The 134,373-nt window shown below is 43.6% G+C and overlaps 1 protein-coding gene and 1 non-coding gene across 5 annotated transcripts in view; one reads left to right on the top strand and one right to left on the bottom strand.

Annotated features, from left to right (window-relative positions):
• Positions 1–5,061, top strand: part of Gdf7 (growth differentiation factor 7) — a 5,940-nt gene extending 879 nt beyond the window's left edge. The window contains exon 2 of the mRNA XM_076559703.1: positions 2,060–5,061. Coding sequence (XP_076415818.1) covers positions 2,060–3,018 — 959 coding nt within the window. The 3' untranslated portion in view covers positions 3,019–5,061. The remainder of the gene's footprint in view (positions 1–2,059) is intronic.
• Positions 5,062–17,171: 12,110 nt separating this feature from the next.
• Positions 17,172–71,202, bottom strand: LOC102917143 (uncharacterized). Of its 4 annotated transcripts, none has more exons than XR_013047427.1 (4): positions 71,132–71,202; positions 61,585–61,754; positions 29,578–29,660; positions 17,172–19,161 (listed from the first exon to the last, which is right to left on the bottom strand). It is a non-coding gene; the product is annotated as an uncharacterized LOC102917143 (transcript). The 4 variants fall into 4 exon arrangements; XR_013047429.1 differs by having other exon boundaries at positions 71,140–71,198; XR_013047428.1 differs by lacking the exon at positions 71,132–71,202 and adding an exon at positions 64,328–65,889.
• Positions 71,203–134,373: the final 63,171 nt, after the last annotated feature.

Genomic DNA, 134,373 nt, shown 5'->3' with positions numbered 1-134,373 from the left:
GGACTAGCAGTGATGGTAGCTCCCTGTCTCCAGGGAAGGATTGAAGGAGCTAAGGAGAAATCAGGGCAGAGAAACAGGTATCCGATTAAAGCAAATGGCCTCTCTCTGTATCAGGAGGGCCCCTGTCAGCAGGCTGCATGGGGTGGACAGTGGCTTCTGTGTGGGAAGTGTGGGCGCCTGTGTTCTGTGGCAGCCAGGCCCCAGTGGCCTGAGTCCAGGACTTCAGTTGTGTGGGGAGGACAGGGATGCCTGGAGCTCAAGCGTCCCATCTTACCCTGTGCTGGACCCTCCAAAGGTAGGGTGTGGGTGGGTAGTTGCTGTGTGTCATCTGGCTTTTATTAATCTCCATTGAAGCCATTAAAGCAGACAGATAGGGAAAATTTAACTAATTTCAGGCGGAAATGCAAGCAATTTTGGCCTTAATTCTGCCCAGCCAAAGATCTAGCTTGGAAATCAAGAAGGAAAGGAAGGCAAATAGGCCGGAAAAATAAAGTTGGGCAGCCACCGACAGTCTGCAGGCTGTTGATAGCAGCGTGGAAAAACAGGCAGGGGCCACCTTGCAGCAATCACCCATCTCAGAAACAATACAGTCCTAAGCACAGCTTTCTTTTCGGTACATAGAAATCCTGGGCCCAAATGGCCCTTAGGACCAGCGTGAGTCTTCAGAAGGTCTGTCACAGCACTCCGCACTGACTCATGGGAAGCTCCAATCCGGTACACAACATCAGGGGAAACTCCAGACCTGCCTCTGCATAGGGTACAGGAGATCAGAGCATGGGAAGGGCCCTAAAATAGCAGGATCATCAGACTTGGTGAGGGCTGGCTTGGTGTACTGTATTGTAGAACCAACTAAATCCTTCTGATGGAGGGAGCTCGGCTTGACCAGCAAGACCCAGAGGTAGAGGCTGCGGAGAAAGCTCTTTGGGGAAAAGCAAGGGTGGAGGAGGTGGGACAGGGCTGGGGACACATCCCAGCACCTCTGCTTAGCTTGCTATCACCATCTTCAGTTTAGAACAGGGCTGCTTGAGCAATACACTCAGACTGTAGACTTAAGGCACGAAGGCCTGGCGTCCACGGTTGAACAAATCCCGAAGGTGGGGGGAGTCTGCATGGTCTCTCCGATGGGGCAAAACGAAACCATATGACCCCCTTCAAAGGCAACGCCTTATCTGCTCTCTGGTGGAATTTAAACCCCCCCCCCAAGTACATCCCAAAAGAAAAAGGGCCCATGACCAGAAATAAAACCTCAATCCCGGAATAAATCACACCATAGCAAAAGACTAAGCAGCGCGCACCGTGGCAGCCATCGCCATCGCTGCCCGTCATTTTTCCTGGAAGGTTCTTTGCATCCCTTTGCCTTTCCTCTTCTCCTTGGTGGCTGCGGGAGCACCAGGAGGAGCCAAGAATGGGGTTGAGGAGGGTGAAAACAAGGAAAACACAACGCGGACTTGGGAGATAACCTGGGCCTTCCTTTCCATTCTGCTGTAGGGACAGGGTGGCCTGCATGGGAGAAGGGTTCTGAGTCACAGTGCTGTTTGTTGTGTTCGTTTCTGGACTATTCTCAGCGTCCGATTTGCCTAGTAGGCTAGGTTGGGAGAAGAGAAGGAACCAAAAGAGAAAAAAAAAATGATTTAGGAAACGGGAATTTTTCGTTCCCGTAGAGCCAGGGGGAACTCGCAGCTCTTTGGGGACGCTCAGCCCAGTAGTAAGGGGCAGTTGTCAGACAGAGCAAGTGTTGGGGAAAAGTCTGACCTACTCTTTAGGCAAAGGCAAGGCGCTGGAGCCGGCAACCGAACTAAAGAGGCCTTAAGGTTTGGTCCTGTGTCCTGCACACTTCAGCGATTAGGTGTGTGTGTCTGTGGTCGTCGGCAGTGGTGCAAGAACCAAAGCTTCAGGTGTAGGAGACAAGAAAAGATTGGCAGCACTCGTTCTGGAGCCCAGATGTGGGGATGACTGCGGACTCCTATGGGCCTTCTTGAGCTATGTTGCCCCCAAGGCTGCGGCTGCGCGCACTGGCTCTACTCTCACCCTGCTCTTTCTGTTTCTGTCCTTCCCGTAGAGGAATCCGTGGCCGAGCCTGGCCAGAGCTTTCTATTCGACGTGTCCGGCCTCCCTGATGCCGACGAGCTGGTGAGTGCTGAGTTGCGTGTGCTGCGCAAGAGATCTCCGGAGCCAGACCGGGACGGTGCGACCCTCCCTCCGCTGCTGCTGCTGTCCACCTGTCCCGACGCCACCCGCACACCTCACCTACTGCACTCGCGGGCTGCCGAGCCCCTAGAAGCCGCGCGCTGGGAAGCATTCGACGTGACCGACGCGGTGCAGAGCCACCGTCGCGCGCCGCGCGCCTCCCGCAAGTTCTGCCTGGTGCTGCGCGCGGTGGCCGGCTCCGGGAGCAGCCCGCTGTCCCTGCGGCGACTGGGCTTCGGGTGGCCGGGCGGCGGCGATGGCCCCGCTGCCGAGGAGCGCGCGCTGTTGGTGATCTCCTCCCGTACACAGAGGAAGGAGAGTCTGTTCCGGGAGATCCGCGCCCAGGCCCGCGCGCTGCGGGCCGCCGCTGAGCCACCACCCGATCCGGGACCAGGCGCTGGGTCTCGGAAAGCAATCCCGGGCGGACGCAGGCGAAGGCGGACGGCTCTGGCGGGGACGCGGGGAGCGCAGGGCAGCGGTGGAGGTGGCGGCAAGGGCCATGGGCGCAGAGGCCGGAGTCGCTGCAGCCGCAAGCCTCTGCACGTGGACTTTAAGGAGCTGGGCTGGGACGACTGGATCATCGCACCATTAGACTACGAAGCGTATCACTGCGAGGGCGTCTGCGACTTTCCTCTGCGCTCGCACCTGGAGCCCACCAACCACGCCATCATTCAGACGCTGCTCAACTCCATGGCGCCCGACGCGGCGCCGGCCTCCTGCTGCGTGCCCGCACGCCTCAGCCCCATCAGCATCCTGTACATCGATGCCTCCAACAACGTGGTCTACAAGCAGTACGAGGACATGGTGGTGGAGGCCTGCGGCTGCAGGTAGCATTCCTTCTGGGGAGGGCCTTGCTGCCCAGGACCCCAGCAAAAGAGCAGCCTCATCCTGGCCTGTCACCAGGCCGGGAGGGACGGTGGAATATGGCCTCCGCCTGCGCAGAGGAGAGCACACAGTTCACACTCACATTTACACACTCCTTCACTCGCGCACACATTTACCATGGACAGCAGGCGCGGAAAGCCTTGTGCAGATGCGACGACTGGATGTCACAGTCATGTTTATATAACATCGATACAAACCGCTGTCTCCTTTAGAAGGGTGTCTGTGTTGATGTTGCGGTAATTGGCACGAAGTCCAAGTAGAAAGGGGTTAGCATTGGATTCTCCATTTAGTTGGAGGCTGGGTGGCTGGATTTCTGGCAATGGACACTGAGTCCCCCTGCAGGGCTGTAATACCCAGATTCTCTGGATGTGTGCATTGGGAATCTTCAAAAAGCAAGGAACCACTGGGGAAAAAAAAAGCACCGATCCCCTAAACAAGCCCGATGTGGTGCTGTCTCAGTTTTGAAAAGGAAGCTTTATCCAAAAGAATGGGTTGTGCTGCAAATATCAATAACGACTTAAAAAATATTAGTTCCAACTAGGAATTATCTGGGAAGTAGGAAGAATATTTTTCTCTTGGAGGTGTGTGAAATGGCGGAAAAGAGTGCGGAATAGGAGCGGCCAGGTTTAGAAGCATCTAGAAGGTTGGTAGCAGGAGGAAGTTAGAGCAATGGCTGTACATGGGTTGCAGAGGCAGCTGGGGTGTGTGCCAAGAGGGTTTCCCAAGAGGCTGCAAAGGAGGCTCTCAGGGCTTGCGTGTCCTGGGGCAGCTCCAGGGGAGGATCCAAGCCCACTGGCCAGGTGGGCACAGCCCCCTCCCAAAGGCCGTGTGTGCCTATACTTTGCTGTCACATCCGTGCTGGCCCCAGTGTGCCTCTCACTGTGCTTGTTGGGAACTTTTTGACAGTGTGACAGTGACAGGAAGTGAAGCCACACACAGATGCCTTTGTCAGATCTAAAGGCACAGCCTGGACCTGCAGTGCAGGAAGAAGTTGGTCCTTGCTCCTAGACTGTGGTCCTTGGTGTGGGATGAGCAGGTGCAAGCCTGTCTCCCATCTCCAGAAGTTTTGCTCTACTGAGGTGTTTGATTTCTTGGTGGCTGTCCATCCTTTGAGATCTCCTGCCAACGGTTGGGACAGAGAAATAATCTGGGCTGCACCTGTCGGAGGGCTTAGACATTATGCTGTGTTTTCTCCTTTAGGCTGTGGGAGAGGTATTAATTCTGCCCTTGTCTTGGATGCCAAGGTCCAGGACAGTTTATGGGTGTTTTAGTTATTAGTGGTTACACTTCACTCCCCAGAGACAATGAAGATGAAGATTTAGACCCAGCTAATTTATTTAAGAGCCCCATCTGAGTCCTTTTCATTTTGCAAAATTTCCCCCCAAGGGGAAAATAATCCATGTATAATTTATTCTTAAAACATAGATTTCTCTTCTTTTAGAATATGAACTTGTATGGCTGTGAATAGCTGTAACCAGAAAATGCAACAATTTCAGTTTTGTTTTGTTTTAAATCACAAAGTGGCTATTCTTGATAGGATTTCATCTCTTTTTGGTGACTGGGCAGAGATATCTGTCCAGATTTTGGATTCTGCAAGATTCCCCTCTTCTGTTTTTTTTTTCTTCCTTCCTTCCTTCCTTCCTTCCTTCCTTCCTTCCTTCCTTCCTTCCTTCCTTCCTTCCTTCCTTCTCTCTCTCTCTCTCTCTCTCTCTCTCTCTCTCTCTCTCTCTCTCTCTTTGCTTTTTGAGACAGGGTTTCTCTGTGTAGTTTTGCACCTTTCCTGGAACTCACTCTGTAGCCCAAGCTGGCCTTGAACTCACAGAGATCCCCCAGCTCTGCCTCCCACGTGCTGGGATTAAAGGCGTGTGCCACCACTGCCCGGCCCTTCTTCTGTTTTAAATGATGGTTTTAATAGTGATTGCTTTGCAGTCAAATTGGCATGATGCCATAATAATAAAAATGGCACTCAAAGTTGTATTAGATAGTTATAAAAAATTAATGAAAATTACAGTTGACTATTTTTTTTTTTGAGAAAATTTTTGGGTATTTACTACCTTTGGATAGAACCAAACATTTTGACACTTTTTTTGGTGTGTGTGTATGACTAGGCCAAACAACTTTTGTATAAAAATATCTTGAGTTGGGTTGGGCATTGTATAGCAGGGAAATGTCCACCCCCTTTTTAGCTATGACCTCTTTCTAACAAGATGTGTCGCAGGTGATGGTTGAGAGTAGTTACTTCCGTGCATTTGAGGCTGCACCACAGAAGGCTGTGGTCGTTAGACTGGCCACCTTTGTCCACTGCCTCTGAGGCCTCGCGTGTTCTTTGTTTACTGAATGAAAGGAACATCGCCCAGGTCTCCCTTGGACCTCTGGGAAACCATCACTAGGGCTCTTCTTCCAATCCTGCTTCTGATGGCTGTTTTCTCAAGGATGCATTTTAGGACCACAAAAGGACCATTGCATGTGGGGCAGATGGGATGTGGTTAAACTAGCTTTGCCCAGAGGCAGAGAAAGGCCGCTGTCTGTACAGTTGGGAACAACTCTTCACCATTTGTCTACCATCTGAGATCTAGGAAGGCTGGGTGACCAGGACAAATTCAGCTGCTCCCTGAAATTCCTGGGCTGGAAGCTGTTGTCCACACTGAGCTGGCTGATTAGGGACCCTGTCTGTCAGGATGTCCCCTTCTCCCCAGGCTGAGATCACCAAAGTATCCCCGCTGAAATCCCGAGAATTTGTGAGGGGGAGAGTGCACTACTATGTCAGATAATTTCAACCACTACTTCCAGGGAGCTAAGTTTAACATTCCTGCTCAGGAAGCAGGGGCAGCGTGGCCAGCTGGGCCCAGGGGCCTGCCAGACACCAAGCTGGTCTGGTGTGGTGCTTGAAGCTATAATTTATGGATTAAGGTAAACCCCTCCATTGGCAGGAAGGCATTATAAGGATTCCTAGACTCTGGCCTTGTGGGATTGGGGGGTTACCAAGCAGCTGGGCTGGGCTTTGCAGAGAGGGTGGTCCACTTCTTAATCTTATTGTGGGGAAGCAAGGCTGGCGCTGCACTGGGCTGTAATGTTCATGCTTGGCCTTTGTTCACTTCCCGGGCATTTTTATGCTCAAGCGGCATGAGGGTAATAAGCTTGTGCACTGTGTGGTAGTGCTGCCGAAGGCCAGCTGATCTCTCTGTCCCACGTTCATCTTCCCTGACAGCCATCGTGGCGTCAGCAGGGACAGAAGCTGGGTGTGAGGGAGTCCTGAAGGGAGCCTGGACACACACTGGATGAAACAGGAGATGGCTAGTGTTACAGATGCTCACCCCACCAGTTACTCGCACTCAAGGCCAACCCAAATGAGGCCGGAGGTTGCATTTGTTCTTAGAGCAGGGTGTCGAGTCGCATTCTTCCCAAGAGAGCGTCTTGTGCCCCCAGAGGCCAGCTCCTCTCTTGATGGAGTCTGTCCAGAAAAGCAGAGAACACGCTGTTACGGGCCTTGCTGGTTCTCCAGAGTGTGTGTTCTTGCGAGTCCAGGGAAGCAGAGTCTCTCTCAGACGACCCCGGATCAGCATCAGCAGTCGGCAGCAGATGGGGTGGGAAGGAGAAGGGTCTGAAAGCAGCTTTTTTGTCAGGGAGCTGTGGGCCGGCATCTTTCTTTTAGAAGTGTCTGGAGTGGGAAAGGAGGAAGTTGTAAAATTTGGGGAGTGGGTGAGACGTCACTAGGTCTCCATAGGGTGGGCAGCTGATGTGCCTGAGGAGTCTCAGGGCTTCTGTACACTAAGGGGTCAGCTCTCTTCACAGTGTGGCCTGGGTCCGCCTCATAGGAGGCCACTCAGGTATATATATTGTACGACAGGGCATCTCCTGAGAGAGACACCTGAAGCAAGTCAGTCTTCTCCCTGCCTAGACCTTTTGTCTCTTAAATGAAAATGGATTCTGTTCTGAGGTTCCAAGATTCTTCCTAGAAAACTGTTTGGACATTCCAAGGCAAAGTGAATAACCCTAGTTACAGTCATATCACCAGAGATCCCTCCCTCCCTCTTTTCCTCCCTTGATTTTTTGAGACAAAGTTTCTCTGTGTAGTCCTGGCTTTCCTGGAACTCGCTCTGTAGACCAGGTTAGCCTCAAACTCAGAGGTCTGCCTGCCTCTGCCTTCTGAGATCTGGGATTAAAGGTGGGTGCCACCACCGCCCGACTCTGGCTTTTTCTGTGAGTGTGTTTGTATGTCTGCCATTGTCTCTAAATGCTAATCTCTACTGGGGCTTCACAAATGTTGCTTCAGTTTCTACCTGGGGTGAGTCAGGTGCAGGAGAGTCCCTGGACCTGAAGCATAGGGTTTGGCCTTTCCACCAGCTAAGAGCTGTCCTGTGTCCCCTGGTTGGAGAGTGTGGCTACCCTGGCTCAAGATGAGCTTGTGTTCACATTCAGCCACATTCTGGCTGAGCCTGCCAGGTGACCCAGTGCTGGGAAAGGATTCCTAACTGCCAGTGAGTCCTCTGGTGAGAAAGTGAAAGCTGGGCTCTGGTGGCCGCTCAGAGGCCCCAGGGAAAGTATAAGAGAGCCTGGCCAAGATAGGCTGCCCTCCCGGGGTCTCCTCTCCATGCCATGGGTGCAAGGCCCGGCAAAAGCTTACCAGCAGAGTGATTTGGTGGCAGGGATCAGAAGACTTCTTGTCTTCCTTCATACAACCTGGAAAATGGTGGTAAGCACTAAGCATTAAGACGCTCTAGAAGGGAGAAGTTCAAAGGAGGTTTATTTAGATTCCCCCCTCCACCCACCACACACATAGTTCTTCTTTTAGTAGCAGAGGCCTCTTATAGCTTTAGGCTGAAGCCAAGTTGTCTTCCTTCCTTTGGTGCCAGAGCACAGAATGGCGCAAAGGGGCAAAGGGGTGCCCTCCACTCCCTGAGTGAGGTGGTGGTGAGGGAAACCTGTTCCCAAGGGGGCCACATTCCAGGCTTCAGTGAGACTGGACGTCCAGGCTAAACCCAGGCCTGTGAGCTCTGAGAATCAATCAGGGACCGGGTGTGTGTGTGTGTGTGTGTGTGTGTGTGTGTGTGTGCGCGCGCGCGCGCGCGCGCGCGTTCTGTTTCTGTGCACACATCTATCTTAACCAAGGCCCACCCATGCTGTGCTTGTAGACATTTTACAGTTTGAGTCTAGACCAGTGGTTCTCCACCTCCCCAATGCTGTGACCCTTTAATACAGTTCCTCATGTGGTGGTGAGCCCCCAACCATAAAATTATTTTTGTTGCTACTTCATAACTGTAAATTTTCTGCTTGCTAGGAACCGCAATGTAAATATCCGTGCTTTCTGATGGTCTTTGGCGGCCCCTGTGAAAGGATCACTCAACCCCCAAAGGAGTTGTGACTTACAGGTTGAGAACCAATGCTCTAGGCCTTCAGCCAGGCAGAAGTGGGGATGACGCTTCCTGGCAGCTGTGGCAGCCGTTACAACAAGTACAAGTCAGCATGGACTTGGGAGGGCTTAAGGTCACTGAAAAAAACCAGCCTGAGTTTCAAGGCTCTATTGCTATTATGGCTCATCCAATGTAACTTCACAGCAGCAAGCCTGGCCAGTAGGCAAAGGTCCATTTCTCCCTCCCAGTGCCAAGCTTGCAGGCCTCCTCCAGCACCTGTGAGGCAAACAGGGCTGGTTTCTTTCACAGGCATCCCCTTCAATGACCAGAGGGCTGTGGCAGCCACAGAAACTTCCTGCGACCCATTTCTGGGTTTGGTGTGAAGGGGTGAGAAGCACATTTTGTTCATCAGGGGAACTTCTATCTAGAGTAGGAACTCTTTGCTCAGAGGGAAGAGAGCGTTGCAGGTCCGGAAACTTCTTATCCTTCTTAGGGGATGCTGAAATAAATGAAGGACATTAGGAAAGGCTCAGGGCCAAACCCAGGCACTGAGCTACAGGCCTTTCAGGATGAGCCCAGTTATTTTGTTTTTGTATTGCTGTTTTTCTCTCCTTTGAGTGGTGGTGGCCGGGGATGTGGCCAGGCAGGAGATGGGCACGTAGTGGTCTTTTGTGGCCATGTAGTGCTTCATCTGATCAGCACTGGAATCCACCACACCCAGTTCCAGTGTCTAGAGACGGGGTGAGATGGAATGTTCTGCATCTAGTGCCCCCTGACTCTTGGCTGTCAGTATCTCGAACTACGTCTGGCCCTTCTGGTTATGTGCACAGTGTGGACCAAAACAAGAGTCCTGGGAAAGCCGTTGCAGAAGTCTGGCTGAATTAGAAGTAAATGTGAACTGATCCCCCAAGAGCACACAATCTCCACTCCCTTGTGGGAGTGCATGCGGCCCTATGCCTGTAAGCCACTTGCTAAGAGAAATTGCATATAACCTGTCCATGCTTTGACAGTCAGTACTTTCAGACACCTCCTGACAGCCTGGCTCCTTTCAGATAACTCATGTGGGCTAAGGGCAGCCGTTGCCTGGGCTCTCAGTGGGTCAAGCCTGCAAGGCAGTGCCAAGATGTTCTGGTGGCCATTCTGTGATGCAGGAGGGAGGTCCTTGGTTCCTCCAGGTGTGCAGCAACAATTTGCTTTGAGGATTACGGGACGGCTGGAGGAAGGGGCCCCACTTTTGAAGGCTGCCTGTCAGAGTCATACATAATCAACCAATCTGCACTCTGTTTACTAATGATGATCCAGTTTGGTGAGAACGTCCAGCATGCAACATGCTTCCTGGCTGGGAAACAAGCTAATGTTCCAAGGTGGGAACCAAGACTCTCCAGAGAGGATTTTCTCTGGAGTTCTCCACCTCAGATAAATCATAGACTAAACATGAGCACTGTTAGTGTAATTCTATTTTTGCATTTCACTTTTTACATGGTGGGACAAACAGCTTTTGTCTTTGGTTCTTTGATAAAGAGTAATGATCAGGTCTTTTAGCTGCAAATGTTCCACTCCAAATGAATAGTTCATGCATTAAAAACAAAAACAAGATTTAACACTACCTGTGACTTGCTCTTTTAGTGGATGATGTAAGTGATCCTGAAAAGTTTGTGATTGTTTTGCGTTCTGTTTTATGTATAAATAAAGAGGCAGATCTTTCGAGTCCTCTCACTGTGAAGGTAGTTGCTGAATCTTGAACCTGCTTATGGCATGATGCTGTGTAAGCAGGCCCTGGGTGGGCAGTGGAATGCGGCACACAGTGAGTGGCCCGCAGCTTAAAAAGTAATTTTAACCCGATTCTGATACTGTTGCTTTAAGGAAATGGCAAGACTCAGAGCAGTGGTAATGCCACCAAGGCTCAAGTCCATGCTGTTCCCTCAGCAGCTAAAGACAGAATTAATTAGTTTCGGGGAAGTCGCTTTCATTTTGCAATGACACCCACTGTTCCTCAAGCTTGGCTTCTAAGAAGATGGGGCAGGCGCTGGGCGGGAGAGGTTTTGAAAACTGCGATCTCCTTGTTGGCAGTCTTCCAGCTCGGATTTGGCCAGAACAGAGCTCCAAGGCTTGCAGGCTGCAGTCGAGCATCTGCCTGCTGCCCAGCCTGGCCACTTGGGCAGCCCTGGATGACATCGTACAACACTGTTGTGACCAGGCCAGCTAGCAGAGAACCCTTCGAGGGCAGGCATGACTCTGTGTGTATATGTCTTCTGAAATTTAAGTAGGTTGTACATATTGAAATGTAAAAATGACCTGTAAAACAGCAAACTATTTTTTTTCTCCACCAGCAAATAGCAGTATATATTTGTTAAACAGCTTGTATGCTCATCATTCACCACTTTAATATTTTGTACAGATAGTCGATTAAATATTTTATTCATAAAGATGCTCCTGACTGGTGTTTGGGGATGGAGGTTTTGATCTCTGTAGTTTAGCCTTTCTGTGTTATTACAGTTCCTCTCTGCTTTGGAGAGCAGAAGGCAAGGACTTGTGCATCAGAATGAGTGTAATAAAATGGGTAGCTACATGGTAGGCCTGGCCCTGTTAGTCTGTGCTAAGCAAAGGTCTCAACATGGTATCAGTGGTCAGGAGCCCCAAGCACAGGGCTGCTATACCCTGGGTCCTTGTGACCACTATGAAATTGCAGAGGATCCTATGCACAGCCATGTACTACATAAGGTCACTGAGTTGGCCTGGGCTTGGGGGAGGAGAGGCCACAATGTTAAGGAAAAGGTTTTTTTTCTCCGGCACGTGGGATAGCTTCTAAGGAGTGAAGAGTCACAGAAAATATAGTTGTAAGGAGTAAATATTTGGCTTTTGCACCCCAGGCTGCCAAGGAGGACCCATCTCACTGCAGAAAGCATGGATCCTCTGCTCTGGAGGTTGCATGGTCCAGCCTCTGAAGGCTCAAGGCATAAAGACCATGGAGCGGCTTCTTCTATGAGACCAATGATGTATATAAGAGAATCTAGCCTTAGAGCAAGTCTGAGAGGCCTTTCTAGCTTGGTCCTCCAGAGAGCACCTCCTTGGCGGCTTCAGCTCCTCTCCCAACAGTCCTGTAGTATGCTCTGATCCACTTCTTCCTCCATGGGAAGTAGGCTGCTGCACTTGTTTCTCATTACTGAGAGACACAGTTGTGACAGGACCTGGCCTTCTTGAAGGACATGTGACTGTTGGTGCTGGCCACAAGACAGCCTTCTGTTGTTGCCATTGGAACCTGGTACTCTTTCCCATCCAGGCATAGAGGCCCTGCCCCTCCAACATACATCCGATCACATTATCACGGCAAGCTCCCATCACCAGGGAGTAATTATAATCTCTGTAACGCAGGTACTTCAGAGAAGGCTCCTAAAGCTTTGTGGAGAGGAGCTGCCTGTGATAGATACCCCAACATTCATGAGTCTCCATTAAGAGTTACCAATTTGTAAGCTGGGATGTGCGTGGCATTGACCAACTGGAATGCCAACTGGATGACCTCCGCATCACTGAAGAGCTTTGCATCTTTCTTAGCACTCTATGAGAAGTATCTGCAGACATTCTTCATTATTAGACCAAGGCTTGCTGGGGAGTTCAATTTCAGGCTCCTTGTCCCCAGTGCCACTGGAGGGCTGGCTACAGAGGGTCAAGCATAAACGTAGCTTTGCTCCCACTCTCCCGCACTCTCCCTTATCGCCACTAATGGTTTTACAACCTCAACTTCTCTCTGTGGGTTCATTCCCAGCTCTTCCTCCACTGGTTCCCTCTCACAAGCAGAGGCTGGGCGGTGGTGGTTCACACCTTTAATCCCAGCACTGGGGAGGCTGAGGCAGGTGGATCTCTGTGAGTTCAAGGACAGCCTGGTCTACAGAGCAAGTTCCAGGACAGTCAGGGTGACACAGAGAAACTCTGTCTTAAAAATTGGAAAAGAAAACAAACAAACAAACAAAAAACAAACAAAAAACAAGAATCAGATAAGAGGGGCTGGAGAGATACTTCAGCTGTTATGTGACCAATATGACCTTAGGGGATATGAAGCCCCTGCAGTGTGACCCACTTTGTGTCCGAGATTGCAGCACCTGCCCAGAGGATGCAGTGTTCCTGGAGTATGTTAATCAAAGTCTCTGTGGCCACGTTTCCCTCCTATCAAAGACACATCTCGAGACTCTCTCTGTGCTCTTAATTTCATTACTGAATGAAAATTTCTTTTCTTAGGAGAAAATGTATCTCCAGCTAAATACTCTGGCAGGTACAATAAATGTGGAAGCTCTATGACCCTTCCATAGAAAGGTGTAAAGTCTGGTCATGCACTGTTCATCACGTTCCTAGGTTAAAATTTCACTGTTTTTCCTTGTCCACATGGCTATCCAGGATGCTGTGCAGGGCTTACACATTCACAGGAGAAGGGGCATTTGTGGGGAGAATGTCAGGGGATTTGAAGTTGTATCCAGCTTCCCAAACACAGTTGTGAACAGGTCTAAAAGGCTCTTCCGTGGTTGACACTGCGGAGGCCAAACTTCTGTTCCCTTCCTGGCTCTGCTATGCACAGTCTGCCCTTGGTGTTGCTCATTTCCTAGCAGGCTGGGGTGAAGGTGTCCTTGCTGCTGCTCCACTGAGGACGGGGACTGCTGTGGTCACAGATGTGCGGAGCTCACGTATCCTTGGAACCTGCACTCATGTGGTCAGAAGGATCAGCGATCTGGGGAGAGGCTTTTCCACAGGGATATGTCACCAGAGCTGACTTCGGTGAGGCTGTGGGTGTCTGCCGAGTCCTAATCACATGCAGGTGTACAGTGATGGCCAGTACAAGGAAGCCCAGATGTTCTGCAGAGCCTGAGCTGGGTGGATTTGCAGAGGTGGGATTCCAGTCCCTCTGTGAGGGAGTGAGACCTTGCAGGTGCACCCACACCCTATGGCTCTAATGGACGCCCAGTCAGGGGGTCACATTCCCATCCCAGAGAAGAGGAATTTTCCCATAGACATACCCAGGAAGGAAATCCACCCTACTGTGGGGAGGTCAGCACAAGCCCCTTTACCAGAATATTTGAGGAATGCAATACAAAATGAGAATACTCTACTGGGCCTGTCCATTGTCTTGCGTGTTGATGCTGTAATTTCCATTTGGGGTACTCTGCAGGGCTAGAGCTCAGTGACTAATAAGCCACATATTTGGTAGTTGCCAATACCTAAACCTCAAAGGTTTTCTAATGATAGCAGAAGAAAAGTAGTCACTGTAGTCATATCAGGCAAGATGGGCAACAAAGGGTAGTGGCCCCGTTTTGTATTTTCTTGGTGTCAGGAATTGCACCACTGTCTTTGAATCTACTCTGCTTGGGAATTGTATACCTGTTTCTGTCCAGCATTTTCAGTGGCATGCCGAGTTTGAAATGCAAAGGTCCTCAAATGGGACTTCCTGATAGTCTGACTCACTAAGAACCTGCATTCTGTGAGTTTGCTTGTTAGATATGGAAAAAAAAATTTTACTAATTTAGACAACCTGGTTTATACTGAAATCTAGTGTCAGGTCCTATTCTCTGGCAAGCATAGAGATGATTACAACTCAAGCCCACTTTCTAGAACTCTCCTTTAAAAGGACAAGGAGGGGTGATAGTAGGGGCTAGAAGGAGCTGGCCAGCAAAGCTGCTGTTGTCCTTGCAGTAATGATGCTTACAGAACCAACAGATTTACGACCAGCCCTCCTGGATGGGCTGGCAAGAGAGTTAAATGCATGCTCAGGAGGTAGAAGCAGTTGGTATTTGGGACAAGTCTCAGAGACTGGGCATGATGGAAACTGGAAACAGTGATTCTCAAGGCTTAAGAGCAGGCACACATGCAGAAGAGTTACTGTGTTCGGCACAGAGCACCAGGTGGCGAGGAGTCGTGGCAGAGTGCATCCTTCATAGACACCAGCATGTGGGCATTTCTCCTCCAGAAATACTGTCTGGTGTAGTTTTTGCCTCTGAAAACCTGACAGTTACAGCTTTCAGTCTTTTACAAGCCTCACTTATGATTAACTACCTCTTCTTACTTGTGTGTGTGTGTGTGTGTGTGTGAGAGAGAGAGAGAGAGAGAGAGAGAGAGAGAGAGAGAGAGAGAGAGAGAGAGAGAGAGACTGGTGGTGGTGGAGGGTTCCTCAATTGCCCTTTATGTGATTCCCTTTCCCATCCTTCCACTCTGGCTAGGTTTGCCCACTGTGGCCTCCAGGAGGCAGCATGGTGTAGTGGAAAGAGCTGACAAAGCCATTTCTTCAGAGCAGTGGCCTGAACTAGGATCTCGGCTCCTACAACCTGTTGGCTAGAAAATATTTTTAAAGTGTATTTTAATTATGTGTATTTGTGTGTGCGCATCTGATCGCAGGTTCCCATGGAGATCAGAGACACCAGATCTCCCTGGAGAAGGAGGTGTAGATGGTGGTGAGCAGACCCACAAGGGTACCAGAAACTGAACACAGGTCACTGAGTGGTCTGAGCGCTTATCCACTGAGACATCTTTCTAGCCCCAGAAGCTATAAAATCTTGAGTGAGGCAGGTCACTTTGCACACAGGTTACTTGAACACTGGGCAAGTCAGAGCCTCCAAGGATTGAGAAGCCTGTATGTGAGACAGGGACAGCTTAGGGGATACCTTACCTGGACCTGTTCTTCTCTATGCCAAACTGACCCAAGTTCTGCCTGTTCTGTATGAATAAAGGAAGCCCCTGCCCTTCTCCCCCAGGAAACCCCTCTTCACCGAACTATAGCAACACCGTGTTCTCTATGACCCTTGCCATGCTGCCAGGGCATCACATGGAGCTTCAACAGGTATCATGTTCACTGATACCAGTCTTGGCCTGGAGGTGGCAGAGACCCCACTAATGGTCCACAGCTGTTCCCTGTCTGGACCAATGTGATCACTTACCTCTATCTGTATGGGGCACAGACAGGAGTCACAACCTGTGAGAAAGCAACAAGGACATACTTAAGAGCCTTTCTGTCCTCATCAGGAGAGCTTTGCTCACATCCTTGGAGATGGATTTGTTCACAGAGCTTGCTTAGCTCTAACCTTTGACCTTGCCTTAAGCCCCACCCCCAATCGGAGGAGCCCAAGTATAGCCTCTCCCCTGTGCCCAGTGGGAGACCAGGAACAGAGATGTCTCCTTTTCTAAGAAATGCTGTTTCCTGCATCTTTTTTAAGCCCACCGTGAGAGCATCCTAGACTGTGTGTGTATGGAAGCTGCATGGCCCACAGCCAGAAAGCTGAGCTAGGTCAGTACATCACTCCCGCACAGGGGTAAGGTCCAGGAGCTAGGAGACCATGAGTATCCTTAGTACCTGGGGTGACTGAACCAGCACAGGTGTCTCCCCTGCATTGGTGGGAGTGAAGGAGTTTGCCAGTTCCTCCCTTTCGGTACCTGTTAGAGCAGGCCGGCCACAAGGCAGACAAGATGTTGGCTGTTACGTGCATGACCTCAATGCTTTGTAACAAAGGAAACAAAACACCTGTGTGCCCCCAAACATAACAAACAAAGAAACAAAGAACAATAATAAAACCCAACCAGACAAGTATTAGTATTATCCCAGCATCACAGGTTAGAAGTTAGGAGGCTCAGGCAGGGATGAAATCTTACATAGCATCATGATGCTATGAATAAAAGATCGGGGATTTAAACTCAGTTCTCCCTTTACTGTCTAGAAGAAATCCACTGTCTAGAGAAGAAACAATGAAAGGTAGATGCTGGTGAGAGCTTGCTGTGTTTGAAAATATTTTCTACATGCCGAAAATATTGCAAAGCTTCAAAATATTGGTAGATACAGAGGAAAGTATTTTCTTGTTCGCCAACTGTGAGTAAACTGGCATGATGCTTCTCAGTTCCTAGATACATCATTGTGTTCTCAGTATAACACAGGCATTTTCACAGTATGAAGATTGAAGTTAGAAAATTAACACTACCACCTTTAGACACAAACTGTTCCCCAAATTTGTTTTATGATAGAAAACATTCAATCCAGAGTCAGGGGTCGTGTTAGTTTGTCATGCTCCTTTAGTCAGAATTGTCACAGCTTTAATGTAAGTATGAGGGAAATCAAAACAGAGGATGTGCCCAGCTGTCCAAGGCTTCAGTGGTTGAGTGCAGCGAACAGGGAAAGGCCCCAGACATGAGCTAACTTGAGCTGCCTCTGGAGCTTCTTTCATGGCTCAAGGGGTCACCATGGGTCTGGATCAAGGGTCCCAGTAATGCTTGTCATACAGCATCAGACAGCTTTATAAGAGGCACTAGGAAGACCACAGTGGCCATCACGTGGCAGAACCACTGGGAAACAGATCTCACCCACTAGTGACCAATTTTCATCTCCAGTGCTCTCCTCCTCATCTTCCTCCTTCTACGTTGGAGACAGGGTCTTGCCATGTAGTTCAAGATGGTCTCCAAGTACACAGCTGGTACCCAGGGAGGCCAGAAGAGGGTGTCAGATCCTCTTCATGACAGACTGTCATGAGCTGACATGTGGGTGGTTGGGATTGGCTGTGAGTCCCTGGTCCTAGGAAGAGCAGCTAGTGCTCTTAACCACTGGGCCATCTTACAGCCCCTCTGTAATTCTTAAGGATTCAGTCTCCTGAAACCGGATTCTTTCTTCTTTCTAAAGTGCAATGACAAAGTACTGTTTCCCCTTAATAGTGAGTCTAGCTTAGGCCAACTGCTCACATTGTATCCTTGCCCACAGCACACAGACATCAGACCAGACACAGTAGGAACTGCAGGTAAAACATTTATTATAATGTTTTATATTATATAAATATAAACATATATTTATTATATTTTATATATTAAATATAAATAAATATTTATTTATTATTAGGTGATTAGATGGGGAACAGGAATGAGGCACCAGGGTCTTTTAAGTAGAGTTTGGAAGACACAGTAGTAATTTCTGGAAGCAATCAATGAATGTGGTTTTGTTCCAGTAGGTCTGATTTAACAGCACTTGTTTCTGTTCACTGATTTTCCACCACGGATTGGACCTGTCCTCTAACCAAGGTACTCAGAGCATGAATCCTGGCTTCCCAGTCAGCTCTCCAGAAGGCCTCAGTGTGCAGATGCCAGTGAGGACTTGTGTGTAGCACCAACCCTTACTGTGTAGCTAACGGTCTTCTCCATGGTCTAAAAGCCCTCCTTGTCTGGAGTTTGGCTTTTCCCCTTCTGAGAAGTTAGAGCTCAGATGCAGAAGCCATACAAAGGACTAGAACTTTCTTCACTCACCACTGAGCGGGCGGGCGGCACATAACAACCAAATCTTCCATCAGCATCTTAGGTTTGTGAGAGGAAGGACCATCTCACTGCCCCTGAGGAATGATAGAGCTATGGGAGCTCTTCTCTAGAAGAAAATGGAATGTTTCCAATTGGGCATCAGCTGTCACTACAGACAGTGGGGTTTTCTGGACTCTGGGATCTTAGGATTGAGTCAATTAAGGGAAGACAGCCTAGCTGGTCCTCTACTTCTCAGTCAAGAATACATTTTCAGAGGTGAAGTAATTCAAAATTTAATGGATTACTTCTGTTTATTAGCAAAATAATATCTTTCTGGTCAATAAAGTTTAGGCAAATGGGAAATACATTTATGCTAATGTTTTACTCAACAATTTAAAATATCTTTCCAAAAAGTATGCTCCAGATTTTTCACAAGGGCAGAATTGTAGGGTAGCAAACGGCATTATGAAAGGCATCAGTTCACAGCTTCCTGTCCATGGAGCTTCACTGGAGGAATCACAGCGATGAGCCACTCCACGGCCATACACACCTGATGTGGACAGTCCATCCCTCCATTCTTGCTCAGGAGGAGCCTGCAGGGACCTGGCATTTTAGGGCTCATTGGAGCCATCTGGCCATCCCGTGGCAGGTCAGAGTCAGGATCCTTCAGCAACTCTGTCTAGTTAGTTGATAATGTCGGGCAACCTTGATTCTTGGTTTACTGTAGCAGGAGCAGGAAGACATGCTGATGACCTCAGCCAAGACCCGTACAACGTCTGACTCAATTTCCCCCGTCCCTGAAGGGAAACCAAGCTCACTGTCAGCATCCCTGCTCATTCCTCCCTGTAGCTGGAAGATCAAAGGTGCCCTTCTCAGTCTTACACATTTTACACACCTGACTGCACACTTCACACTCATGGGTGGGTTTTCATTTTCTAGTCAGTGTTTCATAATTTCATCCAGGACAATCTATTCTAAAGTAAGGATTCACTTGGAATCACCTATATTTAGATTGTCTTGGGCTTGTCAGGATCCTGTTGGGTAAACTGCACTGTACAGCTCTGTCAGGCTTCTTGTAAAAAGAGGAATCTTTGTGGAGATCACTGTGGAGATCCTGAGTCAGGGAACATGTGGAATGAGTCATCAACTGTGTTCACATTAGTCTTAGCACAGGGAGCTGGTAGTCTGTAAGCAACAGGGTCTCATATTTCCTTTTTAAGCGTTAAGATTAAACATTCACCAGTAATCAGAACACACCTACAGCTCCCATGTATCCGCTGTAGGTGCATTTTCCCAGGGCCAGTTTTTATATTTTGGGCAGTTTATGGTTCATCCAATCAGCAACTATGGCAGCCACCTCCTGGCTGAAACCAAGGACAAAAGCATGGGATATTCCTTTCTCACAGAGTCGGATGTCGCCTTCTGGAAAATCTTTCTTCATGTCTTCATAGTACTTTACTGGACACCAGCCATCTGTCCTACCATAGTAAAACGTCAGCTGAAAGACAAGAAACAGCGTTTTATTGTCCCCTCCCAATGTCACCTGACCCCTGTGGACTGCAGTGCTTGGAGGGAGTATCTGTGCCCGACTCCGCCCACTGGTCCTAAGGTCCCTTCCAGAGCCCTTAGAGACACGGGATGCATTAAGGAGCATTAAGGACGTGTGAGGGGAAGACACCCATCAGGAGACTGTGGGGCAGACTCACTAAGAGAAGGTCTGACAAGGTCATGTGCACTGAGGCTGGAGTGGACATGGGAGAGCAGAGGGGAGGTGAGGGAGACAGTTAAACTGATACTGTCACTGCAGGGGTGGTGGCCACACACGGACTGTTTTCACACAGCCCTCTGGTAGGCCCAGGGACAGGTTTGGTGAATGAAGGCAAGGAGATCAGTCTGCAAAGAAGTCAGGTTGTCTCTAGCTTCTCAATGCCCTTGTGAAATGTGATGAGCTCTCTAAGAGACTCTGTGGCACTCTAAGAAGCTCCGTGCAACAGGAGGGCACGGGCAATCCAATGAGAACGCTTTGTATTCATTCCTCAGGTGACACCAACCAGCCTGAGTGGCAACAGAGCCTTCTTTGAGGCATTAACTAAGATCTTTTCTGGAGATTTATCTATCTTTGCGTGAGAAACAGATGTGCATACCATAGAGATGCTACATTATAAGCTGCTGAGCTCCTCTGAAAACTATTATGTTCTCTATAATTCTTTACAAAAAAAGAAACAAAAGTAAAATGATATTCAGAATGGTACAAAGTGATGATTAAAATTTTTTAGATATTATTTGTGTGTGTGTGTTTGTACATGGCACAGAGCACATCTGGATGTCAGTGGACTTTGTAGAATTGGTTTTCTTCTTCCGTCTTTATGTGGGTCCTGGGGACCAAACAGGTTATTAGACCTTCATCGTAAAATACCACAGTGATCATTTTTATTAAAAAATAAAGACTAGATTTTACGGAAGTTGTGACATATCACAAAACTAAAAAGTCAGACCCAGCCAGCTGTGGCCCCTAAGTAATCTGAAATAGTTGCTGGTAGTTTCTATAACATACCACATTGGCTCACTTACATACAGTCATTTATGCATTAGTATTTAGCAGATATGGCTTGAGCACCCCCTCTGTATCAGGAACCAGTGTTGGGGAAGAGGGAAGAGGTGATACTACCCAAGTCCAGATGGGGGTATTTGGGGTTTGTGGGGGACAGCAGTGATCCCTTAGAGTTGCTTTAGCTGGAGGAGGACGCTGTGGGGCAGACTAGAGGGAGTCACAGGCATGAAGAGCGTGGCAGTGCTGGGAGAACTAAAAGCTACCGCCAACACCTTGCGTTAGGTGGTGGAGGATAAGCCTGCGGGCGGGGCAGAGAAAGATCAGGTTGCGATCGATCCTCTTCTACACTTAGGAAAGCTCCCAGCAGCTGCCTGGTTTTCCTGGCCTCAGTTCCTTCTTGACCTCTGGAGATGTGATCTCTCAAGTGGTGACATCAGTCACAGAAACATCGGTTCCCAGGCTCACTCGGTGATTTTTCTGTTGCCACGCCCCTTTTGAAAAAAATAAAACTGCTGGGAGCACAAACTACCTGCAGGGATTAATTACCTGCTAATAAGAGCTAATTACTTGAGGCTCTCTCCGGACATCCGGAACTGTCACTGGGAATCTGTGAAACAATTCACAAAAGAGCCAGTGACGAGAGCTGTCACTAGGTAGGGTCGTCTAGCATTTCCACAGTGCAGGAACCAGCAGTTTGAGAGCTAGACAGCTGGTTGGGTTAGTTATGGCCTCCTCTCTGAGGCTACCACAGCAGTCTGGGGCCTTCCGACTAGCACACGCTATGGTGGTGATTCTTGTGAAAACTACTACTGAAGAGCCAATCAGACGGAAGCAGAGCTGCTGCAGAAGATCTCAGCTCACAAAGTTGTCTTGACGAGACTGTCACTGGACTTGGTGTTGCTCTCTGACAGACACTTCGAGAACAATTTCTGTGGCAATCCTGACGCTCGCTTCTCGGTGAGGCAACCAAAACTTGAAATGTGTCCAGTGAGAAGCCCAGTCGGATGAACCCTCGGCACTGGGAGATGCCACCAGCTGCCTCGTGCTCAAAGGTGTTTGGTGAACGGGGGACTCAGCATGGATTTGGGGACCCTGAAGCTGCCTCGGGGTATCAGGAGACAGATCAGGTCCACGTAATTGGAGCATACACTGCACCCTGACATGTGCTAGGAACCCGAACAAAACATGGTGTGAGTTCAGTATGGCATTAAACAGTCAACATTAAACAGACTGGATTTCTCTCTGCGGTTGAGTTTACTTCTCAGTTCCCACTGTAACTGTTGGGGGTGGGCCCCATTCGGTTAAAATCCCCCACGGACGGTGGGGTCAGGTTTGGAAAAGTTCTGTTTTTTTGCTTTCTCTGAAAAGTTCTTCAAGGTAATACACTGAAGGGTTTTCTGTGAAAACCCTGGCTTACAAAACACATGGCCATCTGATGCCTTTACAAACGCTGGCTTGACATACTTCCGGCTCCCTAGATCACTCGTCACAGACAACAGACCTGACCAGAGGACTCGACACCTGTAACCCCGGAAAGTATGAAAAATAAAAAAAAAAAAGTATGGGCCAGGTGAGAGCAGAGTGCAGGTGAGGCAGAAAGGATGAAGTAGCTGGACATTTACACACTGTGGTTAAGTGTATTTGCGACTTCTATCCGGTCTGTGAGAATCAACTGATGGGAACGGAACAGGGTGTGGACTCTGTGCTGGGCGCTCTCCACACACTCTCACTATATTGATGGAAAACGACTCGAGATGGAATTTTAATCCCTATTTTACAGAGAAGGAAACCACATACCTTCATCAAAGTGACTTGCTAGGTTCAAGCATCGAGTGGGAGAAATGTCTAGATCCACACTAAGGTACTTCCTTCTTTTGCAGCTGGACTTCATTGCCCTGTATCCATCACCTTCTAGCTTTCTGGGGGACATGGTACCTGCCTTGAGGTCCTCTACAGATTCTGAAAGCCACAGGTTTTTTTTTTTTTTCTCCTCCCCCTCCTCCAGGGACAAAGACACTTTGGTCTTAACCCCGTGAAGCATCTTGTGCAAGGCAAGCATGTCCTTTCAGTTCTTAAAGTCTGCCCCTAGTGGATACAGGGAGCAGCTAAATGCTTTAAAATTTCACTGCTGTCTTGTGCACAACCTGAGCGAGGCTACCGAGGAGGTGGAGGTTGCAGCTTAGCTCGGCTCCTTCCTTCTCTTTATCTCTGTCTGGCTGCCCTGCCATTCTTGAGGAAAGGAGGATGAAAATCTCTGGAGGTCAGAGGAGAAAACCCGATACCCTCTGCTTACAGAACACTGCTTCCCTTTATTGGCATCAGAAGGGCAGTGGGAACGGAGGAGCCAAGGGAGCGGGGCCTATCATGGCCCTGCCTGATGCACCCTCTGCAGGCTGAACAGCTACGCATCCAAAGGTATGCATGGCTACCATGCGGAAGGCCAGAATTTCTTGTCTCCCTTATGGAAGTTTGCAGAAAGGCATCCAGCAATCATCTAAACGACGTGGGGTTGCAGTGAGAAGCCGAGCCAGGGCACACTTTCCTTTGCCAAGGCAGCTGAGTAAGAGGCACTGGAAGCCGTTTTTCCTCCTATGTTTCTGCTGCTTTCTGGGTCATATGCCTGTGAAAAAAAATAGCTGAGGGGCCTGAGTGGTCCAAGTGACTGAAAAATGACAGATTCTAGCTCATCAGAATCCCCTGCACTTCAGTACTGAGCACAGACCTGGGAAAAATTTAGCAACACTGTTTCCCCCGCTCCCGGATTCCAAAGAACAGCTCCCTTAGACATCTTGTGTGGACCAGTGGCTGCGATCTCAACAGGACTGGACATTCCAGAGCCTCAGCCACACACTCAACATCAGCAACACCTCTCATTACAGAAGAAGCATGCGGGAAGGGAGTGTGTATGGGGAGGGAAAGTAGCCAGTCTTCAAAAAAATAATACTCAAAGGCCTATCTAGGCTGTGGCTAATTTTTTATAGTAGTAATAGTGAGTGATTACTAAAGGAGTCATATATGCTGGACACCCTTGGTAAGGTCTGAATTATGAGATAGGAATTATAACCACCATCTTAGCACAACTCCCCGAGAATATGTTTCAATATGAAATGATTCTGTTGACGGGGGAAGGCATCATACAACGAAGCAAGTGGCAGAGCTCGGGTTTGAACCTGGGTTGTGGCATCGCGGACTCTGCTCTCCGACAGGGACGGACCTCTTTTCAACCAGGCTCCGCTAGAGGACTTAAGAGCCTGTGAATGCAACCCCCTTGAATGAAGCTCTTGAGGTCCAAACGATGGAGTTAAAAACAAGCCTATCTGCTTCCGGGACGATCATGACGTTCTGGACAGGCTTCCAGTTAAACAGGCAGAACTAACGCAATCCGTTTCAGAGCGGGGCTTGGCGGAAAGGCAAGCCTCGGTGAGCTGGTCCAGGGAGCACTCTCCTATGCTCCGCCAAGCAGGACGTGTGCATGTCAGAAGGATTTGCACGGCCGTTCTGCAAATGTCGGCACTGCACAAGGGCAGTTCCCACAGGCGGCGCGCACCTCTGGTGCACCTCTGGCACACCTCTGGCTAAGGCAGGCTAAGCAGAAGATGGGGGCAGAGCTAGGGTGGAAAGCTCCTTCCCCGAGAGCGCTCCGCCCCCTTTGTAAGCTCCATGGTAGCCCGGGCCAGAGGCAGAGGCAACACCACCTTGCCCCACCACAGCTGCCCACCTTCTTCCAAAGGCTGCAGCCCACGTGCTCTGTTTGTGAACAACTGCAGGCCCCTGTGGACCCAGAGCGATATTCAGATTCTATCCGGAAGCAGCACATAACAGCTGTTTCCAAAAGCCTGGGCCAGAGATGGTCACGGCAGTTTAGAATTTCCCTCCGAAGTGAGTTTTCAATGAAAATGTCAAGTTTAGAACCAAACACTCATTCACTTGTCTATGAAGGAGACATGTATCTCCTGATGGTTTAGAACAAGGACAGAATAGGGGAACGCGGACCTTCTTATTACTCAGATACACCAGGTACCTGGTAAGGCACAGCAGACCGCGCAGGTGCCCACACAAATCTGGAGCGGCCACATGTACTGTTGACTTTCTTCCCTTGGCTTCCTCTAGTCCAGAGCTCACCTAATGCCCCTCTCTGCCTCTGTTCCCATTATATTCAACGGCTCCTCTGTCTCCAACCTTTAACTTGAAATGGCCAAGCATCCAACTTCAGACGGCTTTTTCTTTATATTACAGACTTCCGTAGGTGGCCACCATGCATGCTTATAGCTCCAACTCTAGGCCTGCCATGCCCAAACCAAAACTGAGCCCAGACTCCTCTTTTTAAGTTTCATAGCATACATCTGGGCACGTATTTGCTTGGATATTCCACAGGTGTCTCACACACAAGTGCCAACCACCTCCCACAACCTGGGGCTACTTCCCATCCTCCCTCACCACCAAATCTAGACCAAGGGCAACAATCTCAGATTCCTTCACCCCATCTGCTAATACCCCGCCTGCACTAAGGGCCACTGAGTCTTCCTCCTGAATCATTTCATCCCCAAACCCACTGCATTCATTATTCTAAAGCCTGCAAACAGACATGCCACCTAAGATGTAACTGTTTCCCAATTTTCTTCCAACACTTCCCTGAAATTATCCCTCAAGTGGGGTGATCTCACCATATTTGTTAGGATAACTGATACATACAGGAATATCTGAATGGGCTGTTGGCGGCTGGTTCTGATTGGGCAGTGGTTATATCATGTCGTCAAATATTCGTAATATCCTCTACTTCAGTGGTTCTCAGACTTCCTAATGCTGTGACCCTTTAATACAGTCCCTCATGTTGTGATGACGCCAATCATAAAATTGTTTTCATTGCTACTATAAAACTCTGCTACTTTTAAGAATCTTAATGTAAATATCTGTGTTTTCCATTGTTCCTAGGCTACCCCTGTGCAAGGGTGGTTTCTGCCCCAAATGTGTTGTGACCCACAGGTAGAGAATGGCTGCTCCTGATGCTGTCCCTCGTTCATGACTTGATCAGTGCCCGAGACCGCACATCATGTACCCAGCTACTTTCCCAAATGGGGCTTTTAACATGGAGTCTACAGGCCACAAAGGTCCAGTGCTTTGGCGTATGAACTTGTCATTTATCCCTAACTATAATGGAATATTTCTTTCAATTATAAATACAGACAATAAGCCACTATATTATTAATACATATTTGTTCAAATCATAGTAAACTCACTGTAGATGAGTAAAAACAGATTGACACTCATTACTGCAAACTCAAAGAAGTAACTCTGTTATTATATCATTAATTATATTTAATTTTTAATTATATGTGTGTGCATGTGTCTGCCTGTGTGTCTATACACATGAGTGGAATTGCACAGAGGCTTGAGGCATCAGAACCCCTGGACCTGGAGATACAGCGGTTGTGGGTTGCCTGATGTGGATTTGTGAACTGAACCTGGGTCCTCTGCAAGAACAGTGCCCACTGCTAACCACTGAGCCATCTCTCCAGCACCTGTTATTACCTCTTCCTCTTCAATGTGTTAATAAAGGTGCCCGTGTCCTGGATCACAAATTAATTTTAGAGTATGTTGTTGACTGTATTTCAATATAATCCTATAAAAGCTTCCTGACTGATCTGTCTTTCCACCCACCCAGCTAGCACCCATTCACTGATGGTTCACCAGAGACTCTGAATGGTGCTGGACCCTCAGATGAAAATAAGTCCTCTTCTGTGGGTGTGGCGAGAGGAAGGCTGTGCATTCACACCGTGTGTGACAAATGTGATGTTCTAACTGTGAACAGGGAGCCATGGGAGCCACGGGATGCTGCAGCTGGGGAAACTTCCTGGAGATGACAGTGAGAGCCGGGTTCCAGGAAAAGTGGAGTTAGCCCGGGGAAGGGACAGTGCAGCCTCTGATGTCACCATCGCGCCATACTCCGTTGGAAGCAGCTATGATGCGGTATTTTCATCGGAAAGGGAAGCAACTCTTTACTGTCGGAGACTGAAAACCAACACAGCTGTCCAGGACTGGGAATCCATTCTGAAGCTCCTGCAAGGAAGACAGCTGACCTCGACTTCTCAGAGTTCAATTGGTCAGTTTCCCTAAATATATTCAAACTTCTCTTTGTGTGAGCAATGGGAATCAACAGAAGAAAATCTAATTGTGACTTTAAAGCCGAAGCCAGCCGATCAAGGTAGAAGAAGGGTCCGGGAAGCTTTCCGCATGATGTGGTAGACACCGTTTTTAGACTAGTTTTCGCATGGATTCTTGGCTAGGTGGTACAAAAATACGCTTTATGTAGTGGTTTGAGTTGAATAGTAGAAAGTTTTTGCATCAACGATGGTTCAGAAACTTCACGCTGGGCAGTGGGAATAGGCACGAAGGTTCTGAGTACCTCTGCCTCGGCGGAAATGGGAGAGGGCATTCTTAAACACAGCATCCAAGCAGAGCCATTTGCAGTCTCAGGAACTGGCTTTTGGCTTTGACTAAAACAGCAGTTCTCAACCTGGGGGTTGGGACACCTTTGGAGTCAAAGGACCCTTTCACAGAGGTGACCTAAGACCATCAGAAACCACAGATATTTATAAAATACCTCATAACAGTGGCAGAATTACAGTCATGAAGTATCGATGAAAAGAATTTTGTGGTTGGGGTCCCCACAACATGAGGAACTTCACTAAAGGGTCACAGTGTTAGGGAGGCTGAGGGTCACTGGAAGAAACGATCTCTGGAATCGGGGAGACAACGCCCACCTTTCTAGAACTGTGAGTCCAGTAAACTCCCCTTATTTTCCTAAGCTGACAGGACATACTATGTTGAGTCACTTTTATCAAAATTATGTTGCAGCATGTTTCCTCCCGTTTTTATTTCATAACAGGAAGTTGCCATCCATTTCCTGTCTGTATTTGCTCAGGAATGCTGGGGACCAGGGACCACCCTAGCTGAGTGGAGAGCTGCTCTTTGGCTGGTGAAGGCATTTCTTCACCTCACAGTAAGGGAGCTGCAGTGAGACAGTTATGGACCTGCACACCAGTAGGACCAGCGACACCGGACCAGACTTCTATTCTACCTTGCACTTGATGGTGTCACCTTAGAAACACACTTATTCCCTGGAGCCTGAGAGCTTCTTCCTGAGCCTGTGTTAACGTCAACCTTGAAATGTTGACCACCAGCAGGCTCCCAGGTTTCTCCCGAGAAAGTGTCAGGAAACATCCAGCCCTGCCTGTTGCCATGAGCAGACCTCTACCTGGGAATGGTTCACACGTGCATATGGGTTTAACTTAGCACAGGATAAGGTAGCCGCCTCTCTGACCTCTTTCTGAGCACAGCGGACACACAAGATCCAGAATGAGAAGTATTTTACAGCAGCTGGCTTCCCCAGGTGGCAGGACCGCCTCTAACGTGACAGCCCACTCACTCCCCAAGTGTGAAGTTTGGAAGTGAGTGTCTGCCAGTCTTATTATAAAGCAGGAGGTGAATTGTTTTTTTACAAACTTCCAACCTGGAGAACTTAAATGCATTCTGGAAACAGACTCATTTATAATTTAACTACAAAAGAAAATGCTGTTTTCTGGTAATTTCATACCCTCAATGCTGGAAGTATTTCAGAGCCCTGGAGAATAAGTAGGTCCTCCTTGTCCAACCTTATCCAGTCAGCTAGGAACAGCTTCCTCTTGAGTCAACATTTCTATCTCTAGACAACTGCTGGTTAGGAAATATGAAGACCACTAATATGATGATCATATGATGATGTAAATATGATGACATAAACCAACAGATAATAGCATTTTCCCAGGTACTGCTGGAGTGAATATTTTTAATACAAGGAAATCTTTTCTAAGCAACAGATATAATGCTTGCTTTCAGAAAGCTGTGTTGGGGGTTAGAGAACTATGAATCACCACTGTGGACAGGCTTCAGTCTAATGTCTCACAGTTAAGAAGAGATCTTCACTGCAGTGCGCTACCTAGGATTTGACCTGCAGGCCCTATCAGTAGAATGATCAGGGATCATTCTACTGTCCCCAGCAGATGTCAGTGTTCCACACCAGCTGTAAAGTTCTAGGTCAGTGTCATCTCCAGAGGCACACAGCAAGGCACACATGCACTTCAAGAAACTTCTAGTAACGGTGTTAAAGAGTCTGAAGGAATGAGTAAAATTACTGTAGATGTATTTTAAACATATTCACTACAATCCATCTAAACTATTTCAATGTAATCAATATATTAATGACATATTTTCCTCCTAAGCTACTAATGTTTTTCTGCCTGTGCTGAGGCTGAACTCAGTCCTGAACAGTACCACGCAAACTCTCTACCACTAATCTGCATCCTGAGCACCAGGTACTAATGTCCTGAAAGTCAATGTGCACTTAACTTATGAAACATCTCAATTCAAACTAACTACACATATTACTGCTGGTATGTGGGTGTGGGAGGTTAACAGTGCTGCTCTGGGCTGGGGTGAAGTTCAGCGCAGGTCATGTGCCTGCAGCATGTGTAAGGGCCCAAGTTTTATGGAACTAAAGCAACTGAACAAAAACAGTGCAGAATGTGGCTGGAGAGATGGCTCAGAAGTTAAGAGCACTGGCTGCACTTTCAGAGGTTACGGGTTCAATTCCCAGCACCCACATGGCAAGTCACAACTGTCTGTAACTCCATTTCTAGGGTATCTGTAACATTCTCTACAGACATACGTGCAGGCAAAACACCAATGCACATAAAATAAATAAATAAATATCTAAAACAAACAAACAAAAATCAGCGCAGATCTACCCTCTGCAGGATGATACAGAGAGATGATGTTCCAGAAGCCCCACGGCTATCTACGTATTAGGACCTTAGGGCATATTCTAAATCATGGTGGCTTTAGAGCTTCAGATAGTGGCACTTCCAAATGTTTGTGTGAGTGAGTCTAGCATTTGCAGGTATCACACATATCCTGATAGCTCAGAAAGCTGCTTTTTATGTGAGAACAAGACAGCCCTGTGTGTTGGAGAATGAGAAAGCCAGGTTTCCTGTTCATTAGGTCACATGCAAGGTTAGCTCCTCTCCACTGTTTGAATTGTTACACTTCAATAGAACTCATTTATTCTACAGTGCTATTGAGACTTCTCAGCTTAATACTTTGTTAAAAGCACGGATTTTTTAAAATCAATTTAACAAAACAAGTGGCAAAATAAACGTCTGTAGCTGTCATCAGCTTTACTTTCTCCATGTAACTTTCAAGGGTAACGGAACCTCGTCTAAATCCACAAAGGCTCAACGCCTTCAGTTCTTAGCCAGTTCTAGCCTCGTGCCCTCAGTCAGTGTTTCTCCCCATCAACTGATGTGCCTGCAGCCTCAAAGTGCTTACCTTAGGTAAATGTTCCTTTATGATTTCATCAGCTCTCTTCCGCACTTGTATCATTTCTTGGCCTCCGAGGTAGGCAGCATTAGCTTCATTAAAAAACAAAGAAACAAACAGTTAAACACTTAGAATATACAGAAGAGACACAAATATCAAATATAATTTCAACAAATTCATGCTTCCTTCCTCTAGAGGCCAAGTGCTATGTGATGTTAGGAATGGGAGTCTAAAAGATGTACATGAGCTCTCTGGCAGGCTGGCAAAGGCAAGGTGTGTTTACAGAGGACCTGTCTCCAAGGTTTAGCTGACCCTGGGAGGGGCAGCCGACCCTGGCCAGCAAGGCCCCACGATGCCAATGCATCACAGGTCACAAGAGCATGACCAACACCCTTCGGGCAAGTGAGAAGAGCCCTTCCTGTATTCTCCCCCACCCCATGACAGCCTGGGAACATCAAACGATAAAAGCAGAGAATTGTAAAATTCACTTCACTGGTTTCTCTTTTCTCAGAATCTCTGCTTTTCGCTGTCCAGCACCCAGTGTCTTAACAACTTCTGCTTTCACATTTTGTTTGTTTTTTTTTTTTTTTCAGTTGTTTTAGGCCAGAGGGCAAATGAAATCCATCTTACTCATCTCAGGAGTGGAGGAGCTCGGTGAGGTTATTGCCATTGGAAATGAAAATCCACTTGAGATTTTCCCAATGGAGGGGTTTGGAAACAAGCAATTGAAACACGCTGGCTGCCACTTTTACAACTCAGAAGGCTTCATTAAGAGATTACACTTTCTGTCTCTGGAAACATCTAGAAATGTGACACCCCTCAGATTTCACGAGGAAGACTTTATGGCTCTGTTAACAGATTTAATTCAGAAATCATTTTGACTAACACTGGCTAAAGTTTAGATGCTTCTAACTTTACTACAAGTTCTTGGGTACAAGATTTTATCAAAATACCAACTACAAGGCACCGAGTCACAATTTGGTGCCACAGAGAAGTAGAATTCAAGTCACACTTGTGAGACCTGGGAGGCCCCTCCTTGGCTGCCATGTAGTGGTTAGGCCCTCTTACAGCCCACATGTGAGCTTTATCAGTAAGCACCCAACATTTCCAGGTGGCCTTTCTACTGTACTCCCAGGCTGGAGTGTTATCCAATGGAGGGTATGGAATCAAAGCTCCTATTGCCAGAAATCCATACTCTGTAGGTCAGGGACAGACTCTCAGTGAACAACACACCATTCCTCTGCAAGCCACCCCAACAAAGTCTCAAATCCCCAGTGTTTACTCTCTGGAAACTCCGACAGAGCATCCCAGCATCATCCCCTTCCTCCTCTTGAAATCACCCCAGGGCTATTAGGTACCAGACAAGAGACCACCCAGAGACTTTAGATATTATAACAGGCAATCCTAGATCTCCCCAGCCAGGTGCCCAGCCCGCCTCATCCCATCCTCCATGAAACCCACAACACAGGCTCTGGGTCATCTGTCCCTTCTGCCTCCTGGCCTAAAAGGGTGCCTCCTTGTGTGGACCTGTCTGGTGTGGCATGTCCCCACCACTGGGAGCTGTAGGCAATCCCCTCTCCTCTCAAAGGCAGCTGTCTGCATGTCCATCCTCCTCCATATCTGACTGACACAACTCTAAAAGCATTCTGCATTGAGGAGACAGGGCCTCCGGGAAGGTGAACGCAGGGGCTTTGGCCGAGCAGAGCAGTGGAGAGGAGAGAACTCCCGTGACTGAAAGCTCCAGAGATCGACAAGGGTCACCCTTGAGTTCTAGCTGAGCACTGACCAGCAGCACAGTCATGAGACAGACAGTCGGAATTCAGGGAATGAAACTTCAGAAGGGATTGCAGGAACAATCCTTGTCCTGGATACTGTTTCTGCCAGAGCAGGGGAAAAAGTCTTAATGAACAACACAGGACCTAGAGGACTCAGGGTGGCCTTTGGAACCCCATGTCAAGAAGTCAGACTTTCAGATGTGGCTAACTTGGCCATGCTGCATTCAGCAATGGCCACATTCCACAGGAGAGCTGGGATGTGGACCCACAGGTCTTCAGAATAGGAGATAAACGGGCTCTCCTGGGAATTAAGAGACTGCCTAAGAACGGAGACATATATGCACCATATGGCAAAAGTACTGGCATCTAGATATATTTTAAAATTTCTAGAAACCAACAAGAGGTGATGACCAAACATCGAAAAGGGTACAGACTTGAACAGGAAAAAAAATCTGAATAATTTGAGGTGCTCACATTTCTGAAAATAACGCTTTCATAGTGAATATACTCCATCCTATTTTTATTTTTGCTTTGTTACCTCGTCATTTTCCAGCTAAGTATACTTTTTTTCTTTTCTCTTAAACAAGACTTTCTGTTTCTTCCCAGGTAACCGCTCTGTGTAAGCCATCCTTGTCATTCCTCGGCAAGGCTCCCAATGCAACTCAGTGTTCAGAAATAATAGTACCAAACCAAAGTGAAAACACACAGCTCTTGGCAATGACTGATACCCGAGTTCCAGGCACTACTGAGAAGGAAAGGTCTACTACAAGGACCGTGGAAATGAAAACACGAAGGATGACACAGGAAACAGTGGTTTACTTAGGTTTCATTAAAGCCTAAATACAGGTGCACAAAGGTTCACAAGGAGCGCAATGCTCTGATCTCTTTGCTATGATCACCTTCTGACATGTCTGACTTTCAAGTGTCACCATGGAGTGGAGTGACCTCAGGTGTCCAGGAGAAAGGCTGAAGGGTTCAGGGCAGCTGAGAGAGGGCGGATGGCCCAGGACCAATAGGGCACTGACATCATAGCACAGTGTCGCTGGGTTTTCCAAGTGCTCAAAGCCTGCAACAAAGGCTGCAGTCTGTACAAATGTGGTCTGTCCTGATGCCGTCCACATGGCCAGGCTCAGTCACCTCTGTTCTGTAACTCCTGTGGCCTGTTCTGATGCCATCCACATGGCCAGGCTCAGTCATCTCTGTTCTGTAACTGACCTAGGTCTGACTTCCTCTAAGTATCACTCACGTCCTGTTCTTCTGACAGCAGACACACTCACATGGCCCCCACTGCCTCTCCGCTCCACTGGTAACCAGTGGCCGCTCATTACAACCGTCCATCGGTGCGCAAACAGTGTGTTCACCACAGGGAAAGATGTACCGAGTGGTCGGTGGTGAACGATTACTAATTTCTCATATTTTAGAATGGAAGACAATTTAAAATGTAAGTAAAAAAGCTATTCAGAAAAACAATAACACATTCCTAGAATTTTACATGAGAGATGAGGTCCTATAGCCATATCATTACCCTTGGTCCTAAATCGAGCACAGACAAACACTTTCTTTCTGTTCTTTTCTTCTTGGATTTCAGGCTGAGCTTCCTCGGATCACTAGGTCCTCAGGTGGGCTTCATGAACAGACTTTCAGAGGATCACCTGAGTGAGAGGGTAGGTCACATGGGTTTCTGGTCTCTTTGTAGTTAAATAAAAAATTATTCTGGGACTAAATGAAATTTAGTGAGAAGAAATTTGTGATCTGTGGTGAAGCTTGCTGTCATTAGCTCGTTAGACAGTCTAAAAAGTTATATCCACGTATATTAAGGAAGGGGAAAGATTATGAATGTTTCTTTCACAAGAATTATTTACAAAGAACCATAACCCGGCAGGACTTCCTCAGGTCTTGGGTTACATTTCCCTCGTTAGGTAATGGAAAAGAATTAAAAATATCAGGTCAGCCTAACTAAAAGACCTTCAAACATTTTAAATACTTAACTGTTTGACCTAGATACTGTTGAGCTAAGATATATTTTCTTTTAGCTTTGATCAGAAAATCTAATTTAGCTGTCTTAGTGGGAAGACCATGTCTCATGAAACGGAAGCCCATCCACTCCAGGGAAAATATGTAGTACCAAACATTCCAGAGTTGAAATTAATGGGGGAAATCCACGTATAGTCTTTAAGAACAACACATTAGACAATCTAGTTACAATCTAATTGCCCCATGGATGCAGAGGTAATGCTTACACTGTATCCTAATTGAGTCAGGGCTGCTCTCTAGCTGGGAAGTGACATTTTTCTCCCTCCCACTGGAGAAGAACTCTAACGTCACAGAACTGGGCCTGCGAGAGGAAGGGTGGGGACGTGATGGAGCAGAGGTGCCCTCTTTGCCAAGGGGTGGCAGCACCTGAAATGACTGGGTATTTGGGTTCATGAAGTTTCTGAGCCTATAACAACAAAGACGTGAGCACAAACTGAAGGACACGGAAGGATGCCCTATCTGGACAGGGCAGGATTTACAGTCTCCCACTTGGACTAGCCAACTTCCTGCATTTGTCTCCATGAGATGTCTCCTGGAGCACAGACATTACATAATACACACATACATACATACATACATACATACATACATACATACACACACACACACACACACACACACACACACACACACACACACACACCAGGGCGGCCTGCAGTCCAAGTGGCAAGTTAAAGGTCGTCCTCTGAAGGGCAACTGGACCATGGAGCAGGTCCGCAGACGGAGGATGTAGCTGGACCAAAAAAAGCACTGGGAAAGATTTCTGACCTGATCTTCTGTTAATTCTTCTTAATTACACCACTAAGGTGGCCCCTAGGAATACTGGTTACCAATATTCCAGGGCATGAGATGTGGCTGGGCCCCCTAACAACCATCAGGCTGAGGATATCTCTTAAGAGCATCGCCCTTTCAGAGGGTGTTGCATCCCCTGGGACTAGAATTATGGACAGTTGTGAGCTATTATGTGGGTGCTAGGGGAGCAGGCAGTGCTCCTAACCACTGTGCCTCTCTCCAGCTCCATCCCTTTTTTTTCTCTTTTGTTTGCTTTTTGAGACAGAGTTTCTCTGTGTAGCTTTGCACCTTTCCTGGAACTCGCTTTGGAGACCAGGTTGGCTTCCAACTCTCAGAGATCCCCCTGCCTCTGCCTCCTGAGTGCTGGGATTGAAGGCGTGCGCCATCACTACCCGGCATAGAAACTATGTTCAATTGTGCAAAGCATCCATGTTTTTGGCGTGATTTTTTTTTTTTTTCTGTTTTGGCTTTTTGAGACAGGGTTTCTAAGTGTAGCTTTGGTGCCTGTCCTGGATCTCGCTCTGTAGACCAGCCTGGCCTCAAACTCACAGAGATCCTCCTAGCTCTGCCTCCTGAGTGCTGGGATTAAAGGCGTGCACCACCACCACCACCACCACCACCACCACCACCACCACCACCACCACCACCACCACCACCCAGCTTAATTCTTTAATAGATTTGAAATTTTATTTAATGTGTGTGTGTGTGTGTGTGTGTGTGTGTGTGTGTGTGTGTGTGTGTGTGAGAGTGTACATGTGCCATGGTGCACATCTGGGAATTAGAGACAATTTGTGGGAGTCAGTTCACTCCTTCCACTGTGGCCTTAGGATGTCCAGCTTGGCACCAGTCCTGGCCTTATGTGGAAACACTTTAAGGTAAACATAACACACCCACAGGAGGCACGTCAGATATAAACGTGCAGCACAGCAGGTCACTGTAAAGCGAACAGGGAGGCTGGGAGGATGCAGAGAGCCCAAGCCTGCCTTGGGTCTCCAGTCACAAGGCTTCAAGTCAACATCCGTCACCTCCCAATGGCAGCTCTTCCTCTGCCCCCCATCAGCGCTCACCCTCCCTTCACAACCAAGATCCTCTGCATAATGAAGTGTGCGGTCCACAGCACACACGAGTGTTCCTTCTTTATTCAGCTCACGTTTACAAACCATCCTTGCTGAGCTCAGCCTCGCTAACGTTCCACCTCATGAACGTACACACGTTCTTCATTTTACCGATAGTTGTCTGAGTGGTGTGCGATCTTTGTTCAGATCTTACTTTCTGATCTGGTGTTTTCTGACTGAAGAACACAGCACCGTTCTTGCAAGGGCAGGTCCTGAGGACGACTCTCCTCAGCTGTTTATGTCTGAGAGTGGTTACTTTTCCTTAACCTTGGAAGGATAATCTCACAGGGCAGAGATTCCAGATTGGTGTTTTTATTTTTTCTTTTGTTTTTCCTCCTTGACACTAAATATGTCATGTCTTCTCTCTTCCTGTCTGTGTGGGTTTCATGAAGTTGGAAGCGATTCCTGCCTTCGCGTCTCTGTGAGTAACACGATTGTTTTTTCTCCTTGTCTCTCTGGATTTCAGTATTTTGACTTTCTGTAGTTTGGAAACGCATGCCTAACTAGCGTGTTCAAGGGAGGTGTAAATCCAGTGTGGTGTCTTCTGAGGTCCCTGCCTCCCTTGTGGGGTGTCTGACATGAATTTAGTCACTATCTTTTACAGTTACTTTCTGTTTCTTTCTCCCCATGGTATTCCTGTTACTCTTGTTACATCTTTTGTCGAGTCCCACAGTCTTCCCATACTAACTTTTCCTGGTTCTCTTTGCTTTGTGACTTTAAAGGTTTCTACTGAGACATCCTCAAGCTCAGAAATTCTTACCGTGCTCAAGTTACTCACCAACCTAACGAAGTCTATCTTCAACTCCGTTACAGTAGTTTTGATGGGCAGTATCCCCACACCTCGAAGGAGTTCCCTCTCTGCTCATGTTGGTCACTTGTTCTATTTGAACTTTTAATGTGTTCGTCACAGCTGCTCAAAATTCCTGACCTGAAAATCCTCACATCCCTGCATACATGGGTCTATTGCTTACTCCACTTCTCAAGTTGTGCCTTTTTTACTCAGCACGCCTTGTAATATTTTCTTTTTCTTGTTAGCTAGACACCCGGGGGAAATTAGCTTCTGCAACGATGGTGTTAGAAACAGAGTACTCTTGTGTAGTTCACATGGAGCTTTGTCTCTCTATGTGTTAGAAGTACAAGCAGATAATTCTACAACATCTTCTGTGAGAGCCTGGTTGAGCCCTTAGGTGAGTCATTTCAAAATTATATGGTCCGCACACATCTGAGACCTCGTGCATATTTTAAACTTCACGGTTTTCTACTCCGAGCCTTCAGGAATTAGTCAAGCACTGTGCAGCTTTCCTACCACGGCACTGGCTCCCACCAGGGTGTCAACTTGTGACTCTCCACTCTGCTAAGTTGTCACACCTTGTACACCCCCATCTTTCCCTCTGATCTTTGGTGGCCCTCAGGCCTGCCTGGCTCTACAAGGGATCTGGGCATCTGAACTCGGCCCTCACGCACGCATGGCAAGGGCTCTGCCTGGGGAGTCATCTCCCCAGATCCCTCTCGATTTTTAGAGAGCGGTTGTGTGAAATTGTTCTGAAGGAAGAGAATCAGCATCTTCTCACCCATACAGGGCATCAAGGACAGAAACAAAGAAATGATCCACCCAATGGGTTTACCTGCAGTTACTTTCAGGACTAGCAGCAACTTATGGGTGGCTACACTGTTATAAAAACCTCTCTTTCCCAGCAACTGTTAATTGTTACTCCCTGGGGAGGGGGTGGGACTTCGTGAGCCCCTCCCCTGCCCAAAGATGGAAAGTTAATGAGCTGAATTCTGTACAAGTATCCTTCCAGTAATTACAGCTGCATACTGTTCAACAAGACAATGGCCACATGGTGTCTAAAGGACTGTGTGCCACAACAGCTACCCTGGCATATCCTCAGTGACACAACTTTGTTGCTTTGAGGTGTATGTCCCAGGTGATTAGTGATGTTGAATGAATTTTCAGAGATGTATTGCCAATGGTATTTCTCTTTTGAAGACATATCTAATCAAGTTTTTGATCTTTCCTAATTGAGTTTTGTTTTCTCTTTTCAACAAATTTTTATATATTAACCTTTGTTTATCGTGTTTGTGGGGGGGCATGCACACACAAAGTGCACACACGTACATTACAGCATCTGGGAGGGGGCTGGTTCTTTCCATCTACCATGTGGGACTCAGGGATCTACCTCAGGCTGTCAGGCTTGTGAGCCCATGCCGTTACCCAAGAAGCCATCGTGCCCACCTGGTCTCTTCTTTTCCAGTTACTGTTCTCTCACTGTGTGTGTGTGTGTGTGTGTGTGTGTGTGTGTGTGTGTGTGTTTAAGAAATTCATCTCTAACTGGAATTCAAGAATTTGTTTTTTCATTCAAAATGTTTCTTTATAATAAATTAGACATGTTGATGTAGCAGGAATCTTAAATGTCTTATTAAAATCAAACCTGAGGCCAAGTATTGGGGTGAACACTGGAATATCAGAGAGACAGAACAAGCCACAGCTAACCTCACCTGACCAACTTCTCAGCTGATCTTGTTTCCTCAGACTGGAAGCCTCTGTGTCCTCATATCCGAATGATTCTCAGCTGAACTGTGCTGCTAAAAACCTAAAAGCTTAATCAGCCAAATGCTTCTAGATTCTGGTCCTCACGCCTTATATACCTTTCTGCTTTCTACCATCACTCCCTGGGATTAAAGGCGTGAGTCACTACACTTGGCTGTATCCTTGAACACATGGATTTCTGCCTAGCTCTGCCTCCCAAGTGCTGAGATTAAAGGCGTGTGCTACCATTTGCCTATTCTCTATGTTTAATATTGTGGCTGTTCTGTCTCTGACCCCAGATAAGTTTATTAGGGTGCACAATATTTCCGGGAACACAATACCACCTCATTTCCCTTTTTTTTTGTTTAAAATTAAAAAAAGCTTATAACTAATACAAGAAAAACTATCCAATAAGTATATACAGTCTATACAGTCAAGCATTACCGATGTCGAGTCTATTAACATTTGACAGATTCAGACAAAAAACTCCATTATATATATTAACAATGTCCAGTCCAGTAACATTTGATAAACTCAGACAAAAAATTTTCATTACTTATCCTATTTAAAACAAGTAGTTCCTTTTTAAAAGTATTTTTTCTTTTCATAATAGATTCAGTAATCTACCTTTTGTCATTTTTATATCTTCCCCTTTTTTCTTTTTAGTGTAGATTCAGTGATCTACCCATATCTATATTCTTTTTCCTTTTTTTAAACAAAACCTCTGAATCTAATCTCTATGTTCAGCTTTTTTCCTGACCATTAATGATTAACAACTTGTAACCAACTGTCATAAACAATGACAATTATCCATAAGTCACTGAACGACCAAAAAACTACCCACCCCACCTCTTGGGAATGTGGGCATAGTTTTCTTTAAATTACTTCCTGCTTTCTGGGGGTGAAGACATCTTTAGGGGATCCTGAAAAGAAAATTTTGGGGCTAATTGTCAAGTCCTGTATCATTTGTTCAGTCTCTGCATAATGAGAAAGTTCAGGGCTTGTTACAAGTCCTTGTTCGAATCGCCTGTCAGGCTGGCTCATCTCAGCTAGTCATCTCGAAATTGTCCTGAACAGTTTGTAGTCCAAAGTCGATCTTTCCATGGTGTTAATCAGCTTAATGGTTTTACCATAGTCCATGTGGAATCATCTTTGTGGAGTCCTGTCTTCCTTTTGAAGATTTCAAAGTTGCTGTTAGGCGTAGTCATGGTTCCCTGCAGATTTTTTTTATTATTATTTAAACTGTTTGGCCTAATGGCTCAGGCTTCTAGCTATCTAGTTCTTACATCTTAAATTAACCCATTTCTATAAATCTATACCTTGCCACGTGGCTCGTGGCTTACCGGCATCTTCACATGCTGCTTGTCATGGTGGCGGCTGGCAGTGTCTCCCTCTGCCTTCGTGTTCTCTCAATTCTCCTCTCTGTTAGTCCTGCCTATGCTTCCTGCTTGGCTACTGGCCAATCAGTGTTTTATTTATTGACCAATCAGAGCAACACATTTGACATACTTTCACTGTGTGTGTGTGTTTAAGAAATTCATCTCTAACTCGAATTCAAGAATTTGTTTTTCATTCAAACTGTTTCTTTATAATAAATTAGACATGCTGCTTCTTATCTTCTCTACAGTGTAGTCCCAAGCCTTTGGCTGTCTTACAGCAGTTGTGGGTCTGTTCTCTGATTTCAGATATCAATGAATGTTTGACCATTTCCTTCATGCATTTATGTCTCTTTCTGTGTGAAATCAACGCAATTTCTCCTGTGTGTGTGTGTGTGTGTGTGTGTGTGTGTGTGTGTGTGTGTGTGAGTTTCCTGAGAGGTGGGTTTCTGTCTCTTTTAAATCTTCTGCTGTGGCCAGTTCCTTTCTCATGGTAGCCTGTTGGATGACATTGCCCAAATGCCAAATTTGGTCAGGGGTGCCCTGGAATTCTCCCTTTGTGTCTCTCGCTAATATGGAACAGAGATATGAGAGTGAAAACTGAGGAAGTTTTTTTCTTTCTAGTCATATCTTGTTTTTTCTTGCTCCTATCTCTCAGCTAAATATTCAGCTATTTCCTGTAGACGTTTTCTTCCACCACAATAGTTGAGATATTTTGTTTCATTTTGGTCACAACAAATGAGCTTCTCTGGTTTTCCTCCTCTGTCCAGTATAAATGTATTGTTCCTAGAGTTCCTGTATGGCCTGGATGATGAGGAAAAATGCTTTGGGCGGAGGTGGGAGACAAGAGCTTTTTCAGACAACTTGAAATGCTGCTTTGGTAGCAATACATTGCAAATGCTTCCAAATGCTTCTTAAGCAAAATGCAGCATTTCAGCCACAACATAATCTGAGATTCTGAAACTCACAGAGACACTCCATTTTGTAAAATTTCTCATGTTATAATGCAAGTTTTTGCCATGTTACTTCAACACCAAGCAGCATGCTTTAGGAGTATGAGCGGTGAAACTAATGAAAAATCTTTCAGGAATCGGAACGGTGTTATATTAACCAGTGACTTCCCACCTCCCAATTCAGAGTTCCATTTTTTAGGTAATTCTAATGTCACGAGTCCTTTGATCCTGAAAGTGATAGAGATGCTGTGTTTGACTTAGGGAGACTTAACAGATTTCAAATGGGCGGGTCTATGCAAAGCAGTCCCTCATAGTGAGACAGGAAGAGCTTCTCCTCTGTCCTGTGCAGGTTTCCCAGGTGGGGAGCTATCTCCCCTTCACATCTTGCAAGAAGAGCTCACCTCCAGACCAAGGAGCAAGGTGCTTGGTAGCAGCTGAGGGAAATACATAGAGATGGAGAAACTGAAATCTCAGTTGCTAGGTCCTGGGGTGACAATCTGGTAAGGAAGCCAGGCTGGCCACAGCTATGGCCACACAGGCTCTTCTTGGACAGTCAGTGTTCTTCATAATCCTCGGGTAGACTTCTGTGTGCGGGTAAGGAAGGCTGGGCTGTCACTTTCTTTTCTCACCTGTGTCTAAGTTCCTTTGTATAAAAAGACTTTGCTGAGTTGCAAAGCATGGTCCCTTCCCCACTATGGAGAAGGGTTAGTAAAATGACACAATTGTGTATTCTCTGGGTCTTGGTTTTTATTTTCCAGAAAAGTATGGACTATTGATTTATTCAATTTATTTAATAGTTCAAGCTTATCCAGGGTATTTCTTCTCAAATTTCCTTTCATATATTCCCCCCTGGGCTTTCGTCCATTTTATTTGAATCTCCAAATTCACTCGCATAAGGTTATTTATAACATCCTGTTTTATACTTCAATCTCTGCACTACTAGCAATGATGTCACTACTCACAATTCTTATATTGCCTATAGTGCCTGAAGGAGCACACTTTTGTAACTATAAAGCAAGTCACTTCATTTTTAGTTAACTTTTTCTCTTGGGGCTTATTTTGTATAGTATTACCCAGCTAAAACAGCTTTCTCTTGGCAAATATTTCAAGATAAGGCTTTTCCTATTCTTTTATTTTCTACATTTCTATACTGGATATGGTTGGAATTTTCCTCTACTGAATCTCACAATTTAGTGAGAATACATTTTCATCTAAAGTTACTGTTAATATTTTATGTATGAGCCCAAGGTATACAGATCCCTTCTCCCAGCCCACCGTTCGGCTGTCTACATATTTCTTTATCTTTCTTATCACATTTTAATAGATAAAGGTAATATAAATCTATAAACACACCAGGCCACACGTAAAGAATGGAAAACAAAAACTACACAATCAGCCAACCATGCAGACAAATCATCTGAGAGAAATATAACATCCTTTCATGATAAAATTTCACGAGTTAGGTGCAGAAGGAATGTGTCTCACAACAACAGCCATACATGATATCCCTGGGGCTAACATCCTACTCCACGGCAGGGAGTTGGAAGCTTTCCCCACACGGAACAAGACAACACTACTGGAGATCCTTCCTAAGGCAATTAGGTTCAAGAAATAGAAGGTCTGTAAACCAGAAAGAAAGGAGTGAAACCACTGTGGACAGTAAGATGCATATGGAAAATCCTAAGGGCACACTGAAAATCTGTTTGAACGAAAAAATTAGTTTAGGAAAGTTGCAGGATAAGGACAAGAAAATAACACTGAAAGAAAATTGGCAATGTTTCCATATGGCAGCAACAAACTTCTCCCTAAAAGGTATCAGGAAAGCAATTCCATTTTTTAATTTAAGAATGAGTTTAGTCAGCAGAGCTGGAGACATGGCTCAGCAGTTTAAAGTATCTACTGCTCATCCAGAGGACCAGAGTTCAGATCCCAGCATCCATGTCAGGTGGTTCACATCCAACTTCAACTCCACCCTCCAGAGATCTGACACCCTCTTCTGGCCACTGCTGGTACTGCAATCATGTGTACCTCCTCTCCTATCCCCCATCACATAAACATAATCAAAAATAAAAATCTGTAAAAAGAATTAATATAACCAAAGATCTGTATACTCAGATGTATAAAATACTGAAGAAACTGAATATATGAATAATGAAATTGATCCCATGTTCATGGATTAGAAGTCTTCTATGTCCACACTACCTAGCGTAATCTACAGATCAATGCAATTTCCACCAAGTGGTTTCACAGTTAAAAAACCTGAACTGTGCACAGATCTATAGAAGACTCCAAATATCCAAACCAATCTTTAAGAAAAAGAACAAAGCTGGAGGCATCACATCAACTGATATCAACATACACTACAAAGCTATAGTCATCTAACAGGATGGTAATGGCATAGAAGTTAATCAGGGCAATACACACTTGTATGAAAATGTCCTTATGCAATACAACATCATGTACAGTGAACATATACAATGAAACTTAAAAACAAGAGCCCTTTCTCACACTTGATTTTAAAAGACAGATGTCAATAACACATACTGTGGAAAGGACACACTCTTTAGTAAATGACACACATGATTGCAGTACCAGCAGTAGCCAGAAGAGGGTGTCAGATCTCTGGAGGGTGGAGTTGAAGTTGGATGTGAGCCACCTGACATGGATGCTGGGATCTGAACTCTGGTCCTCTGGATGAGCAGTAGATACTTTAAACCGCTGAGCCATGTCTCCAGCTCTACTGATTAAACTCATTCTTAAATTATAAAATGGAATTGGGACAACTGGATACACATATGCAGAGCAATGAAATCAAATATTCATCTCATTAGAAATTGAAAAAAAAAAGGATTTAAGGTTTAACTGTAAGTCCTAAAACCACAAAACTATTAGAAGGAAATGTGACGGAAAGTCTCCATAAAGTTGATCTGGACAAGAATTTCTTAGAGATGATTCCAGAAGTGTAGACAACAAAGGCCAAAAACAAGGCACCAGGATTACATCCAATTAAAGAGCTCTGTGCAGCAAGGGAACAGGATTACATCCATTAAAGAGCTCTGTGCAGGAAGGGACATCTTGTAATCAGAGAGACAGTCTATAGGACAGGAGAAGATAGTTACAAATCATGCTTCTAACAAGGGATAAATAACCAAAGCAGATGAGGAATTCAACACATCAATAACCAGAAAACAAGTAACTTGATTAAAAACATGAAAAAAGTGATAAGAGAGATGGTTTGGCAGTGAAAAAAAAATCCCCGCTGTTGTCCCAGACCAGAGATTAACTTCCAGCACCCACGTCAGGAAGCTCACAACTCCTGCAATTCCAGCTCCAGAGGATATGATACCCTCTCTGACCTCAGCAGGTACCTGTACTGACATTCACATAAGCACACAGACACATACACAGGTAATTAAAACTACAACAAATCTTTAAAAACTAAGGATGCAGAGGACCATCTCCCAGCATTCACACCTCCCTGCATACACACCATTGCTTTCTTTAGGAGAGCAAAACCAAACCCTACCCCTCGTTATTCTGAACACGAACATAAGTAAATATGATAGCACACATCATGGACAGTTCAAATGGTGACATTGGAAATATATATATATATATGGTTTCTCTGTGTATTTTTGGTGCTTGTCCTGAAACTCACTCTGTAGGCAACGCTGGCCTCAAACTCACAGAGACTATTTTTAGCTCTCCTGGTGAGATTATAGCTAACCAGTTGGATCAGTTAGTGAAAACAACCTGTCTTCCTAGAAATCTGATAACTGAGTCTTGCTTGGAAACTCACTGTTCACTTTTGTTTCAAGTTCATTCATTTCAAAATCAGACGCCTATGTTTACCATGTTGTCCTCAGAGATGTAGAGACTATAAATGGTTAATTCAGTTTCTACCAAACTGAAAGTATCACCCAGATTCCACACAAGTTGTGTAATCCACAGTCCTTAAGGGACTTGGGGCTGATCAAATCAGCTGGCAGAAACAGGAAGCAATCATTATTTTTACAAATGATCCTTTACTGTGACCCACGTGAAAACAAAACTGCATGCAAGGAAAACCAAACACACGCGAGCAACCACGGGCTGTATCTGGTTGATCTGTATCGAAACAAATTGGGAATTAAAGTGAACTCCGAAATCATGGGAACGGACCACAACAATAAGGAAGTTCCGATATTTGCTCTGAACGCCTCATTGCCTCGCAAGAACACAAGAAGACCAGAGACTGTTTGTCACAACCAACGCTCAGTGGATGGGGCAGGCTCCTCTCCTGCCTGCGGAGAACAATTAACTACTGCTCAACTGAAATACACTCTCCTCAGACACCGTAAGATAATTTCAGTGAAATTTATAGCTGAAGTTTGGTAGGAAAAGCCACTGTCGAGATATCTTTTATTCTTCATATAGAAACCTACTTACAAAAGAAATAATGCCCCAGGCCAAGGAAGCGGACCCAATTCTCTAACACAGCTGTGCAGAGCAGCTTTCCAGCTCTCTGATATGACCAGCCATCTTCTTACGTTTCTGCCTCTTTACAGAAAGCACGGCCACGCTGCCCAGCTCGTCTGCTCTACGGGAACGGTTTCATCTGGAACCTAGCAGAGTCGGCTCCAAGACTATTGTTTGCACATTTAATTTTGGTGTGTGTGTGTGTGTGTGTGTGTGTGTGTGTGTGTGTGTGTGTGTGTTCACAGGTTTATGCGCATGTGCACACATGTGCAGGTCAGAGAACAATTCCTGGTAGTGGGTTCTCTCCTACCACGTAGGTTCTGGGACTCAAACGTGGGTCATCCACGAGGCTTGGTGGCAAGTGCCTGTACCCACCGAGCCATCTCACTGGCCCAGAGATTTTTAAAATATTTTTTTTTTTTAATGTTGCACAGGGTTTCTCTATGTGGCCCTGGATGGCCTGGAACAATGGAGCAGGCTGGCCTCTGACTCACAGCGATCACCCGGCCTCTGCCTCCCAGTGGTACAATTAAAGCATGTACCACCATGCCTACCTCTGAGTCAAGTTTTGATAATTAAGGCAAAATCAGGTTGTCTTAGACATTAGAAAAAAGTAAATATGCACATTAGAACTCTGCATACGGGCTACATTTGGGGGTTAGTGGCAGTATTTGGTGTTTATTTTTCTTGAATTTCCATTATTAGTCATTCTTCAGAAAAGATGTCAGGAAACATCAGAGCTGTGGCTAGGGGGAAAGAGCATGATGCTCAGGGGTGGCTTTTGTGCAGCATTTCAGTAAGAATCATTTAGTTATTTTTCACAGTATCTGGAAATCAGACAGGAAATGGATGTAACATAGAAGTAGAGCAAATCTTAAAAGCCCTCCATACATTTCACCCTTTGGTTAGCTTATTACAGAGGCCTCCATTGTCCCTGAAGAGCAACAGTGATGCTGTCATGTGGTGACGAAGGGAAACCATGACAGTAACACTTTGACACTGTCCAGAGAACACACCACACCCTTGCTACTTGTCCATCAGGTGGCCCGCGTGGCACGGTAAGGGTGCATGCAGGACTGCTCCACAACGTGAACTGGACAAAGAACACACAGAGCCTTTCTTCCCCTGACTGCCCCCAGTTCTTTACAAATATGCAATACAAACCTTCCTTCCAAAGTCAAGCTGGGAACAGGCAAAGTGAAGATCTAGAAATCATCTAGTTCTGTTTGTTTCCTTCCCCATAACATCATGTTTTCCTCTCCTCAGTGTCCTTTTAGAGACACAAGCATATTAGCTTTCTTGATCTCTACACAGTTTACAAACTGCAGATGTCACTTTATTTCAATCAATCAGAGAGCTTGCTTTTGAGACATCGTTGTCATTAACATTTCATGTATCAGAAAGTTGGAAATACGGTACGTTAGGCAAGCACTTGGCCTAGCAGTGCGACCACCTGCCATTTTCTAGGCATTACAGAAGTGCACTTCCTGAGCGTTTTCTCATTTAATACACAAAACAGCCTTATGAAGTAGGTGCCTTCATTTTCATAGATAAGAAGAACTGAGGTTTAGCTACAAAGTGATAAAGACAGTGCATACACCCAAGCAGGCTGATTTGGGTGCTAACCACTAAAAATCATATCTACAAAAAACGTTTTGTAATAATTACTGTTTGGAAACCTCAGTTTTCTCACGATGAAACAATTAGCACCATTATTCCCAGGCAATCTATACAAATCTTTGAAGTCATTTAGAGTGAGAAAAAATTAACTCCACATCCTAAGAAGCCTGACATCCTTCACCTCTTGATTTTTCTAAACTTTAATTACCCCAATGCAAAGGGAAAACAGGTTACTCCATGTGTTTGATCTACAGGCCAGAGTGGCTAATTTACAGGGAATACATGGATACTCACAGAGAATCTGTGCGACTTATTACACAGACATTTGAATTGTGTTTCCTGATCACCCTGTCCTCCTACTGGTGAAGCTTTTATCTTTACAGCTCACATTTCTGTTCCTTGGGATGCAGGGTGCTCTTGGAAGGAATCCTCCTGATGCTTCCACTAAGAACCCCTGAGAAGATGGAACACCCCAGGCTCACTGCAGATCACACTTCCAGGCTGCTCTAAGCACGTAATCTATTAGGATGCACCTGCTGCTCTGACTGAAGAGTGATCTCCAGGCGGATCGGAATAGTGAGCGGTGACCACCGTAACTCACCCTCATGTCCACAGCTACAAACTTCTCACTTGGACAACTATGGCCTCTGGCATGGTGAGCCTTTACATCCAGTGTTTGCTACAGGTCGTTAAGTCAGGACACCTCAACCACTGGGCAAAGAAACGGAGACTGGCCTAAATTAGACTCCAGTCTTCTACAGGGGAGGTTTGGAATAGCGAGTGGTTTGTTCACTCATCCACTGAACACATATTGGGTATCCTTGATGTGTCAGATGCTGCACTGAGTGACAGGGACAGACTGGCAAAGAATGCAGTCTATGACTTCAGAGAGGGTGTGTGTGTGTGTGTGTGTGTGTGTGTGTGTGTGAGAGAGAGAGAGAGAGAGAGAGAGAGAGAGAGAGAGAGAGAGAGAGAGAGAGAGAGAATGTGCAACAGGTATCTATATTCTGGAAATAAAGAGCAGGACAAATCTGGGCCCCCAGAGTCTCGTCTACTGTGCCCCAATCCTTGTAAAAGGCCTCACAGAGAATTCTGACAGCACTCACTGGACATCTCCATGAGCAATGCACTGAGAGCAGAGCAAAGGGTCACTCGGGAAACTCACTGCAGATTATTTCCCATTTAGCTGTGAGAGACATCCAAAAACATTTCTGTACCATCACAAAAATGCCATTTTAATGTCTGCACTAAGGTGAAGTAAAGGTAAAGAGATTGTGATTTTCTGTTAATCCCATCTGTCTTTTTAAAGATTAGAAGCACCTCCTTTATCTTCAACATCACACAAGTTCTAGGAAACCTCTGGATTTCAGTTTCCATGGGTAGAAAACAGATACTACATGAAAAGTACATCTGTTCGGAAAAGTACCCAGAGATCAAATGCCACTAGCAAGTAGTGGTTTCCAGATTTTATTTTGAGGTAAAAATATTTCCTCTCCTCCTTTGAAAACTCCCTATGTAACAATAATGAGACCATGAAACAAAGACACATCTGTAACAATAAGGCATGACACATTTGTTCAGCCTCATGAGGGTAAATGTGTCTGACATGCTCTCTCATACAGCATATTGTAATGTCTTTAAAACGACCACTCACTAGTGTATTTCAATGGGCGTGTGTAGTTGAAAATGTACACGCCTTAAATTCCAAATCACACCAAAGCAGAGACAACTACTTCAGAAACTAACAATCCTCATGGTTGGATTACAGACTTTGTGTGTGTCTTGTAGGTATGTGTGTGTCTGTGTGCGTGTACGTGTGCGTGTGTTTGCATGGTCAAGAACAATAACTGAGCATGCAAGAATTCACTCTGTTGCTACAAATGGGATTTTTTGCTCTTTTATTATTAAAACATTTCCATAATCGTTTCAAAGAAGCCTGATTTTGGCTACCATACTAACATTTGGGTCCTTGACAAAAAGGTAACTTGGACCTAATCATGTCTCAGCGAAGGCCAGAAGTCCACGTGTTTACAAGTTCAGCCCGTACAAAGACAGCCAGCCTCCAAATAACTCATTGACACTCTTAACTGCAAAAAGAAACAACAGACCAACAGATATTAAGAAAAGTCAGAGAGCAAAATAATTGCAAAAGGAGTTTAGATAAAGACAATAAAGGGACCGAAGAAATGGCAGCTTGCTTAAACGCTAATTACAGAGTGAAGAGGGAGGTCTAAAAAGGAGCAGATCAGAAGTAATCCTGCTGAGAGCAGAGATTAGCAGGCAGGGTTCCCAGGAAAGCAGGGGAAGAGAGTGTAAGAGCCGGAGGCTGTGGGTGACAAGGAGGAAACAGTGTCCCCTGGACACAGCATAGCAGCTGCAATATGAATGCCTAGGCGCTGTGACCGCATGCACGAGACTTGGGCAAGCTCAAGCTGGGGGAGGGGATCTGGGCACGAAATCCCACCCCCAGCCATGGAACTGTCGGAAACTGCTAGCTTCTGGGAGAGGGTGAGCCGGTTTTCCCTAACAGCGTAGCCCCTTTCAAGTCAACTATGCTCCCGGGGAAGACAATACATCCAAGAAGATTTGGGTCGCACATATTGGTCTTGGTTTTGTGTTTTAAAGGATAAAGCACTGGATGGGTAAGGAAGGGGGAAGGATCTAGCAAGATTTAGGGGGTAAGGAGTCAATATGATCAGGACACACTGTATGAAATTCTCAAGAAATAATAAATAAAATTATATATATATATATATCTCCAATCCAAGAAAATAAAAGTTCTGCTAGATGAGTTCAAGAAAGAGATCACACACACACACACACACACACACACACACACACACACACACACACAAATGGGAAGGGAACCTAACACACACACACACACACACACACAAAATGGGAAGGGAACCTAACACACACACACACACACACACACACACACACACACACACACACACACACAAATGGGAAGGGAACCTAACACATGCTGGTTTCCCCAAGTCTCTCTTTAGTCTCATGGACTAAACAGATGAAAGATCAGGTAAGCCGCAGCTGGTCCTCCGGACCACCTGCCTCACCCAGTGCCCGAAATCAGAGGCTCTGCAAGCCAAGTCACCTGGTCTTTTCCTCTGTCTAGAGACAGAGGGACACAGGGGTAATGGTGCAAGGGTGTCATCCTAGCACTCGGCGGGCAGAAGCAGAAGGACTCCCATGAATTCAAGGCCAGCCTCAGCTACATAGCAAGTTCGAGGCAAGCCAAGGCTACATAGTAAGGTCTTGTTTTAAAATGAAAAGAGAGAGAGAGAGAGAGAGAGAGAGAGAGAGAGAGAGAGAGAGAGAGAGAGAGAGAGAGAGAGAGAGAAAGAGAGAAACTTCTGACTCTGGACACACGAGGCAGAAAGGCAGGAAGCAAAAGATGCCCCCCCCCCTCGGACCCCAAGACTCTTAGTCAGCACGAGCCCTTTGGACTGTTTGCCTCTAGGACACTGCATTCAGACAAGAGGGTTGGAGGTCCTCCCTTTCCCCAGGGAAACAGAGTGGCTCGAGAAAATGCAAACACCACACACACACACACACACACACACACACACACACACACACACACGGCACACGAGGGAGTAACAGACTCTGAGGCGTCAGGGTACCTGCTTCACTTTTCAGCGAAGCTGACCCGCTAACAAAATACCCTCCCAACCAACGGCATCTCAGCACCTTGGGTGCCCCGTTCTTCCCTGGGAAGAAATGACAAAGGGCACCAGACAGCTGAGGGGAGCTTGGATTGTAACAGGTCGAGGCAGACAAAAAGTGAAAAGGTAAATTCGGAGTGGAGACAATGTAAGGCAAAACTCCACAAATCTGCTGTCCCGAGATCCATGAAACGAAAGATACTACAGAAAGGACACAGAACAAGAAATTCCTTAGAAACTATTAGCATGGATGCCGAAATCAAAAAGTTCCATTAGCTGAACCAGAAAAATGATGTTGTGAGAAATTATTTCTCTTCACATGGAACTAAAAAAGCAGGAGATGGACAGGGCATAAAAGAAGTGAAGGGAATCTCTTTTCTGAAACTGTAACATGAATAATGAGAAATCCAGGGGACAGTGTTCTCAGTATGCAAGTATGCCAGCGTCCACAGTGACAGGGGTAAATATTCCACACACACAATCCTAAGACCCAATACTGGGGATAAAGTGAAGGTTCCAAACCTCCCACAGAAAATCCTAATTGCCCAACAGAGACCCAGACTGCACACGCTTCATCAGACAGACAGACAGACAGACAGACAGACAGACAGAATCTGAAGCTGGACAACAGCTGGTAATGGTGGTAACAGGTGGGAATGGGCAGTGGACTTCTGCTACATCTCCCTGCCAAGAGCAATTAGAAAGTCAGGGAAACTATGGTTCAGAAGTCCCCACTCGTCCCCCCCCCGCCCCCCCCCCAAAAAAAAACCCCCACAGTGCAGAGGCCAGCCAAAGGGCCAAATCCCAGGAAAAAGGGAAACTTAGAGAGGAGTGAGTGCCAAAGTGTTGAAAAAGCTCCTGGAAATCTGATGGGGCTCAAGGAACGAAAGTTAGACGGTCAAGACGAGGTCCCCTGGGCTACTGACGGCCTGTGACCAGGCTCAGGTGCCTCACTCAGCCATGGGTGTTCCTTCCTGGAACTTGGCAATCTTGCTTCCTGCCCGTGCACTACAAGGAAGCCGACCTGGAACGCTCGCTCTGAAGGCGACCATGCAGTCTTCTCGTGAGGTGTCCTTCACTCGGGACCTCCCAGGCTTTTTCCACTTGAACTGTTTAGTGGTCCTCGCGGCATGTTGTCCACAGATTTTCCACATAAATGGGAAGTGAGTACAAACACCCTCCAGTGCTGCTAACTATGGCCGAGGCCCTCCTTTCCTCAGCGACCACGTTCGCATTTCTCGTCTCCTTGAAGAGCTACAGAGAGAGGCTTCTGGACGGAATGACCAGCAGAAGGCGGTTTCACGGAGTTCTGTGGATCTGTGTCTGCCCTCTTCATCTCTGCCCTGACACGCATGTTCCGGGCACTGAGAGAATCCACAAGCTGAGCGTCTATGGATGTCTATGGAGTGCCACTGTGCAAACTGTACTTTCCATGTTGGTAACCGTCTAATTGCAAAGGAATTTGCAAACACCGTATCCTGCCTTACAGGTCACTCACTCGTCTCGCAGGGTCTCTAGCGACCCCACCACTACGACTCTCAGGGTAGAGTGAGATTTTGGATTCTTAAAACTCTGAAACAAATTCATAATATAAATGTGAAATTATCAATGAAGAAAAGTTTTTCATTTCTTCATTGCCCCTATGTAAAAGCATATACTGCTATTAGATAAGATGGTTTGCTGCTGAATATAACAGTTCTTTTAAATTTATTTTTTATTTTGTTTTGAAGCAGGGTCTCAATCTATAACTCAGGCTGCCTGGAACTCACTATGTAGCCTCAAACTACAGTCATCCTCCTGCCTCAGCATACAAACATTCTCAAGCGTGGTAATGGAAGTCATCCATCTGTCATTTGTAAGACAATCACTGTTGTATAAGGAAGGAAATTAGACATTAGCTAAGGGAATTTAAGGGCCTTACAGGTATATTCAAAACCAGATTTCCTAGACCACACCTGTAATCTCAGTATTCTGGGTGCTGAGGCAGGAGGATTGTTGTGAGTCTGAGGATAAGTTGAGTTACACAGTGAGTTCTAGGCAGCCTGGACTTTAGATTAAGACTGTCTTAAAAACAAAACAAAACAAACAAACGTAGAATATTATTTTAAGTAGGCAAAGATGTGTTACATTTGTTTATGCTGTGGAATATTAATTTAACTATGTGAAGGTGCATTATATGTGTTTCTGCTGCCTTTGTTAATGATGTAAGGATGCGTTACATTTGTTTGTGCTGCATTTGTTTAGTTATGCAAAGATGTTTTGAATTTGTTTCACCTTGCCTGCCTAAGACACCTGATTGGTCTAATAAAAAGCCGATCAGCCAATAGCTAGGCAGGAAAGGGATATGCTGGGCTGGCAGGCAGAGAGAATAAGTAGGAGGAGAAATCTAGGCTTGGGAGAGAATAGAGAAGAAAATGGGAAGAAAGAGGGGGATACACCAAGGGCCAGAAGCCAGGAAGACAGCAGGAAAGTAAGATATACAGAAATAAAGAAGGAAAGGTAAAATGCTCCTTGGGAAAAAGTAGATAAAGAGAAACAGATGAAAATAAGAATGAAGATAAGGTTGAGCATTCATAACTAGTAAGAAGTCTCCACGTCATGATTTGGGAGCTGGTTGGTAGCCTAAAAGAAAAAGCCTGCTACAAACAAAAACCAAATATACTAAGGAGTACACACACCATCTCACGGAAGCACATGGTAAGCTAATGTAGAAGGAGAGGGGAAAAATAAAGAAACGTCTTTCGTTAATTGCTACTTTTACTTTTTCATTATGAAACATTTCAAAATTTCAAGAAATTCTAAAGATAAATTTAAGGTATCTGATCTTTTCAGAAATAAAAATAATTCCTCCTGGACCAGAAAGTGGTATCACAAAAAGTTAATGAAGACAAGATGTGCTCAGCCAGCAGCCACTTCACCTGTCTTATCCGTCCTTTTAAGCACACCTCACCGAGGGCTGGCAGGAAGTGGGAAGCTCTCTACCCCTGACAGTGTAGACATAGATCTGCGAAAGCTCAGGAACCCCCAGGTGAAGAATATTCGATAAAGCCCCGAGTGCTGACATGCACGAAGACCGTTCTATTATAACCCGTTTTCGCTTCCTTGCAGCTTTCCAAAAAATTAGCCTTTTGTGGTGAAATTTTCCATGCTTAGTTTCAGCCCAAAGGTGATTATTTTGCAAAGTTTGAGAAAAATATATTAAATAGTTTTTGAGTTAAGAAAAGATGAAAAAAAAAAAAAGACCACATAAATTTTCCACTTTGAAAGCAGTTTCAGGATTTGCAAAAATATTCAGATAGCTAACAATGGCTGAAGTTGAAAAGTTGAAATCTTCCATGTGTCCAGTTTTCAACAAAGCAGTCTGAGTGATTCAGGGAAGACAGCATGTGTGTACACACATAAATGAACACATTCTGGATCGGACAGGATGGCTCATGAGTAAAGGCACCGGCTGCCAAGCCTGATGACCCAAGTTCTATCCCTGTGACCCACACAGAGAAAGGAGTGTGCTGACCCCTACAAGCTGACCTCTGACCTCCACAAGTGTGCAGTGTGGGCATGTATGACCACACACATCTGCACACCCAGAAAAACACAGAATACATTAAAATGTAAAGAACATTTAAAAGACAAATATATACTAAGTCAGAGTCTAAGAAGTCGCTGGAACTTCCGCAGAATAGATTCACCGTTCTCTAACACGGAAGTCTTTCACAAGTCCGAGTCGTCACGGCTGACTATCTGATCACTGTGTTTTCTCACCCCAGGGCAATAGTGGGTCCCAGGGACACAAGAGTCCAATGACTGCACTGCTCCTGTGGAATCCAGATCCTTCACTGTACTGTCCCATAGGCCCCCATCTCAGTTCTACAAGTCTGATCCTGTTTGTGGTTCAATTTCTGCCCTTAGCCACATCTCAAGGCCAACTTCTTTTACCTTCTGCCTCGACAACATCCACGCATGCTCTGATCCCTCCAAATTCTCCCCAAACTCCCTGCAGAGCAAACATTCACCCGCTTCCCATCACAACTCCCCTTACGCCCTTGAAGAACTCAAGTATTGAAGAAACAACAGCAAACATCTTTAATAAAGTAAAAGGAGCTGGAGAGATGGCTCAGTGGTTAGGAGTGCTAGCTGCTCCTGCAGAGGACCTGGACTGGATTTCCAGCAGGCAGGGTAGCTCAGCTCACAAAGGATTGTAACTGGAGTCCCAGCAGATATGGCGCCCTCCTCTGGTCTCCCCTTCTCCCCTGGCAATACATGTATGTGGTATACAGATGCACATGCAGGCAAAACACGCATACGCATGAAGATAAAAATGGGAAAATAAAAAATATGATTCTTCCCTCCACCACTTCCTTATTTCCTGTATTGCATTTTTCTCCTCACTGGTTGGCTTCTAGGTGAATATCTATCACTCAATATTCTGCAGCTTCCTTCTCTTATCTCACTAACGATGCACTCTGCAGGGTAACCTCCAATGTTAACTCCAGCAATGTGATGCTTTCCACCTCCTTATCTTCTTAAGCAGCCGTCAGTTTCCTTCAGCTACCCATTACTGTAGAGTGCCGCTCTGTCTCAGGACTCTGCAGGTGAGGAATTCCAACAGGGCTCAGCTGGATGGCTGTGTGGCTCCCGGATCAGCTGGGCCACTGATGCAGCACTCAGTGGTCTGAAGGGCTGCTTTGCCAAGTGCCTGGGGACCCTCTCATGCGGCCAGCCAGGCAATACCAGAGTAGCTAGACCTTGACTATGGCAGATGCCGACTGAGATGGAGGAAACAGAAGGTCTCAGACCTCTGAGGTCTGGACTTGGAAGTACCAGAACCTCACGTCCAAGCACTGCAGTGACTTGTGGTCAGGTGCCCAGCCTCAATGCAAAGGGGAGGAAACGAACTCCATGTCTTGAGGGTGACTGACAGGGAGCCAGGGCTCTCCAGTCCTCCACACACTGCACCTCTGCTGACCTCCTTTCCCTTCTCACAGCTTCTGTGCTATACCAGTCTGGATGAATGATTCTCAAAACCTCTCCTTAACTCACAATTAGATATACATTCCAGACTGTAACCTGAGATAGCAGCACACACTTGTAAAATGAGAAACAAATGTCTCACGATAAATACCTACATTACAATAGAAATACACACTGGTCTAGTTCTTCCTAAGTGCTGTTTTGTCATTCACAAATGATTTCTTCTTTCTGGAGAGCTTTATACATCCCAGACCATGGGCCAAACACTGGTCATGTGACTTGCCCTGGACTGTGAGGAGTAGGGTTACCTTCAGGAGACTTTAAAATGCAGCTCACCCCTTTCTATCCTCTCCAGGAAGACAGAATACGTCAGAAAGGGTTACATGATGAGCTTGGATTCTGGAGGAAGACTGTCCAGAGAGAACTACACAGGGACAGCCTATCCTCAGAGGAAATGCATTACAGGCAAGAAACAAGCCTTTTTTCTCGGGATTGTGCCCTGTGCCTGGGCAGCTGTGGCACAGCCTGGAGTCTCACCCATCCACGCTGGCCACCTGCTCAACATCACAGGTGCACCTGTGGACTGTGGGGATAGTCTGGGACACAACTGTATTTTCTGCATCTTTCACTCTCTCTTCCTTCACACCAAATGAATCAATTCCTCCAGTATACATACATCTATGGCCCCTTTATTGTAATCTTCACTGGGAATTATACCATGTATACTGCATTTCGTGGTGCTCACTTGGACCATTTATTACCTGGTTGTTTGCTTTTTAGTATACTTTGCTTTTTGTCATTTTCTTCACTGAGAAATGAGTTTACTGCATGTCTGACATGATCCATGATCCTTCAGTGGCTTCTAGCCAAGCTATATTTGTCTGCCTCCAACTATTAGCCCAGGATCTGATGGCTGACAATCTCTTTAGATTTATCACACGGCAACCCCAATGAACATGGTACCTGCTATTACTGTCTTCAGGGGCCCAGCGACAAAAGCCAATTCTTTCTTTTCCACGGTGCTTCACTGCATAGAGTGCACAGTGACTCCCACTCTCGATCTCCGGGAACGTGTACTTCTAGAAGCCTGTGCAAATACTCCGGCTGTGAAGAAGTGCCCTGTTCAGAACCTCCGGCCAATGAAGCTAGTTTTGATCTTCTGAGCTGGAAGAAGGGTCTGCTCTCAACACATCCAGAACCTCTGGTTCTTCCCTACTTTACTTCTGCTTCTTAGCACTAGATGTTGGGACAGGGCTCTGGCCACAGCTGCTACGACAGGAGTCATCTCGTCTTCCCTCCCTGAGGCTATCATAACTCCTGAAGAGACCGCAGCAGAGCTACAGGAGGTTCTCACTGCACGGCTGACTTGTCGGGGCCGGGAAGGCACCATAGAGCGCAGATCATCACAGGCTGTCTGGAGAGCTTCACAGCTGGCAGAATATCTGAGTTTATTTTCTTCTGTTATGGAGGAGATGTACTTCTGAATCGACAAGTTCAGTATCTTAACTTGTATCCCAACTCTCAGTAAATGTTTTCAAGCTACTCAGTTGCAGACATACATTTTAAGTCTAAAATTCAGACTGTGTGATACACTCAAAGAAAGAAACAGGAGCCCAGCGTGGTGGTTCACCCCGTCATCACCCCTGGAGAGGATCGAGCAGGAGGACTGCCTGGGTTACCTAAGCCCAAGGCTAGCAAGCTAGACCCTGTCAAAATAAAAATAAAATACCCTGAAATAAAAGGCAAATGGAAACAGAAACAAGAAGAAGAAGAGGAGGAGGAGGAGAGGAAGAAGAAGAAGAAGAAGAAGAAGAAGAAGAAGAAGAAGAAGAAGAAGAAGAAGAAGAAGAAGAAGAAGAAGACGAAGAAGAAGAAGAAGAAGAAGAAGACGAAGAAGAAGACGAAGAAGAAGACGAAGAAGAAGACGAAGAAGAAGACGAAGAAGAAGAAGAAGAAGAAGAAGACGAAGAAGAAGAAGAAGAAGAAGAAGAAGAAGAAGAAGAAGAAGAAGAAGAAGAAGAAGAAGAAGAAGAAGAAGAAGAAGAAAGGCTCTGACCTCTCACAGCACCCATACACTTCCTTTGGCCAGTTTTACTCCGGTGTCTTTAGGGAGACACTGTTTGTCTTTACACATGGCATAACATGGCTGTCAGTTTCTTCTGCCCACAGTAGAGAGCAGGAGCAATGGGTTTTAGGGACAGAAACGGCTCCTAACACTAGGGGAGGAGATGGAAAAACTATAACATAGACAGACAGGACACATTTCTGAAAACAATGAAAAATGTTCCTTAAACATGTTCAGGGTACAAGCAAAATCTCTGGACTACATTGTATCCCAGCAAAGCACCACCAGGATGACAGTTACTATTCCTGCTCTGAATCTACAAGGAAAAGTCGTCTCTGGTCCACAGACCCTGCTAAAGAAAACGAAGTAACCAAAACATATGGACAAGGCTTTGCTGGGCCTGGACAAGCCTGCTCCGCACTACCAAGCTTAAGCTATCTGGAGGTAAAGGAAGGCACTTATGTCCAGAAAAAGCAAGCTCTCTACTACTGTGCACCTTCCCTAGGGAATGCCAATACCACAAGACAAATCTGTGAAGGTCTGCTACCTCCCAGAGATGTTATCACCAAATGTGAAGTTACTGAAATCACCTCACAATCCAGTCCACAGCCAGGGAGGTCCTAATCTTGACTTCCTGGAGATGGCCAGTGGGAAGGCACCTTCCTGACATGCAGCGGGCTGATGCTGAGAAAGCAGGTTCTGGATAATAGGGGAAGACTGCTACTCCTCACTGCTAGAGCACCTGCAGGTCTGCACCCCCTTCAGCTGACATAAATGCAGGCATGCGCACTGTAGGCACACACCACAGTCTATCACCCAAAGGACCATCAGACACCTTCCCGGACCCTCTTTATAAACACAGCTAACACAAGGCATCCCACTTCAAGACTCAGCTCCAGCTCAGGCAGAATCCTGATGAGGACCCTTTCTCTTCCTTCTCAATAGAAAACAAAGATGACTGTTAATTTAACTCAGCTCAGCTCAAAGACACTATGCGTCTAAAAACAATTCTGTTTATCATTCTAAGTCAGGGCAGCCACTACTTACCAGTCATCCAATTAACTTGTTTAGAGAAAAAAAGATCCCTGTTCCGGATACTACTTTCCAAATATCTGACAAACTTCTATTTCTATATTTTTATACGTCAAACTTGATTGAAGAGAGAAACAAATAACAAATTTTAATGTCAGATTTTAAAAGGAGCAATTATGTTGTACTGAACAAAACTACAGGTCAGACAATATGTCTGCCATTATACAATAAGTCTCCTCAAATGATTTAAGAACAAAGCCGTCAATAATTACACAAAGATACTGCAAAGAGCTGAGCCAAAGGAGACCAAACCCACCAGCCAGTAAACTGCAAATGTGCCCTCAAAATCTTATGGAAGTCAAAAATTCCAGTAAAAATAACAGAAGGGATGGAAACACAAGTTTCTTATTATCACACTTCATATGTTATAAAACAGAACGGCTAACTTAGTTTTGGCAAAGTGATTAGGGATTGCAACACTCTGGCTTTCATAGACTCCCTTGATTGTCAAATGCATCTCCAATGGAGCATGTCATGTTAACTCCAGGCATGCAGGCACTGTGCTGTCTTAAAGACACTGAAATTTCAACACTTCAGCATGGATCACACCACCAGATTAACAGGCCCAGGTGTTTAATGGTTGAGAGGCGGAATGCAGGGGTGGAGAATGTCAACAATGCAGATAATTGAAACCAGATAAAACTTCTTTAAAAAAATTATTTATTTGTATGAGTGTTTTGCCTGCATGTACATCCATATACCATGCACATGACTGGTGCCTGCAAAGGTCAGAAGAAGGTGTCAGATTCCTCTGGATCTAGAGTTACAGATGGTTGGGAGCTACCATGTGGGTTCTGAGAATTGAACCCAAATCCTCTGCAAGAGCTACAAACATTCTTAACCGCTGAGCTGTCTCTCTAGCCTTAGATAAAGTAATTGAATGATTAAAAACACAAAATTGTATAGGTGACTTCTTTACCTCCCCAAATGTGCCTTGTATACAGAGTGACACATATTATTTTCTAGTATAGACACCCATGTCCGTGTGTGCCTCCTTCTGCATGTATGTGGTATAGGTATGTGTTTCTATGGGCATGTATACACATACATGTGCATGTGTAAGCATGTACATGAGGAGGGCAGAGGTTAATGCTGGTGTCTTTCTCAATTCTGCTCCATCTCAGGTTCGGAGACACTGTCACTGAGTTTGGAGATCACTGGTATGTTGAGGTTGGCAGACTAGCAAACTCCCGAGATCTACCTTCTCTGCTCCCATGGAACTGGGGTTCACACCTGGCTTTTATGTAGGTCCTGGATATTCAAACTCAGGTCCTCATGCCTTGGGGCAGGCACTTGACTCACAGAGCCAGCTCTCCAGCCCCATTAAAGAGGAGGAAATACAGTTTCTCAGCTCTTTGAACCTCTAATCATAATCTATCTTTACACGTGGATTATGTGATGCTCCTGTTTCTCCCCTTCCCCTCCGTCCATCCTTTCCCATCCCCCATCTTAATCCAAGTGTTCACAGGAGACTGCAGCCCTGGGGAAAAACGTGACTAGTTCCTTGTGAAAAGCTCTGCAGTCTGGGACCTAGTGAAGCTGTGATCAGATTTCTGATCAGAAATGGAGATACTAAAGGTGCACCACTTTACACTACTAGTCTGGGGCAACTAAAAACTGAGATACTAAATGTTCACCACTTTACACTACTAGTTTGGGGCAACTAGAAACTGAGATATTAAATGTATACCACTTTATACTACTAGTCTGGAGCAATTTGATACATAGCAGTAGATAACAAATTCAGCAGTTAGCCTAATGACTGAGACGACTCTAGTGCTATTTCCATAATAATAATAATTGGTAATACTTGCTTAGAACCTTAAAATCCCAGGAAAGCTCTTAATATTTTGCATAATTCCTCACAAAATCCTTGAAGAACACATAATTCATAATAATTTGTTGATGGAAAAACTCAATGACTTGTCCAAGTTCACACAAACAAAAAATATTTGAGCCTAAGGGACCATCGAGAGCGAGCGCTCACAGGGACTGTGTGGATAGAAGCACTCACGTGTCCGATGGGCATTAGCAGATGGCAGCCACATGTAGTGTGAGAGGGATTCAAGGACAGAAAAAAAGTAAGTCACACCAATGCGGACATCAAAAGTGAAGCAGCTTCTGAATAAAATGCCTTATCTAAGGAAAAAACTACCACAACTGAGGAGAAGTAAGAGTTCAACAAAGTATGACCTTCAATTTATTGAGTCCACACTTAGACATAAAAATGTATTTTCTTATATCCCAAGGAGAAAATGAAAATCCACTTGGTACTAAAAACCGGAGACTACAGCTGCACTCTCTCCAAGTGCTGCTTTGAGCGCTGAATGAAGCGAGCTGGCAGGGAAGGAGGCAAATTCCTAGTGGGATCCAAGACCCCGCTGGAGACATTTTCTCACATGGGGTGAAAAAATGCAGGGACAGGGCCGCTGAGAAGGCATCCCTTCCTCTGGCTTAGCTGTCCCATCCCTGACACTCCAGGCTCTTAGCTCAGAAACATGCCTTTCCCCTGGGGTGTCCTCAAGATGGCACAAACGTGACTTTATGCCCATGTGCGCCAGATGAAGACATCATCATCTAGTAAACTGTTCCCACTCGATGGGTCATGTCACGATCCGTGAGTTAAAGCGCACTTTTAAGGCTCTTAAAGAGTTCATTCCCTTTTGGGGCACTTTAAGTTGGCCTCTGTGACTTCAGTCCCTCAGTACATAGTACATGGTTGCACTTAAGAGCCAGCTGTCTGAGGCTGTGGGTGTAGCTCAGTGGAAGAGGCTTGCCCATCATGCACTGGGCCCTGAATCCATCCCTAGCATCCTAACAACAAGCATAAAGACAGACAAATAAACAAAATATTTGTGACTGAAAGGATGCACACGTGTCTCAAAAGGGCTAGAAAACTACAGAACAGAACAGAATCTGAACTTACGATCACATCGCATGTTCCACAAAGACAGGCATTTGCCTGTCAATGATGATGACGATAGCACATCATTTTGCTTCTTAAAAGAGATAGGAATAGTTTCTTACTTCAGTTTTTGGGACCATCTGATGCAGTGCCTGTGGAGGCCAGAGAGGTCATAGGATCCCTGGAACTGCAGTTACAGACTGTTGAGAGCCACCATGTGGGTGCTGGGCATCATACTTGGATCCTCTAGAAGAGCAGTCAGTGCTCTTAACCACTGAGCCATCTCTCCAGCCCATGGATATTTTCAAAACTCTCTTTCAATAAAGATGGAGTCCTTTCCATGCCACTGTTAGTAACTGTTCTTAAATATTGTTTCATAAAAGAGAGCAAGTCAAACATAACACTAGAACTCCAGAGAACCCTAGATTCAAAGACATTCATTTGAAAAAAATCTCTATCTTTCCACCATTTTTCACTGGGAAATTATGGGAATTTCTTAAGTACAGGTTTTGGAAATAGAGACAAAGATAAAGGCAGCCACCATGCATCCCTCCCTCTGCTCTACAAAAAAGCTAAGGGAATATGAGGGTTTGGCCAGTGCACAATCAGGCACCCACAGCCATCATCTAAGGCATACTTACAGGCAGCTCAGGAGCATGCTTCATGACCTGAAGAGAAATGTAGCTGCCTATGGAATGGCCAATGAGTATAATCTTCACATCCTTTGGCACGTGAGCTCTCAGAAAGGCTATTTTGTGTTCTATTTGACCATTCAGACCATAGATGTCCTCAATTTCTTGAGCATTTGGCTCTAAAAGCAAAAGTATGAGCGTGTTTTAATTAATAAGTGAACAAGTTTATTAAAGTAGAAAAAGTATCTATAAAAATTCCTGGACTCGAAGAAGTAACTTAACCATTTGTCCTAAGCCTGTAATACACTAGCTGCAGTATTAGACACTTAAATTACAGAAATCAGCCCTTACCGCACAACTGGAGAAGAAGCATTATCTGAAACATCACAACTCACAGACATTATGTAAAGATATGCTGTAGACCCATGAAGTAGGGGAACTGAGATTCAAATGCAGGTCTGTTCTCAAAGCCCAAGAACTTTCAACTATTCCATGAACCACTGTTAGTTTAGGCCAGCAGTTCTCAAGCTTGATCATGTCAGGAATACTCGGGAAGGTCTGGAAAAGATGGCTGGACCCTGACACCAGAGTTTCTGACATAGTAAGTCTTGGTAGGGGTCCAAGAGTTTTCCTTTCTAAGTTTCCAGGAGATGCAGACAAGCTGAGTCTAGGATTACACACTGGGAACCCCTGGGTTAAGCTGACTCATATCCAGTGTACTAAGAAAACACATGCAACTGCTTGACTATGTTGAATAATCTGTGTATATTTAAAGAACTTAAAGACTTAAGTAGAAATCTCAATGTCAACTCATACAGTCATGACCTAAAATGACCTGAAGATACACCCACCAACTGACAGTTCTCACAGGCTTAATTCAATCGAGGCAAACTCCTGGGCTACTGTATTCAGCATTAAAGTACTAGAGAATTGATTCTCTCAGTGATAATGTGCCAAGATTTACTTGTTTTGAAGTTAATGAATTTTGACCATAACTAAAACAAAGCATTTTAAGTTATAATATTCATTTCCAATTTTAAAGTATAAAACAGAATTTTTTAAACATTTTACTAAGCTTCTGTATTGTTGAAATTTTACCTAAGAGGCACACACAATTAATTTGAAAAATACAAAATCTGTTTTTTTAAAAAATGAATAAGATCATGTATTCGTCACTGGACTTAAGAGATGATCTATAAAATATAAAGTTATAAACAAGATAAATTGACATTATTTATCTACCTACAACACTTACCAAAAGCTAGATGAATGCACTAATCTTCAGAGAGTATTAAGAAGAGTTCACATACATAATCATAACCACAATCATTTTAAAACAGACAACAACTATAGCTGATATAATGGAGGTGACCGGAGTACACAGTTAACAAGAAATATCATCAAAACCAGCCTTGACTATCATGTAGATCATTCACGGCATACAGGTTTGTATATTGAAATCTGTATATTAATATCTAAAAGAATCGGGATTATACAATCATAAAGAAAACAAAGGCAAATGCTACTGTATCTTTAAAATAGACAGAGAGGCCTGTAGGAACCAGGAGTGAAATAAGCAATAAGGCTCCTGTCTCCCCACAGCAGGAGACTTGAACTTGACATCTGTAGGGAATTTAAATTATGGACTTCCTCTCACTTATAAAAGCTTTAGGTAAGTAAACATGCTAGAATCCTTATGGGTAGAAAGCAGGTAGCTTGCAATGCTACAGTAACATTTCTTTCCCTCATAAACCATCTAGCACATTACCACACAGAAGCCCAGCTCTCCTTTCTCAAGCTAGCTCCACACAGCAGCAACATACCTCCTGACCTCGCTTCCTTCTGTGCTACTCTGTCAGTTACATGGCTACACTCATGTCCCTCCCCCGCCAGACCCATCCATGCATCAAAACCTCCTTCTATGATCTAATGATCACACCCCCCTTTACCTACAGATGTATTAGAGTGAATCCTTTGTGGGGGAGCACTCTTACAGGGCTACTGCCCGTAAGGGGATCTCAAGAGCTTGGTTCTCTTCCCACTATGATGAGGTGCATAGAAAATGCCTCCATGAAGCAGGCAGTGGAATCTCCTTCCCAGGTATCCATTACCCAGTGTCTTCACCTTGGCCTAAGCTGCCTTGAGAAATTCCGACACATGGGCTGGGGATGTGGTTAGCGGTGGAGTATTTCCCCAGCACCACACAATTCAGGATGTAATTCCCAAGCCTTTACCCTCCCCACCCAAAAGCAGAAAATTATGAGAAATAAATTTGTAAGTTATCTATTCAATGGTATTGTGCCACAGCAGCTCAAGCTATGACATCCATTACTCCATCATGTCTCCTTTGACCTCTACTGTGGGTTTCATGTAACCAGCAGGGCATTCTGTCATGTCGTCATTCTTTGAACAAGAGGGAGAATGTACCTCTAAAGATCTTAGACTCTAAATGTCTTATACTTTTCCTCCAGCATTTCTTCTAGTAGCCTTTGGAAGTATGTTATCAATAAATATATGGCTTGTCACTAGTTAAGAAGTAAAGGTGATTCATACTTAAATTGTTGATCTGCTCAAATTCTTAAGAATATTATCTGCAAAAGACAAACTATCTCTAAAATTATTAAAATGTGGTACCTGGGGTCTAAAATCACTAAACAGAGGTGATCACTTGTAAAATGTGAATGCTAACAGGCTTTCTGGAAACAAGAAGACTCATTCACTGTCAATCAAAAAGGTGTTAAAAAGGACATACCATCTGGTGCTGTAAGAATCTTATCTTTGGGATAAGCATAAGCGATCATCCACATCGGAAAGAGAGAAGTAAAGTAATATTAAAGAAAAAGAATAAGCCACGCAGAGATGGGAAATACACAGGGAGTCTGGATCCTGTATCTTGCTGTATTGACCTTGAATTTTTTTGATTGTTGATAAGCAAACAACAGCTGCTAAGAGACATGGGATTGAAAGAGGGACTGATGAAATAAATTAGCCTAGATATTTTAAGAATGACTTAACTTTAAAATGAGAGTAAAAAATGTATTGCTTTGGAGAAGTTTTGCTTTTGTTTTCACAGGAAACAGAGGCTGTGGATTCCTTCAGGATTGATGTGGATCTGGTTTGATCAGGGAAGACCTCCTGAAACTTGACAGGTGAAATCTATCAACAAAGGTTATAACTGGTCTTTCCAGGTCTTGGTTATTGCCTCAATTTTCTCAGGGACCCCTAATGATGCATTTGCCCACAGACAACAGGAAACAGTCTAGAGAATGATGTCCACATTCCCAAGAGGTGGGGTGTGGATGGGTGGTGGTTATTTGGTGGGTTATGGATGTTTGTTATCACTCAGGGGAATATAATTATACAGGATAAAAAGACAACTATTAATCTCAGATAGTTTGCTTTTGCATGGATTTTCGTACATTGATATAAATTTAAAGTCATTTTTGTTACAATGTATGTATGTTTCTGCTTGTTTGGGGTATTGTGCTTATGTAGTTCATTTAAAAATGTAATGTATTAACTAAGAAATAAGGTTAGTAGTTAATCTATAATAATCAAACTTAATAAGTCACATTAGGTATGTTTTCAAGGTGAAACAGGTATATTTTAGATAGATGATTTTCAAACACTTCAAAGACCTACAGAATATGGCGTTTAAGATGTTTAATAACCTAAGGTCTTTTTCATGACAATCAGACACATCTGCTCCTGGAAGTACCAATTTACTTCATAAAAGGTTGATGGGCATTGAAGAGACTCCTTATGGAGTTTGCTTTCAATGTGGCAAGGCTAGCCATTTGGGCAAGAAACTGCTCTTGCCTTGACTGCTGACAGTATGCTGGATAGACTGGAGCACAGCACTGGGGCAACATCCCAAGTGGCTGCTCCAAGGTCCCTCCTCTAGACAGCCAGCTGCTTGATCTTTGTTCTTCATGATGGCCCTGAACTGCCTGTCTCCAGCTGTATAGACACAGTCTGGCCACACCTGACATGGTTGTTGGAGATTTGAACCCAGATCCTCATGCTTGCATAGGAAGCATGATCATTTTCCCCACCCACAGTCTGTTTCTCAAGTGGACCTCGGTTAGGTAGCCAGAGAAGCTGAAACTTAGTGCAAGCACTCAATGTCGTTCCCCAGACAGACCATCTTAATGAAGACAAGTGCAATGATGGTTAGGAGTCAGTGGAACGGGACATTCTGCACATCTGGAAAACCATCTGACAGCATGGGCCATGAGACAAGTGCAATGATGGTTAGGAGTCAGTGGAACGGGACATTCCGCACATCTGGAAAACCATCTGACAGCATGGGCCATGAGACAAGTGCAATGATGGTTAGGAGTCAGTGGAACGGGACATTCTGCACATCTGGAAAACCATCTGACAGCATGGGCCATGAGACAAGTGCAATGATGGTTAGGAGTCAGTGGAACGGGACATTTCGCACATCTGGAAAACTACGTGACAGCATGGGCCAATACTTACAAAAGGCAACCACTTTGCCTCATTTGAGGAATTAATTCTAAATAAACAAAAATCACAAAAATATGTCCGTAAGACTGATTGATGCAAGGAGTGCTGTTGATCACAGTCAAAGCGCTGAAGAGCCAAGTGGTCATTATGGAGTCACGCAAACTGGGACAGAGGACCGTACAGTCAGTTACAGGAGGACTCGGTACTAGGGGGTGACAAACTACAGTTCTGGTCACACACGCCCCACCGAGACAGCTTGGCTAATCTCCTTTAGCTTTCCCTTCCCCTAAAATTTCTATGATTTCACTTCTCTAAGGATCTGCTGTCCCTTCATTCCCTTTCTCTGTGTTTACATCCCTTTTACTGTCGTTTTGTGAATTTAGGCAGGAAGAAGAAATAAACACAAGTGTTTAAATTTTCGTATTTAACCAAAAGTCTTGATTGATTTTTCTTAAGCAAGCATGCTTAGGAAAATGAAAAACCTTTAAGGTGTGGGAACCACTCTTGATACAAACTATGTCGACTAAATAAGTGCCTGTCACCTTTTTATACAGACCGATTTTAATTCACTAGTAAATGCCACTGTAGGCTCCTCTCCAGAACTATCGGAACACAGTAAGAGCATTTGTGAAGGGGTTCTGACATTTCCAATGCATCAGAGACAAAACTAGACGGAAGTTAATACAAAATGTTAAATTAGGACACTGACTGTGAAGCCACTGGCCACACTTAACATTTCACCAGAGGAAATCCAGTCACTAAACACTCCTGACTCTTAACTATCAATCCCAAGTAATGACACCTTGGGGCTTTGAGTAACTTCAAGATTTATGAGAGTTCAAGTAGATATGAAACTCAAGCACAGTCCATAAAAACCAGAAAACAAAACCACAACTGCAATTCTAAAGCACTTCAAGAACTAGAACTGGTCTGAGAAGTGTGGCGTTCACACGCCTGTCCCCAAGGCACCTTCCACTCCCCTCACTGCTGCGTCTGAGTCTCACCAAGCAGTGAGGAAGGAAAGAAGATCTTACCTGACAACCCGCGGTAATTCAGTTCTGCAGGGGACGGTTTTACAAAAGACAGTGTGACGACAATTATATATTTTTTTAAAATACAGGTGCTCATCTGTATTAATAATTTTTAAATTTTATGTAGCAACATATTTTGTTCAATTTAATCTTATGCAAAACTAGGCAATATAGTTTTGCATAAATAGGCAAAACTAGGTAAAACAGAGAACCAGCATTTGATCAGTATAAATCTTAGAAGATGAAAACTACACTTTCATTATACTTATTATAATATTTATTATGCAAATATATACACTATTTCTATTGCATGAAGCCAACGAGAACATTAAAGCTGAAATGCTGAACCAAAGTATTCAAAGTAGATTTTTATGTGTATTTTATTTGGCTTCACATCCAAATGTCTTCTGGGTATTTTAGCTACTCAGAATCCCTACAATCGTGTAGGAACTGGCAATGATAACATCTAAAAAGCTTGAGGTAGACTGTCCTGAGAGTTTTCAATCACATTAAACATAAAACAGACAGCGGGGGAGGTTTTCAGATTTCCCCTTTTTCTTTGCTATGTGTGTGTCCTCACCTGTAGTGCGCATGTGTGGAGGTCAGAGGTCAACTTTAGGTACCTTTGTCTACTGCTCTCAGGGACCTTCATTTTCTCAGACAGGGTCTCAATGAAGTGACTGGCTGGTCAGCAAGCTTTCAGGACCCCTATGTCAGGTCCCCTCCCACTTTCTGTGCTGGGGTCACAAGAGAGCTCTTATGTGAGTCTCAGGATCCAAATTCAGGTCCTTCTGTTCACACAGCAAGCACTATGCCCACTGAGCTTTCCTCCAGTCTGCAAGAGTTCAATCACTAACTGTACCTAATAATAACTCGTATCCTTTCCACACACATCAGGTGTCTAGGAAGCTTCTAGAACGTCCTCAAATGCCAATCTTCCTATGAGTCATCAAACACACACACACACACACACACACACACACACACACACACACACTTGTTGTCTCATCACGGAACATGGCAGAACATACACTTTGTATGTCTGATTCTTGAATGGAAACTGATTATTGTGCTTCCTGGGTACCAGTGTTTCACCCACTTGTGAACTATTTGGCGACTGGACATGCGCAGATGGACTTTGAAAGGTTTGTGGCAGACACACAAAGTTTGTAATTCATACGGAAGACGGTATGAGAAGGAAATATGAAAAATAGCAGAAGTTCTATTCAAACACTAACATGCTGGTTATCTATTGTGTTAAACCACAGAGCTGAGACTGGCAGTTGGTTTTGATATGAGGTTTTTTGAGTGGTACTGGGAATTGAACCCAGGGAATTGTACGTGCTAGGCAAGTGTTCTACTACTTAGCAGTATTACCAGCCATTTGAGCTTTGTTTTTAAGTCTAAAATGTAGTGAATCTGATTTTGCAATAGCACACCAGCTTGCTTCCAAAAAATCTTGCACTGATGACAATTAGAAAAGCCAGGGAAAAGCTTTTTCTGCCTTTTAAAAGAATACCAGTAACCACTAAAAGAATTGTCCAAGAATGTGTAACAAATTTGTACAACAGGAAAAACAAAATGTGATAGATGAGTGAGAACAAAGCAGAGAACAGATTTAAAAATATAACATCAAAAATATGGAATACAGAGCCTGTCTGCAGACCTTCTCCGCTCTCTCTGTTCCCCCAGATCCAATCCCTAGGGCTCACTCCTTGCCCTGCAACAGAACATCAGCTGCGGCCTCCCTTTCCCCTGCCCACTTTTCCTATGGATCCCACAGACCATTCTCGTGGCTTCCTTCCCTGTCTCACTGCTCCATCTCAGGCCCTAACTCAAGCAGATGCCCCCTGCTCAACTGCAGGGCAAGCCTGCGGGAAAACCAGGTGGGCTGCCCAGACCTTCTCCATTTCTCTGTTCCCCAGACCCAATCCCTCAGGCTCCTCCCTAGCTCTGCAACAGATCACCAGGTGCAGGCTGTTTCTGCTGCTGCTGCCCATGTCTCTTGTGGATCCCAGCCAGGCACAGGTCCCTTCCCACTTCCTTCCCCCAACTCATTGCTTAATTCCAGCCTCCAACACCAGCAGGCATTCCCCATGAACACACCAGCTGAGCAGGACAGGAAAACAGGCAACACATAGCCATCACACACTCTGAAAATCCAGAGAGGAAACAGAAACCCAGGAGCAAAATACTCACCCAACAAAGAAAAACCCAGAAACCAGCATCCTAGACCTATCATCACCCCAAACCCAGATGCCTAGATGCCAGCACAAGAACACAGTAACAGCCAGTACAGCATGTCTTCATATACTATAGAGCCCAGCTATACTACTACAGCAGGCCCTGAATTCTCCAACTTATATGAAACACAGAAAAAGACCTTAAAACCAACTATATGAAGATGATAGAAGTCCTTATGGAGGAAATTCATATATCCCTTACAGAAAGCCAGGAAAACACAAACACACACAAACACTCCCCACCACTTCCAAAATAACAGAAATCAATAATCATTGGTCAGTGATATCTTTTAATATCAATGGTCTCAAATCCCCAATAAAAAGACACAGACTAACAGAATAGAACCACAGGAGGTATTACCATCCCTGATTTCAAATTGTAACATGGAGCTATAGTAATAAAAAAAAAAACACACGATATTGGAATAAAAACAGACATGATGATCACTGGGATCAATGATGATCTTACCAGTCTCTCCTACCTATTAACATCTCAACTTCTTCCTCAAAGTAGTTTGGGAAAATGTTGAAGGCCTCAGGAATGTAACAGTTTCCAAATGTGAGAAAGGACTTGATTAAAATATTCGTATAAGAAGATAGCAAAACATCAGAAAAATGTAAGAGCATACTAAAGTTTGGAAGCTACAAAAAATGCTATATAAGAAACATGAGCAAGGGATTTAAAAATAACAATTAACTTACGTAGTGGGATCAACTGCAGAGTGGAACTGACAAGAACCACATCAGAGAACTTAGATTCACAGAATTTACAAACTTGAATTAGTGGGAAACAGTCTAAAAACTCAGCAGTGGCCCAGGAACTGCTACTACAATGATAACCTAAAACTCATACAATCAGAGTTCCAGAGGAGACAATGTGGGCCTAAAAGAGACATTCAAGGAAACAGTATCTGGAAACTTCCCAAATTTGAGAAGGACAGAAATCTACAGATTCAAGAAGCTGAGCCAACCCCAAGCTGGAGAAATCTACAGAAATATAAGGCATGCCAAAGATGCATTTTGAAAAACTGAAAACAAAGGAAAAAATTGAAAAGCAGTCAGAGAGCAAGAACACATCATCTGCGATGGTGAAGGTAATTCTCACGTGGATTTCTCAGGAGAAACCACGAGGGGCAGAAAGGCCTTTCAACTTTAGATGGAAAAACAGAAGCATTTAACAGACACCAAACACTCCCGTTTACGGTTCCAAAGTTTTGTTTTAAACAAATCGTTGTGACTAAAGATTAGAGATTTTTCTACTTTCAGGTCTGTTGGGTTCCATTCCAGCTATAAGGACGTGCTTTTAAAACTAAAAGGGCAGAGAAGGATGGGTGGGTTCAAATGGCAGACTAAGTTCTCCCACTGGTTAGCATACAGGACAGAGAGCAGACAATCAGTAATAACCTGAAAGGGATGAAATGAATTAGTGAGTCATGAAAGAAGTGTCTCAACCTGTACTCTGAGCTGCGAGGGGAGGGGAAAAAACCCGCCAAAGGTGAAAGTTTGCAACTTGGGCAGGAAGAGTTAATGAAAAGCAGAGTGGACCTGAGATGCGTGGGCAGCCTCAGAGCAGACTCTGACTCATTTCTAGCGGGCTGGCTAACAAGGCTCAGGTTCATCCTTTCTCAGGGAACCTCTGGCGACCTTGCCGCAGGTGGGATGCTCGCAGTACCAAAGGGTTCCCCGCTGCCCAGCTCAGCGGCTCTGCACCCGGGGTGATGGCAGCTCCGTTATCCTGGCACCGCCCCGCGCAGCACGCCTCCCCTTCCTCAGGCAAAACCACCCACAGTGCGGTCCGCGGCAGCTCACCTGTCCACCTGCAAGGTGTATGGGGTTGCACACAGAAGTCCTGGCAAAGCTTCACTAGAACCGGAAGTCCCTCCCAACCATGACGTCACAACACCGCGCCGCGCCCATTTAGGAAGTCGGTCCCCCTTGAATACTTTGCGAGTGTGAGACTTTTGATGGCAGCTTGGTAGGTATGCGGTCCCTAGCCTGCGAGATCGCGGGGAGCACATAGAGAGTTTCCCTTATTTCATCCTAATTTTACACGCTTTTCTGTTCTTCGTGGGTTTTGATTATTTCGTTTTTCCTCTCCTCCCACGTCCTTGCATTTGTTCTCTGCATCTGCCTCCCCCTTCCCCATTTCCTTTCTTCCATCACCAGTTGCTTTTCTTCCCTTCGTCATGAACACAGGAAAGTTGACTCGCAGTTAACTCAGCTTTAGTATTCCGCGTCACATACTCTGCACTGTGGGACAATGCGACTGCCCCAGAGGTACATTCAGCTGACTGCAAACGCCAAGATCGAATCCTCGGCCCTTGGTACATTGTAGGCGATCAGTGTGTTTCTGTCCTAAAAAGTACTGTAGCGGATATGGCATTCTTATATGAAAAAGCAGCAGCATGGAACTTAGAAAACTCACAGCAATTGTCACCCACACATAGAAACGAAGCTTGGCTCTTGTATTCAGCACCTCAGTGATGGTGCGACCAGCCAGCCAGCTGTGGAATGTAGACCGCTAGACTTCATTACCCTTCTTTGTCAGTTCTACTTTCCGTATCCAATAGGTAACATTTAATGACTATAGAAAAAGCCATTCACTGTGCTAAGAGTTTTTCATGAACTAATTTTAAATCCTCATGGCAGTTCAGTGAGGTCAGCATTAAAAGTGATCCTTGAAGTCTGGAGACATAAATGCATAGAATAAGTGATTATGTTACAGTGACATTATGTGATATGTTCAAGGTGGCGTCCCTCATGCACAGTTTTATGTATGTAAATTTCCCACCACTAATGCTATAAAACTATATTTATATGATGCCACAATTGACCTACCTCTCGAACAACAGTATACATCCCAATGTCAAAGCAAAATGGAAGTGGAATCTTAAAAACAACTGGAAGCCAAGGTACAGGACTCTGTCCATCTCCTGACTTTAAATCTCTCTAGGTATCTGTTCCATCCTTCTTTCATCCACAGGCTGTGTGACAGAATGCATTAACACAGTAATGTAACATCTCTTTTAATTCTTGCACATGCGTCACGCGTCTGTAATGCATTACCTCAGGTGATTTATGTTTCTGATGTCACTGAACCTGTGCCAGAAATAACTAAAGGTTCAGTCTTTAAAGTAACAACAATCTTTCCAGACCTTATAGATACTTAGGGTTATTTCCTTTCACCCCACAGTGTAAAATGAGGTGTGGAGAAACTAAGAAACTTCTCAAAGTCAGTTGGGAGAGCTAGGCTCAGGTTGCTGGCAGCAACTTCTCAACTGTTCCTCATGTCTTTGCTGGACCTTCTGCTTTGGGGATATACATGCTTTCACTAATTAAGTTTTCATATTTTTGCACACAATGTTCCCTTTGCTACATGACAGACTATAACTGATGTGATTCATTTAAGTAGCTGAGTGTTCTCTGAAGCCTGCAGAATTCATTTGGCATGTGTCAGGTAATCTGTAATTGTGGAGCTATTATGTATTGAGGTTTGGAAATAAAATACTCCTTCCTCCCCCATAACCAAGTGTTGAAAACTTGGTTTTGTCATGCAGGATTGTTCAGAGGAGGAGCATCTGAGAGGTGATTTGACCATTGATAATGTCATGTCTGAATGGGCTGTTAGAAATTGAGGGCTGGTTGAGGGAGGCAGAACATTGAAGGACAGTGCCTTTGATGGGTATCTTCTCTTATCTCTGTGTCCTTCCTGCACAGCTTTGCAATCCCACACACTCCCCACCATGATGCTGTTCCTCACCACAGGCAGAAATAGTGGACTGAAATCTCCCAATCTCTAACCCTTAATAAGTTTGTTGGTTTTTTTTTTTTTTTGAGGCAGGGTCTCTCTCTATAGCACTGGCTGTATAGGGACTCACTATGCACACCAAGCTGGCCCTGAACTCAGAGGTCTGCCTGCCTCTGCCTCTCACGTGCTGGGATTAAAGGCATGCACCACCATGTCCAGGAGAAATAAGTATTTCATTCTTTAAATTTATTTTGGATATTTTGGCACAGTGATTACAAGTGACTGACACAATGTTTGTACCTCTTTCTTTTTTGTATTCCTTTCTCTTTTTTAAAACATTACTTTCCACTCCCCATTAAAATGAGATTTCCCTGTAAATAGTCCTTTTACAATTTTAAGTAGTGTTAAAATCCATGTGCATTATTCTTTTATTTGAAGGTCTGGAAAATTTTGAAATAAAGCCACCCCTTTTGTATTATATTTATTAGTGCTTCTTAAATTTTAGTGTAAGAAAGAATCCCCTGGTTTGTTAACACACTTCATACCTCATAGAAATCTCTTAGATAGAAGCCAGGAACCACATGTTGTTTTGGGCAAACTACGCAATATTTAAATCATCAATTACAGATCAAATGCACTTTAGGTGTTGTTTTCCAATAATTATAGCATTTTTATTTACAAAAATAAACAATTAAACAACTAATTAAACAATTAAACAACCAACTAAGCAATTAAGTTTCCTAGCACTTTTTTTATGTATAGTACTGTGTAAAACATTTTCCTCTATAAAGAGGAACCAAACAAAATTTACCTAGGTATCTAGATTTGCTCCCTTTTCCACGGGTGGCACAGACTCTGCATTCTGTCATAGGAAATTTTTCTTTCCATTGACTGGAATACACATAGGTTCATGCTGCTTCATATCACCTGACAACCTTTTGGGTGGATCTGCAGTCACTTTCTTTTTTGTCCTGCTTGTCCAATTTGGACAGCATACTGTAAGCAGTCGAGGTAAGAGCACTTTCTTGTCTAGTGGCTAACTTTTGCCACAAAGAAAGTAAATTCCACATGGAGTTTCTTCAGTGCCCATCATCTTCTTTGAAGTAGATTGTTGCTGCCAGGAGCAGACATGTCTCATTGTCATTAAAAAAACCCTTATGTTATTAAAACATCTTAAATGCCATATTCTCTAGGTCTCTGAAGTGTTTGAAGACCACCTGTCTAAAATATATCTCTGTTTGACCTTGACCTCACCTGACTATAGGTTTTATTGTAATCATTGACTAACTACTAACCTGCATTTCTTCATTATCCTAAATAGTATGTAATAGTAACTTTCAAGGACTAGGAATTTACATTAAATTGTTAAATGAGCTGTATAAGTACAATACTTTGAACAAGAGTAGAGGCATTTGGACAACATATTCTAACTGAAATAACCTTAAATTTGCATCAATATACAAAAATTCATATCAATGTAAAATATTTAAAAGTAGTAGTTGCTTTTTTGGTTTAAAAGTACATTCAATAATACACCTTTTAATCCTATCATTTCTATAACATATATACAGTATAATAAAAATAACTTCAAATTTGTGTCAATATACAAAAATCCAAGCCAATGTAAAATGTTTAAAACTAGTAGTTGCTTTTTTGGTGTAAAAGTAAATTTAATAATCTACCCTTTTTAATTATTTTTATATTCCCTCTTTTTCTTTTTAGAACAAGATCCCTGAATCTAATCTCCTTTGTTTATCTTTTTCCTGACCACTACCCAAAACAACTTGTAACCAACTACCCTAAATGATTACAAATATCCATAACCCACTGAATGACCAAAAACCGCCTACCCCAACTCTTGGGAATATGGGCATCGTGTTCTTAAAATTACTTCCTGCTGTTTGGGGGCTATGGCATCTGTACGGAACCCTGAAAAAATTGAGGTGATTGCCAAGTCCTGGGAGAGCTAGCTAGCTGTATCATTTGTTGTCCTGTCATGGGAGAGTACAGGGCTTGTCTCAAGTCCTGGCTAGAGAAGGCCCTGAGGCTGGACCATCTCAGCTAGCCACCTTGAAATTGTGAGACTGGTTCTCCTTTAAATTCCTCTGTCTGGATCTCAATATCAATGTGATACATTTTAAAAGTTTTTCTAAGGTCTGTGTCTTGGCACTCATATCAACCAACTTTTTTAGTGATGAACCAAGAACTATTAAACCAATAATAAGAATTATCAAATGATAATTAACATTGTGACAATCCCCATTAAGTTGATCATCTCCTCATTTAATTGTTCCTTTTTTAAACCATGCATTGTGTAATCATACAGAGACCTAACTCCCTCCATAGTAGGAGTATTTCCCATTTTTTTTAACATGGGAAAAAGCTCTCCTCTCTTTTTAAAACTCTTCCCCCCTTTAAGAATTTCCAGTTGTCACACCAAATCTTCTGATGACGATGGTGAAGATGACGGTGAAGTGTGAGGCTGACTGCTGCTGTGCAGAACAGTAGAAGCCCAAGCTGGTCTCAAGGCAGCTACCGAGTGTGGTAGCAGCCTAAGGAGGGAGTCTAGGCAGAGCCCATAACCCACCGGGAGAGAAGAAGCCAAAGAGTCAGTTGCCTGCATGGGGGGATGTGGGAAAGTGGCTAACTCTTATGGTGTTTGGAGCTCAAGTACCCATGGAGTTTGCTGTAGAGAGGTTGGAACAGAAAAATCCCAAACTGGCCCAGAGGCTTGGGGGAAAAAAAGAAAGGAGCCCCTGCGTGCAGCTTTGGCATGTGCCATTGGCTACAAAGCCACAGGCAAATGGCTTTTGTTGTGAATTCAAGCCCCAAAAGTTGGGTGCCAGATGAAGTGTGATTCTAATTAGTCTTATTAAATAAAAGCCCAGAGTCAGATATTAGAGAGAAAGATGAAAGATCAGAAAAGCAGAGCAGCAGCCAAAGAGACTTCTTACATTTACGAAATCTCAGACCAATTGGGGCGGCTGAAATCCTGTCTCCACCTGTCTTATATTTCTGTCTGTACCTCCCTAGTGCTGAAATTAAAGGCGTGCACCACCACCACTCAACTCTGTCTCTCTTTTAGACTGGTTCAATCTCATATAGCCCAGGGTGGCCTTGAACTCCTGATCTTCCTGCTTCCTGCTCCCAAGTGCTGGGATTAAAGGTGGCCCTATGGTTAACTAGTGGCTAACTCCACCCTCTGGTCTCTAGGCAAGCTTTATTTGTCAGAACACAAACAAAATATCTCACAACAGATTATTTACAAGATAATAGTGCTACTACTGCATCATTGGAAATTGTGGTGGTTTGAAAGAAAATGGCCCCCAGGGGTTCAGAGGGAGTGGCACTATCAGGAGGTGTGACCTTTTTAGAGTAGGCGTGGCTTTGTTGGAGGAAGTGAGTCACTGGGCAGGCTGTGAGGTCTCAGAAACTCAAACCAGGCCTAGTGGCTCACAGTTCACTTCCTGCTGCCTGCTGATCCAGATGTAGAACTCTCAGCTCCTCTCCAGCACCATGTCTGCCTGCATACTCACATGCTTCCTGCCATGTCAACAATGGACTAAACCTCTGAACTGTAAGCCAGCCCCAAGTAGATGTTTTCCTTTGTAAGAGCTTCCATGGTCATGGTGTCTCCTGACAGCAATAAAACCATAACTAAGACAGAGATATATTGCTGGGCCAGCCATTGTTATGAAAGGTGAAAAACAAGACAGTGGGCAGAGACTGGGGAGAGGGGAAGGGTGCAAACAAATATCACATTAATGATGTTTCACAAAGCCATAGGGAAACATGCTCACAAATTTACCTAAAAATACATATGCATTATATATAAAGGTACTGTATGTACACACACACACACACACACACACAGAGAGGGAGAGAGAGAGAGAGAGAGAGAGAGAGAGAGAGAGAGAGAGAGAGAGAGAGAGAGAGAGAGTTTAAATATAGTTACATTACATGGGGTAACTCCAGGAGCAATAGACCATCTTAGAAAAGAAAATCTGAGTGTTAGGCCTGGGAAACATCGTTTGAGGTTTTTTGATCAAGGAAGTTGGTGTCAAAGAGACTCTCCAAACAGTATAGGTTATTGCCATTTTCCTTGATTGCCCTCCAGAACTTGAAGGTCGACATTCTTGCTGAAGACAACACATACTTTGGACATAGGTCTTTCAGGAATCAAGCTGGAGCTGGCCTGAAAGTATTGTCCTCAAGGGTAAGATCTCCGTACCAGAAGGTGCTATACAGGCTGCCAACAGAGAAAAGTACAAGTATGCTATTTTAATCTTTAGCAAGTATATGAAAAAACAGAGATAATAGTTACCAACTGCCAACTACATTAATATAACTAAAGTGTTCTGTGTGATAGTTAATAATATAAAAGGCAGTCAGATAGATAGCATCTGTCATCAGTAAAACTTGGAGATTCTCACTAAAGAACTGTTCTTTTTGAATTGCCTTTACAAAGGCATTTAAAAGAATTGAACAAAAATCTGACAAATAGCAACATTTAGATGTCTCTGCCATAAAAATTGTACAACATATACACATATTAACCTATGTATTTACATGTGTGAGTATATTTTAGAGAGACAATAAGTAGTGTTTTTAACACCAACGTAATTCACCACATATAATCTCACTGTGACTCCAAATGTGTTGTCTTAATCCATGCTGTGTCCATTAGTCCTTTTCAATGAGTCCACACAATAAAGAAGCTTTTAATGGCAGGGCAGGGTAGCATGAGGATAAGAAAAATATGAACATTGTAGTTCAAACATTTCTATAAACTCAAACTGGTCAGCATTAGCTACAGATGGACTCCACCTTACAGCACAGTGTGTTCCCATTTTATTGAAGTTCTCAGAAGCTCACTGCACCATTCAGTGAGGTTTTTGTGGGCTAGTAACAGTACTCAGGACTTTTACAAATCATTCCTTTTCATTTTTTAATGGAGACTTCATATTCTCCAGTAAAATAAAGATCAGGGTTTTCACAGATCCAAATACCTTTCCATGCAATTCTTCTTTCCAAATGTGGGAAACGCAACGATGGCTCTTTGGAGCTGCTACAGTCCTAACCTCGGGAACTGCTCCGTGCTCGATTTCATGGTTGAAAGGACATTGCCAGTGTGCTGAAGATTGTGATAGGGAGAAATTATCTTGGGTTCTTCAGATGGGACCAGAGAAATCACAAAGGTCGAAGAGGGAGGAGGAGGAGGGCCAGAGTCACAGAAGACACTGGGACATCGGAAGCAGTGGAGGGGAGACAGGGGTGTGATAGTTGAAGCAATGACATGATCGAGACTCTTCACTGCTGCCTTGGAGAGAGAAGACGGGAGCCTCAAAGCAAGGGATGCAGGAATTGTTGGGGGAAAGAAAAAATATTCAGAGGAAGCATAGGCCGGTCAACACCTCCATTTCAGCCCATTGAAACAAACTTTGACGTTCTGACTCCCAGAACAGATGTTGTTTTAAGGGACTGCATGTGTTTCAGAAGTCACAACAGACCCATAGATCAACGGAACAGATGTCCTGACAATTTCTGCTTTAAACATAAGTGGATGGTACTGGTTGGATAGGTGTCACGCTTCTGAGTGTTACTTGTTACTGTCCTTGGCATTTTGTGGTTTCTCTACTACACCTTTGCCTTCTTAGCTTTGGAAACCTTTAAATGTCTCATGCTTGCTTACCTTTTCACAGACCAGCTCCAGTCAAAGAACTGTAGTCATGTTAGCACAGACTTCAAATCCATTCCAGCATCCCATTTCATTTACGGTTATGTATGGAATTCTTACCTGAAATTGAAAAGGTGAAACCAAGTTTGAAAAGAATTGGTGAATTCTGATATCTTTAAAGTCTCCAGACTTCTGGTGTGGAGCCTTTCCTATCTAGTATTTCAGGAAGACTAGGAATGCATGTGCTGTGTCTCCCCTCCCCTCACTTAGTCTCCCTCCCCTCCCCTTCCTTTCCCTCTCTCCCTCCCTCTCTTTTCTTCCCCCCTTTACTTTCCTTCTCTTTCTTTTTAATTTTCCCCTCTGGATGTTGAAACTGAGATATCAATCTCAAAGTATGTTGAAATCAGGAAGATGTGTTAATGTTTTGGCAGTTCACACCTGATATTCTGTGTTTGGAGAATGTCCCATGTGGTGGTGTCCCATATTACATTCTAAGCCCTGTGCTAGTTCTGCTTTGGGAAACCTCCTTCTGGTCAAAGAGATGCAATTATTCTGTGTGAAAGTATGCTGATGCTGCCAATGACCTCATGAACAGGTTGGACAGTGAAGAAGGAGAAGTTCAGAAAACTATGGATTAGATAAGAAGGTCTGTGACTGAAGACAATTCTTGAGTCTTGCTTGAAAGATGTTTGTGTGAAGGTAACCTAAATTTGGCATTATGGTCAAGGTGGTTAATTCAACAAAATATATAAAATGGTTTGAAATGGCATGATCCAGTGACTATACTGTTGTCAACTCTATACAGTAAAGACTAATGTCCCCTTTGCTGGGAATGGTGGCAAATACTTGTAATCCCAGTACTTGGGAGACTGAAATACGACAGCCATGAATTCAAGACTAGCTTAGACTGCATAGCAAGACTCTTGCAAAACAAAACAAAACAAAACAAGAAACCAATCAACCAAACTACAACAACAACAAAAAACCCACAACTACACACCACACCCAAACCTCACAAAAACTAAAAGGATGATGATGATGATGATGATGATGATGATGATGATATGATGAAAAAGCGGAATGTCATATATCCTCAGGTGTTTTCATTGGGTTTTATGCAGCTTCTTCTGCAGAATTGTCTCGAGCTGTTTTCTAACTATTTCAGGATGCTTTTCTGAACATCTTGGACCTAAGCTCTCTTCTTAAAATAGCATTTCCTTCCTTGATAACCCAGAATATCCCTACACATCTGATACTCAATACCACTGAGCTAATTTTCCTAGGTTAACGGAGGCTCCTGAGCTCTTAGAACTAATCTATATTGTAGATTTGTGTGCTGTGCTTAACCCAATAGTGCTTTGTTTGTTTGCTCTAACATTTACAGACAATTTCACACATCATAATACTTTATCCTCAAGTGATTCAGTTGAACCTCTGATAGATAAAGACTTAAAAATAGTGCCATTATCTCATTTCATAAATTAGCAAATACCTTTAACATGGTCGGTTATGCAGAGCATATTCGGTTCCCCAGACATGGACTTGACTTACTCCACCATCTAGTTCTGTTCTGGAGCTTTTTTTCCCTTCCAAGTCAGGCTTTGGAGCCTATCCTGAAAGTCACTTTGTAGTCCAGGCTGGCCTTGAACTTACAGAGATCCCCCTGCCTCTGCCTCCCGAGTGCTGGGATTAAAGTCATGTGCTACCACTGCCTGGCTATTCTGGAGCTTTTAGGGGAACAGTGCACTTTATTGTTGGAATTCTTTAATGTGATTCCTACAGTTATATAGAGAATTCAGACTCTGATGAGCTGTTTTACATAGCACAACAAAGACACATTTTGAAACAGAAGGAAGAGTGTCTATGTAAGTCCACCTCTCCCTTCCTATAACACGTACTAGAGTCTAAGGACCTTCTTCAGGTTTTCATTTCAGACCATATCTGTCTGGTTTCTGGCAGACCCCCTTATATTACAATGGGGCAGAGAAGCAGCTCACTGCACAGTGACATGATCTATTGAAAACTACATTAATTCCTACCCAAGGCCATGCTTCCATAACCTAATTGCCCTGAACTGGGTTCCACCCTCTAAAGGCTCTGTCACACCCCCAGTAAAGACCAAGCTTTGGGGTACAAACCACCTCTAAAGTATAGCAGCAAAGAATAAGATTTCAGCCTTGAGCACAGTGTTGTCTTGGATTTATTAAATGATCTGTTATCTTGAGTCCTACCTTCTGGGGGAAACATCCATCTTACACATCAGTGGTCCCTGAAAGATAACCAAACATCAATTGCTGATGTATTATCTTCCTGTGAGGTAGAAGCAAGATTCTCCTAGTCTTGAGGGACACACACCACAGGCTAATGATTAAACCTAATGAATTTAAAATGAAACAGCTCTCACAAAGCTAGAATGTATTTTCCACTTTTAGTGTTTCTGTGAGAGTAACCTTAATTAGTATGACATTCTTGACATCTCTTAATCCTCTGCTTACTGTGTCCTAGGGAAAGCACAATAACTTGGCCAGTTGGTAAATTTTAGAATACTTAGCTGTGATTGATGAATTAATTGCTTTCTTCTCTTTGAAGTTGGCTTCCCAAAGGGAGGGAGAAGGTTTTGTCTTTTCTATGATACAAGAATAGTCTGGATAGGTGTCCACCACAGCCAAACACCAGGCAGAGCTCCAGGAGTTCAGTCAAAGAGAGAGAAGAGGGATTCTATGAGCAAATGCATCAGGATCATGATGAGGAAACCTGCAGAGACGACCAAACCAAACTAGTGGGAACTCATGAAAGTTGGATCAAGGGCTGTGGAGCCTGCATAGGACTGGACTAGGTCCTCTACATGGCAAGACAGTTGTGTAGCTTGATCTGCTTGGGAAGCCCCCTGGCGGTAGGATCAGAATCCATCCCTGGCACATAAGTGGGCTTTTTGGATCCCACTACCTATGATGGAACACCTTGTGCAGTCTTGAGGCAGGGGAAAGGGTTGGAACTTGCCTCTGCTGGATGTGCCTCCACATGGGAGTCCTTGCCTTCTTGTCAGGGGAGTGGAGGGGTGTGGTGGTATTGTGTTCCCCAAAATATTGTGTACTCTAATAAATTTATCTGGGGTCAGAGAACAGACAGCCACTAGATACAAAGGCTAGAAAATGGTGGCACTCACACCTTTAATCCTAGCATTCCAGAGATAGAAATCCCTCTGGATCTCTGTGAGTTCAAGGCCACATTGGAAATAGCCAAGCATGGTGACACACACCTTTAATCCCAGAAAGCCAGCCTTTAATCCCAGGGAGTGGTGGTAGAAAGCAAAAAGATATATAAGGCGTGAGGACCAGAAACTAGAAGCATTTGGCTGGTTAAGATTTTGGCTGGTTAAGCATTCAGGCTTTGGAGCAACACAGTTCAGCTGAGACCCATTCCGGATGAGGACTGAGAGGCCTCCAGTCTGAGGAAACAAGACCAGCTGAGGATCCGGCGAGGTGAGATAGCTGTGGCTTGTTCTGTCTCTCTGATCTACCAGCATGGACCCCAATAACTCGCCTCAGGTTTGATTTTATTAATAAGAACATTTAAGATTCCTGCTACAGAGGGGAGTGTCAGTCACTGGAGAAAAGCTCTGTAAAGTCACCCATGAGGAACAAATGCCAGGAAATAATCAAATTGAGAGCTGAAATCAATAAAATAGAAACAAAGAGAACAATACAAAGAATCAATGAAACAAAGAATTTTTTTTTTTTGAGAAAATCAACAGGATAGACAAGCCCTTATCCAAACTAACCAAAAGGCAGACAGAGAGCATCCAAATTAACAAAATCAGAAATGAAAATGGAGACATAACAACAGACAACGAGGAAATCCAGAGAATTATCAGGTCATACTTCAAACACCTGTATTCCTTTTGACTTTCATTGTAACTATGGATCTTAATATGACCTTTCTCAGAAAAGAGATAACACTTTGATGTTTTTATGTTTTGTTCCTAGTTTTATTTCTCACGTTTTTTCTAGAACCCTATGAAGATAAAGGATACCATAATGAGGGAGGGGAATTGTCCCTTCAAAGAGAGAAGCATAGTGTTATTTTAACATGTTATATTTACTAATATTTTTACATAGAATTTTTGAACTCATGCTGAATAAGGATAAATTTGTATTTTTTTATTTAGGAATTTAGGGTTTTATTCAGATTTCACCAATATTCCAGATTCATTAAAAGAATTCAGATGTTTTCCTTTTTTTCTATGTTCTGGAGACATTTAAATAATATTGGAACTATCTGTAGTTTGTATTTGCTTAAAAATTACCCATTTACCTCAACTTCTTTCATTTGTTTGCTTATAGCTGAGGAAAGTAGGCACCTGTGAATCTTTAAAGTTCCTCTTTATTTGTAGTTATTTCTTTCTCATTTCCAAGTTTTGTGCTTTTTTTGTACTTATCCCAATGACCCAGGAAACCAATGCTTATGCATTTTAATTTTAGTTCAATAGAATAGGCTTGTATTTAGATATTAGTGGTGTATTCATCTCTTTTTAAAATTATTTATTAAATGCTGTTTTGTTCACCATGGTTTTCTTCTGGCTTTGTTGGGACTCTGTAACTTGACTCTTAAAATACATTTCAGCTATGAATGTTCCTCTGCTTAGTCTTAGGTTTCTGATGTTACCATAAATAAGCAGTTGCTTGGTAGGCAAGCAGAGTTTTCTAGTTAAGTGATCATTGCCTTGTGAATGAGACAAATGAGGAATCTGTTCTTTGTGTAAGTATCTTTTCAAAAACTCTCTCTCTCTCTTTCTTTCTCTCTTTCTTCCTCCATTTTTCCCTCCCTCCTTCTCTTTTCTCCCACTCTGTGTCTCTCTTTCACATACACACATTTAAACACACACAGACAGACAGATGGACACACACACACACACACACACACACACACACACACACACACACACACACAGTCTCACTATGTAACCCTGGTTGGGTGGTCTGGAACTTACTATGTAGATAAAGGCTGACCTTGAATTTACAGAGCTCTGCCTGCCTCTACTTCCAGAGTGCTGGGATTAAAGATGTGTGCCATTCAGCCTTTAGAAAGTCTCTTTAGCAATAAATTTATTTCCAATTTTCTGTCCTCTCCAGTGAAGGGATGTATTTTGTTCAACATTGACATTGTTTAATCACGTGGCTTACTTTGGAGTGGAATGTTGATATATAGTTTATTTTGGGATTTCATCATTGTGGGAGTTCTGAGATTCTTTTGCTCTGCCCTAAAATCTTCCTGTTCCCGATTGGGGTTCTTTGTCCTGGGTCACAAAGGAAGATGTAAAAGGAAGATGTGACCAACCAGTGATGTGTAGCAAGAAGTAAATCTTCATTGTTGTAAACTACTAAGAATCGGGGTTTTCTAGTGCAGTAAATATTAGCAAAACTGTTATGTAGCACCTTTTGAATGTATAGTTATATATTTATTATATTTATTCTTTTACACTATATTACATATTTATATGTATATAGCATATGTAACATTTAAGTGATATGAGATATTTTGAACATTAATATGTAAGTACATTTTATAAAACATAAAATATAGTTTTTATGTTTAAATCATAATTATAAAAGTTTATGATTGAGTCTTTATCTTAATTTTTAGTACCTATTTATGTATTTATTTCTTTGGATGTGTATGGGTGTTTCACCTGCATGAATGTCTGTGTACCAAATGCATGCCTGGTGCCTGAGGAGTCCAGAAGTGATTGCCAGCTCCTCTGGGACAGCTGGTTGTGAGTGACCATGTCGGTGCTGGGTATCAAACCCTGGACCTCTGGAAGAGCTTTTTTAAAAAAGGGTCTGTTTATTTTAATTTTTATATGTGTGAGTGTTTTGCCTGTGTGCATATCCACACACCACTCTCATGCCTGGTGACCAAAGAGGCCAGAAGAGCTGTCAAATCCTCAGAACTGGAGTAACAGATGGTGGGAGCTACCATCTCTGTGTTAGCAACCAAACCTGAGTCCTCTGCAAGAGCAGCAGATGCTGCTCTTCACCACTGAGCCACCCCTTCAGCTACAGGGTCTTTGCTTTTATGGTAAACTTGCAGCCATAGTTATGATTTCTTTGATACCAAGTGTTTAGTGAGAAAAGTTTCCCTCTTCCAATCCTGTTATATCAACCCAGGGACACAGTTCTAGAAATTCAGTCATATGGAAAATGTCGCTGTCTCTAGTTGGCTGTTTTACTTATACCTTAAGAACAAGTAGAAATAACTTCGAGTCAAAATGACATCACATACCAAATGGATAGAGTGTCCCATGACTGTCAGAAATGAAAACAGGTGAAGGTATAATCTAGAAGTTAGGCAATGTTTAAAGATTTCAAAGTGAACCTCATACTTTCATAGCACACATATTTAAAAAATTTATTTATTCATTATGTGTGCATACAAGGGGGCATGTGTGTGTGTGTGTGTGTGTGTGTGTGTGTGTGTGTGTGTGTGTGTGTGTGTAGATCAGAGAACAACTTTATTAGATTCTCTCCTTTCACTTTTACACGGGTTCTGGTGATTGAGCTCAGGTTACCAGGCTTACATGGTGAGGATTTCTATCCACTGAGCCTTGTCTGTGGTCCTCATATCACATGATTGTTTTAACATTATATCTCATAGACAGACCTAAGAAAAATATAACAGGTGCTAAAAATACTTGAAAATACCACTTTGTCTCGTTTGTTTGTTTTCCACTTTGCACACCAGGTTGTTTTATGTGGAAAAACTGGTACAAGTGAAAACTTGGTTAATATTCTGACTTCGTGCTTAGAGATCCAAATTCTCTCTGTGGTAGTACAAATACGAGTTTTAGTAGGCTAATCTCTGAGGCATCAGAGGTGCCCAGGGAAAATCATCGACAGAGGAACTGGAGCTGAGGACCATATGATTCGCATTATTAGTACTTTCCATGTAACAATTCTACACATTGTTATCATTAGCAACACTGTTTCAATCACCGATATCAGCAAGTTCAGAAGAGATCATTTCGGAATTGTCTCTAGTAGACTGTGATCAAGAGGAAACAGTACAAGGCTGGGTTTTCCTTTAGTGTCGCTTCTGACGTTTCTAAATAGACTCATTTTCTGTGGTTTCATGTGACCTGTTACATGTGTCACTGAGCAGCAAGCAGGCCTGTCTCTCATTAGCACTTCCGCTAGTACTTGAGAAAAATATTCTGCAAGGAAAAAAAAAAAAGAGTCCAGCCCTCCTTCCTTGAATTTGAAAGCATTTGATTTTTTTTTTTTGAGAATTTTGGTGAACACCATCTCTAATTTTAGCTGCACACCCCTCACAGATGATATAACGAACACTCTATCTGACTCAAAACATGCTCCTCTTTGATCCTAAAAATGGCTTTTGATTAAAAAAATTGGCTCTCTATTATGTTTAGGGTGAGATAGGATTTAGCTGCGTGTGGGGGAAGGAAACGGATCTATAAAAGACAGAACAAAAGAGTTGGTTCGAGAGAAATCTGTTACTTGAAAGAATTGTATTTTACTTTCGAGGAACATTTATTAATTGTACATATACCATAGTTGATCAGCCCATGCTGTGTGCATGTTATGGAAATGGCAGATTGAAATCCATTACTCATTTTTCTACTTTCTTTTTTTTTTTAAAAGTTGATGATTATTATTTACATCCCAACTGCAGTTTCCCCTCCCTCCTCTCCTCCCAGTCCCTCCCCAGCACCTCCATTCTGCCCCACCCCCATATCTATTCCTGTTTCTACTCCAACAAGGACAGGCCTCCCATGGATATCAACCAAACATGCTATATCAAGTTGCTGTAAGACTAGGCAATGTCCCTCATATTAAGGCTGAACAAGGCAACCCAGTATGAGGTTTAGGGACCCAAAAGCGAGCAAAAGAGTCAAAGACAGCCCCTGCTCCCACTGTAAGGAGTCCCACAAGAAGACCAAGTTATGCAACTGTAACATGTATGCAGAGAGCCTAGGTCAATCCCATGCAAGCTCCCTGGTTGTCAGTTCAGTCTCTCTGAGCTCCTATGAACTCAGATGAGTTGATTCTGTGGATGTTCTTGTTGTCTCTGACCCCTCTGGCTCCTACAATCCTCCCTCCCCCTCTTCTCCAGCATTCCCTGAGCTCTGCCTAATGTTTGGCTGTGGGTCTCTGCATCTGTTTCCATCAGTTGCTGGATGAAGCCTCTCTGATGACAATTGGACTAGGCACCAAACTATGAGTATACCAGAATATTATGAGGAATCATTTAATTGACATTTTTTTTTGTCAGTCATGTTTGGTTCTATCCTAGGTCTCTGGGCCGCCCAGCCTGTGGGTCTTGGTGCTTTAGCCAGTGCCAGGGGTGGGCTCCTTCTTGTGGCATGAGTCTCAAGTTCAACCAGACATTGGTTGGCCGCTCCCACAATTTCTGTGCTACTTTTACCCCAGCACATTTGCAGGGAGGACAAATTGTCGGTTGAAGGTGATGTGGCTGGGTTGGTGTCCTAATCCCTCCACTGAAAGTCATGCTTGGTTACAGGAGGTGGACAGTTCAGGCTCCATATCCCTCATTGCTTGGAGTCCTAACTAGGGTCACCCATGTAGATTATTGGGAGTTTCCATTACACTAGGTTTCTGGCTCGTCCCCGAGTTGCCCCCAACCCCAACTACAGTCGTCTCTTTGGCTGCTCTCTCTCTCCATCCTCCCCCACTTGATCTCTCCTGTTCCCATCCCCACCCTCCCTCCACCTGTGATGTCTATTCTCTTTCCCCTTCCAAGGGAGAGTCAGGCATCCCCCCTTGATTCCCCCCTTATTACTTAGCTTCTCTGGGTCTATGGATTGTAGCATGGTTATCCTTTACTTGACAGCTAATATCCACTTACTCTTTCCCTTTTCTTCCGTCATCAAAGATGTTCCTTAACTTGTCTTAGTTTGGGTTTCTATTGCTGTGGTGAAACACCATGATCAAAGAGCAAGTTAGAGAGGAAAGGGTTTATTTGGCTTAGACTTCCACATCGATTTTCATCATTAAAGGAAGTCAGGACAGGAACTCACACAGGGAAGGAACCAGGTGGCAGAAGCTGATGCAGAGGCCATGGAGGGGTCCTGCTTACTGGCTTCCTCAGTCTGCTTTTTTATAAACCCAGGACCACCAGCCCAGGGATGGCCCCACCCACAATGGACTGGGCCCTCCTCCATCAATTACTAATTAAGAAAATGCCTTACAGCTGGATCTTACGGCAGCAATTTCTTAATTGAGGTTCCCTCCTTTCAGATAACTCTAGCTTGTATCAAGCTGACATAAAACTAGCCAGCATAGCATCCACTGGTGACTCTCTACTAGGGTGAACCATTTGGGGTGAGATAGTTATTTTCATCCTATACGCTGAGGGACAGCCATCCTAGAGCAGGCATTAAGATATTTCAACTATAAAAGTCAGCAGCACTCCCATGCTTAAAATTACTCATCAAGCTGAGACAGGAGGATAAAGAATGAAGGGATCCTGGCCTACATAGTGAGACCTGTTCTAAACAAATGAATAAGAACGATGAGAAGTCGACCTGGTCTACTATTCTGGCCCCTGTCTCTCTGCCCAGTGAAGTAAACATACATCATTTCCTGCTGCAGGGTTATGAAGACACAGCAGAAGCGGGAGAGGAGCCATCCTTGTTTTGTCTTTGACAGTGAATCCAGTGAATGGAGAGGAGATTAACTGACGAATCTATAAGCTGGGAAGACTATTGCAAGAGAACATTTGTGGGCCTTCCATAGGACGAGAGTAGGGGCATACGGCAGGAGGAGACACCATTTGCTGAGAGTCAAGGGGAGACTCTGCGGGATTAGGCTAGGCCACGAGAAAGGAAAAGAGAAAGCATGGGTGGTCACTAAGGGTCCCGCTTGAGTGAGAAGCTGAGGTGTATTCCAGTAGAATCAGCCTAGGTGCTCACCAGCAGATGGACGAATCCAGATCATGTGCTGTGTATACACAGTGGAGTGTTGGTCAGCTACAGGAAGGGCAGGATTACGTGATTTTTTCCAGGAAAATGACAGAACATGTTAAGTGGAATAAGTTGAACTCGGAGGGACAAATATTGCTTCTTTCACGTATGGAATGTTAGAAATGAAAGTCGAGAGGAGAGGGGATGAGCAGCAGAGGAGGGGAACAAGAGAAGGCTGCAGTGACTTGATAAAAACAATAGTATGTGTGTATGAAAACAGCACAACAAGTAACATTACTTGTGCAGTCAATAAAACATAGATTCCAAGAGAAAATCTGTAAGGATCTCCCCATTGCTCTAAGTTGTCAAAAGGTTGCATGTGGGTGGAGAGGGGCCCAGGTGACAGGCCGCTGCAAGTCCTAGTTGTCAGCACATTTGTGGTCAATAAAAGCTTCTGTCCTTTTTGGCTGAGCATTTGGGATAAGGTGTACTTATAAATTTAATCAGGCATTTCCCCAGGTCCATGTGTTCAGAGAGGCTGGACCTGAACATGCCGATGGAAATAGCATTATTATGGGAACAGAAAAAAAAAATTGAAAACCCTTCACTTCCTCCTAGTGATTATCCCTGTGCCGAGCACCATAAACCACATTAGCGTCTTTATTAGGAAGGGCTAAAACACAAGGATCATCCTGGATAGAAAAGCTGTATAAGGAAAGGATTACAGGTTACGGGCCCCTGGAATGGTCAAAAGGAGGGCAAGATTTTACTGCTTGGGCAGAAATCCTAAGGAAGAACAGTGGAAGCTATGGCTGTGTGGGTTAGACAAAGGCCTTTGAAACTTCCCTGACAGGAAAGTGAGGCAATATTGGTTATTCTAGAGTCAAAGAATGGCTTTGGAGAGCCAATGGGACAGCAGCGTCAATATCACGTTTCAGTGGCTGGCTCTGGGATAGGGGACATAGAAGGCAGAGTCGAGAATTTCTCTAAAGAGAACTAAAAGAAAGCTTGGGGAGATGTCCTGAAGGGCTGGTGACCTTGGTAATGGAAATTGTAAAAGTGAGATACGAAGAAGGGCTTGGGAATTTGGAACAGTGCATAGGTAATGCCATTAAAGGTGAGGACAGATGACCACATTTCTGGTTTGAGAACTTTTTACTTTAGTATATCTGTCAGTGTAATAGTTTGTATCATATAGATTTCTCTTTTTCTCAGCTTTGAAGATTATATTCCCAATTTGTCTCACTTGGTAGTCAAAACAATCCATGAGCCAGGCATGGAAATCAAAGAACTATTACTCTTAATCAAGAAGCAGCTGAAGTTCAGAGACCTTAAGTGTTTTGATCATTCAGTGACCCCACTGAGTGTCTTTGATCAAGGAAGTGAGAAAACACTGTACAAGTGTCACGGGGATACAGGGGTATTCATGAGTACTCAGCTAGGAAAATGAGGGGACTGTAGACAGAACGTGTGTAAGAAGAGGCAGGCCTTAAAGTACCACCAGTCCTCACTCACCCACAAGAGATGAGTACTGTGGACATGAGTCATTAGATATTTACTGGACTTGACTCTGGTGTTGGAGTCTTCCCTAGTAGAAATGGATTGCTGTTCAGTGTAATATTTGTCGTCTTCTGCTCAAATTATTTTGGGAGGTAGTTTGTTATCTTCCCTTTAATGTAGGGAAATTAATTTTTATAAGTAAGATGATGGATGGGGGCCAGCATAAGGTATAAAGGTTGAGATGAACATGGGAAAGCTGTGTGAAAGATAAACTCTATCTTCACAAGATGGGAAGAGATGCTTCTTGCCATGGTCATCCCATGTGGTACCTTCCAGAAATACTGCTGGGGCAGTACTGAATGTGTTCCTCTTTCTATTCTCCATGGGCTGGGGAGAGGTAGAAGTATGTGTACCTTTAATCAAAGATCTTATAGTCCCTCTTCCCATTTGCCTTGGGGTTCTGGTAAAGATTCCTATGCTTAGATTAGTTTTTATGTGGAATGTGTTTCAGAACACTGTTCTGTGATCTAAGCGAATGTCATGGCCCCAGAATTATAACTTGGGAACTCTGCATCAAGGCTGATCAGTGATACATTATCAGTAGCAAAGAGCACATACTGCTGTCATTCCCATAGCAGGGTCAAAACTTCACAGGGGCCAGAAGTCAAGTTCTAGTTTAGATAAATCTTCACCATCAGGAGTCTGATGTGTGTGCTGCTTCACATTATGTGTTAACTTGGTTGGAATGGGCTTCTTCAAGGAAGACAGAGAGGGAGAGAGAGGAGAGGAGTGAAGGAATTTAAATTTGATTGAGTATCCTGTTTTATTTGGCACTAAAAAAAATACACATGCACAGTCTCTCTCTGTCTCTGTCTCTGTCTCTGTCTCTGTCTCTCTCTCTCTCTCTCACACACACACACACACACACACACACACACACACACACACACACACACGTGCGCACAGAATGCTGTTGTAGTTATTCGGTTACTTGGGAACCCTGACTAATATAAACGTGTTTTTGTTTCATTATCTCATTGTTATATAACAAACAATTCTAAGATTTAGTGCTTACAGGCATTTGTTTTGCTCACAAACTTGCAAGTTGTTTAAAATTCCCTGAGAATGGCTCGCTTCTGCTTGATGTAATACAGCGTAAATGTTCCACTGTGTGGGTGGGGTAAAAACCACCATTTAAGCTGGCTTTCTCTTACATGATACAGCTGTCTTTGCACATTGAATGCCTTCCCACTTCCTCCGGGTCCATATGGTGACGTCCTGGTCACTAGCTTGTGGCACCTCTGAAACTGTGAGCCAAAGCCAGTCTTTCCTCTTTTTCTCTTATATCCTGTATTTTGTTATAGCAGTTGAAAGCTATTTTACACAGTTGGCCAGTGGATGTGGCCAGGGCTGCTGGTGAGAAACTGAGCCCCTGTTTCCCAACACATACTCCTTTTCGCAGGTTGCTTGGATGTGCCACTCCATGGTGACTACATTCTAAGAGCTAATGGCTCAAGAACAAGAATCAGGCAGCTGTATCTCCCTGTCTGCTCTTGCCTTAGAACTCACACAGCATGATTTTGCCTCAAACACAAGTCCACCTGGATTTCAGGAGGGAAGAACTCTTCAGTTTCCAGATGAAATGCCCAGTGTTCAGGGGGATGTGGATTTCAGATAAGTAATAAATGGGCTCTTAGGGATTAAGACATCGTGGGCAAATTTTGGATTGTGCTGAAGGGTTAAAACATTATGTGCGATATTTGGATCATACTATACTAACAAGTTTAGTGGGGTGGGGCTTCTTGCATTTTATTTGCTAGATCTGAATGAATCTCCCTTTACCAATGGGAGAAAAATCAAAATCATAGTATAGCAAGAGTACGTGGACCAAGAGCACTGTGCCTATATTTGGAAACAACTCTTCTATGGTTTCTGATTCACCCCATGTGTAAAATATGTTCAGGGTCAGGAATAGCAATTCTCATTCCTCTAGGCTTTGATTTGAAGTTTAGAATCTCATCCTCTAAATTAGGTCCAAGGGTAGGTGAAGGTCTTGATGTACTGCTCCATCAGTGCAACTCCCTTTTTCTTTGAAGACCCATGGAGAGTAGAGACACGTTTTGTGTCCCCTATACAGTTGACCTATGACAGTGAGGGAGGTGGGTAGAAGACAGCAGCCATGGACTTTTACATTCCTAAGTAGGAAGAATTGCAGTGTGATTTATCTAGGACAATTCTGAAGATCTGCTGGGTGAATGTTGCAGGTTCGTGGCTAGTGACTCAGTCCCGTTGCCCAGGGATGGATCCTCAGGGCTCTTGTCTGTGTCTAGGTTCTTATTTCTTCCCATCACCGCACCTTTCTTCCATAAAAATGGCCTGTATTGGAGCTGATTAGTAGTTTGACAATTTGAAGGTCTCTTTTCTTTTTGTTCCATTTCTTGTTTCCCATCTAAAAATACCGTGGGCATTTGTGTATCAATTTGTAATCCTCCCTGTTAATACAGAAGAGGCACTCACACATCTCGCAGTAAGACTGTCTCCGCCTTGCGTTAGGAGACTTCACCCAGACTGTGCCCTTAAGATTCTTAGCTGCTCCATCCCTTCACCATTGTTTCTTGACTTTGTCTTCAAGCTTGCAGAATGCTGTACAAAGCTTAACCTCTATCCCCTTACCCCAGATTTTCCTTTTACGTGTGTTTCCTGGGGCTGCTGTACCAAATCATCACAACCCTGGGTGACTTAAATCAACAGATTATTTAACAATTCTGGAGATGAGTCAAGGCATCTATTAAACTTTACCTCCCTTTTTATAATGGACTCTAATTCTTTTACCTCTGTTTGTATGTAAACATGTTGTATGTTAGAGATGCACATGTACATGTGGCTTGTCCACTTTTGTGCTTGTTCCTGGAGGCTGAAGGACTACATTGGGTGTCCTCTGTCACTCTCCACCTTATTCCTTTGAGGCAGTGTCTCTCCCTGAACCCAGAGCTTGCAATGTTTGGATAAACAACAAGTAGGAAGCCCCGTGATTGTTCTGTCTCTGCTTCTTACAGCACTGGGTTTACAGGTGCTCACGATGCCATTCCTAACTTGTATAAAGGGATCCCAGATCAGGTCCTCAAGGTTGTGAAGCCAGCATTCTTAGCCACAGAGCCATCTCACCAGACACATCTTTTAGAGGCTATGGAGGAGACCTTATAAAAGCTTTCCTTAGCCTCCCACATCACATCATCTCAGTTTACAGACTTGCTACTCCAGTCTCTGTCTCTTTCATCGTGTGGCTGCCCTCTTGTATAATAGCAGTGTGATCGTCAACTTCTCAAGGGACCCCCCCACAATGGTTTATTATCCTACCATGTACATTCCAGTTTGGGTGATAGAGCCAACAGTGTCCCTAGAGCACTTTCGTAATTCCAGGTTAGGGGTAGCTCTCACATTTTGTCACCTAGTCTCTGTGACCTTAATACACAACATTTCTACAGCCTTTCCACACGTTGGATTGCATTGACGTTTTGGAGATAATGGATCCTCTAACTTTTAAAATCAATACTCTCCTCACTTTAATGTTTGTCTCTTTCTAATTAATTTGAGGTCGACAGTTTCAGCGAGAAGACGAGATAAGTGATGTGCCTCTCTTCAGCTGGTTCAAACTCAGTGCCCATGTATGTGTGGCAGGTACTCTACCAACTGAGCTCTGTCTCCAGCTCCTCAGGATGGTCTTCTACCTGTTCTAGAATCAGCCTTAGTTTTTCATAATGGAGACAACTGCAGGAGATCAAGGTGTCTGTACAGAAGTCTGTTCATGCTGCAAGGGTATTTTTGGTTTTTGGTCCTTGCAGTAAACGGAGCTAGGAAATATGCGCCCATATGTACACATATAAAATGCACAAAAGAGCTGGGCAGTGGTGGCGCATACCTTTGATTCCAGCACTTGGGAGGCAGAGGCAGGTGGATCTCTGTGAGTTCGAGGACAGCCTGGGCTACAGAGCAAGATCCAGGACAGGCACCAAAACTACACAGAGAAACCCTGTCTCAAAAAACAAAACAAAACAAATAAAATGCATAAAAGTAAACTTGCTTATAAATTTATATATATAGATATTTTAAGTATTTTATTGAACACAACCCATGCCCCAGAACACCCATCCATCACTGCCCCAGTTGCAGGCCAGCAGGTAAGACTCCTGCAGGCAGGCTTCCCCACCAACTCTCCCTATCCGACCCTGCAATCTACAAGACCCATTCCTTAGCCTAAACTCACCCATCCTCTGGTGACCTCAGCGGCTTCCTAAGACACACAATCTTCCATCTCTGATTGGAACATATTTATTAAGTTTAAACTCATACTTTAATGGCATCAAGTTTTTTCTGCACCCCCCCCATTTAGTATTTGACATTTTCTTACTTCATAATAAGAACACTATTTCCCAACAGCAAAGGCATTTAATTTGTTTGCTTAACTTGATTATATATTTAGGATAACTCCAATGTTGTTTCATTTAAACCACTACCAAAAGCAACTGTGTTGCAAAGAGTTAAGGACTTTGTTCTTTCTTGGGTGAGAAAGATAGCATTTTTGTGCATGGTGGAATTTACGAATAGCTAAAAACAAAACTCGGACTTTTTGTTTTGAAAAATGAAAACAACCCTACATTTTGTTACAGTATGTGTGTTCTGGCTAGGCCTGATCTGGTGCTGTTGTTGTTGTTGGCATCCGGAGATTTGAAACTAACACCATAGACATCGGAGTAAGTCTATACATCAGTGCAAACATTTTACACAGCTCTTTCCAAGACAAACAGTGTTCTCTCAGCTGATTTTGAATCTTAAATTCTCCCAGATCACTCTAAGTTCTGCTATATTACAGATTCGGTTTTAAAAACTTTAGGTGAGCATTTGTTTAAAAGAGATCTTACTGGGAGCATGGGATAAGGGGGACTCCTAAGAGGGGAGGGCAGGGCAGTAAATAAAGAAGGGAGGAAGGTAGAACATCAGTAGGTGTGGCTGATAAGTCACAAGGAATCATACCATCAACTATTTATCTAAAATACCCTATAATATGTGTAATTATATGTGTAAGTATACATATAAAATAAAATTTTCTCATGTGCACTGACAATACTCCCTCCAAGAGCCAAGTTCCACTAGCAAAAACCCCAACACCAAGCATGAGAAGCCCTCTTTTGACTTGTCAGAGCTGTCCAAGAGACTCCCAAAACATACAGCCTATTGCTGTTGGCCTCAGTTGCCCAATAGAAGTGGATGGTAAGTCCTTGTTACTGAAGATACCGCCCACTTCATACAGATCCCAGAGACCCTTGATTTGGAACTGACCTGAATGCCTCATCCCTGAAGACTAGCTTTCAGGGAACCAGAAGGTGACATCAAGTTTCCAAATGAGGGACGCAACCATCAGTTCTACCCAGCTGTGGCACCTGTGAACCACAGCAATGACCAGCATGGCAAATAACCCTGCAGGTGCAGTTGGGGCACCCTTAGGAGGAACCAACAACTCTCAAATTGGACTTAAGACTTTAAGACGGACAAGAAGGATACATGCCTGGCACTAGAAACCTAGCCAACTATTTAGGGTGAATGAAGTCATGGATCTTGGAGGAGAACCTACAACCACCACTTCGCTAAACCAGTATGATCTCTCACTGCATTCCACACATTTGTCCATGTACCCACAGATGACTGCAGTCTTCACTCTTCATCAAGGAAACTTCTTGCAACAGATGGAGACCATCGCAGAAAACCACAGCCAATCAAAATTCTAGTTGAGGAGCTCAGTCCTAGTGGATACATCTACATCAGCTCAGGAAACATTGCAAAAGAGGGGATGGGACAGTTATAAGAGCCAGAGGGTCAGGGACTTTGCTGTGAGGTCATGTCTCCTAGTAATGTCGGAAGCTACACCCATAAAGTCTCACCGGCATGACTGCCTAAACATGAGCTGAACAAAATCAGTAACAATAGACATGCCGAAGTGGACAGATGAAAGCCTGCAAGGCTTCAATTCTACACAAAGAGCTACAGGCAGCTAAGGAATATTGAGAGTGGGAGATTTTCTCCAGGGATGAGTACACAGATTAGTTATCCAATATCAAATAGTCATCCCTGAAGACACACCGAATTAGTAACATTATACAGACAGAGCAGGTTATAGTTAGAAGTGTGTGTGTGTGTGTGTGTGTGTGTGTGTGTGTGTGTGTGTGTGTGTGTGTGTGTGTAACAACAGTTAGTGAAAAGGGGGGACGTGAATTTGAAAGAGAGCAAAAAGGGGTTCATAGGAAGGTTTAGAAGGAGGAAGGGTAAGGAGGAAATGATGTTATTATATATTATCTCAAAAAATAAGAGAGAATGCTGGCAGAGTGTGATGGCACACGCCTTTAATCCCAGCATTTATGAGGCAGTGCCAGATGACTCTCTCTGAGTTGAGTGCCAGCCTGGTCTACACAATGAGTTCCAGGACACCCTGGCTGTATACTGAGACTCTGTCTCAGAAACAAACAAACAAACAAACAAACAAACAAAAACCCAAAAAACAGAAAAAAACAACTGAGAATGTTCATGGGACTGTTTATCAGGTTAAAAAATCTCTACTGCCAAAGACACATCTTATAAATTGGTATAATTTTAAATGACTATGTATAGAAAGTTGAGAACATCACTTTGTTTTAAAAATAGGAAAAATGCAGACTAGGGAGATGGCTGAGTCCCTAAAGTGCTTACTACAGAGCACAGAGACCTGAGTTTTGTCCCGCTCACCCTCATGAACAGCTGGGCATGGTGGCATACACTTGTAATTCCAGTCTGGGGTGGGGGTGGGCTCTCTGACCAGCCAGAATAGCTTAATAGGTGAGAGTCACAGGCTCTAGTGAAACATTGAGTCTCCAAAACAGTATGGGTGCTGGCAAAAAATGGCTCATTTGGCAAAATGTATGGTACAAACATTAGGACCAGAGTTTGAATCCCAGGTGCCCCCATAAGTGACAGTGGGCATGGCATCCCACCCATAATCATAGTGTTTGGGAAGTAGGGACAGGGGATCCCAGGGCAAGCTATCTAGCAAGACTAACTGGATTAGGAAGTTCTGGGATCAGAGAGAGACCCTGCCAGAATATATAAGGTGGAGAGTTATTGAGGAAGACATCGGACTTCAACCTCTGGGTTCCACATACACTCATACGTGTGCCCACACCTGTTCACATACTTAAAAACACACAAAAAAGTATATGCATACATATCACTTTCACATAGATATGGGAAAAACAAAACACCAAAATAGACAGTTCCTGAGGTATTATGCCTGAGGCTCTCCACCTTCCTGCGTACACACTTGGGACCTCCAAACACAAACACCCACAACACACACACACACACACACACACACACACACACACACACACACACACACACACACACACAAATAAAAATAGGAGCAATGCCCCCCCATTAGCCTATAATTAAGTCTTATAAGTATGCTCTTTAATTTTCTCTTGAACCCACTTCCTGGCTCCCAGAAGCTGAGTGGGTCTTTGTAACTAGCACTCTGCAGGAGTATTTGCTTAATACATATTTGTGGGTGGAAAGACTAGTCAGTGGAAACAATGTATGAAGACATGTTGGCAAATCCCTTTGATCCGAAATAGTTTAGATGATGGTCACTTACCATAAAAATGTATAATTTGAGTAGATTTCAATATGGAGCAATGGCCATTAAGTCTTTGGTCCTCTGGTGGTAAAATTGGCATCTTTGGAGCTGGTTATAAACATTGTAGACGGTATAGACAGTGGTGCTAGGTTATTTTGAAATTACATCTAGCAACGTGAACTGTCTGAAGGTCAAGGTTATGACTCACGGTCAAAATAAACCGGGCATACTGGAATCCCGGGCTGTCTGATAGGAGACATCTATGGAAACGTTGAAACTTCCTGTCGTGAACTCTGCCTTGTGCTGGGTTTTAGATTGCATTCTTGGATGTGGCTCCTGCCTCAAAACTCACAACGTCATATGGGGCAGGCATCTCAGAGAAACACTATCTTTTAAAGGCCTGGTAAGGACTCTGAACTTAAGAGGATTAAGTCAACCTTCTAATGTTTTCTGGAATTATATTCAAATTCAAATTTCCTGGCTCGCCACTGATACTATTCCTCATTAAAACACCAGGAGAAAAATAAAACCCAAAGCACAAAAAAATAAAAAGTGAAAAAGTTAAAATTTCCTGGCAGTTACAAATGATAGAGTTAAAACTTTTAAAAATTAATGTGAAGAACCCTGGGATGGCTTTTCTTGGGAGTGGAACAAATGGGTTAAACTTTTAAGTTTGGATATGAGGAAAACATTATCATTATATAAACTCATATGGGAGCAAATACTAAATGTCAATGATTCACTCCCATATGCAGCAAGTCATAAGTCATTCTAGATTCTTCTGGAAGTTTTCTTTTGGATATTGCTTCCTTTCTGATTCCGCACAGATTCATGGTAGTGCTATCAGTAACCAATTCAAGTTCCTGTTTTCTGAGAAGCCTCTCTTCCAAGTGTCAGTCTGTGTATTAGTGGAGAGGGGAAGCCCAGGATGAAGAAAGGCATGGGTTGAACTCAGAAGGCATGATGTTTTTGGACATTGTTAATGGAAAATTGCCTAGTGCAGAGTCTGCTCCAACAGCATCATCTCTATAGGGAAGAAGTCAAGTCCAATCCCAGATCTAACATTGCTTTATGTAGCAAGCCTGAGAGGGGACAAGCAACAGAGCTTCCCAGGGCTCCAAATGACTGTCCTTTTCATGACTGTTCTTCTATCTATTCCAAGGCATGCTTGTTCTGTGCCTCTTGAAGTACAGGATGAAATCTCCTATTTTTCTTGTCTGCTAAGAAGTTAGAAAATTGATCTCTACCTCTCTTGGACCTTTACAAAATACATAAAGCACACTCGTGAAAATCCATTCAACACACCAGCAATTGCATCCATTCTTTAATAAGTACCTTTTTGTATAGTGATGACTCTTGAATCTTTTATGTTTGAGACAGGGTCTCACTTTAGTTTCAAACCTGTGCCCATTGCCTGCTTTGGCCTCTTGAGTACTGGGATTCAGGTGTGTCACCATACCTATCTTATGACACTTGAATCTTAATAAGAAAGTTGGCTCCTTTTCCAACACATGATTGGAAGATTACTTAAAGCCATAGAGTTGTTTCCATATCCCACCTGAGCTTGCTAGCATGATATTCTGTCTAAATTGACATAATAATTAAAATGTAAATTACATGGTATAATCTTGAAAACACAGATAATGTGTCAAGTTCCTCCAAGTTCTTCTACCTCAGGAGAGTTTGCATTCTTCCTGGGTCTGAGGATGAAACCAGGGCCAAGGTTGACTGTTGGATCATCTTCTTGTGAAAATCTGGTCAGACAAAAGAAATTTTATTTGTGTTGACTCAAAACCTGCAAGTGCACATTAGACATACTATTCGGGCTACTTCCTAGAAGATTCCTTTTGCTCCCAACTTGCCCTGGCTGTACTCTTCTTCTACAGGTTGCATCATCCATCCCATAGACAACCTTCTCTATCTAGTCAGTCAGCTTGCACATGTTCTCTGGAACCTGGCGATTCTGTGAGGTCCTTGAAAGAGTGAGAAGGAGGCAGCTGGTCTTAAAGCTCCCTGCTCAGGTGTCTTGTAGATTCGATCCAGTGTCTCCAAACAGCTATAGAATAATCCTCTCCAAACACAAATCTGTTCCTGCCACATGTATTCACAACTCTTCTAGAACCTGCTCTGGGGGTGTCCCACCTTTCAAATAGTTAACACTCAGGCCTTCTTCTTTCTCCATATTTTTGCTTTTTTTTTTGGTTCATGTGACTCCCTTCTGCCAATAAGAGCAAATATGCAGCCAAATAAACAAAAACACAGGTGAACAAACAAGCCAACAACCCTCGCTAACCTTCAAGACTCTATTTCCAAGCCTTTTCTTCTTGAAGGAGAAATTCTACCCTTCATCTACTTATTCTTCTCAGAATAACCACAGAACACATTATTTATGTAGAACTTACATCATAGCTTCATATTCACACACACATACACCTACATGGGCATGCACTTGTCAGATATTTTGAGCATCTTGTGATCTGAATCATGTCTTTTTTCCACATGTGTAGTATCAGCTTTTAGAAAATGATGAATTAATCAAATAAGTGAACAAATGGAACAGTCCCAGAAGAACCACTGAGTTTTTTGGCAACCCAAGAGCTATCTTTATGGAAGAGAACATTAAGTGTCCCAAGTTAAAAGGAGTTTCATTTGCCCTGACTCCCTAAGAGGAAATTAAATACAACATGTTGAAAGTAGGGTCGAGTTATTGAGGAGGCATGGGAACTGTGGCCACTGTAAAAGTTGAGTCTGCTTTAAGCTTTGTAACTGTTTAGGTGGCACCATTTTATTCCCTTAAAGGAGAAACTTTTAGTCAGCTGGATACCAGTCAGTGGATGCTGAGAAAAGAAAAGACCCTTAAGTGTCCACTCTGGTGAAGTGGTCTATCTATAAATTCACTCATTCTATTACTAAAAGAATATTGATGAGTATCTGTCCCTTACCAGGCCCATGCTAGGCTTGCAAAATAAATAGAAATAGTGTAGGCACAGTGAGTTGCCTGCCCAAAACATACTTCCCAGCATTGAACACCAATGCTTCCCAGGATCCATCTTTGTCTCTGTCTTCTGCACATTCTTGGAAGAACACACTCACTTTTGTGGCTTTGCTTGCGCTGTAAACACCAATGACTTCACTTCTATCCCAGATATTGACTTGCTCTCCAGGTATGTACATCTTATGCCATTTAGCTGTCTCCCTCTACATTCATCTCAAGCACTTCAATGCAGCATATCAAATTCTTCCTACATTATATCCCTATAATAGTAATTTTTTCCTTTCCCCATTCATGTAGTTGTTATTTATATTTGCAATCCAAGTCCAGAGACCATCAGCTATAAGGGGTATTTGCTCAGTGCTTGCCCTTGACCTTGAACTGTGGGAATATTTTGGCATACATTGTTATTTGTTTCTGTTTCTTCTCCTTCTCCTTGTTCTTCTTCTTCTTCTTGTTCTTGTTCTTCTTTTCCTCCTTCTCCTCCTTCCTCTTCCTCCTCCTCTTCTTTTTCCTCTCCTCCTCCTCTTCCTCCCCCCTGCTCCTCCTTTTTTCTCTCACCCTTCAGTGTCCAACCTGACTTCAATTTGTTAAGTTTAACTGTTTTGAAATTCTCCAGCTCTCTCTCCTGTTAGTACTCAGATTAACATTTTCTCATTTCCTCTTGTGATACCTTACTTCCCTCATTTTAGTATACTTCCGGGAGCTGGCTGGCTTCCCCCCTGAAGAATAGCCTCAGCTGGTCATTAGGTGTCCTACACAACCTGCCTAGACTTGTTTCCTTCAATGCCTTGATATGTGTGAATCCCACAATGCATCTTTTTGTAATGGGCCCCAATCTACTTCTGTTATGATATTTTGCTTGAGTTGTTTGATCTCTTTGGAGGGCCATTCTTCTGTTCTGTATTTTTGAAGTCCCCAAAGGCTCAGCATCATAGCTTAGCCTCCCTTCCTCTCACATCTCTTTGGACTATGGTAATAGTTCCCTCTCCTCTACTTTCTTTGCAGTGTGATGATGACAATCATCCAGATGAATGAACATGAGGAGGAGGCAGGCTGTGTCTACAGCTAGTCTTTCTCATTATGCACATAATTTCAAATAGGGCAATTGCTTATCATAAGCTCTATGACCTTGGCTTAGATCCTGAATCTGTGGGTAGAACACACCCTGAACTAATTACCAACAAGATAGCTTTGTTTTTTGCTCTAGTTAAAAAAGGAGAAAGTTATTCAGAATATATACATCTCTCATGTAAGTAAAAATCAAACCATTTTTTGTGCTCAGCATAGTGGTATCACTGGAGGAGCTTAAAAGGAAGGGACAAGGGAGAGCTAATTGGGCTAAGAATGTTTAAAGAATGGAACAACTGTAGCAATGATAACATCTCGAAGCAGCTCCCTAAATACCTTCATGCCATTTGTGGGGAGCACATTGGGTAATGGTCTGCTTTGTCATTGCTGTTATAAATGACAATAATTTGGAAATGATCCTTGTATAAAACAGAACATTCTGGAGATGGCATTAGCATTTCTAGGTCAGATGAGGTTTAACTCAGCACAGCATTGTAACAAGCAAGTGTTTCTCACCTGAGCATGTGATTTCATTATAAAATCAGGTGACAGCTGCTCTGTGCAGAGTCTCTACTACTGTACTCCCCAGACCTGCTCAGGTAGCTTCTCCCTCCCACTGTACTTCCACAGTCTTCTGGGCTTTTATTAATTGCAATATGTTTCAGATTACACTTACCTTTGTTTCTGGGACAGACCGTGTATTCCTTAAAGATCTTCAGACCATTTCTTAAATGCTTTGGTATCTTTTGCCCAACGATAAAATGTGAAGTTTATTTTTGTCTTTTTATGATCACCTTTGCTTAATGAGCAAAGAGCAGAATTCAGGCAAAGATGAGAGCTGTTTGATCTGAAGTACCCCCATTCCAGAAAGGAATGAGAGGAGCAGACATCACATGAATGAAAATTGACAGTGCTTCCTAATGGGGCAGGCATCTTCTGAGGATCCTTCTGAGGAAGGAAGGTGTGACTGGATGACTGTAAGACAGTGTTTCTCAGGGGTTGCTGTTCTGGACATCACCTCAAACCCTATGTCTCTAAAGGTCAGGAGACAGAGAGAGCAAGGCAGTGACTTCCCCCAAAGGAAGGGGGCCCGACTTCTTTGAGCATGGAGAGTGTGGCTGCCTTCTGGGGGCAAACAGCAGGGCACACTACCAGGGATATACAACCCTTTTCCACTAAGGGGTTCTTTGCTGAGAGGCTGCACAGACTACAAACAGCTGGAATCCAGAGCTTTGTCCACATTTCATCAGTGTTCTCATGGGCACCACAAAGCTCCTGTTTTCCCTGTCAGGGAGCTCAGAAAGCCAGATAGAAATAGAATTAGAGACTGTTTCATATTGCACAGCCCACATCTGACCATAAGCACAGCTCTTCTGAGCTAAGACAGTCACTGTTTAAAGGCATCTCTTTCTGTAAGGGTATGCAGTGACACACACTGTCAGTCATTAGCTTTATGGGTCTTTCTTGAGTGACTGTTTCTGAGAATGGGGTTAAGAGAATATTGGAAGAAATAAATTCATGGCTCAGACACTGCATGGGGTAGGTTTAACCAAGCAGCTAGGGTAAGACAGCCTTTGGTTCTCTGAAGAGGGAGCAGAGAGGGGAGGAGAAAAAGCCTAGAAAGTCCAGGAGGCCCAGTGATGGAAACTGAGACAATATGGCTCTTCTCTCCATGGAGAACCGTTGTCAACCTCATAAAGAGAGTCAGTGGAGAGGGGTGCCCAAGAAAACAGATGGACAAATAGAGCCCCACCAAAGGGTTCAGGCCAGCAAATGAACATAGGAACCTGGACTCCTTTCTGAAACAGGCATGTAGGTGTGAATTTCAAAATGTGGAATGCCTTATGAGGAAGTAGGTTATACCATTCAGTGAAGACTGGTCTCTTTAAGGTCAGTACCAGTCTTCAAAGCACACCTCTTTCTAACTCTTCACATATGCAGCTCTGGAAAACAGGAATTTCAATCTCAAGACAACTGACATTTGTCCCAGATAGTTTCTTCTTGTAGAATATTTGGTAGCCTCCCTGGCTTTTCCTTGACAGATGCCAATAGCACCCTTTGCCCAGGTGTGGTGACCAAGAGTGTTTGTAGACATTGATATCTGTCCAATGAGATTATAAAACCTACCCTAATGGAGAGCTACTGACCACATGTTCTTAGGGATGGGTTTCTTTGTTAGTTTGATAACTACTTCCTGATCTTAGTTTTTATTAATACTTTTCTTAAAACTGGATCTAGTTTAATTTTCCTTTGTTTTTCTTGGTGCTAGGGTTGAACTCATGGACAGAGGTCCAGACCCTTTACATAAGTTACCTATTCATTTATTCAATAAGCTGCTTACTCATTAAACTTGTAATGGTAAAAAAGGAAAGACAATTTGTATATTCAAATCAGGTAGCATTGAAGCAAAAGAAAGACAAACCATATCTTATTAGTGCAACATTGATATTGGAGTCAGAAAGCTTTTGCTGAGGTCTTTGTCTGCATGTGTGGCTATATCAATCCAACCTCCTGGGTCTCTAAAGGACTGTAACGTGGTATTGCAGTCTTTAGGTATGAAGTGGGTAGTTTTATATTCCCACTTCCATGAACTTAGCAGTACTTAGTTTAAAAAAAAATACCTGCTGCCAGGAAGCTTCTGGTAGTTGAGAATCACATCAAATAGACTAAACTAATTTCTGTTAATGAACCCATAGAAATGAATACATATGAATTGAAAAAAGACATAGAAACTGTGACATAGGAACACTAAAAATGTATCAATTTGATGATTCATACATGAATAGGCATAAATCCTTATTAGAAACATGGGCTTAGAAATACCTGTAGCCCATGTCTAAAACATAAAATAACACATAGAAAACATAAAATTTATGATAACCATCCCTACCTCATAAGAACTGCTATAATGGTGAATTATTAAAAGAAAAGTCAGTGGGAGTAGAGTATGGTCAATAGAGTATGGTCAACAACAAGTTGGTTATATACAAATTGGCTTCAGAGGGATTGATTTTAGGTTGGCTGGATTTGGTGTATTCCCTTAGAAAACTTCACCCCTTTGTTGATTCTAGGATTAGAAGATTAGTTTTGAGAGAAGAAAAAGAAAAGAATAAACACAAATACAAGAAATTAAGTAAGGCAATGTTGAAGGACAGAGTGAAGTCTGGATGATATCCTGTATGGATAGTTCTTGATAACATTGCAGCATGGTGTATGGTTTAGAGGACACACTATCTTCATCTGCTTTTTGTCAGTTGAAGAAATACTGCAGATCAAGTACTTTACAAAGAAATGGGGTTTGTTTAGCTTTTGGAATTTCAAAGTGTGTCCGCAGAATCTACTTAGCATGTCACCCCACAGATAGTGGAAAAGCCAAAGGGAAATTAGAACTTATGGAAGGGAGAGAGAAAGGACCTCATCCATTTTATAACACCAGGTCCTTGGGAAGACTAATCCACCCCCATAAGGATGAATCTCATCTCTAGAGAAACCATTAATTTCTGCTAACCACCTCACCTTTCAAATCGTTGCACAGTAGTCAATTTTCAACACACGATTCTTTGGGGCCAGGCCACACCCACATCATTTCAGATGCTCTCCCTATCTTCCTTTGTTCCTCATCCCAACGTATTTTTTCTAATATTACTAATCTCGTTCTGAGTTATTTATTTATTTGTATATTTGTTTGTTGTCTGTCCCTAAATCACAAGTACACAAACATAAACTGTTTAGTCACTACTGTCTTTTACTTGGCTTTTCTTTCCTGACTCATCAGAACTTGTGGGTGCTCAATTCTATTTAAATAAACAATTTTTATTATTAACAATCCAATTATTCCTTAAGTTATAATAATAATAATTAATTATAGAAGTATGTTAGATAGGCCATTTATACATAATCCTTCACAGTGGCTCTCTAAGTTAGGGAACCTATCACATTCAAGAAATTTAGGGTGTGACAGAGTGGGTTCAAAGTATTCATAGTAAACTTAAAAACATACAGCATTAAGAATCTGATGCTCAGCTGGGTGGTGGTGGTGCATACCTTTAATCCCAGCACTCAGGAGGCAAAGGCAGGCAGATCTCTGTGACTTCTCTGTGGTCTCTGTGAGACCAGCCTGGTCTACAAAGTGAGTTCCAGGAAAGGTGCAAAGCTACACAGAGAAACCCTGTCTCAAAAACCATGCAGCCAACAAATGGTTTATACTTATGCTGGCTCAATGAATCTTTTCAAAATGTCCAAGTGTCTCACAGGAGCCCCTATCAGTGCCTTGTATGCCTTAAACATTTTCATTTTAGAAATAGAAACCAGATCCATAAGCAATAACTCTTTCCCCTGTCTCTAACTTCTGGTGACCTTTAATCTACTCACTGAATCTACACATTTTCCTATTCTAGATATTTCTTCAGGCATAGTCATATAACATTGTCCTTTGAGGGAGACCTGGATAATTTCACTGAGTGTAAAATTTATAAGGACCATCTATGTTGTTGCATGTATCACAACTTCATTCTTTCCAATGAGTAATATTCTGTTGTCTGTATATGTACCACACTAAACATTCATTGAGTTATAGGAGAACATACAGAATATCTCCCTTTAGTCTGTTGTTAATGGTGTACTATAGACATTGGTTTAGAAGTATCTGAGTCTTTTTTTTCAGTTCTTTTCATTAACTTCCTATAAGTGAACTTTCTTGAACAACATGGCAATTCTGTGTGGAAGGCCTGCTCCCACCTTTTTAAAAGGCTCCTATGAGGAGGAGAGAGGAATAAGAAACTTTTAGATAGAAAAATCACAGAGAGGAGACAGACAGAAACACAGGATAGCTTTGGGAGGACCTGGATCACAATCCACTGGCCCCTTCTGTCTCTTCAAAAGGGCTTTTTATAACAATATCAAGGGGTGGAGCAAAAGATTTCCCCCTCGCTAGATCAAAGCATACTACACAGCCAAGTGCAGACTCTTCCAAATTACCTGATAACCACACCTGTGGTCCTATCATCCCCTTATGCAGCCCTGCTTGGTAAAGCAAGCTCAGATTCTCAGACCTTGAGTAAATTCTCACTAGGAAACCTCTGTGGGTCTATACAGCTCTCCCTTCTTAATATATCAAAGTGCTCCTCAGATAGACTGTGTCTGCCTTAGGTCATTCTTCTTTCCTAGTCAACATTTCCTGTCCTTGAGATACACTTTCCACCAAGCATACTCTGACTTAGGTTGAAAGCTAGCAAGAATGTTGCCCACCCCTGACTACCAGCCTCTGGCAGGGAAAGTACAGAACTTAACTCAGGTCCCTACTAAGAGCTTGCAAGTAGCTGGAACAACCACAGCAATCCTTAGGGCTGCCACATGCACCAGTAAAGGAGTAAAGAATGACCAAGATAGAATGTTCTTTTTGAATGTGTCTGAGATATCTATAACAGTCTTAGCTGCACCAAGCCCTTTTTTAAAATTAGTAAAGTCTTGATGCAAATGCATCAAATTAATAAACTCCTGGTGCAACTGCATCAAACTCGAAGACCCCTTTAGCTTCACCAAACTATGTTTCTTTTAATATCAACAGATTAACATAATTCCAGTATGAATATTACTATACATATTTAAAATTCTTACAAACTTACATTCAAAAGCAAACTCTCCATAGGACTACTTTACAAACTTTAGCAAACATCTAAAAGAGATCTCTTAACAGAAGTATTTATATTTTCTTCTAACAAGACAAAGAGTACATGAACTATGAGTCACCACAGTTAAAATTGTAGGTCAACTCAAAACTGTTTCATTTGTGAAGTTTGTAAAAGCCCAGAAAAGTCAGTTCTAATAACAGTCTCACAGTTCCCCTGAAAGCTTGAAATCAGAGGCTAATTCAGCTATAGAGTCTTTGTATTCATCTCCTTTGACCCTAGGATTTGGTGAGTAGTGCTGCTAGGGGACTGTAACATTCAGGATGATGTTTCTCCCCCCTCCCCCAGCCACTTTCCCTGCTGAGCCCTCCCATCCGTTCTGGAATTGGTTGAAGTGTGCCCAGTGGCTGATGGTCGCTGGCTGGGGGGGGTGGTCCCTTTACCCAAATTCATTGCAGTTCCTCTGAATGCAACACTTTAACTAAGTTCAAACAAACATTGCTGAAACTTCACTCCCAGTTACAGAGGCACTTTCAATTAGCTTTACCTAGGGTGAAGACTGTTCCAGGCCAAAAGCTGCTAGCTGGCTGGGAAGAGTCCTATCAAAAGAGACTTTCTTATAGCCAGCAAACAGAAGCTGCATTACTGTAGCTGCTAGAACAGTTCAGGCTTTTACAATCCCAGTCCTGAGGCTTGAGTGTTCTCAATTGCCTCTTGCCCCAGAGGCTCAGGGTTCCTCCTGCTGCTACAAGCCATGGCTCTCAAACAGCCTTGGCTCCAGGAGGAAACAGCCACTATGAGCTGCAATTTCACTCACACTATATTACCCTGGGTGTCTGGTTGTTCAATTACAGGGAACATTTGAAAATCTTGCACTCTTCCCCTCTGCTAGCTGCCTCCTGAATACTGCCTTGAAGAGGAGATGCAGTGCTAGCACTAAGGGTTGGCCATGTTCTGGGAGGTTTATGTGCCAGGGCAATTATGGGTGACCTTTCCATTCTGTAGATGACACCTCAGGTGAGTCTAGTTCTGTCTCTATAGAAGGAAGAAAGATCTGGGCAGGAGAGACCTGAAGAGCTTCCAGTTGTTGAGAAAGAAAAATTACTAAGTTTTTCAAGCCCTTTAGTTCCTCCCTTGTCTCATCTCAAGACTTCTATTCCTTAAACTTGGCCTCACGGCCAAGAGGGAACTGACCTTGATTGAACGATATTGTAAAAGTGTTCTCATCTAGTGGTAGTTCCAGTGGAGCAGAAGGTTTTGTTCCACCCATGTCCACCTCAGGGAAAATTCCCCCCTACCATTCAGGGCTTAAATCTAAGCTGTCCCAAATTAATGCCCACAGGCCAAAAGCTTCCATGGGAATCTTTTCCAGCCCATGCTCCTCATAATATTTTTGCATGCCAACTCCTATTCTCCCCCAGGACTCTGCATCCACAGCCCCATAGTCAGAGAACCAAGGACACAGTTCCTCTACGAACTCCAAGAAGCTCTGTACTTGTTGTGGTTCTACCTTAACTCCCCTAGGTTTCAAACTCTCTACAAGTGAATATACAAACATCTGCCTACTATTTCCCTGCCCCATAGCAGCTTTTCTTTCTCAGACTAAGTCCAAAGTGGCTGCTTGTTTCTGGATGCTATTTTCTGGGCCAGGTCTAGTACTAGGGAAATTCTACTCTCACCCTAAATTTCTTCCTACACAATAGTCCTATATATGAACCCTGTATTTTTTCTTAATTTAATAAAAATTGAGAGAGAGAAACCTAAACAGAGAGAGATACTTGATGCAGCCTATTTTTTCTATATACATTTTTTTTCTCCTGAAGAATAAAATACCACCGCCTACTCTACTGATACATAATTGGATCTGTCCAACTGCTTCCACAGGGTTTTCCTACTCTCATTTACTTCTTCTGCACCCAAGTAAGTCCCTAGTTCTGGCACCATCTGTGGGAGGCTAACTCCCACATTTTAAAGGGTTCTTATGAGGAGGAGAGAGGAATAAGAAACTTTTAGATAGAAAGATCACAGAGAGGAGACAGACAGAAACACAGGATAGCTTTGGGAGGACCAGGATCACAACCCACTGGCCCCTTCTGTCTCTTCAAAAGGGCTTTTTATAACAATGTCAAGGGGTGGGGCAAAAGATTTCCTCCTTGCTAGATCAAAGCATACTACATAGCCAAGTACAGACCCTTCCAAATACCTGATAACCACACCTGTGGTCCTATCATCCCCTTATGCAGCCCTGCTGGGTAAAACAAGCTCAGCTTCTAAGACCCTGAGTAAGTTCTCACTAGGAAAGCTCTGGCCATATCTAGAGAGCAATATCATACTCCCAGAGTGCCTCCAACTACCACTGGGCAGACTTGGGGGCTCAAGTCCATCTACTGTTGGCACAATAAATTAATTGGTACAAAACTTTACCTGCAGATGCAGTGAAGAAGATTCCCCATATTTCATGACATTCATATTCTGATAGAAGTGAAATCTATCAACATGGAAGAAGTGGTCTGGAAAGGCAGAGCTGGAAAAAATATTTAAGCCATTAGTCCTGCCAATTCAACACCAGGGCATCTTGACCGCAAATTTGGAAATACAAGAAACAAGCCATAAACTTCTGCACTCTGGGAATGATTACATCTGGCGCAAGAAGAGGCTGGTGGACAGATCCCATCATGCAGCCACAGCCAATCCTTAGGGTGCGTTTCCAGACTGCCTGAGACAGAGCCCAGGAGCCTGTGCAAACATTGTCAACAGAAAGAAAGGATCACATGAAAGGGTTACGGAAATGGAAAAGGATGGGCACAGGAGTCAAATGCTGCCAAGGAGAGTTTGGTACAAAGAAAGGTCTACTGCAGAAGGACAAAGAAGAGGGAACGACAGATCATTGCTTCTAGAGCTAGCCAACTAAAAGCGACTGTGGTTGAGTATAACTGAGCAGGAAAATCCACAGATTCTGCTCTGTAAGTGGTGCTTCTCCAACTTTATTGTACAAAGGAGTAAGGCAGGGAACTTATTAGAATGCAGATCCTGGAAGAACTGGTCTGTGTGGAATGCAAACTCTGCATGCCTAACAAGATCCCAGGTGATCTCATGCTGATGGGCCCCACATTTGAGTGTCAAACCTGTCAGTTGAGGATGAGGTAGAAAAAGTGGAGGAGGTACTTATGAGGCATAGAGGAATATAAGCCTTAGTAAGTCCTTTCTCACTATTCTGTGGTAACATTAGTACTTTGGAACCCTGGACAACTAATTTACTATCTTTAGCTGGGACCATAACAGAATCCCCCCCTGTTAAGAGTTATTTACTCTAGTGGCCATTGGTGATGTCTCTGGTATCTCTGTAATAAAGGGTAATGCAGAGCTAGAGTGGTTTATTTTTCCTAATGTGTGGAATGAAACACCATGGCTTCAGGGCTGTGGACCTTTTGAAGCAGAGACATTACTTCTTCAAGGACAATGAAGTAGGAGAAGCTTCATCAAATGTAAGTGGATGGTTTGGCATCTCTGAGACATTCTTAGGGATGCCTAGAAATCTGTTATTTTGGTCAGCCTGCAAGAGTTAAAGAACTATGTCAAAAAACTCTACATGTACTCTTCTTAACAGTTAGGCCTTCATTGCATGTGTGTTCAAAGTTTTATAAACTAGAGAGACATATGGCCTTCAGATTTACAGAGATCGCTTCTGTTTTTTTGACACTAGTTCTGTGGTGCATGCATGTCCTTGAGGGTTGCAATGGCCCACAGATACTATCATCAAATCAAAAGCACTATAAACTGGATGTAGTGGTGCATGTCTATACCTCAGGTCTCAGAAAGGCGAGACAAGAGGATGAACAGTTCAAGAGCAGTATGATTTACATAGTGGGAGCCTCCCTCCACTTGCCAGCTCCAAGTAGTGAGTTAATGCAGGGTGAGTTTAAATGCTCATTAAAGTTGGCATGGTGTTCATTGCTCATGAACTTGTGACATATCTCATGTTCCATGGAGTTCATACTTCTTTTGGTTCTCCCATCCATCCCTACCTATTCTGGGCACATGTATGATATACATTGCCTGTTTATTACAAGATTCATATTTCTGTGCTTCACCTATCCTAATTTGTGTGTTTTTCTCATTTTTATAATTGTAGGATTTAATAATCTTTTAAACAATCACAAACATTCACTTGTTTCCCTGAGTCAGTTTGCAAAATATTTGAGAAGCAACCCAGGAGGCCTCTGAATGTAATCCAAAGGCTCCTTTCTTAAACTGTGATTTCTCTCTCAGTCTTGGACTAAGTCATGGTTTGGAGCCCCACAGATCGCAACCAGGGAAGCCAGCACTATTCTTTTCCATCAAAGTCAGGTTGAATCCCACATGTTGAACAGCTAAGACAGTTTACACATGTGACAGCAAGATGGGGAGCTCTTTGGAGGCCATTCTGGCCCCAAACTCAGTGGAAAGCATGATTGTTTAGACACTATCACCACAGTGAGTGACATTAGATTCTTACTGAATATACCTGTACTCCTGAGGGGGCAGGGGGAAAGTAGTACAGATGAGTTCTGCACAAAAATATCATCACAACTGAAATAAAAATTGGAAATAAATCTTGTCCTTTTGCATTCAATACTCCCCATATAATTAATGGGCAAAAGCAAAACCTTAACTTGTCCTCATAAAATGAAAATAGTCATTGTGAAAACTTTATTCCTCTCATTTAATAAGAATCGTTAGGCTTTTGTTTTACATGGGAAAAAGGGATCAAAGGCATTAAAGACCAATAATTTAAAGTCAAAACAATGTTTTACTGAGTTTTCATAATTAAAATAGATCAAGGACTTTTTAAAGTTCAGAAACAGAAAGTGAACATATTTAAGAAGACACAACATGAAAGAGAGGAAAAGTCAAATAACCACAAGTCTTTACCTAAAATAACAGAGCTCCTCCCCTCCCCCACCACTGTGCTTGATAGAAAAGCAGAGATGAATCGTTTTCATTAGCTAAGCATATTCTAATGTTCTGTCTGCTCAATGGAAATCTTGTTACAGTCCCCAGTGGAATCATTTAAGCTAGTATTCTTTATGTGACTCTGCATATAAATATCTAACTTCAGAATTTTAACCAAGATCCAAATCAAACAAAATTAGTTCATTTCATCTTTCAGTAAGACATTGTTCAACTAACGCACAGGTGTACTCTTTGGAAAGACGCCAGCCAGAAAATACTTGAAACTGAGTATGGAGAAATTACCAGAATTTACTAAGGAGCATAGGTTAGGGTTTTAATTACTTAAAGAGCAATTTATTCAAATAGCCAGGAGGGGTTTTCATCTCAACTGAAAATGTTTGGGTAAGTTCCATTTTCCTTTTCCTTACTCTAGAATGTAAATCTTTTTGTGTTTTATTTCCTCTCCCAAAGTACCATATTGCTTTTTTTGGGTTATGCCAATAAACACAAAGTTCCTTTGAGCTGAAATATGGGCAAACAAGAAAAACACTCCCTTGCTGTCCAGATACTCTCGACTCCTCTGTCCACAGCTCCAAGGATAAACGATACTCTTGTTGCTTTGTTCTGCAAATCAAGCTGAAACTCTCTGAAGATTAGATTTTCTTGCAGGGCTTCCAGTAATAATACTGGGTCACACAAGGAATAGATGCAGCAATTGTTTCAGATAATAACAATGTGTGGACTTGGGCGTTTGTCGTCATCCAGTGTTGTAACTGTTTAGTCCTCATCAGAACGCCATGTAGTTGAAGTCAATAAGCAGGTCATCATTCTCGATCCGTTGTCTTGACCTCTAACCATGACAGTGTCCTTGTCTCTACTTGGATCCAGCTGTGGTGGATGGATTGGAAAACATGCTCCCCCTACTTTTTCATTTTGTCTCACAAGAACCTTGAAATTGAAAAAAATTGCTTTGTGTTTTACTTGTTTTTTAAAAAATACAATATGATCAGCTCAGTCGTCTTAACTTTACAAAAATACCTGGACATGCAACTGCCTTCCTTTAATTCTGAGACATTAGATCTGAGAGCATTCTTATTGGTCATTACAAAAAGTCTTTTTCATAAAAATATTGTTTATAAAGAAAAGTGGAATTATGCCATTTGCAGGGAAATGGGTGCAAATGAACATAATTATCTGAAGTGAAATTAACCAGACTCAGAACAGCATGTGCTCCATGTTTTCTCACATTTGTGGGTTTAGACTTTAGATTGTTATGTAAAATCACATATGTATATAGAACATGATAGAAGTGAGATTGTAGGAATCATTGAGAATAGTGAGAGGGAGAGAGAATGGAGAAGTTGGGGGTGAACATGGTTATAACCATGAACACAAGTATAAAAGTGTCTTCATGAATGCTATCACTTTGTGCAATAAATACATGCCAATAAAAAGATAAGTGTAAAGTGCCACCTTATAAGCACAAGGTCCTGAGTTCAATCCTCAGTACTCAGATACAAATGCTGGTCACGGTGTAATGCCATTGCAGGCCCAGCACTGGGGAGGCAGAGATAGGGGAGTCCAAGACAGAAGGGCGTGGTAGCCAGCCAATCTAGCCTAATTGGTGAGTTCCAGGCCAACGAGAGACCTTGCCTCAAAAAAAAGGGAGATGGTGTTCTTGAAGATGTCATCTGTGGTTGTTTTCCATTTTCTGTGTATGTGTACACACATGAACATGCACACACACACACACACACACACACACACACACACACACACATACACACACACGATAGCTCAGAAACAAGATGGGCTTTGAATATTTAAAGCTATTTAAAGATGAAAGGGTTTGAAACTTAATTTCTTTCTATATTTACAAGGAAATACAGTGTTTTAAAATGAGATTGAAAGTTATTACTTGATTGAAAAGAATAATAGAATACAATCATCTTCCATACCCTTGTCTCTGAATCTAAAGCTCTAGTTAGTCTCTTATTTAGAGAATGCCATGGAATAGTTGCCAAGTCAGCCAGTACTGGAAGGGTTTGCAAATGGCAACACATCATTCATCACTTCTCAGGGGAAAGGTTTCCCCATTCTTCTGCCCATCAGTCCACTGTGCGTTAACCAAGGGGTGGATGGAACAGAGGCCTCTGCTCCCAAGTTCCAGCTGATGGATACTCCAGTACCTTTTAGGTATCTGTGATGTGCACTCCACCACCAATGCAGAAGCCAGGAACACACCTCTGTTCTTTTGGGATATGAATTGAAAGTGGTATTTTTAACCAGCGTCTACTGGACAGAAGCAAGTCAAAAGAAAGGCAAATAAATAGTGCGATGAGTGTTATTGCTTCTTCTGTAATCACTCGATATTTGTACTACTTGCCATACATATGACATTTTATATAATATATACTGTGTATATATGCATAAATGCATTAGGTGGCTGGCTACTATAGTGTTTTATACAGATGTAGAACCTTTTTGTGTACATCTTACATTACTTATACTTGTGAAATCTGAAGATGGAATGAAAAATATACACTTCCCTTTTTGATATCCATGATCATTTCAGAGACAAAAATCCCACTGGGAATCCAGTTGCTATACCAGGGAATATGAAGGACAGCAAAGAACTGGTCTTAATGTTTCCTTTGTGGAACATTTTGCCTTCACCCCCATGAGCCTGTTGAATGAGGGATCATCATCATCCTTGCACACTCACTCAGAATATCCATTGCACACTCTCACGGAAGTCCTGGTACTTTACACATTTCAGTGCATTGAATACTTTCCATGGGTGTGCAACCAGTGCCACCGTCATCCTGTCTTTGGATCACTGATGTCTGCTTGGCACTCACACCTTTTCCCCTGAATGGCTCTTGCTGAATTCCTGCACAAGCCCTGAGCCCCTGAGTCCCATGGATCCAGTTCCTATACAGCTGGCCTCATTTTCTGTAGCATGTAACAGCTGATACCATTGCTCCTTTTGGGAATCACTGCTTCATGGCCATTTGTTTCTCTCATTCATCTCCAGCCATCTGGCCACATCCACTCTCCCTGGTGGATCCTCAGTCCCTGCCTCAGGTATTCTGGCTTTGTGGGAATCCATCCACAGTGTGCTGTCTTTCATACAACACACTATCCACTCGTTCTCTGGCTAGGCCCCGTGACAGAAGGAACAACCAGGTACCTGTGCCTGTGAGGTCAAATGTCTGGAGAATGAGGCCGTTTCAGCTGAGAGATAAAGCCAGAGGATATCACACTCTCCGCCTAGGTCTCTGTATCCTATGTAACTGAACCGCAGCAATAGCGGAAGATCTGGGGGGATTTTGGTAACTGACGGCACAGACCCAGCCATAAGCGAATTGTAAAGTTCTTATGGAGCAGTGAGGGTAAAGAAAGCTTCAGCTAAGATCAGAAAAAAACAGTTGGCCTGCATATGTGGGGCAGTGCATCCTCCTCCCGTCTTTGTAGCATCCTCTAAACCATCCTGACTCCTGTATGGGAAACCTCAGATCTCCAGATGTCAGCCTTGTAGTCCTCTATGTTAGAACTCAGGAGCGCGCGGGGGGTGGGGGGGTTGGGGGGGTTGTCTTGCTAATGAAGCATGGTGTGAGCAAAGGTTTTCAGCACTCTAGAGGGGAAAGAGAGGAGGCTAAGGATGGGTGTGGACAAGTGTATGGGCTGGTGAAAGGCCCCTAGAAACCCACTTGATCCTTTTATAATTGAACAACAGCTGACATTCCCACAGCACAGTGTTGCTTAAGTTTTCCTGCTTTGCCCACAGAGACTTATATTGCTTACAAACTGTATGGCCGTGGCAGGCTTCTTGCTAACTGTTCTTTTATCTTAAATTAACCATTCCCATAAATCTATACCTTGCCACGTGGCTGGTGGCTTACCGGCGTCTTCACATGCTGCTGGTCATGGCGGCGGCTGCAGTGACTCTCCGCCTCAGCCTTCCGCTTCCCAGAATTCTCCTCTCTCCTTGTCCCACCTACTTCCTGCCTGGCCACTGGCCAATCAGTGTTTTATTTATTGACCAATCAGAGCAATTTGACATACAGACCGTCCCACAGCAGCACAGCATGAAGGGAAATACACAAACCCACTGAATACTCAGAGATACTTCCAGGAAGAGGTGGGTGGGCCTCAGAGTTTACGTCCCTGTGACTGACTGACTGCCTCTGAGCCTGGAGCTTGCTAGCCATGGCAGCTACTCTTCACAATGTGACAAAATACTATGGCTGTCATTATCCAAAATCTGGCAGTAACTGTTGGCATCTTGGGGGTGTAACTGTGTATGATCAGGTTCCGCATGGAATGGGAAAATAAAAATGCCCAGAAACATCAGACTGATGATCCCAGTTCTAAAATCTCTGTTTAACTTTCAACACTTTCTTGACATTTGCTATTCTCTAGAATGTCTTTCCAATGCTGGAAGACTAAACTTTATAGTTCTTTCTTGGTGCACCCTTTCTGTCATGTTGTGTGTGTGCGTGTGCGTGTGTGTGGTGTACGCATGCACATGGAGGCCAAGGCTTGATGTCCTGTTTCTTCCTCTATGGCTGTCCACTTTTGTTTTTGAGACAGGGTCTTTCACTGGATTTCGAGTCTCACTGATTTGGGTAGCCCGGCTGGCCAGCAAGCCCCAGGGATCCCTAGTCTCTGCCTCCCCAGTACTGAGAACACAGACACAGGTTGTCCCTGTCAGCTTTTGTTTATGTGGGTACCTGAACTCAGACCCTCCTGTTTATGTAGCCACCTGAGCAGCCTCTCCAACTCGCACATTACCTTTTGTATGTGTCCGAATCCTGTTAGCTGCATTGTGTCTGGCAAATAGGAAACTCTTAGGAGATTTTGGATAAATGAATGGAATGAGAGATGAATGAATATGAAGTGGAGATGCTCTGATTCAGTCTAGGAAATAAGGTCTTAAAAACAAACAGACATTCTTGGCTGATGTGAAGCCGGAGATGTTGAGATGCCTCAGGAAGATGCCAGGTGAGGGCCTGTATATGAGGATTTCAAGAATGAATACGTGTTATTTTACCGGATGTTCCACCTGACATACCAGGATGATACAAAATACTGGGTCTTTCCCACTGAAGCATTGAGATGTTCTGAATAATTTTACTATTATTTCTACCCGAGAAACTGTTGACCTTGTGGATAAAAAAAAAACTCAATAAAGTGTCTTTCATAGCTGAATAAAATCACCACATGTGATGGTTTGCTTTAATTGTCAACTTGACATACCCTAGAATTACCTGGGAAGAGAGTCTCGAAGAAGGATCGTCTGCATTGGGTTGGGCTGAGAGCATGTCTGTGAGCGTCTCAATTAACTGATGAAGAAAGACCCAGCCCACTGTGGGCAGCACCATTCCTTAGGCAGAGGGTCCTGAACTGTATAACAGCAGAGAAGTTGAGATGAGCATGGCAAACAAGCAAACAAGGACACATGACTCCATTTCTCTGCTTTTGACTGTGTATGTGATGGGACTGTGTAACGTTCCTGCCTTGACATCCCCACAATGGTCGGACTAGAATTACAAGTTGAAATAAATAAATCCCTTTGTTCCTTACTTGCTTTTTGTCAGGGTATTCTTTTCTTTTCTTTTTTTTTTTTTTTTAACAGCAACAAAAACAAAACCAGAACAGCACAAACCACTTAGAAAACAATTACAAGTCCTTGTTTGTCCCAGATCAGACCATTACTCTATCTAAATGGATCTCAGGATTTATGACGTCCCCATTCTCCAGCCCACAGGACTCAAGGGGGTCAGCATATGGGTTCGTGGATGGAGCAAACATTAAACCTTTAAGTTTTTATTAAACCAGTTCTGCCCTTTGTTTTGTTTTCTTCTGTTCTGTTTTAAAGATTTAATTTTTTTTATTTCTTTCTCGCCCTACTCTGCTCCCCCCACCCCGTGTGTGTGTGTGTGTGTGTGTGTGTGTGTGTGTGTGTGTGTGTGTGTGTATGTGTGTATACATGTATGTCATGTATGTGTGGGAATTCAGAGGCCGGAAGAGGGTATTGGAACTTCTGAGTTGGCCTTACAGGCAGCAATGAGCTGTCTGACGTCGATGCTGGGAACCGAACTTAGATCCTCTGGAAGAACAGAAAGCACTATTAACCTCTGAGCCATCCCTCCAGCCCTAAACCCATTGTTCCTGTACTTTAAAAGCTCCTGTCCCACAATTCTTATAGCAACAAGGAGTTTGCCCCTGGTTCTTTTTACTTAAAAGTTAAAAAGGGCCCAGTAAAGGAAAGAAGGCAATAAAGTGTGTGTGTGTGTGTGTGTGTGTGTGTGTGTGTGTGTGTGTGTATTGGCTGGAACCAAGGAAAGGAGAGAGAGAAATAAACTTCAGCTCCTCCAAGCTTAGCACCCCAAGTTGGCAGTCCCAGGGCCGCTTTTGCCTTATTTCATTGTTCTGTTGACAAATAAACACATGGAAACCATCCGCAGCTGGGCACTGATTGCATCTTCCTTCAAAGGCACAGCAGACCCCGTGTCTTCTGTGAAAAATTATCTTAATCCCCCATTGACATATAACCCACCTTCACATTTTCCAAAAGTTCTTAGTCATGATCTTCAGAAGGTTTTGATTGCTGTCCTTTCAACATGACTTTGCACACAGTGTTTATTTCTCCCTTCCCTTCAATCCTGTGGTTAACTAGAGGCAGAATGGCAGCTGAGCAGGCCTCCAGCTACACCATACTTAAGATACAAGCTGAACGCTCCTGGTTCCACCAAGTAGCTCCATCACCCAGGAGGTGTTTCTTCAGAGTGGGCGCTAGCCTTTCTTCTCGGCAATGTGCACAAAAGTAGAACCGTCTCATTGAGATTGTAAACTTTCAAGGTGTCTGTTTGTAGGCCTTCCATCTTCCCTACCTCTGCTGGCCACATAATGGGCCTCAATCTGTCCTCTTTCTCTCACTGATTGAGAGTCTAGCAGCCTCAGTTGTTTACAGCACAATGCACTAATACCTTTCCCGTGTCTTTAGAATCTTACTAATTATGGATTATCCTAGAAAATTGGGCAAACGATAACTCAAGTAATTTTTCTTGTTTTCTGGCTTAGATGGGCAACATTGGCTGAGAAATGCTAGTAGAATCCAGGATTCACAGAAACAAGATGAAGACTGAATCATTCAGTGTAGTGGGTGGCCATTCCAGCTTTGATCTGGAAGTTCCAACCCCCATTGAGGCTTCGGTAACTGTCACACCTACGGGGCCAAGAGAGGACCCTGATGACCCGGGATCCGGATGGGCCAGCTCTCTCTGTTCCTGGACCCTGGATGGTGGAGCTTGACCGAGCAGAGCTCCAGAGAACACTGCTGGACTGCGATACACCTTTCCCAGACCCTGTGACCTACCTATCCTTCATTTGTAAGTTACACCACTAATAAACTTTCCTTTTAACTATGTGGAGTGGCCTTAATAATTTCACCAATAATTCAATGCTACCTTAGCCCAAATAGGCAGTGCTTGTATACCCTATGTAACTGATGATTTATCAGCAGGACAACAAAATCTACACATCATGGTCCGTTACTTGCCTGAGGAGAGAGGCATGACCCTCTAACAGAGAGATTCTCAGTAAAGGCATCCTTATAACCGATGTAAGCCACTGTAAATGCTTACAAAACACTAGCAGGTCTTTGTTAATGACCAAGATCCTACACATAATCTTATATTTCTAACTGCTATTAAAAGGCCATTCCTCTTCTATCTGTGAAGCCTTCTAACATCACTATGCACTAGACATCACTTACATGAAACATTGCCTACAATATGGGAGATGTGGCAACAGGCATACAGGAAAGTGTTCTCTGCTTTGAGGTAGCATGTGCTTTAATGAAAGAAACACAGACAATAAAAGAAAAAGATATATATATATATATATATATATATATATATATATATATATATATACATATGACATTTAAATTCATACCATATCTGTGGCAAGAGAAAGGCACATTTGAGAAAGCGAATGATAATAGACCTGAAGGAAACTGGTAACATCTGAGGATGAGGATTCCCCAAAGAGAAAAAGCAAACACAAAAGCCACAGAGTAGGAATGTAATTTTTTTTGGAGAAAGAAGTCCATACAATTTGTGAAGCAGTGGTTTGCAGGATGTCCACAAACTATCCATTACTACCGTCTGATCACAGAACACCTGCTTTGCCTAAGAGGAAACCTTGTAGCAGCATTATTCATTAGAACCAAAAGTGGAGACTGCTCACTTACTTGGCAAATAATGAATGGGTAAGTTAAATGTTGTGTTTATTTAGTGGATGCTATTTAGCAATACAAAGAGTGTTGATTTTTGGTATGTCATAGGTAAACCTGGAAGACATTATTTTGAGTACAAGAAACTGATCAGAAAGGACCACATGTTGCATGATCACTTATACATCATTTATACAAAATGTCCCAAAGGTATAAATCTATAGAGGCAGAAAGTATCTTAGTGGTTGCTAGGGCTGTGGTGGAAGAGGGTAAAAGGTATGACTAAAGGGTATAGGGCATTTGTTTAGAACAATAAAAAAATGTCTAAAAGGTGTGTGTGTGTGTGTGTGTGTGTGTGTGTGTGTGTGTGTATGTGTGTGTGTGTGTGTATGCGCACATAAGTACAGGTGCCCGTAGAGATCAGAGGCTTTGGATGCTGTGGAGCTGAAACAATAGGGGTTGTGAGCCACCTGACATGGTACTAAAAACCAAACTCAGGTCCTCTGTAAGAGCATCTTTTTTTTTTGGTTTTTCGAGACAGGGTTTCTACCCTGTGTAGCTTTGCACCTTTCCTGGAGCTCACTTGGTAGCCCAGGCTGGCCTCGAACTCACAGAGATCCGCCTGGCTCTGCCTCCCGAGTGCTGGGATTAAAGGCGTGCGCCACCAACGCCCGGCCCTGTAAGAGCATCTCTTAAAAAGGCATCTCTCCAGTCCTTGGGTGCACAATTCCACAAATACACTCAAAGCCATTTTGATTTGTACACACCAAAGGTCAGTCGTAAATATGTAAATTATTATGACCCTGTAAAGTTGTTTAAAACAAAAGGAAGACTCTCCATTCTTCATTAGCCACTCACTTTCCATTCTTCCCCTCTGTTCAAGCCTCTGATGACCACTAATCTGCTCTTTAAACAGTAGTTTTCATTTTAATCAAGGCCAAAGTGAGCTTTGCAAATAGGACCGAGTGGCCTTAGTCTTCTGGGACTTAGGTTTTTTTTTTTTTTTTTTTTTTTTTTTTAAAGAATCTCTGTTATTGGCAGAAACTTCCTGTGGTGGCAAGGATCCTATTTTAGTATTTTTTTAGTGTGGCTTTAGGCTGTCAATTTCAAGGTGAGCTTGGAGTTGAAGCATGTGTGATAAGAAAGCTAGAAGTTAAAATAACTATAGGTTCCCTGTTCTAAAACCTCAACCTTTTGTGACCAAGAAGCAGACCCTGACCCCTGCAAAACTCTGATTTATGCCTGACATTCCAAAGAACAAGACTCCAATCAATCTCCCCAGTTTTCACACTGCTTTTAAGGCAGAGAATTTTATAGTTCTCTCCTCGGCCACTTTCGCTGATACATCATCTCTCAATGAGCACCATGGCTAGGTCAGAGCATGAAGGCTGAGGTCAGAGTGGTGTGTGTGTGTGTGTGTGTGTGTGTGTGTGTGTGTGTGTGTGTGTGTGTGTGTGTGTGTATGTGTGTGTGTGTGTGTGTGTGTGAACACAGCCTGTGAGACATGCCTTCAAGCCATTGCAAAGCATCTCAGCTTTATTCTGGTACAAGGATTTAGGGAGGATTTTTAAGCAGGTGATGAACGCAAAGGTTTGGGTTGAAACGGAGCAGCTCCATCCAAGTCCACTGTGGAGAGTGTGACGGTACAGCCTAGGAGGGAGAGAACAGATCCAGATGATCTCAGAGAAATACAAGTCGTTTCGCTTACTCGCTGGGCCTTTCATGATGCCTTTCTGCCACCTCTGTCCCTGTTCTGTACTCCTTTGTAACTTTTTAATCGTGTCCCAGATAAACTGGATGTCTACCTTTCCTCAGATTATGTCCCTGTCCCAGAGACTTTGAGCCTCTTGCTTCCCTTGCAGATTCCCCGTGGCTCATTGCATAACCATCTTTGTTCAGATGTTCTTTACCACGGGACTGTTTTGATTGCTTAGTATGAAATGGCAACTCTCTCCCTGCCACTTAGTTATCCTACTCAGTGGTTTTCAGAGTCCCTATCATCACCTGAATTTATTTATTACCTGCATGTGTGCTAAACATGTCTGACAAAGAATCTCAGCGAGGAAGCTGAGAATAAGGGGTATGGGGAGCAAGGACATGGAGGAAAGTGGCATTAGGTGAAACACTAAATCTGTCGTCTTTTCTCCTTGAGCTACAGTGGAACAGCCCGAGAGCCTACAGAGCCTGAGGGTCCTACAGAAGCCAAGCATGATGAAGGGCTTGGCAAGACATTCAGTCCAGGACCTGTGAGTAAAAGGTGTGCTATAAGATGACACATCACAGGAAGATGCCTCATGGTTTAGACTGATGCAGACCTGGGACCGGAGAACAGAGCTGGCCAGGAGAAAGAGGGCTGTGTTCCAGGTCAACAAGCTCCCTTCACAGCACTCATGAACTGCGGGGCCCCAAGTGGGAACCTGGCTACTTTTCAATTCAACGCCAAGCTGTGGTTTAGATGAGAGCACAGAGGGACGTCCAGGAGGGCACAGCTCCATAATCAATAACACTGCGTTACAGACTCCAAATCCCACACACCAATACAATCAGATATTGGCTCAGATTTTCAGGACCTAGGTTCTGTGGTTTGCTGTTTTGGTTGAAGGCATTTCCACCTCTCAGGTGACGAGCCAAAACTTAAGACGGAAACATTCGATGTTCTGTACTGGAAAGCTTGCTTTCTACTCTGAATGGCTTCTGTGAGCTAGTGAACCTGTTTTGTTCTTGCCTGTGTATATGTTTATGTGCATTCACATGTGTGCAGATGACATGTTCATAAGTTTGCATGCACATGTATGCATTTGGTGGCCAGAGGTTGACACTGAGTAGCTTCCTCCATCACTCTACTTTATTCACCTAGGCAGTGTGTCTTAGTCACTTTTCTATTGCACACACACACACACACACACACACACACACACACACACACACACACAATGACTATGGCAACTTATAGAAGAATGTGATTAATGGGGGCATACAGTTTCAGAAACTGAACCCATGACCATGTCAGGGATCATGGCAGGAGCAGTAGAGGGGAGCTTACATCTTCTGATCTACAAACATGAGGCAGAGAAAAATGAGCAAACTGGGAATGGTGGGTTTTTGAAACCTCAAAGCCCACCCCCCAGTGACACACCTTCTCCAACAAGTCCACACCTTCTAATCCTTCCCAAACAGTTCCACCCACTGGTGATCATGCATTCAAATCTAATGGCCTCTAGGAAACAGTCTCATTCAAACCACCACATAGGGTCTCTTGTTGGATTTAGAACTCTCCAATTCAGCCAGTCTAATTAGCCAGCCTGCTCTGGGGAGCCACCACATCTGCCCAGCTTTCTCTGTGTATGCTGAGAATCTGATCTCTGGTTCTCATTCATAAAGAAGAACTCCATGGACCCAGGTTCTCTGCTTTTCTCTCTAAAAATATTTGTAATTAGCATACAAAGTCATGGGTTTCATTGTGACATTTTTGTGCATCCATATCACTATACCTTGTTCTTACTGAGCTCTACCCCACTGCTTTTCACCATCTTTTGTTGCCCCCTCCCTCCCTTCTTCTGTCATACCACATCTACTTCATGAATGTGTCACATATATCCCACCATCTATTTTTCAATGTAAACGCCACGGGACACTCTGGGGAACACAGCATTGCAATGCACCCCACCAAGTTAAAAACAAGTGAGTGACCAGGAGCAGGGAGAAGAATCAAAAAGTTAAGTAAGCCCCAAAGACGCCCAGTTTTCTGGTAACGTAGATGCTATCTGAAGCCAAAGCTGCTTCTAATCAAAGGTGGCTGCCTTGCTGTTGTAATACTTTCCACATTGGCCGCTTTGACTGGAGCCCAGTGAATCAGGGGCCTGTATACGCACACACTGTCAGGTTGGGGAGGACCGTTTTCTCAAAGGAAAACCTATGCAAGCACATATAGAAAGAGAAGCCTCGAGGAAACACCTCCTGCCTCTGCTCATAATGGCCCAGTCTAGGTTGTGAGAATTGCCAAGTTCTGCAGTCTCGAGTCCCATAGAAATGAGTTGCTCAATCTGCGGAGCTTTACATTAGCCTTGAGAGGCATTGTTGACATGTTTCCAGGCTTATCATCATTATGGAGAAAATACTGTCAATGGTGCCCTGAAGGGACTCAGGTGTGAATCGCTCCAGAATTCCTAAGTTGGGGTGATCATTTGCCTATAGAGGAAAAGGTAAAGGGATGGATAGCTTAGTCAGTACAAGTCTTTCCTCACACAAGGAGAGCCTAAATTCAATCCCTAGCACCCATGTAAAAAGCTAAGTGTGGTGGTGCAAGCTTGGAATATCTGTGCTTGGGAGGAATAAGAGGGTCCCAGGAACTCACCAGCCAGACATAATTGATGAGCCATTGTCTTAAAAGAGGTGGACATAGTTACTGAGGATGACATCTGAGGTTATTCTCAGGCTTCCATGTATACATGCACCCATGTGCACACACACACACACACACACACACACACACACACACACACACGAACACCCACACACACACGAACACCCACACACATATATTATAAAAAGAGCCTTCAAATCCATATCATAATGTGTTCAAGGAATAAATCTAGATTTGCTAAACATCTGAATGTATAAGTTTTATTAACAAAGTTAAGATTATGCTAATACAACAACTTTCCTGGACCACTGTGACCAAAGCCAACTATCCCTTCCTTGTCCTGGTTCTTCCGCTGTACTTTTCCTCTGCCCCAAGAATTCCCAAGGTCTTGCTGACTGAGACAGGTGATCAAGTTCTTGTAGGAGGGAGGGCCTTCTTGAGTTGCAGGCTTTCTGGGAATGTGAAAGACATATTGTGCTTTCTGGGCAATTCTTTTTTTCTTTTTTCTGTATTATTTCCCCTCGTGGAGACTTCTTCCCTGCAGCACAAGGAGAGAAGACTGCAGGTGAAGGAAATTCTCTTCTAAATGCCAGTTCTTCCAAGTCTCTGATGTCCTCTACCTTTTCTCAGCTTCTTCAGCAATAGAATTATTCACATTTAGCACACTCAAATCCTACTATAATGTAATAGATAGCATGTTATCATCTTGTGTTATTAAGTTATAGGGAACTTTCCTTACAGTTCAAGGGTTCTCCCTTCATTTCCTCTTGGGTGATTTATGCAAACTTTTCAGTCCTCCAGCAAAGAAACAGCAAAGTAAGAAGCAGAAAAAGAGGGTCATCCTGAAATACATTTCCAGAAACTGGTATTCTTAGAGGACAGTGAGGGAACCATGTGTCTAGAGAAGAGACTTTTGGAATGACAACAGATTATTGCTCTTTCCCCAACCCCTGAGGGGATGGAGAGTTAGTAGATAGGATAGTGGTCTGATTTCTGGCAGTTCTGGATATGTAGATCCCCTATCCCTGTCCCAATCCTGATATGACAAAACAAGTCCTGTATCCTCAAGATCCAGTGCCACGCACACACAAAGAGAAAGTTACACCTCACAGGTCTTACTCTGGAATGAGGGATGCCTTACTGAGGGATTTTGTGGATAGAAAATTGAAGAGCAGGTGAGATGGGCATGCTTTAGTAATGGTTTCATGGGCACAGTGTCACCTCCACCCCTTTCCCTTGGCACTATATGAGCATTCCAGAATCTAGACATAATCTTTTTGAAGACACAGGTATGGATGGAGAATTCTTGAGCTTAGTCTCCTGATAGCACAGAGTGAAACTCAACTGTAAAGTTAAAGAATGTCTAAAGAATTGTATACACAATGGTGAAGTGGGTATTTAGGGGGTATTTATTCCCCCTCCAGAGGGGAAGTACAAAGAATATTCTTTTTCTTGTCTTTCCTTTCTATTCCAACCCACCCCTTCCTTCTGCTCTCTTTCTGTGGATCTAAGAAAAACCAGTAGATATTGGGAGACTACTGAATGGAAGTAGCTCAGGGACTGTGAAGTTGAGTCCAAAGTCAATGTCAAACTGATTAGAGAAAAAGCACCTTAGAGGGCCAGTCTGGCTCAGGTCTTCACATTCCCTTTCCCTCTGTGGTCAAAGCGACATGAATTCCACTTTAACTTGGAGCAAGAATTTCTTGCCCTGTCATCTCAGGTTTCTGTGCCCCATAGACATCTTGACCCATCTCTGGAACCTGGACAAAAGATTATTTTTGCTCATGGAATTCAGATCACTTCTTAATGAAGTTCAGTTTCAGTCCAATACTGACTTGGTGTCCACAGAGTGGAACCAACTAACTGTGAGTAGATATGCAGAAGCACCGCTGGGATCTGGAGCAGGTCCTGACTCCAGCATGGGCTTGCATGACTTCCCTTACTTCTCTGAGCTCTGAAATTCCTTGGTTGTTTCTTCTCTTCAATGTCAACAGCTCCCTAATAGTCTCTGATATGGTTTTTCTTTTCCTAATTAGGGGATGTCCCTTTTATATGACTAGTGCTTTTCTACTCACAGTAAAAACAATGCTTCCCAGGCAACAGCTTAAAGTACTGCCACCACATTGGCTCCAGGGTGTGAGACCTACCTTCACAGATACCCTGCTTCCTCTCTCCAGTGACTTCCTACCTATTTCTTTCTTCTGGCTCAGAGGTACATTTTCTCTCTCTCTCTCTCTCTCTCTCTCTCTCTCTCTCTCTCTCTCTCTCTCTCTCTCTTTCCTCTTCTTATTTTCAGAAAAATGGTCTACACTATATTGTCCATGTTAGCCTCAAATCTTAGGCTCAAGCAACCCCCCACTTCAGCTTCCCAAGTTCCTTGGACTATAGCTATACACTTATCTGGATATAGATATCTCAGCTTATCTGGAAACTGAATTTTCCCAGGGAATGTCCCCTGCTCCTGCTGAGCAAGACCACCCTGCTCTCTCTTAGTCTCCCCCTCAGGATTTTCTCATACGTACATCAGTGATATCTGTAGTGATGAAAAAATGACTTTGACCTCACTCCAAACTGTACTCCACACTTCCACCCTCATATGAAGAACTACTGTTCTGATTAGAAATGCCATATACATTTGCACAAAAGGTAGGTATAGCTGAAATGTTCTCATAGGTAGGTTGAATATTTACCATCTAGAGAGAAGCACTATTAGGGTTTGGAACACACTCTGACAGGTTTTCTGCATAGAAATGTCAACTGTTCCTTTTTCTCTTTATGGACAATGTCTCTTAAGCTTCAGAAGTTAATTAGCTTTTGTTTTTATGCACTCAACTCAAGCTGGGCAAAAGAATCAGTTCTTAATAGGGTACAGAGGCAAAGTAGCTCAAGATGCCTTCTACCTGCCTTTTATCAGTTTTTGCTCTCTCTTCCTCTCCTCTACTGTTTTCAACGTTGAAGCTATTCTATTGGTCTATCAAGCTGCATAAATAGGTATATAGGAACTAGATACCAGTCCAGCCCTATCTCCAGACAGTGGGAAATTGAAACTTAGTGGCAGTGTGGTAGCAGTAGTGACACTTGGAAGGATTCAATATCACACTGAGGTAATGGAGGAGAATGCCTGGAGAATGTATATAGCTCCCAAGAAGAGGCAGGATGAATGTTTGCCTTTGGGAAGTGACAGGGTCTTGGCAAGCATCTTTTCTCCAGTCATCACCTCATGCTGGATTCAGGCTGAGCCAGTAACAGCCCTGGAATGGAAAGTGAAGCATTAGCTGGAAAGCCATCAGAATTCATTGTCTGTTCTCTGGTCTTATTGAACTTGATTGTATCAACGTTCTGGGAATGTCCATGAGTCCTGGAATTCACATGTTTTTGTAGATTGACAGGGGGTGGACAGGGGTGTAGGCATCTTTCTTATTCACCAGTGTAAGACTATGATTGGATGTTTACAGTCTTTCTATTAAGTTCTTCAAACCAATGAAGTACAGAGAACAACCTTGAACAAAGGTACTATCAAGCTGAGAGCCATATGCCCCTCATCTGGAATTTTTGGAATACCCTTCCACACTAGGGAAGAAAGGACACACTCTACACCTTTCTTCCTCTTGTCTGCTGTGGATGATAGTGTCAGATTTAGAATTTCTTGAATCTCACAAATAGTGTTAAGCTGCCATGTATCTCTTGCGTCTCCTGTAGTCTGAAGCATCCCCTAAGTCCCCTGGTGTTTGACTTGTAGTGTAGAGACACTTTTGAAGAGTCTGAGTCAAGTGTTTTGCAGAATGTTTTTCAATTTGAAGGTGTCTGATTGTTTTCTTATTAGATGCATGTATGTATGTTTGGTAAGAACACTCAATTCTCAATGGCATGTTCCTCTCAAGGCATCTCTTCAGTATAGAATGATGACTTGATCCACAACTGAGTCACATGATTTAGGTGACACACAGATGTATTTCTAGGGTATGTTGAAGAAAATGCCATCAGATTTCATCCACACACACCCTTACCTGTGCACCTTGTATTTGCTGAACACATGTGCATTCTTTTAGCTAAGGGAATGACTCAGTCCCCACCCTCAGCCCTCCTGCATCTGGTCTGTCTCCTCTTGGATGTGAAAGCTCAGAAGAGCAGTCAGGTACAAAGAAGACACAGGATATAGAAAGAGGCTGAGTGAGCAATGCTGGGAACTGCCTAATTGAACTCCCCTTGCCGGTCTGACCCTTGACCACCAGTCTGTAGAACAGCTTCCTGTAGACTCTAAGAGAAAGCCTCTTAGCCAATTTCTCACCCATGGTGTCCTTAGGGCATTTGGCTTTGAAGAGTTACCCTTGAGCCTTCACATGGCACACACTTGCATTTCACCCGTCATGTGCTTTCAGGACTCATCTGAACCCTACAACACCCCGAAGTAGACAGGGTAAGATCCAGAGGGTAGTGAATGATGTCAGTGGTGATAGGGGACTACTACCCTTATCCCCTGTCCACTGTGGGAAATAGGAAGGATAAGTCAAGCAGTCACATCCCTGAGAATGTGAGCCAGGCCCATGACTGCCACAGATAAGAAGAGAAGAGGGGCACCGGGGTGGGACCTGGCTCCTTTTCAAGGTTAAGTCCATCTGTAAGACATGGTACCTTACAAGTGACCCAGGGCTCTGGGATACTGGCTATACTCAAGGTTGTTCTCTCTAGATGACCTTAAACTTTGTGACAGGTCATCAGGGCAAGGACTGTTTCTGCCTCTTTTTCAAGGTAGTGAACCCATAAAGACATAGACAACACTATATGTGTGCGCTCAAGTTGCAGCCTGGCATGTGGCAGTCTGTGTTGGTGCCAAATGAGTGTCTGGGTGAATGTGAGTGTAAATATACTTTCCAATCTGTAAGAGAGTTGTGTGGCATTCCTCAAGTTCTATATTGTTCTGTAGAGGCTCTGTTCAACATCAGCAGCCTTTCTTCCCTCTAAGCCAAAGCCTGAACTCTTTTTCTGGGAGGTCACCTAGTTCCTAGCCTGTGGCCCACTGACAGTTCCAATAGAATACCAGGATCAACTGCTGGTTTGCATCCTGGAGCCTTATGAGTCTCTCTCTCTCTCTCTCTCTCTCTCTCTCTCTCTCTCTCTCTCTCTCTGTTGTGTGTGTGTGTCTTTGTATGTTATGCTGTTTTTATTATGATATCTTTCTTCCATTTTAACCTCTTTCAACCATGCCAAGAACCAGGACAGCTATTATAACATGGGAGCATAGGAAAAGTGTGTGACAAATACTTGTGTAGTGAAGGAATGATGATGTGCATTTTATGGGTAGAGGTACAGAAGTGAGTCACTGCAGTGGAACCATCTTAGAGCTATATGATGATGTTCTTAATCATTGCTTCATCTTTAGACTGACACATTGCTCACATGTCTGTCTATCTATCTATCTATCTATCTATCTATCTATCTATCTATCTATCTATCTATTGAGAGATCTGAACTTAAAATATGGATTACATATAAATCCTTTCTCCCAGTCTAATTGATCAATCCCAGGTCACAGAACTGCCTCTGGACTAGCAACAGTTGTGGGCATCATCAAAAATTGATGTTATGAACCAAACAGGAACCCATTCTGAGCTACTATTGGAATGAGAGCCTGAATTGAATGAGGATGCTTTGAGAATGGAGGAGAGAAAAGAGGTGGTAGGCAGGCCAAGTGTCTTTTACCCTGTGCACATTCTCCCATGTGATCTGTCCTGAGCAGCATGGGAGGCTCCTCTCCGTGGACTCATGTGGTTTTCCACTTACTTTTGAAAGGATCTGCTACCCATGAAGACATTTCGTTCTGTTGCTCTGAATCCAGGAACAGTGCAGCGTCTGCAAAATGCATGTCTTTGTTTGCCCACTGACATGCTAAACATTCAATGCTCATGTGTCACAACATTCCCTTTAATTCCAAGGATCAAGGCAAGCGAAGAATCACGGACATGTATCATTTGGGTGTTGACCTTCTCCCTTATGGTGGTAGAGAAGTGCTGGGTCTTTATTCTGTCTATGAGAAAGAGGTGTGTGGACCAGGGGTAACATAATCTCAGGGTCTAATATTGCAGACCTGTTGGGAGATCATCAGAAACTATGCTGATGTCCTCTGGACAGCGGGCGAACATGCTTGTCAAGAAAACTCTGTGGGGATGAAATGCCTGGACCTGAAGCCAACACCCTCTTTCATTAGTGCTGTGAACTTTGCAAGGTTTCCTTTGTTGTTGTTCCAGAATTTAAAAAAAGAATGTGGTAAACTACATGAAATCTCCTTTGTCATTTGAAGTGTACGGTTTAGGGGGTATGAGTTACATCCACATTGTTGTGCAACATTTACCACTATTTTCAGAAAATTTCCATCACCCCAAACAGAAACTCTGTACTCACTAAGTAATGACCTCTCATTCCTTCCATCCCCAGGTCCCTAGTAACCTCTAATTTATTTCTTGTCTTTAAGAATTTGCCTATATGTTTCAAGATTGATCATATAAAAAAGAACAGGCAAAGAGAACAATATGTTAATAATTGTTATATGTATAGAATATCTTGGTGCCTAAAAAGAAATTGATAAGGGTGTGGGTTTGTATTTCAATGATGGATCACTTGCCTTGCATGCATAAGGTCCTACATTTGATCCCCAACACCAAAGAAAGAAAAAACCCACGAGATAATATTCTTTGCCTGTAGGAAGGGTAGAGACTCTAAATGGATAGAGACTAGAGATGGGATAGACTTGCTTAGGGATGTTAAATGGTGTGTGTGTGTGTGTGTGTGTGTGTGTGTGTGTGTGTGTGTGTTATGCTGTATGCGTATGTGCATATATGTATGTACACAATACCTTCTGTTTTCCTCTATTGCTCTGCCTTATGCCCTGAGACAGGAACTCTCTCTGAACCTGGAGCTCACCATATTGGCTAGGTTGACTGGCCAGTGAGCTCCCAGGATCTGCCTGTCTCCACCTCCCAACTCTGGGGTAACAATCACACAAGTCCATGTCTGGCTTTTTATGTGGGTGCTGAGGATTTGAACTCGGGTTCTCATGTCTTACCCATTGAGCCAGCTCCCCAGTTGGGTATTAATGTTTATACCTTTGAATTCTGGGCCATATGAATAAATACTATAAACGACCAAAGAATTTGCCCATTCTCGATACTAAATGTAAGCAGAGTCATATGGTATTTGTCGTCACTTGGTGCTGGCTTACTTCCTCGTGTGCCTGAGGAAATCCACATTTCTGTTGTATGGATACTTCACACTTGGTTTGTTTATCTATTGATGGACAGGTTTCTACATTTTGACGGTTGTGAGTATTGCTGCGGCAAACCCTGGCATGCAAGTGTCATTGAGCAAGTTTCCCGACTTCTCCAGTCTCCAATTTCTCCAAAGGTTTCCTTAAGGTGAGAATTGTGTGAAGCAACACAAGTTAACCCTTCAGTGCAGTGACTGGTGCAGGTCAGGAAAGATGTAACAGATGTTGGCTGTTACTGTCCCAGGGGCCAGATGAGTCTTTGAGGGGAGGGGCTTTGTTTTCGGTTCTTGAAATCTTTCAATTCACTTTCGATAAAACTAGAAATACCTCTATTTCTGCCCTCTTTATACTAATGGCTTTCACAGACAAAACAAATTTTCCTCCTTTCCTCTGCCTCCTTCCTTTTCTGTTTGAAATGAGTAGGTCTGGTGTTTGATATAACTTCTCCTGTAATTAGCATTCTGGAATAAGTTATGAGAGAGGAACCTCAGGGAGCTGGAGCCATCCAGTGGGCATGGGATTGGGTAATGTGGTCAGCAGTGGGCACATGGAAATGGGTCTGTGCAGTGGAGCTGGCATGCTTATGGAATAAGTTTCTGTTTTGGCCCCGATGATGATGATTATGATAAAGAGTATACATGGCATTTACTTAATACTTAGAGTCACATATCTTAATGACATTTCCTCCTTCATTCAGAAAATATATGGGCTAGGATATATTGTTGACATTTGTCAGATGGAAGTTAGACCAAGAGAAGCTACATTAACCAATTCTATAGTGACTTTAATTGTAAATAAGAGAATCATGGCAATCCTACAGCCAATATCCAAGAGTTAGTTACAATGTGAGATCTGGCAACGCATTAGTAAACTATTTTGTGCTGTTACATGAAAATCCATGTCCTCTAATGCCTTGTCCATAGAAATTTTACCCATATGATTTTGTGACATGATACATTGGTTTCTTTGAAAGCACTCATCCACAGGGTTATGCAGATCTTCCAAATATAGATAAAAAAAACCATTTTATTTAACAATATGAGATACAGCCACATCTGCTAATAATTGCTGTTCACCCTTCCAAGCTCACAGTGGCAGGCACAAATTTTCCACATTTTAGTTTTTCAGTTAAAGATACATACTGTCTATTCTACAATCAATACAAATGTCACCACAGAAAAAGACAACTGGTATCTTGGTATTGTCATGGAAACAGTCCTTTAAAGGAATATGGGAACTCCAAGTCTCCATGAACTATACATTGTGAATCAATGAGACAGAATTGAGGACCAAACTCCAATGTCTTGGCTTTGGCACTCATATGAAAGAAACACAAAAGCCAGACCTGTATATTTTGAGATTAATGTACACCTCAGTTAATTTTGGACACATTGGAACCTGAGTTATGGCCATGACCCTGAAGGGAAAAGAAAAAAAATGAGCCAGGACCTCTCTTTTGAGAGCTGATTTCAAAGATGGTTTTGTTTAGTGGCGTATCTGCACATCCCATTGAAGGGAAACACCACGGAGCTGGCCGAGTGACTCAGGAAATGATTATAAATTCCCACATCAAAGCTGAGAGGCAGACAGATGTCCATCAGCACCATTGCCAGTGAGATCAGCGGATAGCTCATGGGCCAGTGGGAAGCGTCGTCTGCATCTGCGGGATGTGTGAGCCGTGGGGGCTGGGACAGAAGGATGGCAGCTGACTGAGCCTGGAGAGCCCGGAGGGGACCCCAAGATCTCCTTTGATCAAAGTGGAACTAGTTCTACTTCCTCCGGCCACAGGAAGTCCTTGCCTCTGTGTCCATGAGAATCCAGCACAGGGGACAGCACAGTTGCTCTGCGTTTGTCTGGAGCCATTTCTAGCTCTTTCTCATCCGTTAGCCTCCCGGTTCTCTACCCAAGTGTGAGAATCAAGGAAGGCTGACCGTGCTCTTATCTATTAGGAAATAGAAGCTCCAAAGAGAAAGGGTCTTTTCTGGGGCGGCAGAATTAGCCTTTCCAATAATTTGTCATAGACCATAGAGAGTGG

Source organism: Peromyscus maniculatus, chromosome 22 (assembly GCF_049852395.1).
Source record: "Peromyscus maniculatus bairdii isolate BWxNUB_F1_BW_parent chromosome 22, HU_Pman_BW_mat_3.1, whole genome shotgun sequence".
NCBI lineage: Eukaryota > Metazoa > Chordata > Mammalia > Rodentia > Cricetidae > Peromyscus > Peromyscus maniculatus.
This window is presented reverse-complemented; position numbering and strand designations above follow the sequence as displayed.